The 144179-nt window shown below is 37.1% G+C and overlaps 3 protein-coding genes, 2 non-coding genes and 1 pseudogene across 5 annotated transcripts; 1 reads left to right on the forward strand and 5 right to left on the reverse strand.

The window, feature by feature from the left end:
* Positions 1-8245: 8245 nt before the first annotated feature.
* On the reverse strand, positions 8246-8336 carry LOC149839390 (small nucleolar RNA snoR1). The gene has a single exon (XR_016431752.1). It is a non-coding gene; the product is annotated as a small nucleolar RNA snoR1 (small nucleolar RNA).
* A 112-nt stretch (positions 8337-8448) lies between these two features.
* On the reverse strand, positions 8449-8541 carry LOC149839391 (small nucleolar RNA snoR1). The gene has a single exon (XR_016431753.1). It is a non-coding gene; the product is annotated as a small nucleolar RNA snoR1 (small nucleolar RNA).
* A 5343-nt stretch (positions 8542-13884) lies between these two features.
* Positions 13885-15015, reverse strand: LOC149839392 (arogenate dehydratase/prephenate dehydratase 6, chloroplastic pseudogene; annotated as a pseudogene).
* A 13875-nt stretch (positions 15016-28890) lies between these two features.
* Positions 28891-51503, reverse strand: LOC149839393 (uncharacterized). Its single transcript, XM_090004853.1, has 3 exons — positions 50912-51503; positions 29482-29922; positions 28891-29087 (listed from the first exon to the last, which is right to left on the reverse strand). The coding sequence occupies exons 1-3, from the start codon at positions 51501-51503 to the stop codon at positions 28891-28893; spliced, it is 1230 nt and encodes a 409-aa protein (XP_089860979.1).
* A 14983-nt stretch (positions 51504-66486) lies between these two features.
* On the reverse strand, positions 66487-110264 carry LOC149839394 (mitochondrial 28S ribosomal protein S29-like protein). Its single transcript, XM_090002518.1, has 8 exons — positions 109677-110264; positions 109378-109541; positions 105943-106154; positions 96543-96797; positions 96052-96138; positions 76978-77150; positions 67083-67225; positions 66487-66919 (listed from the first exon to the last, which is right to left on the reverse strand). Exons 1-7 carry the CDS (start codon positions 110102-110104, stop codon positions 67117-67119), a joined length of 1428 nt encoding a protein of 475 aa, XP_089858644.1. The 5' UTR covers positions 110105-110264; the 3' UTR covers positions 66487-66919; positions 67083-67116.
* A 23660-nt stretch (positions 110265-133924) lies between these two features.
* On the forward strand, positions 133925-139856 carry LOC149839395 (2-methoxy-6-polyprenyl-1,4-benzoquinol methylase, mitochondrial-like). The gene is made up of 8 exons (XM_090002519.1): positions 133925-134051; positions 134726-134852; positions 134957-135018; positions 136020-136178; positions 137417-137561; positions 138995-139066; positions 139181-139289; positions 139481-139856. The coding sequence occupies exons 1-8, from the start codon at positions 133958-133960 to the stop codon at positions 139580-139582; spliced, it is 870 nt and encodes a 289-aa protein (XP_089858645.1). The 5' UTR covers positions 133925-133957; the 3' UTR covers positions 139583-139856.
* The last annotated feature ends 4323 nt before the right edge of the window (positions 139857-144179 follow it).

Below are 144179 nucleotides of genomic sequence, written 5' to 3' on the forward strand. Positions count from 1 at the left end.
AAACCATTTTAGCGAGGGAATTTTTCCATCGCTAATCCGTCGCTAATTAGCGACGGAAAAATTTCCTCGCTAAATCCCTCACTAATTTTCGATTTAAACCGAGCGTGAAATTTTCCCTCTCTCCCCGTTCGAAATTTAAATCGATCGCGCATGATTTAAACCGCTCTCTCCCCGTCGAAGAGCGCGCTGGAGAGCATGACGACGACGAGGCAGTTTCACGGAGGACGACGATGCCGGCGGACGGCGACGACAGAGGATGGCGACGACTTCAGAGGACACAGTTTCATGGAGGGCGGCGACGACGGAGGACGACGACGACTTTAGAGGACGCAGTTTCATGGAGGGCGGCGACGATGGAGGGCGGCGACGACGGAGGATGGCGACGACTTCGGAGGACGCAGTTTCACGGAGGACGACGACGTCGGAGGACGATGATGACTTCGGAGGATGCATTTTCACGGAGGACGACGATGACTTCGGAGGACGCATTTTCACGGAGGACGGCGACGCCGAAGGACGGCGATGGCGACGACGGAGGACGACGACGACTTCGGAGGACGCTGTTTCACGGAGGATGGCGATGAGGCTGAGCGATTGGTGGAGGACGGCGACGCCGGTTCACGGAGTACGGCGATGCTGGAGAGCACCTGTTCACGGAGGACGATACAAGTCCGGCGATGAGGCAGAGCGATCGTTCTGTGCAATGCCTGTCGGGTGCAGTATAAGTCTGACTTATTGTTGTCGGAATACCGCCCGACAAGGATCAATTTTTTTATTTTTTATTTTTAAAATTTAGCGACAAATTAGCGACGGATAATGTCCGTTGCTAATTTGTCGCAAATTTATGACGGAATTAACGGCAGATAAGTTTTTCGCCAATTAGCGAGCAAAAATTCGCGATGGCCTCTATCCATCGTTAATCCGTTGCTAAGCCGTCACTAAACTGTTTAGCGATGGCTTAGCGATGGATAGAGGTCGTCGCTAATCCACAATTTTCTTGTAGTGAAAGAATGTCCATGAGAATTGAGAGTATTCGAATAATCTTAGACTATTGTTTTGTAATCGTGAGTGGCTCAGAATATTTGAGGTGTCATCTTTCACTGCCGGACAATGAAAGAATTTCTGAAATTTATTGGGCCAAAAATTATTGATTTTATACGAGATTTTATCTCAGGCTATTTGGATAAAAAACTTCATTATGGGTCTTGGTATAATGGACTCTATTGAGAGACCACTAAAGATCTTTTGTGATAATGAAGTAGTCGTGTCCTTTTCAAATAACAACAAAAGCTCAACGTCGTGTCGACACATGGAGTTAAAATATTTTATTGTTAAAGAATAGACTGAGAATCATCTGGTATGTATTGATACAATTGGGATGAAAGAAATGACTCAGATCCCTTTACTAAAGGACTAGCACCGAGATTGTATTCCCAACATGTAAAGGGGATGAGTCTTTTTTATTCTTTCTTATGTATGACAATACATTATGTGATCACATTTGTGTATGTGAATTTGATTCTCTATGAATTTGTAAATTGTTAATTTTGCATAAAAGATATCTTATATGGGTTAGAGAAAATAGCAGAATAATAATATTAAAGGACCAATAGAAAAATAGGTAACAGACCAACCTATTCATAAAGGTAATTTCAACATGCTTAAGCACTAAAGGTGAATTATAATGTAGTATATGAGAATATGATATTTCATAAAGGAGTATTCATCTTCATAACTCATATGATTCATTCTTGTGATAAAGGATGACATGTGAACCCACATAAAGAATTAAATCAAGATAACAATTTAAACCTTGATTTAGTACACTTTTGGTGTCAATGGGTCAAGTGGAAGAATGTTAAACATAACAGATGTGGGTCCAACCCATTTAGGTGACCCGATTTGACACCATTAGTGGGCCACATAACGAGGAGATAGTGGGTGGAAGTTACGTACATAACTGCTTCTTTTCCATTATTTAAAGGGGTAGGCTGTCATGAAAATGATGAAAGATTCATGGCAATAGCCTACCCAAATTCCACATACAGATGACGTGACCGTCGACCTAAGGCCTGAGCTCATCATGGGCCCATAACCCATTGTTGGGGGGGTCTGCGCACAAAAACATCGAATACAAATGTTGTTGGAGAGCATACCTGAGGCTGCCATCGAACTACCGGATGATGGCTGGTGGTTGAAGCAGCCATCATCCGGTAGTTCGATGGCAGCCTCAGGTATGCTCTTCAACAGCATATGTATTCGATGTTTCTGTACGCAGGCCTCCCAACATTATAATCGTCATCTTTTGGGTTGTGAATTGATCATGTTTGACATTTTTTTCAGCCACTTAAGCATGCTTGCTTATATCTTTCATTGGATAAGCTTGTTAAGCATACAAGGGTAGGAAGTGAACATCACCGTTTCATCATCATGGGCTGCACCACACTCCAAAAGGTGGTAGGAAGTGAACATCACCGTTTCATCATCATGGTGATCTTTGTGTCATTCATAATGTTGTTATTAACATTGGGGCAAATTAGACCCAAGGGGTTTGATGAGCGGTCTAGGTTCAGATCTCATGGGTGTCACCCTCCTCCGTAAGCCAAAGCTTGGGGGTAGAGGGGTAAGCCCTGGGAGTTTTACGCTGACATGGACAGTGACAGTAACTACGGCAGGCTGAGTCAGTGCGGCTAGGTCTCTGCGTCTGGGGCAGTTTCTTCGAGTAAAATATATATATATATATATATTTTGAGGCTAATTACTGGTTTGAGTTAATTTCCAAGAAATGGCCACACAAATTTGTTGATAGTGAAGCAATGATGAGTGATGCAGGAAAGCTTTTCTCTGTGAAAATGCCAAGTCTCAATTTAATTCAAAGATTGGACTGGCCATCGTTCTTGACATCACCTGTCACTTGACCCTACTTAGATATCAATTCTTTTGGTTTTGTTGTATGAATTCTGTGACATCATTTTCTGTGTGGTTTGAATAATCTGTCTTCTTCATTCTCTTTCTTTTTTCTTGGGATTCTTTCTACATGCGTCTGGTAATGTTTTCACTGTGCAACTTAATCAGTATAAAACTATCTTTTTCACATTTTAATATTAAAACGTAATTTTAAAATAATTCTAAAATTTATTTAAAATACTAAAATAATGACTGTGGATGTCACTGTCTACAATTGTTCAGTGGCGTCACTAAGACATAATAGGTGTAGGTACTTATGGGATCAACCACATCTAAGTAGGGGTGGGCATCGGGCAGCAGCCCATGATCCGTCCATTGGACCAATGTGAAACGGGATCGGCCCAAATCCAACTAATTAGTGCAACTAATTAGGTAATAATAAATAATTAAAAAGTTTTCATGTACCCAATTAATTATATTTCTAGCTTTCATAAAATTAATGTAATTAATTAGGTAAATAATAATAGTTACCAAGTTATCATGCAATTAAATATTTTTTTATTTTTTGATATATTAAAAATTAAATAGCTCAGGCCCGTGGAGCCGACTTGGACCACGTATATGACATCTCTTCATCTTGGTGACTTTCATGAGCCACTCCTGCCAGATGATCAGTGAGCTCTCATGGGCCTGTTGGGGCATTTTTTTAAAGCTGGATTCTAATAAAATTGCACCTCATTTTGTGTGCAGGTTTGGGAGGAAAAGGCTAATATAACGTAGGGTTAAATTGTTCATGGCCAGTTGGATCTGGATCCAAATCCATGCGTACAAATACTAATAAGCTTGCTCTGGAAACTGGTAAGGATCCTCGTGTTTGTGTTTGGAGTGTTAGACGGAGCCTGGATCACACCTTTTTTGAGCTTCTAACATTTTGCCTTTCGTACTTAAGCACTGTGTTTCATTTGCCTGCTCCATGATAATATGATTATCTATAGTATGGTTTCGACTAATCACACTATTTAATGTAGGGGTGACCAAATCTGACACGACCGGCGCTTCTTAGGCGGGTTAGGGTTTGGCTTAAACGGTTCGTGTTGTAAACGGGTTGACCCACCTAACCCGTTTATTAAACGGGTCGGGTTCGTGTTAGGGGTATGCCAACCCGGCCGACCCGCTTAATAAATGGGTTAGGCGGGCTGACCCGTTTAATAGACGGGTTAGAAGGGCGGGTCAACTCGTTTACCCGAACCTGACCCATCAACCCGCCCGTTTACCCGACCCGACCCGCCAACTCGTTTACCCGTTTACTCGAACCCGACTCGCCAACCCGTTTACCCGAACCCGACCCGCCAACCTGTCCCGCCTGCTAACCTGCCAACATGTTTACCGAACCGGACCCGTTTATTAAACAGGTTAACCATGTCATGTCGGGTTACCCGTTTAATAAATGGGTCGGGTTTGTGTTTGCCACAGCCGACCCGTTTAATAAATGGGTCGGGTTCGTGTTGAGGTATGCTGACCCACCGACCCGACACGCCAACCGGCCAACCCGACCCGATTGCCACCCCTAATTTAATGCTGGTTCATCATAAAAACTTGAGAAAATTCCATTTAGGGGCCAACCTTTGCCCTTAATTTTAAATATAGGACTCACGTTTCTGAAATTCTAAATATGAACCTATGTTTTCCCGGAAATTGTCAAACAAGGACCTACATTTATTACTTATTTGTGACACTTGGTTCAGGTTAAATTACAAGTGAAATTACAATAGTAACCTTCATCATCAAGAGTTCAGAACTGTTTACTTTTTCTTCATATCCTAATAAATATTACAAAGGCAGAAGAAGCCTACTTGTACAACTGAAGCTCGCTCGACATGACTTGGGCCTAAATGGCCCAATTAGCAAATAGGACGGGTATGGGTAGGGGCCTGGTCTATTTAAATCCATGTTGCATATGGGAAATACAAATATGGTCATTATTGAGTGAAATCCAATTTACCTTTTCTATTGAAAACAACTCCATTGTACCCATTTTCAGTGGATTCGATGTTGTAGAGCTTCACATCACAACAGATATAGAACTTAGACCAAATCCAAACCCAACTTTTCAAAAATTAGATCCAATATCGACTGGACTAACTTCTGACCAGTTTGCTTCCACAAATGCACGTGTGACAGAATTATGGGGAAATAAGCCACAGAGATGGTATATGATTTAAATTATAATGTTATAAATTTATCAATATCTATATGGTTCTTATTATTTTTTCTTTCAATCTTGATAAATGTATATGATAAACTCTTTTTTTGTACCATTGAAGTTATCTTATAGGACCCGCCATATGGTCCGGACAATTATCTAGTTTTTATATACAACCAATGTGTATTTATCCGATTTTCAAGGGACATTACAGGCACTACAACAAAGCAGTAGATTAGCGACGATCACATTCCGTTGCTAACATGGTTAGCGACGGATTAGCGACAACGAGGCGACAGTATGCTTACATCGCGAATATTTCGACGCTAACTGGCGACGGAATTATTCCGTCGCTAGGTCCGTCGCTAATTGCGACGGAATAACGAGCGCTATATTCCGTCGTCAATCCGCCGGTACTAAACGGCGACCACGGCTTGGCGACGGATTTAATTCCGTCGCTAGATTAATATGAATAGCGACGGATGGTTCCGTCGCTAATCCGTCGCAAACACGAAAAAAAATAAAAAAAATTTATTTGAAAATTAAATACCGAGAACTGTACAATTTCTATTTCCTGTACAATTTATATTTTCTGTAAATAAAAAACAAACCACACAAAAAAATTCATATAACAAGAATCTACAACAATTAATCGTTCCACCTTAAAATTAAGAAGTTTAATTATTTACAATTCAACAATTACAATTATGAAAAATAAAAAAAATAGAACTTCTTCAACACAGTCCTCTAATCATCGCCAAGATTTTGTGCGTCTTCTTGTTCATTGTCTTTATATGTCCCTTCAGCTCCACTACCCTGATTATCGCTAGCAGCCTACACAAGAAAATAACAGTCAGTATTGATAAACAAAATATAATGAAATAAATTACACACTATATGTGATTCTATCATGTGCTCATGTGTGATCTAAGGCAATAAAAAAACTCTATATGTGATTCTATCATGCTCATATGTGCTCTAAGGCAGACAAAAAGTTATATATATATATATATATATATATATATATATATATATATATATATATATATATATATATATATATATATATATATATATATATATATGATTCTATCATGCTCATATGTGTGCTAAGGCAGTCAAAAAATTGAATATGTGATTATAGCATGTTCATATGTGTTTTAAGGCATCTAAAAAAACTCTATATGTGATTCTACCATGCTCAGATGTGCTTTAAGGCAGACAAAAAACTATATATGTGATTCGATCATGCTCGTATGTGTGCTAAGGCAGTAAAAAAATTGAATATGTGAATATAGCATGCTCATATGTGCTCTAAGGCAGGCAAAGCCAAAAATTTTATATGTGATTCTATCATAAATGATATATAACATGTTCATATGTGTTCTAAGGCAGTAAAAAAACTCTATATGTTATTATAGCATGCTCATATGTGTGCTAAGGCAGTCAAAAAACTGAATATGTGATTATAATATGCTCATATGTGTTCTTAGGCAGTCAAAAAACTGAATATGTGATTATAACATGCTCATATGTGTTCTAATGCAGTAAAAAAAACTTTATATGTGATTCCATCATGCTCATATGTGCTCTAATGCAGTCAAAAAAACTTTATATGTGATTCTATCATGCTCATATGTGCTCTAAGGCAGACAAAAAAACTTTATATGTGATTATAGCATGCTCATATGTGCTCTAATGCAATAAAAAAACTCTATATGTTATTATAGCATGCTCATATGTGCTCTAAGGCAGTCAAAAAACTGAATATGTGATTATACCTGAGAGAGACCTGGAATCGAAGATCCCCTATCCTGAACAGCGGCCTTGATCTCATTTCGGAGAAAGAGGGCGACAGTGTATTGAAAGTAGTTATCCAGTGATTCATTAATGATCTGACGTACATCATCACCGGAAAGAATAGTCGGCTGCTTAGAGCTTATGTCGGCGCAAGAAGTCGGTGAGCCGTAACTGAAAGAACCAATAACTGGTGAAGTGTTCATATTACTCCCAAACCCGAACACGCGACCTTTTTTGGGTTCACCTGCTGCAGTCACCCATGCTGTAGGATCAAATGATGGATGCTGAGTAGCGTCATCGCCATATCGCTCTACCATCTGTTGCTCATATGCCTCCTACAAAATAATGTTTAAAGTATTCATTAATAATTAATGATAACATTATGATAACTTGCATATATATTGTAATGATTATTAATAGAATTAATACATACCGTTGTCGTTCTCGCCTTCTCTGATACGAAGACTCCCGTGGTCTTTCATTTATGTGTTTGTACAAACACATCCTTATATGGTATTTACCCGATTTGCATTGTTTTTGTCACTTACTTACCACGGGTGGCGGGGCACAAGCGAGTTCCGTTGAGAAATCTGCAAAAAACACTATGTTAAAATGAATATTGAAGCTAATTAGGGAAACACAAACACTTATGCAATGCAAAAAACAACTAAACTGTTGATGATATATCTAATGATGAAATGAGATGAAATAAAGTGTGCAAGTAATGTACTGTAATGAATATTGAAACTAATTAGGGAAACACAAACACTTATGCAAAGGAAGCAAAAAGACTAAACAAAGAAAAATAGAACAAAGAAAAAATAGGAAATGGATCATAAATTGTTTATCTCTGCTCAACGGACGATCTATAGAAGATCATTCTTATACAAGAAGTGACAAAACAAAAATTTCATAAACCAGTACAGAGAAATACTAAACAACCACTTGCCTAACAGATTATAAAAAAGAGAGACACACTAAGAAACCATTTGCAAAATATACAATAAACTAAACCACAACCAATTAAAAATGGGATAATGATATACTCTCTTTAGGATTTCTCTGTTCCCATTTTCTCAATCAAAATCTTTTAAAACTCATATTTTTCTATCATGCCCTTTGTTTCCCCAATCATTAAAAGAAATAAAGGGAAAGGAAAATTAAACTGAATAGAAGGAAAATAATGACAAAAATCCTTTTCTTAACACAAACATGGCACAAGATGTTACATCTTCCCATCCAACAAACATTAGCCCAAACAAATATTCCAAATAATAACACTTGGAAAACAAAGTGGTAATTCGGTTAAAACCTCAAAAAGATTATAGAAAATAGGTCAGATAGTCGCTTGCATGTGCTCAAGGAACAACTTCAAGAGATAGTTTTCATACAAGAGGTGTCAAAAGAAGAAATAATCATCATGGACATAACATAAATAAATAAAAAAATATAGAAAAATAGCGGGAGATAATGTAAGAAAGATGTCACATGAAAACCATAAAACAAAATGCAAAAAATAACAGAAATGAAGGAAATCGCTCATAACAGTTTGCTTATCTCTGCTCAAAGAACAAGCTTTGAAAGTTGTTCTCGTACAAGAGGTGTCAGAAGAAGCATTGAACATCATGGAAAAAATGAAAAAGAAGACATAATCATAAAAAGATAGTTTCGGAGGAAGTAAAAATGCAGATGAGGAATCGGAGGAAGAAGAAGAAGAAGAAGAAGAAGAAGAAGAAGAAGAAGAAGAAGAAAATGCAGATGCAAATGATTACCTGCGCGTCGCCGGGCGGTGGCGGGAGGCTGACGGGGAGCGGCAGCTGGCGAGCGGTGGACGGCTGGCGAGCGGCGGCGGCCGGGCGGTGGCGAGAGTCGACAGGCGGCGGGCGGGAGAGGGCGGCGGGCGGGAGCAAGACAGCGAAACAGGAAAAAGAGAAAGAGGGATGGGATTAGGGATTTACGCGACATTTAGCGACGAAATTATTCCGTCGCTAAGCCGTCTTAAATCAAAATACCAAAAAAGCGGCGGAATATATTCTGTCGCTACGCCATCGCTAATTAGCGACGACAGAGTTCCCTCTCTAAATCCATCGCTAAAATGGTGTTCTTGTAATAAGAATTAGCGACAAAAAATTGCAGTCGCTAATCCGTCGCTAAGTAGCGACAGATTAGCGATAAAAGTTGTTTCCTCGCTAATCCATCGCGAATTAGCGACAGATTGTATCTCTAGCTAATCTGTCGCTAATTAGCGACGGAAAAAATCCGTCGCAAATTTCCGTCGCTAATTAACAATTTTCTTGTAGTGAGGATACCAAAAAGGAATCATGTATTTCAAGATAATTGTTGTGGTGAGGTCAGTTTTCATGACAATTTTGGCTCATATTTGAAATTTCAGAAAAGTGAGGGTCATATTTGGAATTAGGGGCAAAAAGTTGGCCCATAAATGAAATTTTTCCTAAAGTTTTATTTGAAATGCTAGCTGGCATGGACACTGACATGTATGACATTATTTTAGTATCTTTTTAAAATTAATATTTTATTATATTTTAGTTGTATTTCAATAAAAACTATTTTTAATGTTAAAATATTAAAATAGGTTTTTTATTGATTAAAAAAACAAAAAAATCGTGTCCTTGCATTCCATTTTCAAACTTTGGAGTTGAATTCTAATCCGGCGTGACATAGCTAGCTACTTTAACCATAGTGGCAATCATTTTGATCTATGGTGCTCGACATAGTCTAGATCTGAATAGGCAGATACATGCATAAAATTAATCTTGGTTGGATACATGTAAGGATGGCAGTGGACCCAGGAAAACCGTGGCCCGCTCAGCCTCGCCTCATTTGAACCGGGGATGAAGGATATGAAATGGGGATGGAGGCGGAGATAGAGGTTAAAATCAAAACCCGTGCGGACATGAACTTACCGTTTCTCCACCCTGCTCCGCTTTGTTCCCGATTTCTATTAGTAAAATAACTAAAATACCTTTAGGGATGATAGTGGACCGGGAAGAAACCGGGGCTTGCCCCGCCTCACCCGTTTAGACCGAGGATGGAGGTGGGGGTGAAGGTTAAAATCAAAACCCATGCAGGGATGAAAGCAAGGATGAAGGGCAGAATTTTGAGACGGGTAGGGGTGGTGACCTTGTCCCCTGCCTTCGCCCCCCCCCCCCCCCCCCCCCCCACCCCCCCACTACCATCCCTAGATACATATGGATCCAATACATGGATCAGGTCTAATTTATGATTTTTTTTGTTGGGTACATACTTAAGCATTTTATAACTTGTGGTTTCAACTAAAATGCGTGCTTTAAATATTATAAAGAATCGAATGATTTAATACGGCTAGGGCAGATATATTGCTTACTGCAAGATTAAAAAATCTAAGTTTTTCCTCAAAAAAAAATTAAGAAACTAAGTTGCTAAGCACTAACAAGAATTGGAGTTATGTTGAAAATCGAACTTCAAATTTAGAAAACCAACTTGTAAAGCCTATTACAGGGTTGATAGAACTCCGTGGGCTTACCCCTTGCCCCGAGAGAGAGTCGCCATGCTTAGACTTGAACATTGAGTGATGCCAATGGGATTTGAACCTAGAACACCGGCCTGGCAGCCTTGGCCCCATCCCACAACGTCAAACCCCTTTGGGGCCTGATAAGGGGAGCTAAAAGCCTAAACTAAAAGTCTAAAAAGCATACATCCAACTTGATTAGTCAGAGTTGGTGAAATGGCTCACCAATCGTGCCGGGCATACCGTGTTTTCCTCCAAAAGAGTCATCATCAGCTACGTGGTTGAGTCTTATCCTTGATATATATTGTTGGGCCATGCATTTTTATTCACAATTAGAATATATGTAAATTTTTAATCCAATGTATGTTTTAAGGTAACTGAACCATAATAAATCAATGCCTATTGTCATATTTGCTTAGCAAAGCCTGAGCCTTGAGGTATTACTCGTTAATACCATGTTGCAAGTACGCAGGCATGTACACACACTACCATATGGTGGTATACTCTTGTTTGAGTAAGGGCTGGGAAACAAGCCAAGCTGCACGTGGCTCAGCTCATGTTGGGCTCGTAAAGAGCTCGTTCAAACTCGTAAAATAGGCTCTACAAGCTAGATATGGATAACAGGTATTCAGCTTGGCTTGACTCGTATAAGCTCGTTAGGTATTGAAAAACATATTTTAGATATATTTTACATGTATTTTTGTAATCCTAATTCTTTCAGCTCTATCGAAACAAGCTATCCCATGTGGTAAGCGGGGTCCTGTACCAAGCTGAAGGCCCAGGTTCGAATCCCTCTGCCACATGGGGCTTAAGAGATATCTGGTAGGGGTCTGCCTAACACCAGCTTGCCTTTAAAAAAAAAAAATCTTTCAGCTCTAAGCCAACATTTTTTTCTATAAACAAGCTAGCTCAAACTAGACTTGTTTAACTCGGGCTCATTAAGAGCCGGAACTCGGCTTGACTGGCCACTAGAATGAGCCATGCTTGAACACTTCAAGCTAGATCTAGCTAGTAATGTTATACCAACCTGGTGAAAATTGGATTTCTGAAAAGAGATTTCAAGCCTAGAGGCACGTTCTTAAGATCGCTATCTTTAGAACTTCAATCGCCCCACTCCGGAAATTCTGAAGATGCGAAAAAGGGTTTTGTTACGATTGAGTTCCCAGGATACAACTAGGCTTGAACCTCAAGAGAGTCACTGCTTCGCAAGAACAGATGACCTCTCCCACACATGAACTCTGCAAGCCAAACCGAGAAGAAAGAAAAGAGAAAACTGGAGAGTCAGAGATTCTGATATTCTACAAAAGACGAAAATAGAAGAATTTATAGACTTTTAGAGAGGTCAAAACGTTTTGCGATAAATGAGATTAATGACCATAAATCTGACGGTTTGAAAATAAGACAAAAAAGTACCTGAACGGTCACCCACCTTTGACTGTTAATCAAAGGCCTCCAAAACCGTCCAACAGTCACAAAGCACCTTAAACTCAATATAAATGATATTAAAACTTTTCAAACGGCCAGATATCTCAAAACCGAAAAAATCAAAACGGATATTTGTGCAAAGTGCGCCATCAAAACGCCACATTGCGCCTCAAGCGCCCTTGCGCAGCAACGTCCCCAAGCAACCCATGGATACAAGGCTTACCAAAGTAAAGAATAGAGAACAAAGTCTGTATTTAAACCACTAGAAAAACTGATTTCTCTTAGATATGAGACTAAACTTATTAAAACACTTTTGGTGGAAAGAAATCATCAATTTTAAAACTTTCCTAACAAGTAACTCTTTTACCAGCCCTAGATTCAACGACAAAATGTTGATTTAACTGTATAAATGTGTGTAACATAACTTTTACCAAGTAGATTTGATCATATCCAATCTACCATAAAGTTCAATCCCCAACATGGTGAAGAATCTATTAATGCTATCAAGATCAATCATTGAAAAATCAGCGTGAATTGGTTTTCTTAAATAGTTTGTGAAAATTATGATATTTGTTTGCTATTATATTTTTTTAAGTATTAAATGCATGTTTTAAAATTTTGTTGAACCTCTATGTCATCCGCTTCACTTCTATATTTTCTTACATATTTTTCTTATTTTTTTGGATTTTTATAAAATTTGAATTCTTAAAATATCAACTGTTCAAAGAGACTGATTCAGAATGATTCGATTGAGTCCAATTCAGGCTTATTTTCTGAATATTTTTTGAAAAATGATTCAATTCAAAAACAGACTCTGACAACAGTGGAGTCTGTTGTTCACAATTTTTTTTTACTTAGAGAAACCGCCCTGAAATCAGAGACCTAGCTTGTCATACTTACGATCTCTGTCCTGGCAGCATAAACTGGGAAGGCTTGCCCTTAATTTTTGAGAATAAAGATGATACAAAAAATGAGAAGGGGGATGATCCACCCACTAAATGGTCCACACTTTGTCCTCTCCTCCAAAATTTGTATTTTGGATATGTTTTTTGGCAAATCTTACCCTATAGAAGTGATCTAAATGGTTAAAAACATATGTATGGATTCTTGGATCAAAGTTTTTTAACATTAGATAGGATTTTACAAGAATAAAAAGTTCAAGGGTTCTGAAATTTTTGAAAATTTCTATATTATAAAATCTTACCTTTATCTAAAAAAACATTGATCTAAGACTTTAATCATATGTTTTCAACCATGGAGATCACACCTGTCAGATTTGCAAAAAAAAAAAAAAATCAAACATACAAATTTTGAAGTGAAGAACAAGGGGGTGGACCATCTCCCTTGTCTACGAAACTTGCTCATTCAAAGAAAATACCATTTAAGGGTATTTCTCATTTCAACTATGGGCCTAACGTTTCTAAAATTTTAGACATTGGCTTTTTATTTTCTTGAAAACTGACAAGCAAAGGCCTGAATTTATTAAGAGTTTAAGCTGTTTACTTTTCTTATTTTTACGAGAGTGAATGAGTACTTTTCAATTTTCAGAAAAACCAAAAGAGAATTACATTTTCCAATACGATAGTTGTTGACCTAAGGTTCCTACTTGACTGTTTTCAGGAATAGTTTGGCAAATATCTGAAATTTCAGAAAAATGTAACCATTTTTAGAATTATAGGTGAAACGTTACTCCAAACGAAATTTTTCTCATATTAACATACAAAGTAAGCAAGAAGCGAGTTTCAAGAATAAGTCATCGAGCTTTATTTTGCCACATCCATAAAGCCACGTACAAAACAGCTGGAGCACGTGGGATAAAACCACGCACGCATTGAAGTTCTGCGTAAAATAATAAAAGAATGTTCCGTGAAATTACTCATAGTTCCTTTCCCGTAAAAAAATAATTTTACATCTCCCCTTCTGTCTGAGAGACCGACCAGCACGGTCCGATTTCGGACGAACGGCCAGGATCGATCGGATGGTATTGGTCTGAGAGAATGAATTCACGAAAAAAAAACAAAAAAGACGACGACGACGACGATCAACGGGACGCATAAGTGCCGAGGACGCGGACGAAGCCCGCGATCTCGCTCAGCTGCGCGAGAGCCCTATCGACCGCACGATCAGACGCACACCCCTGGATATCGACGATGAAGACGTAGTCGAAGTACCGGACCGTCCCGCCCTCGCCCTCGACGATCCGAACAGGGTTCTTCCGGTTCGGTCTGTGCTGCACGCCCGTCACGGGGATGCTCCGGCTCTCGAACGGCCAGAGCGCACGGAAGAGATCGGAGACGCCGTTCTTCAGAGAGAACGCGACGGTAGTCTTCCGGACCCCGGACGTATCGGGAGAAGGAATAACCGGGTCGAGGGCGAGCTGGAAGAACCGGTTCACGTTGCTCTCGCTCCGGTCTTGGAGGTTCTGCTCGAGGACCTGCAGGCCGAACTCCTCCGCGGCGATCTTGCTCCCGATGACGGCCGTATCGGAGATCGAGTTCTCCGAGAGGAACCGGGCCGCCTCGGCCGAGTTGGACACCTCCTCGACCTCGACGCCGAGGGCCTCGATCCGAGACCGGCAGTGGCCGAGCGCCTGCGGGTGGCTGACGACCCGCCTCAAGCCGGAGAGAGAGGCGCCCGGGGAGGCAAGGAGGCAGTGGTTCACCGGAAGGACGTGCTCGCCGACGATGCTGACGTTGTGGCGGAGGAGGAGGTCGAGATTCCGGTCGATGACCCCGTCGACGGAGTTCTCAACGGGGATCACGGCCCGATCGGCGACCTTCTCCTCGAGCGCCTGGAACGCGTCCTCCATCTGAGCGCACGGGAACGCGTTACACGTCGCGAAAGCCCTCATCGCGGCATCCTGGCAGTAGGAACCCCGGACGCCCTGGTACGCGACGCGCACCGGCTGGCCGGACGACCCAAACCCGGCGGAATCTCCCGGCCCGGCGTTCCGGAGCGCCGGATCGCCGGCCTTGTAGAGCCGCTCGAGCTCCTGGGCCGTCATCTCTAGGCCTAACCGGGACGCGAACGCGGGATCCTCCAGCGTCGTCCTCTGCTTCACGCCGCCGGATGACGCCCTAACGACTACGGATCCGGCGGATCTGAGCTCGCCGGAAAGATACCTGCGATTACTGGTACTCAAACCGGTCGGGATCGGAATCCTGAGTGCCATATATCTCCAGATACGGGTCGGAAAAGCTCGAAAAATGAAAAATGAAAAATGCAGAAAATTAAAGGAAAAGAAAAGAAAACCCGATCTCTGATCTGCGATCGCTCCGCGTCGAGTCCGAGCGGGAAGCTCCCGTCGATACGTCGACCTACGAGTCGCGAAGCGAGAAGATCGAGACCGAGAGAGATGGGGAGGAAGAGGAGGGTGAGGGTGCAGACTGCAGAGATCGTTAGGGGATCCCTAGCGTGACCTTTCCGGGGGGCGGAATTTATTCCCCATCCCGCCCGTGGAAAGTAGTGGTCAAAGTGGGAAAGAAGGAAGAGCGGTAGGTGGGAGGAAATTTCCAGCGTTTTTTTATGTTCAAATTTTCCTTCGACTTAGCCTGGCCCTCCGCAAAATATCGAGCCGATTATGTGTTAATTGGATATTAAGTAATTTGATGAGTCGTTTTGTAGAATTTTCCTGCTCCTCACGGCTTCACTGCTTATGCCTCCCCCCGCAAACGGACTTGGACTTTGATCAAATTACAAAAGAACCATTGTTTCCTCTGGTGTTTAGATATCCGACTCCGTCGAGTCCCCCAAAACCATATCCCGTTATAATCAGATTCGGATATGGTTTTAATTTTCTTTTGCTACTGAACCCGACAAATATTCAGATTTGGATCTGAATCTGATTATGATATATGATATCCAGATTTGATGAATATCTCAATTTAGTTCTATTTAAAGAGCTGCTAGTATTTCGGCAATACTGTTAGAATTGGTTTTTATCGGCTTCATATCAGCAGAAAATCGATATGATACTAACCTGAACCGGTTATTTTTTAATAAATGCAAAAACAAGTACTTAAAATTAAAATTTTAATAGTTTTAACACTGTCATTCTGATTGACACCAAATATTTTTTAATTATTTTTTAATCGATTCAAAACGATTCAATTCACCTGAATGGTCGGCCAAACGATTCAGGGCAGATACCGATACTGACAACATTGGTTTTTATAAAAGGATGCGATAAAAAAGAGACACGAGACATGTCAATTTTGTGTAATTTTTATTAAAAATAGTATATAAGAAGACACGACACCTGAAATGGCAATTCTTTTGTCTTTTAAGCTTGCAATGGTATTTCCGTAAGTTGAATGAAAAACAAGGGCATTTTGAGACTTGCAAAGTCTGGTATAATGTGTGGCAATGGATGATCCACCAATTTGGGTTTTTTAAACAAAAGTTGATGGTAGGTAGGTTTGATGTCCCAGTTTGGGTTAGTGAAGACGCTGGCCTTCGGTCGCTTTCGCAGCGCAGCGTGTGGGTGTTGACGATTGTGAAGTTTTTGGTGCCGTAAGATTCCGAAACTACCCTTTAAGTAATGGGTCGGACTTGGGTTTGAATCCGAAAATAAGCTGTCTAGCCTTCGGGTGCCTTCTTAGTGTGAACCCATTGGTTTATGGAGTTGGGATCAGGTGCAATCACATTGCACAAATGCAACGTGCGCGGCTGCACCTCATCACCATCCATCTGCTGTTGAGCCCCCACTTGTGACAGGCTGTACAGCACAAGAAGACGAAGGGTGATCAGGTTTAGCGGTACATTGCATTTGTGCAATGTGATTGCACCTGGTCCTGTCTCAGACTCATGATATCAATAGTGGCTATCAGAATCTCAAAAAGGATCCCATCCTTTGCCATAAGATCCTATCCGTTCAACTGAAACATGTGGACGGCTAGGATCAGTCGATATTCAGATGAAGATGTTGATCCTATACGTTGATTGGACGGTTAAGATTGAATGTAGAATGAAACTCATCCTATGTCAAATGATGAGTGAGATCTGTTCTCTAGAAATCTTTTTCCACAAGAGAAAATCACAATAAAAAAAATTTTGAGACAACCTCTTTAAATGCTTATGGATTTTAAAAGATAAAGACAAAGATATTTTTAATAAAAAAAAGCGTTAATATTGTGAAATATAGTGTCATAGAATCATGATATCTTAAAAGTAGACGATATTCTGAAAATATCACCATTTATTGAGATTTTAATGTTTTCTTGACTATGTTACAATACAATCACAAAAGCTTTCAAAATGTTGCCCCGGTAATTAGGGCTGTCAACGGGCCGGGACACACCCATATAAGTATTAACCGGGTTTGGGTTCTATCGGGTCACAAAAATAGAATCCCATACTCGGACCTACATGTTTTAAAAATTTGTTTTCATTAAAAATACATATAAAATACTCAGGTCGGGTACTTGGCAAAAAATCATGACCCAAACCCAACCCACATATTTCTCGGGTCAGATACCCGCTACAAAGTGGACCCGTTGACAGCCCTACCGGTAATTATGAATATGACCCTAACCCAACATTACCAGGTCCGGATTTTTGATATTGGGTCCGATGATCCACAGAATCCACACCGTTTTCCAGATTAGGGTATTTGGCAGGATGTGAAGGGCAACTCCATCAAATCATTTAGGTAAGAAGGACCATAAGTTGATCACAGCAAAGCAATTGTTAAAGGGATGACGCACAACCTTGCGTCATTGAAGAAAGGTCAAAAACACTATTTAGACCAATTCGGGCCGCACCTAATCACGATTAGCTCTTTAATCAAGGATTATTTGCCTAACCCATTGTGGTGGGACTTGGGTTGGATCTCGCTTGATGTAAGATAATGGGATTCATATTGGATTCGGGCTTTAATTCACAGTGCCTATATACAAACCCAGATCCCATGATAGGAGTAGGGGGTAGTTGCTTACTCAGATCCGTGCTCACCAGCTAGGGATGGAAATGGGTCGGATTCATGATGGGAGTTTTGCAATTTTTAGCTGTTATGGATCCGATTCTTATCCAAATCCTCATGTATTTAGCTGTTCCATATCCGAACCATTCGCATCCCTAACGCCAGCATACCATGATTTTCTTTTCATGTTTTTCTCAAATCTGACCGTATATATGCTCTACATTATTGATTTTATAGGAAAACTCTTGGATTGTCTGATTCGGATATCATCCAATGGTCTTAACTGTTTCTATTTGTCTTTCTTTCTTTTCTTTTAGATAGCATCTCCATATATAGATATAATCCATTGATATGGCATTACCATATGCTGTGTAGCCTAAAGGGAAGCTACTTTCTCATTCAAGTCTTGAATGTTGATTGATTTTATAAGGTTTTGAGAAAAAGTTGAGAGCTTAATTCCAAAAACAATATAAATGTGGATTAATATATTAAATATAGCCTAAACACTTTTTGGAGAGGGCAAAACCACCCTCTATCACGAAGGTAAAACACCCCTTCATGGCCACATTGCTGGCATAAGTTTTTTTTTTACTCGAAAAAACCGCCCCAGGCGCAGAGACCTAGCCGTGCTGGCTCAGTCGGTCGTACCACGGTCTCTGTCCATGTCAGCGTAAAACTCCGAGGGCTTACCCTTTGACCCAAGGGAGTCACCAAACTTTGGCTTACCCAGAAGGGTGACATCCATGGGATTTGAACCTAGACTGCCCACCAAACGTTCTATGCCCCATTCCACTACTACCAACCCCACAATGCTTACCTGGATGTGATCTCCAGCACAACCAGCAATGATCTCCTCATCAATGGGAATGGATGTAAAAGTTGATACTACCTGAATATAGGTTAATTATATTAGTTCATCTTATATATATATATATATATATATATTGTCAGTATCAATATCTACCGATAGTCAAGTGAATCGTTTTGTAATGGCCAAAAAATAAAATAAAAATATTATGCATCAATCATAAGGTGACACTTGTTAAAATTATTAAAATAACTAAAAAATAATAATTTTTAGTATTTTTACATTTATTAAAAAATAGCCGATTCATGGGTAAAGCATATTGATTTTCTGCTGATACACATCGATACTGATAACATTGATAACATTGATATATATATATATATATATATATATATATATATATATATATATATATATATATATATATATATATATATATATATATATATATATATATATATATCCTCCTGCCCACCTCGTTCTGCCGGGTTCTTCCCCTTCAAAAAAGGTTGTTTTTGTATTTTTTTTCTCACATCTAACACCATAGATGTGATCTATAGATTTCGTTTAGTGGGAACCAACTTTTGGATCACCTGACCTGTATGCAGATTTTTTCTGTGATCCAAAATCAATGGCAATGAAGGAAACAGTTTATCCTAGCTCACAAAATCATGTTTGTTTGTCAAAAAAATATGATCTAAGCCTACTAAATCAAGCATGCTAGACACATCTTATGGTTCAGATCTATCATAAAACACTTCAAAACTATGAGGCAGAATGAAAAAATGGGACCTAATATGTTTAGTTCTCTCATATATATAGGAAAATGAAAACCTCTTTAATGGAAAACCCTTTCAAACCTCCCCAATGGACATTTTATTGGATATTTTAGTATTTTTTTCAAAATTTTGACCGTACATGTCATCTATATGCTTGTTTTATAAGAATCAATTCTTGGAGCATTTGATTTTGGATAGGTTTTTATAGGTTTCAAAATCAACGGCTTACAATATATTTTCATAAATTTTTGAGGCTCCAAATACCATTTTTTCTATCCAAAATTCATGATCCAAGTTTGTATTTATAGTAAATCAACTATGCTGAACACATCTGTATGGTCAGAATTTTGAAAAAAAACATCAAAAAATTTTCATTGGGGCGGTTTGGGAGGGTTTCCATTGAGGGGGTTTTCATATATATATATATATATATATATATATATATATATATATATATATATATATATATATAGAGAGAGAGAGAGAGAGAGAGAGAGAGAGAGAGAGAGAGAGAGCATTGTTATTAGAATTGGTATTAGAATTGGTATCCGCCCTGAATTGATTTTCAAACGATTTAGGAAAACAGCCTATTTCGATTCTGGACTGAATCAATTGCATCGGCCAGTTTTTAACTAGCAGATGATGTGTGTTAGTATAATATTAAAATAATATAAAATATTAAAAATATTTTTGATAATTTTTTGAACTTTTTAAAATAGCTGAATAGCCTTGTTTCATGTCGATTTTGCGCTGATATTATACTAATTGGCGGATTTGAACGATACTGACAACATTGAGAGAGAAATATGAAAACATGCTAAATGGGCTTTTCAGGCTTTTCTACTTTATTTTTAAAATTTGACCGTACACATGTGTTCTAAGTGTTTGATTTTATAAGGATCGGCTCTTGAAGTATTTGACAGGTTTTATAAGATTTGAAAAAATCAACGACCCAAAATCTTTGTAAATTTTCAAGCCTTCAAATATCATTTCTTTTTATCGAGAAAACATGATCTATGTGTTAATTTCTAGTAAATTGACCATGCAAACACATATATGGGATTAGAATTGTCAAAATCTTAAAAACCCAATTTAGCACATATACATATGAGGAGAAAGAAAACCCAATTTTATTAAGAGAACCAGATTACAAAAGATGTTAGGGTGATGAGTTATCGTCCCCAGTTTCCAAAAAAGAACCGGGCATGCAGCAATGGAGGATGAATCCAAAAAGGATTAGTAGAAGGCCATTTAATAACAACCATATATATATATATATATATATATATATATATATATTGTTTTCTACTTTATTAATGATGCATTTTACTTGCTGATTTTCTGTTTCTAAGTTTCATTTTATGAAGCGATTAGTAAAATTTTATGTTTTTAGGTTTCTACTTGATTATGTTGCATTTACTTGTTGATTCTATGTTTATGTGATTTATTTTGCTATGCAATGGGTAAAATTTAATGGATTTTTGGTTTTCTACTCGATTATGCTGCATTTACTTGCTGATTCTATGTTTTTGTGGTTCAATATTTTATGATGTGATTGGTAGAATTTTACGTTTTTTCGGGTTTTTACTTGATTATGTTGCACTTGCTTCTATGTTTCTAAAGTTCAGTTTACATGATTTGTATAATTTTATATTTTTTGGTTTTCCAGTTGATTAAATTGTGTTTATGCACTTCTTCTCTATTTCTGTGGTTCATTTTACAATTCTATTTACAAAATTTTATATTTTTTTGGCTTTCTACTTGATTATATTGGTTTTATGGTTTCGTGGTCCTTTTAAGATGCAATCAGTGAAATTTTATGTGCTTTCAATTGGTGATTTAAATTGAGGTCATACCTTAAACCAATGTACCCATATTGTCGAGGAAAACTTGCTGTCAGGAAAGCATACCATGTAACACTGTGAAGCTTATAAGAGCATATTTTGACCTAAAATACAATGATAAATCACCCTCATTCCAGCAAAAAGCCCACCTCCATTTAGAGAGAGTAGTCGTGTTAAGAGCTGCATGACTTCAAGCCTTCCATAATGACATTGAACAATAGGGGGAAGAGAGGGCACCCCTGTTGCAAGCCACGCTGCGGATAAAAAAAAAAATCCTCAAGCTCCCCCATTAATAGATATCATTGTTGCAACCGATTCCACCAACCCATGATACCATGTTACACACTCTTGTTTGTATAGATAAATCTAACCATATAGATGTATTTAGCATATTTTATTTACTATTTTATAAGATTTTATCATGTTTAATACACTATAAGGTTGTATTTTTAAGAATATAAAAATCAATGGCTCACAATTCATGAAAATAATGATAGTTTAAAAATGTTGTAAAATATCATTTTTAGGTCAACTTAACCACATGAAAATAATAAATAGTGCACCAGATGGTTAGATTTTGCTTTTAGAGCTTAGATCTATGTAAATCAAGTGTGTACCACATAAGTAGTACTACTATAAAAGCACCCATATATAGTCGGCCCCTCCCATATAAATATTTTGGTTCCACCTTACCATTAGGTTCACCAGGCCAATTGGGGCTAGGTCAGAAACTTAACTGGTTAAATTTTGATGGAAAAAAGTACCAGTGATTTTCAAACCGTTAAGTTCATATGACGTTAATTATGATGTCATTAAAGATGTTGGTGGATGCAAAGTTTTTTCTTTTCATTCTCCGGATGTGCCCAGCATCAACTTTTTGAGGGTTGTCCATAAGAGAGATGGGTCATCTCCATATGTTCACAATCTATGTCATTTGTATGATGCAACATATCCTCGTGTGCGTTAAAAATGCGTATATGCATATATATTTTTATATATGGCTATGTCAAATATGTATGTATATAAATATATAATATATATATTGTATATATATTATACATGTGCTTTATCATTGCAATATGTAAATACCTATTAGGGGTATTTTTGTCTTTTTACAACCTTAAAATAGGTTGTGCCCGTTAGGGGGTACAACAATCATTTTATTTTTTTATACAAACTATAAATTTAGTTTGTCTTTGGGTAATCTATCCATAGAGTCATTGGAGAGCCCAACAACTCTATTTATAGCCATTAGAGAGTGTCCCAATGTCTTTATGGCCCCTTTGTTGTGCATAAATAGAGATATTCTTTCTATTGTAATGCTAATGCTTTTTTAAGCATTTTGTTATAAAAAAAATCCTATATTTTTTTAAGTGTGATCTTGGCCCTTGAGTAACCCATAAATAGTCTTGGTGTTGTTTGATATTGTGTTTTTGTAAGCTCATAAGAGACATTTTCTTGCATTCTCTTTCTCATTTTGGTATCAAATCCATCGGTTAAAGAACTTGTTTGTGTGGACATGAGAATGTGGATCGTGTGTTCATAGGCTCATGTTGTCTAAAGAGTATTTCATTTTCATTCTATCTTTTTTATTTTTATATTTTTTTGTCCCTTCTTTGTAAAAATAAAGGATGATATCGAAGTTGTCATTTTCATTCACATAGTAAAACAGAAAATATGAGAAAATGGTCTATATGGTTTAGTTGATGGTGCCAAAAGAAAACCAAAGACCATACTCACCAAAATCGAAAATGGCAAGGAAGTAGCATTTTAAAGAGAAGAAATGTCTAAAGCCAATGCTGAATACGAAAAAAAGATGAAAAGAATAAAGGATGGGTCATTCCAAGATCATTGGATGACTCATCAATAGTGTTGATATCAAGAAGTGCTCGAGTTTGGCAAAATTTGATTTTGCTATTAATGCATGAAAGTATTTTAAAAATATGTAGTCTAAAAGATATAGCACATGCACGTAATGTGCAAAATAAAGTTAAAACTATGATAAAAGAAAAAATGATTAATAGAAAATATTATAATGCACTTTCTCTTCTTTGAGATGAATTGACTTTTTTAAAGCATAAGCGGCATTGTCATCAAAATGTAGAATTCCATGAAAATCAAATCAAAACAGGTCATTTCTATTAATTTGTTAATGAGCTTAGACCTAAATTTAAAGCAACTAAATTGATCATTTTTCATAGAGAAAGTGTTCCTTTCATAGTTTAAACATTAGAACAATTAACTATAGAGGAGAATAGATAGAAGAAACTCTCCTCTACTAAAGACGAAGAATCAGTGTTTGCTATGTCAATGCTCGAAAACCACACAAGAACATACAAGTCTCTTCACTTTAGAAGAAGATCTAATAACTATAAAAGATGCTTAAATGATTACAAAAGAAATGACTATGAACACAAGAAGAGTGGTAAATTAATATGTCGCTTTTACAATGAACTGGGTTGCATTTTGCCCAAAAAAGAAAAGAGATGAAAAGAAAGTGGCTTTCGTAGGGCTCTTTTGAAAGAAATAGTATGGATGAACTCTAAAAGCGTTGGCCCAATGTCAATATCACAACTCATGGAGGCACTACAACCAATGTTCAAAAATCAAGCATCTTCTCTCTTTGGTGCAATCATATCCACATGAATTGATCCCGATAAGACTTCTTGAATTCTTGATTCTTAAGCTTCTTTTCATATGACTCCAAATAAGACCATACTATCTTAATGTTATATCAACCTAAATGATTTTTATGTTTCAACCACCCATGGAACTTCTTTGAAAATCAAAAGTTTTTGAACTTTGCAAAAACATCAAACTTTTTATATATCAAATGTTAGAATAGTACCAAAATTAAATTTAAATCTCCTATTAGTTTCCCAAATTGTAAACCATGAGTGTAAAATTTATTTTTGATCTAATGGTTATTTGAAACAGGATCTCTAGTTCGGAAAGCCGATTGGGTGAGGCCATAGAAAAAGAGATCTTTATGTTATGAACAATCTTTAATTATCAAAACATATTTTTTGTAATTTTGTAGAATGAAATATCTAAAAAATTGACATAAAAAACTAGGACATCCTAGTATGTCAAAATTATATTTGTTTTTAATTCTTGCAAATTATAAAGAAAATGATTTAGTTTGTAATATTATATTCTTGGTAAAATAAAATTCTTGTCATTTAGACCTAGTCATTTTATATCTAAAAAACTATTTAAGTTAGTGCATTTGGATGTAGGGGGAATGACTCTAGTTGTGTCCAAAGAAGGAGTATCATACTATGTTATTTTTGTGGATGATTATAGTAGACAAACTTATATATATTTCTTTAAGTATAAATCTGAAGTATTTGATTGTTTTCAAAATTTTTATCATTATGCAAAAACTCAATTTAAGTTCAACATTAAAAATTTTAGATCTGATTCCAAAAAAGAATTTTTATCAAATGACTTCAAAATTTATCTTAATCTAAATGAAATTATTCATAAAAAAATCTTGTTCTTACACTCATCAACAAAATGAACTAGCCAAAAGAAAATATAGACATATTGTTGAGACTACTAGGATGTTTTTTATATCAAAAAATGTTCCTAAAAGTTTTTGGCCCGAAGTCGCTCTTACAATGGCTTATTTGATTAATAGAATGCCTTCAAATACTATAGATTTTTTTTCTATTAAAAAAATATTTAAAACTCCTTTCGATTATAAAAGGTTGAGTTTTTTTTGTAAATGCTTTGTCCATACTAACAAGAATGACAAAGTTTTCACTAAAGTTATTCCTTGTGTTTTCTTGGGATATGCCAAAAATAAAAAAAGGTATAGATGTTATGAAATTACAAAAGACAAACTATTTGTTTAAAGAAATTTTGCATCACTTGAAAACGAAAATGAATTTGATAAGGATAAATCCAAAGAGCATTATAAAATATTCTTTTCTTTTTTATCTTGATTATGATAGCATTTATAAAAATAATGATGATGACATTTATGATGTGCATGAGTGACAATGAGGATACTCATGATGCACATGAGAATGAGAGTAAAAGTCTTAATGGCATAAACCAATCACATAATAAAGTTTAAACTTATACTCATCGTATCGAAAACCATCCTCCATGAGCCTTAGAAAGATATTTTCAAAATCAAGATATAAGTTCATCTAGTATTAAAAATTCTATAAGGATTTTCAAGACCCTAGTAGATTTGTATCCTATAACCTTTGAACTCAAGTATAGAGCATGCCTGATGACCATCCACTCATATGTAGAACCATCATCTTATAATGATGCTAAGAATCACCAAGAATGGATTAGAGCCTTGAATGATGAATTAGAAGCTTTAGAAAATGCAAAAACTTGAAAATTTTAAACATTACCCAAAGAAAAGAAAACCATAGGGTGTAGATGAGTTTATAAAATTAAAACTAAAAGTGATGGAACATTAAATAAATATAAAGCTAGATTTATAACCAAAGGATATAGTCAAGAGTATGAAATAGACTATGATGAAACATTTGCTCGAGGTGCTTGAATGATCGTTGTTAGAACCTCTGTTTCTATAGCCTTGATTAGAAAATGACTCATCTTTCAAATGAACGTTAAAAATATTTTTTTGAATGGTAATCTTAACGAGGAAGTTTACATGAAACCTCCACCATAATTAGGGTTGGCATATGTTTTTTTTTTTCATTTATACAAGGCTTTGTATGATCTAAAATAAGCCCCTAAGGCTTGGTATAATCAATTCAGTAGTATGATAACACAGTTTGGCTTTAAATCTTGTTATATTGACACTACATTGTTTGTTAAGTCTTCTAATGCAAGTATGATAATATTATTTCTCTATGTAGATAACATGATTATCATAGAAGGTAATAAACATGGAGTTAGTCATATCAAAGATGTTCTCAAAGTTAACTTTGATATGATATATGTTGATTTTTTATGATATTTTCTATGAATTAAAGTGACTTACTCACCTCATGATTATTAATTGTAACAAACTAAGTATGCAACAGAGATCATAGAATGATCAGGGCTTTCCTATGAAAAGCGACTTGATACTCTAAAGGTCATCAATGCCAAGATGAAGAAAGATGGTGGAGAACCTCTAAAAGATTCAACTCCATATAGACAAATGATTGGAGCTTTAACTTATCTCTCTATTACTCACCTTGATATTACACATATTATTCACTTTGTTAGTCAATTTCAACATGCTCCTACTACAATACATATGAGTATTGTAATAAGGATTATTAGATATATCATACATACTATTAGTTATGGTTTATTTTTGTCATCTTCTTTCTTGTTAGAAGTTATTGCATATTCAGACTCTGATTGGGGAGGAGATGTAAATGATCGTCATTCAACTAAGAGTTTTCATGTTTTTATAGGAGATTCATTGATTTTGTGAAAATGCAAGAAACAACAAAATGTGTCCTTGCCTTCTACATAAACAAAGTACTGAGGTATGACAATCATTATTTCTGAGTTGGTATGGTTAAAACAATTATTAGAAGACTTGAGAGTTTATGTAAAAGAACCTTCAAGATTATGTTGTGACAACAAAAGTATAATTTATATCGCAGGCAATCACATCGAAATTGATTTTCATTATATCAATGACTTTGATATAAAATATGCAATTTTACTAAGGTATTTGAGAAGTTAAGATCATAAGTAGGTTCACATAAGTTATATTTGCATGCTTCGTAAATACTGCAAAAAAAGTGTGAACATACATTTAAGTGACAGTTAAAGAAAAGAGAAAGAAAGGATGTTCAGATGGTCTTCAACGACTTTGGTATAAAATATGTAATTTTACTACGGTATTTGTAAAGTTGCAGTCATAATGAGGTTCACATAAGTTATATTTGTGCATTTCATGAAGACAAAAAAAAAAGGTGTGAACATGCATTTAATTGACGGTTAAAGAAAAGAAAACATAGGTACGCATGGTTTTTCGTGACTTTAATATAAAATATACAATTTTACTAAGGTATTTACGATTTTACGATTAATAATTTTTGTACGCTCTTTTAGGATTGTAAAAAAATGTGTGAATATATATTTAAGTGAGATTTTGCCTTGGCTGACAAGTGAAACAATATATCACGCGAACTTCATGACATTCACTTGCGCAAAGGGTAAAAAAGTTATAAAAAGTTGCCTATTTGCAGCTTTGGACAACAAGCAGATTTTGTACATTTTAGGACATTTGAAAAACACATTATTTTTGTCGTACAGTGTCAAATTTTAACCAAGGGGCAGATGTATGGGTCAATATGGTTCAAATTGTGTTGCCATCTAGTATAACAAAATCTGACCTAATTTAGACTAGCATAATCAAATCAAAATCTGGGTAGGAGATCAACTACTATATCTAAGTCCAATTAGCTTTTCTACCCTCAATGAATCTAAATTTAAATGTAAAATTTAACTAGATTTGTTTTTTAGGTTTTGGATCAAAGTTAGGGATGTCAATGGGTCGGGTTTGGGTCAGACATTTCTCCGTACCTGATTAGTCGGGTTTGGTAAAAAAAACCGACTCACATTAAATAAGGATTTGGAGTCAGTTTTTCCGACCGGTTAACCAAAATCGGATTAGATTCTAAGGGGTGTCACATGGCACATACATTTTCAATACACATCAAATTCGAACAGCCAACCCCCAATACATCATTAGCAACTTCAATGATAGCAGCTAACCACCCAAGCACTTCCGCATTTGTGATAGGTTGCAGAGCGTTTTTTATAAGTATTAACAGCAAATCCGATCCAAATCACCTTTTTAAGCAGATTTTGGGTCAGATTTGGTTGTTTAATGTTTAGTCAGATTCGGATTCGGTTTCAATAATCTCTTGTCTGACTCTGAATCCGAGTCAGATTTGGTAATGCCCAACCTGAATCCGACACGTTGACACCCCTAATCAAAGTACAAACATTCCTTTTCCTTTTTTTGGGAAGGGATAACCTTCAATAGAAAACAATGGAACCCTACAGATCTAGCTACAGTATTCGGATGAACAACCAAATATGCAACCTAAACCTGTACCACTAACATTCTGCTTAAAGAATCAAACCAGTAGTCCTGAAAACAAACTGATGGGGATTTCCAGACTTGGACCAAATGTTATAGGTGTGGAAAGTTTTCCTCAGTAACAGTAAGGATGGAGGTATCTGGGAAAAAAAGAAAAAGGCGAAAATGAGACTCAATATATTTTCTTCAGTCGACAGCTGAACTTGTTATGGTTGCTTCAAAATTTGCTTACAAAATGTTGTTCCAGCAGAGATCAGCCTTGAGAAATCTTCAGCAAAGTGAGACTCAATTAAACAGCATTAACTAAATAGTGATCAATTCAGGTGGCCAAGATTTATTAGAAAAAGAATTATATTCCTTTCTTTTTTATTTCCCCTCCCTCTGTAAGCACCATGAGTACACAGCCTGCAAAAGTGGCACTTAGCGACTCGCTGGTTCCAAGTCACTTGACCAACTTTATTCCTTCCTGCAATGAACCACCAATAGGCAGGTATACGCGTCAACTTTCCAAGTTGGCTTAGTTTGATTTGATGACTGCTGCTTATATGTTAGCATTTTAAAGCAGACATTTCGCTGACCTGCAAATCCAGATGGCTAGAAACAAGTATAAACTGATCAAAGAACCTGAAAGTTGGAGGAGCAGGTAGTCAACTAAGGATGGCTCCTGGACTCAGGCTTGCTTGTGCCTGTATCGGAGAAGCTACTGCTAGCAGCCAATGGCTTTGTGCCCGAATGAGGGAGATATGAATAGGTTAAGAAGCAAGCCCCAATGACAAATGACAATCCAACACAACCCCAAACCAACCTCTTTCTCATCTTCCTCCTCCACCGGAGCCTGCGAGATGCCTCTGCAGAATGACAAGAAAAGGGCATTAGCACGGACCAGAAGCAATCACCTAGCCAGCTAACACAAAGTCCACAAGCACCATATCTCAGGGAACCATACGGGAATGGTTACTTGGACAAAAAAGCAAAATTTACATGAACGCATTTGGAACGCGTTAACAAATTGTGTATAAATAGAAATTTGCACATTTAACAAACTCAGTTACGCATGAATACACAGACATGCATATATGGATCAGAAACAAGCTTGAGAGCTTTTATTTTTTCTTTCATTTTTTGAGATAATAATTTCCACATTTTTTTCCAGTAAGTTTTTCTAAGCCTACTTTTTATGAACATGAAGCTGCCAGAAAGAAGGAAACAAGAGAGAGAGAGCAATAGTAACGCAAAACATACCAAAGTTTTCCAAATTTCTGTGAGTCATTTCATGATTTACAGCTTCATAGTACTGCAGTTTATCACGAAGCCTGGCGATTTCAACATTTTTTGCATTAATAATAGCCTCTGCTGCGGCTTCAGCTTCAGCACAAGCACTACCCCTACCAACAGCCTCAGCCACAAGCCTTGCAACAACAACCTCATGGGACAGCAGTTCAGTGCCATCACTCTCTTCAATTAAATTGCTGAATTTATCAATCGTAGGCAATGATAAACCTACTTGAGACAACTGCTTGGCAATCCTTTCCCACTGGGCATGCAAGTGCTGAACAGCTTCTTCTGCTTTCTTCCGCCTCTCAATTTCCAATAACAGATCCATCTTAAGAGCATCAATTTCAGCTTGCAGACCAGATTGAAAGAAAGGGGATCGTAGAGAGGGTGAGCTATCTTGCAAAAATTCTATCAAGCCACAATCAAATATGGAAGCAAAAAGTGAGAAGATTATATTATAGAAACATTGATCAAGCAAGATGGTTGACAAAGCAAAGTTTGTAAACATTGACTTATCTTTTCTCACTTTGCCTAGAAAGAGCATGGAATTAGATTCATATAATTTCTCGCATTTTTTGAGGGGGCAAAATGAGGCAGAATGAGAAGGTGGGCAGAGGGGTGCATTACTCATATATATATATATATATATATATATATATATATATATAATTTTTAACAGTTTTAAGTTAACAGTTAACACTAATGAACCCATTTTCCACCTGAGTTCGGTTTTAAGTTAACTTGATCTACCATTTTCGGCCTAGGCTTGGCAGCCGGGCTGGGTTTGGCAGATACGAACCCAAGGGTCCAGCAGAGCCGAACCCCTATGTTCAGTAGAGCCAAATCCAACAGGCCTGGGTTTGGCAGCAAAGCTGGGTTCGGCACTTGTGGCAACGAGGGGAGGAGAAGGAAGAAGAAGAAAGAGGAAGAGGCCGAGGAGGAAGACGAGGAGAGAGAGAGAGAGAGGAGGAGAAGGAAGAAGAAAGAGAAGAGAGAGAGGGGTAGCTTGCAGTGTCCATCGTTGTCGTCGAAGGAGGGGTCGGGGAGGGCCGCCACCGTCCAAGGAAGAGGGGTCGGGGAGGGCCGCCACTGTCCAAGGAAGAGGGGTTGGGGGAGGAGGGAGATGAAATCGTATCCTAAACACCCCCACCCCCTTCTAAATTTTTTTGGTCCAAAATAGACTCGGTCAAAGTTGACCGAGTCCATTTTGGTTACATATAACCTATGTTGTCAAAGGCGCGCCTGGGCGACCGCCTAGGTGTTGGGCGCCACCCAGCTCGACTAGGTGAGCTACCTAGTCGGGACCGCCTAGGTGGCTCGCCTAGGCGCCGCCTAGGTCCAACTAGGCGGACGCCTAGGTGCATCTCGCCTAGTCGGTTATGAACAATATATTTATATATATTGTGTATGTTTTGTTTCGGAATGAGGAGATACGTAAGAAGGTAGGCATTGCACCCATTGAAAATAAGATGAGAGAGAATCGTTTACGGTGGTTTGGACATATTCGGCGAAGGCCTAATGATGCTCCAGTTAGAAGGATGGAGAAATGGGAAAATATATTAGTTAAAAGAGGTCTGGGTAGGCCTAGGAAGACTTGGATGGAGATGATAGGAAAGGATATGAATGCTTTGAACCTCACCGAGGACATGGCATTGGATAGAAATGATTGGAGGAGAAGGATTCATGTGGAAGACCCAGAATGATTTTCTTTTTTGGTTCATATCGCTGACCCCAACTGTTTTGGGATGAAGGCGTAGTTGTTGTTGTTGTTGTTGTTTGTTGTTGTGTATGTTTTGTTTATCTACTTTATTGATTAATAATTGTTTGTTTTGAAATGTTTAATTAGAACAATGGAAGATGCAAACCCAAGTTCTTCAGCTGATTGTGGATTGACTCCTGTAAATGCAAGTGCAAGTGTATGTGTTTATATGTGTGAATTTGCCACTAACTATTAACTATTTTGTTTTGATTGTTTGTGTGTATATTGAACATTTTTTTTTTGTTGCCCTTGTCATTAGATTTAACAATGACAAGGGTTGTAGCTGAAAAGTCAAATCCACCTTCATTAGAGATTGTCCTTGGCACTGAAGAGCAAGATGATGCACCAAACTATATAGTCCCTGACATTGAAGAGCAAGATGATGCAGCAAACTATATAATCCTTGACACTGAAGAAAAAGATGATGCATCGAGCTATATAGTCCCTGATTCTGAAGATGATGTACCAATACCACTACCACCACGTAAATCAATGAAGACAATCGACAAAAGTTTATGTGTTCAAGAAGAAACAATCAGTCAAAGTTTTTGTGTTCGAGATGAAGAACTTAGCAAAGAATTGAAGGATTTCATATGAATTTTCATTCTCTCTTATTCTGATTAGTTTAAGCACTTTTGTCTTAAGAACATGAATTGTAATATCATGCACTTAATGTCTTACTTTTAAGACTTTTCTCCAGTTCAATGTTTAATGTCATTCGCTCTTATGTTTTGACTCTTTAATATTAATTGTTATGCTTCATACATGCTTTATTTATCTCAATATTGTGTAGTTTATCTTTTTCTACATTGTTTGTTCTTAATTTTTTTTTGCCCTCCTAGGCCTTTTCGAAGGTCCACCGACTAGCCCCGCCTAGCGCTTTTGACAACATAGCATATAACCCTAGGTGTGGTTGACCGCACCTAGGGTTATGTTCACTGCACAACACCCGATTAGCCGAGTCCCTACGACATAGTTGGCAACATTAAAAACATGAAATATTCACGAGAATATCACAAGATTTTCAATATCTCGCAAGACCGAGATTGCAGTTACAACTGCCCTTTGCCCAGCTTTTAAAAGAATATTTACTCTTTCATAAAGTGATGCCAAAGTGGCCTAGAAAAATCCTGTTACCCATGTGAGCGGGCAGGCCAGTAAGCACCTGAATGGGCTTTGAAATTATGAGTCTCTAAACCGAAGAGGCACAACCTCTTAAACAGAAGTGGAAGGGGGCCTCCTCCCTCCACCACATTGATATGGGACTATTTTTTAGAGTTTGTGCAATACCCTATGCTACAAGACCGTTAGCCTTAGAATATGCTTGTATTTATATTAATGTAAAGCCTTTATTCGTCCATATCATGCACCCATATTAACATGTTCAAGTAATTTTTTTCACCCATATCATTTGCTGTATATTTATGACAACATTTTACTAGTATTTTTGTTCTTATATATTATTTATAATAGTACATGTTGATATTTTTGCGAGATTTTCCCAAGAAAAATGAGTTTTTTCCATATCTCCCGAGAAATTCCTGATAACGATATTTGTGACTATGATTCGGATAGGAATCAGATTCGGAATAGCCAAAAATTGCAAAACCTCCATCCTGGATCGGACCCATTTATATCCCTATGTTCAGCATGGCATACTCAGTATTATAAATACTGAAGTCTAATCTATTTATTTGGAATCAGTTTCATCTCAACGCTGATTGATTATCTTACTGCAAAATAGGTTGTTGACTTTTCGAATGGCTATTACAAATTAGCTACTACCTACAAGGATAGTAAATAGACTACAAACATCTCAGGGGCTGTCACATGGATGCTCCATTATGACTCTCGTTCCATACCCTTATGTGTTGGTGAAATTAGAAATTTCATAAAAATGGTTTATTTCTGTATCCACAGTTGTATCCATGTGACATAGCTCAGGGATAAGATCTAGTTATTCTAGCTTTTGATGATTCAATCCATGAATAGCAAAGTGTACATAGAAGATACAACATTCATGTGGAATTGCACCAAAACAAGTTAACATAACAACAGAAACTACATAAGGATAAAAAATGTTGCTTCCTTTATTCAATATCAATGAACAGCTTCAAAACCATTGATTCAACATAATTTCAATAATGTTTGAGGGTGTAATCATCCAATATTTTTGTTCAGAACCTTTCTTGATTTTTATGTACATCCAGATTTCGGTCCCCAGTATATTGAATTCCATACCTTGCAGTTTGCATGCCTTTTCCATGATATGCAGATTTGTAAACTCAAACAAAATACCAGATTATTTGTACATTATAAAAGGCTCCTGCACTTACATGCTCATCATAGTAGTAGCTATTTGTAAAACTGCCAAAATACTATGCTTAATGATACCACAATATAGGGGTTAGGAAGGTCAGGTATAAGGTGAAGAAAACAAACCATAACACAGACCCCCAGAGCTGTAGTTCTACATATAGCTAGAAAATCCACCTAACATTAAGTAGTTAGCCATGGACATGCATTGCCTGGAAGGCGACACAAACTTCTCTTTAGAACACCCAATGTAGGGAAGTAGCTGGTGAGTTTTATCTTGCTGAATGTTGCCTGCAGCTGAGTTAGCTCAAGCTGTGCCATTAGTCATTTGGTACTACTAGCTTTAAACCATTTACTGATGGTTGAAGACTTGGACAATAAATGTTACCAAACATGAGGAACAACTACATACTCTAGCACATATTATAGGAATATTTGAAAGAAAAAGGCCATGCTGTGCTGGCACACATACTACCTATGTCACAGGGATACTCTAGTTTGAGCTTGTGTCATGCCCTCTTATATACTATTCATTAAAGCTGCAAAAATTGTGCGTCACAAGTCCTTTTAGCCATGTCCGTGTGAGAGCACACTACATTGCTAGCTAAGTCACAGGGACTCGGCAAAGCAGGTGTCGCACCCGCGTCGACGCGATGCGGGTGCGGCACCCGGTGAGGTCAACACGACCCTGGGTGCGGTCAACACGACCCTGGGTCGTTTTCGTCCAATTTTTTAACGTAAAAAAAAATTTGTTGCCCGATCAAAAGGCGCTGCGAAAGAGGATTAGGGCAAAAAAAATTTGCCCTAATCCTCTCCTCTCCTCTCCTCTCCCATGCAGCTCTGCTCTCTCGCTCGCCTCCTCTCCTCCCGACGTCTCGCAGGGGAGCCCGACGCTACCTCCTCCTCTCCCTCGTCGCAGGTACCCTCTCGCTCTCTTGTTGGGTCGGCCTGTTCCCTCTGATTTCAGGGGAGGGGCCGAGCCCCTCCCTGTTTTCGGCAGGGGAGTGGCCGAGCCCCCCACCCTGCTCCCTCTAATTTCAGGGGAGGGGTCGAGCCCCTCCCTGTTTTCGGCAGGGGAGGGGCCAAGCCCCCCACCCTACTCCCTCTGATTTCAGGGGAGGGGCCGAGCCCCTCTCAGCGGGACCCGTGCCAGGGCGGGGGGGTGGAGCCCGCGAACCCCCCAGTAAGGGCAAAAACTCTGAATCAGGCTCTATAACTCATCATTGGACTTGATATTATAAATCTTGATTGTCTGCATAATTGATTTTAATATAAATTTTTTTGTGTTTTCAGGACAAAAATGACGGATAAAGAGAAAGGACTTGTGTTATCTTCATCCCCATATGTGAGTTCTGTTGCTAGTTTTGTTGATAATTATAGTGTGAGTGATGATGTAGAGCCACTACGGGTACATGTAGATAAACTTGCAAAAACTGAAGAAGGAGGTGGTGGAAACAAGAGATTTCGATACAAGCTCTATGAAAGAGATTTTGTTGGATCTTACACAAGAGTGAATGCTCATTTGTTGAAGATACCAGGACATGACATTTCAGGATGCAAAAAAGTTGATGAGGCAATGCAAAGACAATACAAGAAAAATATGAGAAGAGAAAGACAATGAGTGATTTTTGTGCAATTAGTGTGTCATTTAGAAGCCACCAAGAACATGCTGAAAAAAAAAAGAAAAGTCAATATAGGAGGTAGAGAAACGATACAAGCAATATTCAATACATATGAAAAGGGAGGATATGGATAGAAAAGTAGGGAGGTATTTTTATTCTAGTTCACTCCCATTTAATGCGGCTAGAAATCCTTATTGGAAGGATTTAGTAACATCTTTGGCAAGTTGTAATTTGATTGGCTATGTGCCTCCAAAAAAAATATGAACCACACTTCTTGCAGAAGAGAGGGAAAATGTGGAGAGGTTACTGGAGATTAAAAAATATTCATGGAAGCAAAATGAAGTTTCTATTGTTTCTGATGGATGGACAGATATTCAAAGACGTCCACTGATCAATTTCATTGCTTGTTCGCTTAGTGGCCCAATATTCTTGAAAGCAGTTGATGCATCTGGGAAATATAAAAATGTAGAGTATTTGAAAGGATTGTTTATAGAAGTCATAAAAGAAGTCGTAATCAGAAAGTGGTACAAATCATTACAGACAACGCTCCTGTTTGTAAAAGTGCAATGTTGAGTTTGGAGAGTGAGTACCCTCATATTTTTTGGACTCTCTGTGTAGCACGCAACTTAAATCTGACCCTAAAGAGCATCTGCAACCCCAAAGAAGAAGAAAATTCAGAAGCATATGCTTTATGTTCATGGATTGAAGATTTAGAAAGAAATGTCAAAAGCATTAGGAATTTTGTTGTTAACCACTATCGTGCTAATGTTGTATTTAATAGGCATTCTGACCTGAAATTGTTGAAGGTCGTTGAAACACGTTTTGCGTCCATCATTGTGATGGTGAAGAGGATTAAAAAAGTGAAGAATGCTTTGGTTAACATGGCGACTGATGAAAATTTGACATTCTATCGTGTTGATGATGATATCAAGGCTCAAAAAATTAAGAAATTCATTATTGATGATGAGTTTTGGGACAAAGTGGTATACTTCCTTTAATTTATGCAACCTATTTGAGAAATGTTAAGAGAAGTTGATAAGGATGAGCCCATGCTTCACAGAGTTTATGAAATGTGGGATAATATGATTGAAAAAATACAAGCTATAGTTTTCAAGCATGAAGAAAAAAATCTTGCATTGGATGATTTAGAATTTTTTAACCATATTCATTCAATTTTAATCAGAAGATGAGATAAGAGCAACACTCATTTGCATTGCATGGTACAATATCTTAATCCAAAATATTATGCAAATAAGTGACGGGCAGGTGGTATTGGTCGTGTCCCTCCAAATTTAGACCCAGAGCTATCAAGACATAGAAATATGTGTATGACAAGACTTTTTCCAGAAGCATATCTTCTACATCAAGTCACACAAGAGTTTGGAAAATTTTCATCTTCGAGATTATGTGAACTGACATTATCCGCGAGAGAGGAGGATAATATAGATCCTATCACATGGTGGTCAACATTTGGATCAAAAACACCTATTCTCCAACGTCTTGCTTTAAGATTGCTATCGCAGTCTGCTAGTTCATCTTGTTGTAAAAGAAATTGGAGCACATATTCTCAAATCCACAACATGAAGAGAAACAAACTCACCAGCAAGCGTGCAAAGGATTTAATATATGTTCATTCAAATCTTCGATTACTTTCGCGAACCAATGATGAATACAGGTACTAATTTGTTCTCTTAGTTATTTGATTATTTCTTAATTTTTCATTTAAATATACTTGTATTGTATTTAACATTTTTAAATTGTGTTTGTAACGCAGACAAGGAACATCCAAATTTTGGGATGTAAACCCAGAAGAGTGTGACTTCGAGGGAGAGCATGATTTAAACATGACAAACATGGATTTAGCTGAGCCCAATATTCCTTCTAATGATGCATTTGATGATAAAGAAGAAAATTATTAAGATTCATTACTTCATCGTCATATCATTGTAGGATCTACTTTTGGTATGTAATTTAGTTCTTTTCTGCTTTACTTATTTGATTGATATTTAGGTTGATTTATGTAATTGCTTTACTTATTTGATTGATATTTAGGTTGATATAATGCATGCATAATGAATGATATTATGACAATGTTAACTGTTAAAACTTCAAATTTATATATATATATATATATATATATATATATATATATATATATATATATATATATATATATATATATATTGATGCAGAGCATGATGAACCCAGATCCATACAACAGGACCTAGGCTTTGGACTGGATTTGCACCAGGGGATTAATGATCGAATCCAGGTGGTGGATCCGATCCAGACCGCTATACTGAGGCACAAAGAAGAGGTCCCATCGTATCTAATCCAGGCGAGAACAGAGGGCCCAAGCCGGGGCACCCCAGATCCAACAACAGGCAGAGTTCGTCTCTGGTCCAGGTCCGGACCCGAGACCCGAATCCAGACAAAACTCTTTAAATAACCCAATCTAGGGTTGCGTGCGGCAGTCGATTTGGAAAAATCAAAAGCCCTGTTATCTTTTTCAGCCGCACGCCCTTTTTTATTGTTGCTTTTATTCTTCTGTTTTGGTTTTCTTCTGCTGGTTCACTGCAGCCATGGTTTTTTTTTTCATATTGTTTTGCGTTTATTTCTTTACATTCATCCACTATTTGTCAGCCTGTTTATCTTTTGAATATTGTAATGCTTTATCGATCCTTTTGAATAAAAAGACGTTGATCAGGTCCTTTATCGTGCACTCCTTTCATTATCTTGTTGTCGCACAACTGATCGGGCACCAGAAGGATCCACGACAGTGTCAGGCCAGTGCGTGGGTGATTCGTTTTCTGTTGTTGCACTGAGGAACAACAGCATGGACACCTATTATCGTGATAGCGACGCACCCTCCCTGCATCAAAGTGGTATCGGAGCAGGATTCCTCCTTCGGTAGCGGGATAGCTCAAGAGGTGAGGCACGATCCTACCGGTGGAGAAGAGCGGGAGGAACCGTCGTTGACGATCCGATGCTGCGGGTACTTGACGCAGTAACCCAGATTCAAGAAAATCTGCAGCGCATTAGAAAAGAGGTTGCGGGTTTGTCGAAACGCATGGACGGGATCGACGAACGGCTCAGGGCCGTCAAGTCATCCGAAGGTACGCGCACGACTTCAATGTTGAAAATAGGAGCAAATCTGGTGGACGACACAGCAGATCGGGTGACTGTAACGTTCGCGGGAACAGGCCAGCCAACCCACTTTCTGCCTGACTGCGTCATTGGCGTGCACTCGGTACCCCCTTTCCACCCCAATCCGGTAACAGTGGACACGCGTCAGGACTGTACGGGACCCCTGGCTAAAACTCTGCAGCACACGGGTGTGCCCCAGCCCAGGCCGCGACTCCCTGTGGGTGTGTTGCAGGTCGGGCCTGCTCTGCAGGACCCCAGCGGCACACTGGGCCCTGCTGCAGGCCCGAGTGCGTCAACCCGACCCGGGAAGGAGTTGGTCCTTCCCCCTATCCTGCGCGTGGAGGCCCTATGGCAGCAAACCTGCGGGTGGGAGCAGGGGGACCCGTGTGGATGGGTCCGGACCCGTGAGGGTCTAGACCCGAGTTCGTGAAAATGGGGCCCGAGCCTGGGTCTCAAGGACCATCCTTTGGGTCTTCGGGAGCGGGTCCGAGCTCCGAAAACCCCTACCCAACCTACCGAGTTGGGTTTGGTTCGCGGGTTGCCCCGAATCAAACCCAACCCATTATGTTTGAACCCCAATATGGGTCCAATGCCGACCAAAACTCATATCGGACTCGGACGGAGCTCCAGTTTGAATTTGAGTCGGCTCACAGCCAGGTCTATAATCATATGGATCGTGGATTGAGTTCAAACCAAGCCTGTTATCCCCACAACTCGATCCTCGATCCAACCTACCCAAATATGGGTTTGATGAGTAGCTTAAGACTGGACCCGATCCATATCCAATCGAGCGAATCAACCCAATATTATACCAACCGGACCCAATTCCTGAACCAGAACCAACCCATTAACCCATTTCAGATCCAAAACCCAATACCATACCCGACCCAATACCACTGTCCTAACCCGACCCATAACCAAAACTCGTACTATCCAATTCCTATCCACCTAGAGCCTGAGACCCGACCAGCCCTTCCACCTATCGCAGGACCACCTGTCATACCAGTGCCACAACGCAAGCCGCAGATGGCGCCCCCTCACGGGTGAGCTAGACAGAAATAGATTCTTGTGCAGATTCAGCAAAGACCAACGCGACCAGAGCGTCGACCACAGGTCATCGGAGTTCGTCAGCATCAATTACCAGGAGAGCAGTATCGTGGTGAAGGAGATGAAATATGCAAAGTATGGTTGATGTAGCATTGTATTTTGCTAAGTAAATTGTTTATGCAGTTCTTTGCTTATAATAGTTAGCCTACTGGTGTCAGTGAAATGCTTGTAGTAATTTTAGCATTGTGCTCATGATAGTTGCTTCATGAATCTGTTGAAATTAAATTGCTATATAATTGCCTGTCTACTTGACATGTTAAATTATTCTGCTTAATTATGTTCAATATTGTTCTGTCTGTGCACCTACCAGTTTTTAATAGAACTGACCCATTTTATGGGCAGGTAATGGATAGGTAATACAATCTGCGATGGCACGATGGCGTGATGAAATCAAGATAGAGTTCTTTCCTTGACGTTTCGCTCCTGAGGATATGTTGGTAAATTTGGTATAAAGTGTATTTCAAAATTTCTCTTTTTATTAAACCTTGAGTTACTAAAACGGTTTTAGTAAACTTCTTCTTGGTTTCAACAAACAAATTCTCCATCATTGAAATTGCATTTTAAAACCATTTGATTTCAATAGTTGTGCGGAATTCGGTAAAGGAAAGTTTATACTGTAATGCGCTCAAGTTCCATCGACTTGTTGTTTTAAAAATATCATTTTCCGCTGAAGTACTATTTAGACTCTGATAATTGTATGATTTCAAAGCTTTTCAAACTATTCTAAAAGTTACAAGTCCTGGATTTTTTGGGCGTTACAGACCGGCGCGACCAGAGCGCCGACCACAGGTCATCGGAGTTCGTCAGCATCAATTACCAGGAGAGCAGTATCGTGGTGAAGGAGATGAGATCGTGATGGATGATTATGCCTTCTGGAACGAGTACCCCGCAGGCATGGTGGGGGCCTGTCAGCAGAGAGCATCAGAGCTCCCCTCCACGTACGGGGTGAAGCTGGAGCTTCCAGAGTTCGCAGGCCGGTTCGATGCGGAGCAGTTCTTCGACTGGTCTTATGCCATCCAGTTCTTCTTCGACTACCACGATGTCGTTGAGCACCGTCGTGTCTCCCTAGCCCCTATTCGGTTGAGAGTCCTAGCGCAGACATGGTGGTTTGAGCTGCAGAGCTCGAGGGAGCGGCAGGGACTAGAGCGCGTACAAACTTGGGAGGAGATGCAGCGGTTGATGCATTCTAAGTTTGTGCCGTCAGATCATGCTGAGAGGGCCTACAAGGAGTACCTGACCCTGCGTCAAGGCACCAGTACTGTGGCGGAGTACACTGCTGAGTTCCATCGTCTTTCCCTACGAGTGCAGATCGAGGAGACAGCCCACTAGCAGGTCACAAGGTATATTTCTGGTCTCTGTCCTACTATTTTTGACGACTTCAGTTGTATCACAGTTGAGTCATTAGATCAGGCAAACAGTTATGCCATGAATGTGGAGGAAAATTTGAAAAGGAAGCAGGAACATAGGACATCCCGTAGTGATCAGTCTAGTCAACCCAAGTCAAGTTTCCCAACCAGGGGAGCGAGCTTTCCTGGGAAAGAAGACTCAAAGTCCACCCCTAGAGTCGACCTAGCAAGCCCGATCAGTCTGGACCCGTGTACCACACCAGATCCAAAGGTAAGCCCAGTGAGTCTACCATTCGTTGTTTTAAGTGTCAAGAGTTAGGTCATGTTGCATCCAAGTGCCCCACTATGAGCAAGAACACCCATCTCGCAGAGGGCATTGTTGAGTCAGCGTCCGATAGTGAGAGCGAGGGTGAGTCGCTTGTTGAGGGGGATTACGAGATGAAAGTCGTAGAGTTCGACGGCAGCATCAAAAATTTATTAACCATCCGTCATGTTTTGACCAGATCCCGAGAGTCGGCTCCGACAAAATGGTTGCGAAATAATATTTTTAGAACCCGGTGCAACTGTGAGGGGTGCGCGTGTGATGTTTATCATTGATACCGGGGCGTGCGAGAATATGGTGTCCGAGAGTGTCGTGTCCACCTTGAACCTAAAAGCAGAAAAATTGTCCCAACCTTATAAGATGGCATGGTTCAAAAAAGGGAACGAGGTACCTATCACCCTGCGTTGTCTAGTTTGGTTCTCCATGGGGGAGCATTACCACGATGAAGTGTGGTGCGATGTGGCTCCTATGAGTATGTGTCACATTCGTTTGGGACGTCCTTGGCAGTTTGACCATAAGACCATCCATGATGGCTGTAGGAACACGTACACATTTATCTTTAAGGGTCATAAGCTATGTCACAGAGATTCGGCTAGCAGGGTGCCGCACCCGCATCGACGCGACTCGACGCGGGTGCGGGTGCGGCATCGGGTGTGGTCAACCCAACCCTGGGTGCGTTGACCGCACCCAGGGTCATTTCGGTCCATTTTTTTGGATTTTTTTTTAAAAGGAGACATGGAAGAAGGAGGGAAGCATTACTGATGGTAACGTCTCCATCGGGGGACTGGAGCATTTTTTCCATCCCCTTGGGGCCGAGCGACGTCCGGAGGATGCAAGCGACTGCCTTGCCTGCAACAATGTTTGTCTTTTGAGCGTCGAGGCCCCTCAACCGGTTCTTTCGATCCTGGACTTTGATGATCAGGAACGGCCTCCCAAACTCGTCGAAAGCCAGAGCCATCTCTCCTCCTCCTTAAAGATAGGAATCAGGGCTTAACTTCTCTCTCAATGCAAATAAACGTGTCTCTCAGGGAAAGGGTTAAGGATTCTCCTCTGGTTCAACTCACATGGAGGAGAAGGAAAACCATAGAGAAAGGGGTTGAGGTTAGGGTTAGGGCTTCTCTCTTTTGATCCAATGAAGACGTGAGAGAGAGAGAGAGAGGGTTAAGGGTTTTAGCCTTTTAGCTTCTTCCAAAAATGAATGAGGTGAAGCTTCTGGACCGGTGGGGGCATTTATTCACGAGGGGCACAAACGGGTCCGATGCAGATCGGATTATGGATCTGATCCGGATATAAATGAGGTCCAATAAAGTAGGGTTGTGTCTGGATCTGTATTTTCTACAATGATACTAGATCCAGTAAGATTGCTTGGAGTCAGTCATTTTTTATGCAGATGCAGTAGGGTTGTGTCTGGATCTGTATTTTCTACAATGATACTAGATCCGGTAAGATTGCTTGGAGTCAGTCATTTTTTATGCAGATGCAATCATGTAGGGATTATAAATGGATTAGATTAAGCCAACATCTCTGTAAATGTCTGATGGAATGAAGTCCAAAATAAGGTGTGAAATGTGAATACATTTGTTCGAATATGATAAGATTTCACATTTGGATTTAGTTTGAGATCTGTTTCTGACACAACACATTGGGTGCTGCAAACAGACGTCTGATTGGATCTAATCCGATTGCACTATCCTTGGAACCCTAATTTTGATATTAGCGTCTGTTTTTTTTAATGGGCTCATTTCTTCATCCTCTATGCATTTTAAAAATTTTGTATTATTTGGAGTGGGAAAATGTGAAAAAAATAAGAGAGTGGAAGAAGAGGGTGGTGGTGGAGAGTGTAAAAATAAATTTTCTCTCGTTAGAAAACATTTCTCTCCACTCTTGTTGAGGAATGTTTCTTATCAAAAAACTTATTTTTAGAAAAACTCTCTACGAAAAAAAATTCTCTAGTTTGGAAAGGGACTCGCGCCGGGGGGAACCCCCGGACCCATATATATATATATATATATATATATATATATATTTTTTTTTTTTAATTTTTTTTTTTTGCCCCTACCGCACCCGGGTTTTTTGGAAGTGCCACATCCCCGCACCCGCACCCATGTGACATAGGTCATAAGATAGTTCTTCTTTCCACCAAGGAGACCGGCTCGCGGTCCTATTTTACTGGTCTTACCTTCTTGAACTGCCCGAAAGTTGGCACCTGTCACCTAGATTTAATGTGTCTGATCTAAATGCTTACTGTGGAGACAACAAGTCGTCAGAGTCGACTTCTTTCCAACCAGGGGAGAATGATGCAGAGCAAGATGGACCCAGATCCATACAGTAGGACACAGGCTTTGGACCGGATTTGCACCAGGGGATTGATGATCGGATCCAGGTGGTGGATCCAATCCAGACCGCTGTACTGAGGCGCGAAGAAGAGGTCCCATCGTACCTAATCCAGGCGAGAACAGAGGGCCCAAGCCGGGGCACCCAAGATCCAACAGAAGGCAGAGTTTGTCTCGGGTCCGGACCTGAGACCCAGATCCAGCCAAAACCCTTTAAATAACCCAACCTAGGGTTGCGTGCGGCAGTCGATTTGGAAAAATCAAAAGCTCTGTTATCTTTTTCAGTCGCACGCCCTTTTTTACTGTTGCTTTTATTCTTTTGTTGGTTCACCGCAACCGTGGATTTTTTTCACATTGTTTTGCGTTTATTTCTTTACATTCAACCACTATTTGACAGCCTGTTTATCTTTTGAATATTGTAATGCTTTTTCGGTCCTTTTGAATAAAAAGACGTTGATCAGATCCATTGATCTGATCCTTTACCATGCACTCCTTTGATTATCTTGTTAAATTATGTATATATAAATATATATATATATACATATACTTATATATATACATTAGTACATATATATAAGTATATATACGTATATATGTATATATACATAATTATATAGCTTTTTCCTGTTTTGTATAAACCAAAACCCGATAGGGGTGTTTTGGTAATTCCATATGTACTTTTTTTATTTTTACTTTTCTTTCTTTTTTCCCCTTTTTCTTTTTCCTTTTTTATTTTCTGTTTTTGCTTTTTGGAACCATAAAGGGGCCCCACCCATCTAGTCGTTGGGGCCCCAACAGTCATATTTATGACCGTTGGGGCTCCCAACGACTAGAAGGGAGCCCCCTTTATGGTCCTTCTAAAGTGCTCTCCTCCTCTATATAAAGAGGAGGTTCCCCCTTGTAAATGTATGGGTTTTTACACCCTTCTCTTCCTTTCTTCAATAAATCCAACTTATGACTTTAAGTCATTTTCTATATTTTTGAGTTTTGTGTGTGTGCACATTTGGTGTTTGTGTTCTTGGCTCTTGTAGTCACTCTTAAAGAGTGACTTTTGCCCTATTGGTGCTTCCGCCTCTTTTCATTACATGGTATCAGAGCTCGGTTGGTGATTGGGCTTTTCTTTTGTCATCTTGGAAAGCGTGCCTCTCAAAGTTTTGAAGAAAGGAAGAATATTTGGTGCCGATGGAACATGACTCTAAAGTGGAGCTCTCTTTCAAGCTAAATGGGTCCAACTATCTCATGTGGGCCTCCGCTATGAAAAATCATCTAAGAGGTAAGAAACTTTGGGGCTTTGTTATAGGAACTACTCCCGAACCCTCTCTTGTTCTTACCAAAATTGAAAATGAAGTTGAAAAGGCTTTAGATGGCGATGAGCGCATCAAAGCTATTAATGAACATCAATCCAAAATCGAGGATTGGGAAAGTAACCATGCCAAAATTTTGGCATGGTTTATGAACAATGTAGATCTTAAAAATTGTGCTAATATTGCCAAGTTTATAAGGGCCAATGAGGCTTGGTTTTTCCTTAAGGGTATGTATACCCAAAAGGATCTTGCTCGGCAATTCTTTTGTCAAGAAAAAATTTGTTCAACCAAACAAATGGATATGAGTGTCCGGGACTATTTTAGCTCTCTAACCCCTCTTTGGGATGAGCTTGCCCTTCTTGAGCCCAAATGGGTTGCTCCACAAGATATTGAACTAAGAAGGGAACAAATTGAAAAGGAGCACTTTTTTCAATTCCTTCATGGACTTTTCCCGGAATTTGAACAAGTGAGGGCATCTCTTCTCCATAGAAGCAAAGCCCTACCTATTGAAGATGCTCTTGCCGAGGTATGTCAAGAAGAAACTCGACTTGGCTTGAGCATTAGGAATGATGAGGTTTTGGCCGTTAATAGGCCCGGATCAAATGTTAAAGCATATAGACCTCCCCACTTTAACAAAAATATCAATGGGCCTAGAAAGGGAATCATATGTCACTATTGCAATGAATCAGGGCACATTAGACCGGTTTGTCCAAAGCTTAAAGGAGAGGTTGCCGCGGTTGGAGAAAATTCTCCAAAGAAGGAAGAAAGTACCAAAGAAGGAGATATCAAAGAAACTCTTAATCATATCTCCGAAGTTCTCCAACACCTTCTCAAGTCTTCTCCTTCAACATCCGGAGCCACCATCGCCTACTCTTCATCACCTCCAGGTATGTGGATACTAGACTCTGGTGCTTCTTTTCATATGACATCTCATAAAAACTCTCTTTCAAATGTTTTTTCTGAACCCATGTCCTCCTATGTTTCAACGGCCGATGGAACGTCATTAAAAATTGAAAGTATTGGAACACTTGACTTCAAAAATTCTCCAAATTTTTTTGTTCCTAAAGTAAGAGTTGTTCCAAAAATTAATTTAAATCTCTTTTCCGTTTCCCAAATCATCGACCATGGATGCCAAGTCTCTTTCTCACCTAAAGATTGCATCGTGCAGGATCTCCAGTCAGGGAAGCTGATTGGGCAAGGCCATAGAAGGGGTGATCTCTATTTTATGGACTTTTTGACACTTCCATCTAAGTCATCTTGCAATCTTGTTAAAGACAAAAGTATTGGAATTTGGCATGAGAGACTTGGTCATCCAAATTTTGTAAAAATGTTTCTCTTCCCTTTTTTGAACAATGCTTGTAAAGACAATCACATGACTTGTAAAGATTGCATTTTTGGGAAATCTAAAGCTACTCCGTTTCCTCAAAGAAGTTATTTTACCACTCGGCCATTTGAACTTGTTCATTCCGATGTGTGGGGACCTTCCCCAATTTTATCTAAAGGAGGTTTTTCGTATTATGTGGTCTTTATTGATGACTTCACTAGATTTACGTGGATATACTTCCTAAGTCGCAAATCTGAAGTCTTCTCTTTCTTTAAAGAATTTCATGCAATGGTTAAAAATAAATTTTTGGGAAATCTATCTATTCTTAGGTCCGATTCGGGAGGTGAATATATGTCTAATGATTTTCAAAATTACTTAAAAGAAAATGGAATTTGTCATCAACGTTCTTGTCCCAACACTCCGCAACAAAATGGTCTTGCGGAAAGAAAGCATAGGCACATAATAGAAACTACAAGAACATTATTGATTTCAAAAAATATCCCAAAATCCTTTTGGGCCGAAGCGGTTCTAACTTCAACATATCTCATCAATAGAATCCCTTCATCCTCTTTGAAAATCTTTCTCCATTTGAAAAACTTTACAATATGTCTCCCGATTATAAAAGATTAAGAATTTTTTGATGTAAATGCTTTGTTTTAACTCGCAAAAATGATAAACTTTCTCCTAGGGCTATTGAATGTATTTTTTGGGGATATGGCGAAAAACAAAAAGGATATCGATGTTTTGACATAATTAAGAATAAACTTTATATCTCAAAAGATGTCACATTCCTTGAAGAAGAAAATGGTTTTTCGCATCAACCAAATGAAAATATTGACTATTCCTTTTTATTTGACTTGTTACCTCAAGAAAACATCATAGATGATCATATTGATCTTAATGAACCTCTTAATGAAGATCTTGTTGAACATCCAAATAATGATCAAAACTTAGAATAAAATGCTTCAAGACAAATACAAGTCTACTCTAGAAGGAATGAAAGAAATCCTCCTTGTGCCCTTGAAAGATTTTCTCAAAGTGAGTCGATAGAAGAAACCTCTCAAAGAAGATCAAATCGCATTCCTAAGATTCCAAATAGATTTGTTTCTTATGACTCTTTTTCCCCTAATTATTGAGCATGTCTTCTTGCTCTTCACTCCTTTCATGAACCATCTCATTACAATGATGCTAAACAATATGCTCATTGGAATGAAGCTATGGAGCTTGAACTTAATGCCCTCAAAAAGGCGCAAACTTGGGAAATCATTGACCCTCCCAATGGCAAGAAACCCATTGGATGTAGATGGGTGTTTAAAGTAAAAACTAAGAGTGATGGTTCATTAGAAAGATATAAGGCTAGGTTGGTAGCCAAAGGTTATGCCCAAGAGTATGGGGTAGACTATGATGAAACTTTTGCCCCAGTTGCTCGAATGACTAGTGTTCGAGCCCTTATTGCTATAGCTTCTGTTAAAAAATGGCCCATCTTTCAACTTGATGTTAAAAATGCCTTCTTGAATAGTAATTTAAATGAAGAAGTTTATATGGAACCACCTACAGGTATGAATTTAAATGGAAAAGTTTTAAAATTAAAAAAGGCTTTATATGGACTTAAGCAAGCTCCTAAAGCTTGGTATGACAGGTTTAGTAATGTATTAATTAATTTAGGTTTTTCTTCTTGTTATACTGACACTGCTCTTTTTGTCAAAAGGACAGGTGACTCCATTATTATGCTTCTGTTGTATGTTGATGATATGATCATCACTGGGAATGACAAAAAGGGAGTAAATGATGTTAAGTCTATGTTAAAAGATACTTTTGATATGTCTGACCTTGGTTATTTGAGATATTTTTTAGGAATTGAAGTGGCTTATTCAGCGCGTGGGTACATCTTATCTCAAATGAAGTTAGCTGCAGAAATTTGTACCAAATCAGGAATATCTGATGAAAAGAAAGTGGAGACTCCTGAAGTTATCAATGCGAAACTAAGGCTTGAAGATGGTGTTCTTCTTGAAGATCCAACCCCCTATTGTCAATTAATTGGATCTCTCACCTATCTATCCATCACACGTCCAGACATAGCTCATGCGGTTCATGCAGCGAGCCAATTTCAGCACGCTCCTACTACGGTTCATATGGCGGCTGTAATGAGAATTGTGCAATATATCAAAAATACCATCTCCAAGGGACTCTTCTTATCATCTTCCTCATCTCTGAAATTGACTGCTTTTACTGATGCTGACTGGGGAGGAAATCCCAATGATCGGATCTCAATTACGGGTCTTTGCATTTTTTTAGGTGAATCTCTCATCTCGTGGAGATGCAAGAAGCAGCAGAAGATCTCCTTATCATCTACTGAAGTTGAATATCGGGCTATGGCGATGACAACTATGGAGATTGTGTGGCTCAGAAGTCTTCTTGGTGACATGGGCGTTCCCATTTCCACTCCCAACAAGCTCTGTTGTGATAACAAGAGTGCGATATACATTGCCAGCAATCACACCTTTCATGAGCGGACCAAGCATATCGAAATGGATTGCCATTATGTTCGAGACAAATATCTCAAAGGGACCATCACATTGCCATATGTCACTTCAGAGTATCAACTAGCTGACTTCTTCACCAAGGCGCTCCCAACTCCACGATTCATGTTTCTTCTTGGCAAACTTTCGGTCTTTTCCCCGTAAAGTTTGAGGGGGCATGTTAAATTATGTATATATAAATATATATATACATATACTTATATATATACATTAGTATATATATAAGTATATATACGTATATATGTATATATACATAATTATATAGCTTTTTCCTGTTTTGTATAAACCAAAAACCCGATAGGGGTGTTTTGGTAATTCCATATGTACTTTTTTGTTTTTTACTTTTCTTTCTTTTTTCCCTTTTTCTTTTTCCTTTTTTATTTTCTGTTTTTGCTTTTTGGAACCATAAAGGGGCCCCACCCATCTAGTCGTTGGGGCCCCAACAGTCATATTTATGACCGTTGGGGCTCCCAACGACTAGAAGGGAGCCCCCTTTATGGTCTTTCTAAAGTGCTCTCCTCCTCTATATAAAGAGGAGGTTCCCCCTTGTAAATGTATGGGTTTTTACACCCTTCTCTTCCTTTCTTCAATAAATCCAACTTATGACTTTAAGTCATTTTCTATATTTTTGAGTTTTGTGTGTGTGCACATTTGGTGTTTGTGTTCTTGGCTCTTGTAGTCACTCTTAAAGAGTGACTTTTGCCCTATTGGTGCTTCCGCCTCTTTTCATTACATATCTTGCTGTCACACAACTGATCGGGCACCAGAAAGATCCACGACAGCGTCAGGCCAGTGCGTGGGTGATTCATTTTCTGTTGCTGCACTGAGGAACAACAACGTGGACACCTGTTATCGTGATAGCGATGCACCCTCCTTATATATATATATATATATATATATATATATATATATATATATATATATATATATATAGTCCAAAAGTTGGACATAAATGATCCTGGGTGTGTTGACTGCACCCAGGGTCAGGTTGACCGCATCGGGTGCAGGTGCGGCACCTAGTTGGCGATTCCCTGTGACATAGGTCTCCATTGAATGCACCATTGTTGACAGACCCAGTCATATGCTGCAATGGCACATCCACAAAAGCCTTACCAGCAGCGCTATTTCTGGAGCATGAGAATGTGCGCTAGAAGATTCCAACTTTTGAACTAATTTTAGACGCACATTTTTGTATTTACTGAACTGCAGCTCAAAGATATTTTATTGCCAACAAAATGTTGGACCTAGGATTCTTGTTGTGAATAGAAGAATCACTGTGCTATAGTTCATGTAGATTGACCTTTGAAATGTAAATGGGAAATGAATTATGTACACTTTAAATTACCTTTCATTTCAAAAATACAAACAAGAGGCCTTGATGCCATGGTAAAAGTGGTCCACACATTTCCCCATCGAAGGGTTACAGTTTTCTTAATGTGAATAATTTTATTTGATCACGTTTTGAGGTTCCAAATTCTGTTTTCATCAAGGCAATGTAATAAAACTCATCGCTTCCCCATTTTAATAAGTATAGAGTCCAAAATAGGTAGTTACACAGATTCAAATTCTAATAAAACCCATTCCAAGCGACACCTATTTTCCACGTAAGAAATCAGCATTTCATTAATTTGAACATATACTTGATCTTATAGATATGATTTAAGAATTTGATCTTACATTTGAAGGGACAATTAGGGAGCACTGAAGAAGGAGAAGAAACATTTCTTTCTTATGGGGAAGTCAAGTTGCTATGGCATCACCAATTTGCAAATGCTTGGAAAGGTGTCTTTCCCTAAAGGAGATTCTTCCTATATGAACAATTGTACCTGCGTCAGCTTTCATGGTTCAATTCTGTATTCATCAGAACCAGATAAACAAAAATTTTGTTTTCCATGGTCAATCAAATATACAGCTTTTTGGTATAGGTAGCAACGGATTTCAACTATATATATGCCCCAATACGTACTCATCCGATTTCTATGTTTCAGGAAATGAACAGTTTATCATAATTTAACACATGGAAAAGGGGAAAGAAAAAGAAAAAGAACTTGTGGAAGAGATTTCTAGACAAAAATAAAAAGAACAATTTGCTAGAGAACACATTAATTCTTCAAAGCATACAACACAATTTAGGAATTAAACAACGTAATCAATCAAACACCATAATTTCATGTGTATTAATAATTTTATGATTCCCATTCAGTTAACATAACCAAAATAAATGAAGACAAAACATTGAAGTCATTAGCAGGAGAAAAATCAGAAGAGCGGGAGTACCCTCGGTGGCATCAAAAAACTCGCTTTGAGAGGCAAATGGTGACGCCACACCTTCATCCTCCATCTCCTTCCATCTATTGATAATGACATCTCGCAACCGGTTATCCAAAAAACCACCAATTTCCTGCCCTTCTTCCCCACTAATCTCGACATTTCTCGATATATTATCGCTACCACCATCGCCATCCATCCTCAAAACCTCAGAACCAGCTTCCTCCATCGACTCCGTATCGCGATTAGCTGATTCGCTTAGAACCAACTCCCCACCAGAACCCGCCGGCCCTTCCATTTCCCGAACCGGGCCATTAGCCTTCTGCGGGAGGGGCTCGCGCCGGCGCTTGTAGTTTACGACATAGGGCGATGGCGCGAAGGAAGAGGGGGAGTCAGGAATTGGGGCGGGCTCAGGCGTGGTGTACAGCACAGGGGAGAAGTAGAGGTGTTGGGGTCTCTTCTCCTGATAACTTGAGCTTTTTCGCACGCCCTTTTGCGGGAACCGATTTTGGGAGGTGGGTTTCGAGCCTCTCGGCTCGGTAGGCCGAGAGATGTTGGGCTCCAGCAGATTCTCCAGAGCAATAGTTGTGAACGTAGGCATCTTTATATCATTCCCTCAACAGAAACAAAGATGGGGAGTGAAGGAAAAGAGAGAGAGGGAATGGGAATCTCTGTTCATAACTTAAATCTTCCTGTCTTAGGAAAGGATACAGAGGAATACCAGAGAATGAAGTTTTCGTAATGGAGGGGAAGATGGTATCCCCGAAACAGAGATGGGTATCATGAAAATCCTACTATTTCGAGAGAGAGAGAGAGAGAGGTGTGGAAACAGTTTCTAGAGCTCCACTCTCTAAGATGAGAGAGAGAGTCTCTCTCTCTCTCTAGACAGAGGGGGTGGTGGAGGCAGCAGCTTTGAAATTTCTTGGGACAGAGGGAAGTTGGGCAAACTGTTTAAGCGGTTGTGGGGTACCTTTTCCCCGGGTTTTGGGCATGGGTTTACTTTACCAAACTACCCTTTGGGTGAAAATGGATCGGATACAGACCCGTATGAATCCGTATCCCAAATATAAGCAGTAAGTCCGAATCTTGAACCGGATCCAAATAAGTTCTGATGATGAAAAATAGGGGTGTCCACGGATCGGGTTTTGTTCGGACCCAGGTGAAACCAGAATTGGACCCAATTTTTGGGTATAGTATCGGATCTGAACCCACACTACAAGAAAATACGTTGTTAGCGACGGACGTTAGCGACGGAAAGATTCCGTCGCTAGTTAGCGACGGATTGGCGAGCGACAAATATTCGTCGCTATTATTACTGAATCTTATGAAAGTAGCGACGGAAGATAGTCCGTCGCCTAGTCCGTCGCTAATTAGCGACGGATGTTGCGACGGATTGTTTTGTCGGTACGGTCGCACCATTTACCGACGACGTTAGCGACGGAAACTAGTCCGTCGCTAAATAGCGACGGATGTGGCGACAAAATATAATCCGTCACTATTTTCGCGAATTTGATTTTACGTTGGCTTAGCGACGGAATTAATCCGTCGCTAACTTTCGAATAACCCTAATGCCAACCAACTTTTCCTTTTCTTCTTTCGCTGTTCCTGCGCCGGTCCCGCTCCCGCCGTTCGCCGGTCCCGCCGTTCGCCGGTCCCACCGTCCGCCGGTCCCACCGTCCGCCGGTCCCACCGTTCGCCGCCCGAAGAAAGGTAACGCCCTCCCCCTCCCGTTTCCAGCAGTGGGTTAACCCCCATTTTCACGCAGGGGGTTAACCCCCTGCCATTTCCGGCAGAGGGTTAACCCCCTCCCGGTTCACACGGGGTTAACCCCCTGTCGTTTCCGGCAGGGGGTTAACCCCCTCCCGGTTCACGCAGGGGGTTAACCCCCTGCCGAAAAACGCAAGGGATTAACCCCCTGCGTCCCCTGCCGTTTCCGGAAGGGGGTTAACCCCCTCCCGTTTCCGGCAGGGGGTTAACCCCCTTCCGAAAAACGGAGGGGGTTAACCCCCGCGTTTTCCGACAGAGGGTTAACCCCCGCGTTTTCGGGGGTTAACCCCCTGCGTTTCTTGCAGAGGGCTAACCCCCTGCATTTTTCGGCAGAGGACCCTTGCCCCTTGCCTTTCCGGTAGGGGGTCGACCCGGGCAGGGGGTCGACCCCCTGTCGGAACAGCAGGGGAGTCGACCCCTTGTCAGAACAGTTTTTTTTCGTGGTGACTTCATTTTAAAAAATTGTTTTTTTGTGCAGATTTCTCAACGGAACTCGCTTGTGCCCCGCCACCCGTGGTAAGTAAGTGACAAAACAAATGCAAATCGGGTAAATACCCGTGGTGAGTAAGTGAGGCAAGCGCATCACATGTTATTTAATTTATTGAATGTAACACTTTATTGTTCACACACTCACTTAGTTGTTGATATCTAGGATTGCTTTGTTGGAGTTCGGAGATCATGCTGAGCATGATTTTAATGTATGAATATGGAAGTGTTCTTATTTTTGGAGTACGGAGTCCATGCTATGCATGGTAGTAGTTAGTGGGATATTGAAGTGTGTTTGCTGCAGGTACATGTTTGACATTTGTTTGATATGAATTATTTCGATGTATTGCAATGTTTGATGTGATTGTATCCATGCTTACATGTAGTTACTTTCAATTTGATTATGTCTTCCATGTGAAATTGTATACTGAAAGCATGATTCAAATGAATGTATCGTGTCATGAATAGTTTGCACATGAAAATATTAAGTTATCAATGCATGCATCATAATTCTTGTGATTGTATGACATCATATATTGCATGATAAATTTGATATTTTCTTCATCATAGCATTTTGATGGTTCTCTTTTAACTGGTTAGGATACTATTCGTAACATCATACGATAGAATGACTGCAAACCGTGAATGGATGTACCGTAGGATAGTGGACAATGAGTTATCGCATGAATATATGGATGGTGTCGACAGTTTTATTGAATTTGCAACGGCAAGTGTCAGTACGGTAGATCCCACAGGTCGGATTAGGTGTCCCTGCAAGATTTGTAAGAATAATCGATTTGTAGAACCTCATGGCGTTAGACATCACCTATACAGGAAGGGTTTTGTGAGTGATTATCAGAACTGGACGTTTCATGGAGAAGAATTTAGAAACGATTTTGATGCACGGGTGAATGTGGTGCACGATAATCCATATAGGGATTTGATATTTGATGCTACAGGAACAGAACTGGGTTCTGCTATGAGTTCTAGTGATGTAAGAACTGCCGTAGATGAAGAATCACCAAACGATGCAGCTAGTAGATTTTATGATTTACTTAGAGATATTGATGAGCCACTTTGGAACGGTTGTGAGAGTCACACTATCTTGTCTGCAGTTCTTCAATTAATGAATTTGAAGTCCGAGTATAATTTGAGTCAATCATGTTTTGACCGTTTGTGCATGATTGTGAAGAGTATGTTGCCTAAAGATGAGAAATTGCCACAAAATTTCTATCGTGCGAAAGTTATGGTCAACGCTCTAGGTATGGGTTACAAAAAGATTGATGCTTGTCCAAATCACTGCATGTTGTATTTCAAGGAGCAGGAAAATGACATATCATGCCCGTCATGTGGGCATACTCGGTTCAAGCCAAAGACAAGAGGCAATGGTAGCACGAGATCAAAGGAAGTTTCATACAAGTCGCTCCGCTACTTTCCTATCACTCCTAGATTGCAGCGATTGTATATGTCTTCAAAGACAGCTAAACACATGAGATGGCATGCAAATAAAGTTCGACACGATGAAAACAAGATCACGCATCCTGTTGACGCTGAAGCTTGGAAGCACTTTGATCGTATTCATCAGAACTTCGCAATGGAAGTGCGAAATGTTAGACTCGGTCTATGTACAGATGGATTTAATCCATTTGGGGGTAGATCAACTCCATACTCATGCTGGCCAGTATTTGTAACTCCATACAACCTTCCACCAAGCTTGTGTATGAAACGTCCAAATCTTTTCTTGTCTCTGTTGATCCCTGGTCCGACCTCACCTAGCCAAAATCTTGTAGTAGATGATCCATTATTGTGGAAGGGCCATGGTCCTATTACTATCAGGAGAGATTATTGGGATGAAATGTGCGATAAGTGGGCGGGAGATGCATTTAAAAATCGCTCTGCGAAGGCTTCACAAAATCGATCGAAGATGCCCGCAGCCCATCTACACACAGGTGGATCTAAGACATTTGGGAGCCACCTAAAGAAAATGATAACTCATCAATATATAATATTAATTTTATAAGTATTGTTGCAAACTTGTGTACTAAATCTTTTGTCATTTAACTTCGCAGGAAGCAGAAAAAGGAGGCAGTGTACCATATAAGGATGTGTTTGTAGAAACACATAAACGGAAGACCATGGGAGTCTTCGTATCAGAGAAGGCGAGAACGACAACGGTATGTATTAATTCTATTAATAATCATTGCAATATATATGCAAGTTATCATAATGTTATCATTAATTATTAATGAATACTTTAAACATTATTTTATAGGAGGCATATGAGCAACAGATGGTAGAGCGATATGGCGAAGACGCTGCTCAGCATCCATCATTTGATCCTACAGCATGGGTGACTGCAGCAGGTGAACCAAAAAAAGGTCGCGTGTTCGGGTTTGGGAGTAATATGAACACTTCACCAGTTATTGGTTCTTCCAGTTACGGCTCACCGACTTCTTGTGCCGACATAAGCTCCAAGCAGCCGACTATTCTTTCTGGTGATGATGTACGCGAGATCATTAATGAATCACTGAATAACTACTTTCAATACACCGTCGCCCCCTTTCTCCGAAATGAGATCAAGGCCGTTGTTCAGGATAGGGGATCTTCGATTCCAGGTCCCTCTTAGGTATAATCACATATTCAGTTTTTTGACTGCCTTAGAGCACATATGAGCATGCTATATTCACATATTCAATTTTTTTACTGCCTTAGCACACATACGAGCATGATTGAATCACATATATAGTTTTTTGCCTGCCTTAAAGCACATCTGAGCATGGTAGAATCACATATAGAGTTTTTTTAGATGCCTTAGAACACATATGAACATGCTATAATCACATATTCATTTTTTTAACTGCCTTAGAACACATATGAACATGTTATATATCATTTATGATAGAATCACATATAAAATTTTTGGCTTTGCCTGCCTTAGAGCACATATGAGCATGCTATATTCACATATTCAATTTTTTTACTGCCTTAGCACAGATATGAGCATGATAGAATCATATATATATATATATATAAAACTTTTTGTCTGCCTTAGAGCACATATGAGCATGATAGAATCACATATAAAGTTTTTTTGACTGCATTATAACACATATGAGCATGCTATAATCACATATTCAGTTTTTTGACTGCCTAAGAACACATATGAGCATATTATAATCACATATTCAGTTTTTTGACTGCCTTAGCACACATATGAGCATGCTATAATAACATATAGAGTTTTTTTACTGCCTTGGAACATATATGAACATGTTATATATCATTTATGATATAATCACATATAAAATTTTTGGCTTTGCCTGCCTTAGAGCACATATGAGCATGCTATATTCACATATTCAATTTTTTTACTGCCTTAGCACACATACGAGCATGATCGAATCACATATATAGTTTTTTGCCTGCCTTAAAGCACATCTGAGCATGGTAGAATCACATATAGAGTTTTTTTAGATGCCTTAGAACACATATGAACATGCTATAATCACATATTCAATTTTTTGACTGCCTTAGAGCACATATGAGCATGATAGAATCACATATAGAGTTTTTTTATTGCCTTAGATCACACATGAGCACATGATAGAATCACATATAGTGTGTAATTTATTTATTATATTTTGTTTATCAATACTGACTGTTCTTTTCTTGTGTAGGCTGCTAGCGATAATCAGGGTAGTGGAGCTGAAGGGACAGATAAAGACAATTAACAAGAAGACCCACAAAATCTTGGCGATGATTAGAGGACTATGTTAAAGAAGTTCTATTTTTTTTATTTTTCCTAATTGTAATTGTTGAATTGTAAATAATTAAACTTTTTAATTTTAAGGTGGAACGATTAATTGTTGTAGATTCTTGTTATATGAATTTTTTTGTGTGGTTTGTTTTTTATTTACAGGAAATATAAATTGTACAGGAAATAGAAATTGTACAGTTCTCGGTAATTAATTTTCAAATAATTTTTTTTTAATTTTTTTTCGTGTTTGCGACGGATTAGCGACGGAACCATCCGTCGCTATTCATATTAATATAGCGACGGCATAGCGACGGAAGTAAATCCGTCGCCAAGCGGTGGTCGACGTTGAGTACTGGCGGATTGGCGACGGAATATAGCGCTCGTTATTCCGTCACAATTAGCGACGGACCTGGCGACGGAATATTTCTGTCGCCAGTTAGCATTGAAATATTCGCGACGTAAGCATATTGTCGCCTCGCTGTCACTAACCATGTTAGCGACGGATTAGCGATGGAATGTGGTCGTCGCTAATCTACTGCTTTGTTGTAGTGCCAAGTCTAATTGGGTCCACTATAAGAGAAGCATACTCAGACCCGGACCATACCTAGTAAAATAATATTTTTTACCATTTTTATATTTAAAATTTGCAGGTCTTAATCAGAACTCTGATTGGGCCCAGGTCTGGTATGAAATTTCACAAACTATACCTAGATCCATGTATTAATTGGACTCAGGTCTTAATTGGATCTTCTTGTTTATCACCATACCCTGACCCTATAGAGTTTGGTCCGGGACAGGTCGGGGTAAACTAGACCCATTGACACCCCTAATGAACGAAGAAGAGTTGAACTGAAGAGAGGGTGTTCAAGCTTGGCTCATTCTTGTAGAGAGCAAGTTCGAGTTGGGTCGTTTGCAAAAAAATATATATAATTAAAAATAATATAATTTAGACTCTAAACCTACTGAACAAAACTAAACTGACTCATTTATAAAATAAAAAATCATTGTCTCAAAGCTGTAGGATTTGAACCCTAAACTTATTGCTAGCAAGTCAAACATTTCAACCATCTAAACATATATACAATATATGTAAATTGCATTTATTACTACTTAAAGATCTTATATGAGCCAAGCTGAACATTTGTTAGTTTGTGGTTGGCTTGCTGAGCCTATATTTTACACGTTTGAACAAGTTCTTTACCAGCTAAAATGATAACGCTGGATTTTGGTAAAAAAAAAAGGTGGTAACAAGTTCTTTGCAATGGGTATAGATCCGATAGAAATATGTAATCCAGAAAATGATCCAAAAAGCTCGAAATGAAACTTATTCCAATTAAGTTGACATCTGAAAGCAAGGACTTTCTGCATCATAAAGAATGTTTTTCTCACATGCTTTCAGATGTCCTTTGCACATGTCGATCTTTTTGCATAATATTGGAAATTCACATGAAAACAATGTTGTTGTGTGTTGCATACAAGATTGATGACTGGGCAGAAATTTGGCGCACTGTTTTCCTTTATTCAAAGGACATATTAGCATAAAGAATGATGGGTTGTTGCAAATGGAGTCATTGATGTGCATTGTTTTGGAGAGCGAAAATCATGCACTTGTTTTCAGACGTCCTTAGTTTTCACTCTTGATCGTGTCATGACAATGAATATCTTGGTTATTTTCTGCTTAAAAGTAATACATATGCAACTGAATTTGCTTTTTCAGCTTTCTCTTGTGTAATCTAAAAATCAGGGGATTCCATAATCTCCTTTCAGCATCTACAACTGCTTCAATGATCTCCACCATGGCTTTAGATATTTGCTGGTAGGTGGCAATCTTTGTTGTCCAATCTTGTGAGAGATTACCACAAGGAGACAATGGCAGTAGGTAAGTAGACACAATAGTTTAATTATTTAGATTACTTTTTGTTTGGATTTTAATTACCACTAACAGTTGGAGAATTTGAGTATAGATATGAAAAAATTGAAAGAAGGAATTAATAAAATTGAATTTGTATAACATGGCGAGGTAGAAAATATGATAAATTGAGTTGAAATAATTAAGTTTGATTTAATAATAAATAATTGTGATACTATCATATTATCATGTAAGTTTGGCTTGCAGAAAATTGCTACGAATCAATCTTATTTTGATGTTGTTGTAGTTAGGATCTATGTCTAGAGCATCATAGTAATATTACAATTGTAGTTAAGATCTATGTAGTTTTCATTTTTGATGTATATTTAATACTAAATCTTTTCTAAAACCAAAAAAATTAATTAATGAGATTTTTTCTTGAATTAATAAGATTTTTATGTGAATGTTTTTATTATGAAAGATTTGAAGGTGTAGGTTTACTATAATCAATTATAATTTATTTAAAATAAAAGAGGTTAGTATAATATATTAGATCCTAGGAGTGGACTATATGTTGGATCATGGACCCAAATGAAGAGGATCTATAGTCCACGCATGGGACCATTTGAAGTATCCAAATTTTTAAAAAAAACTAGTGATAAGAGGTAAACCAAGATTACGAGATTGATTTTTTTAGAACTTCTAGGAGAGAGCATCACTTAGGAAACTGGATAGAAATAGGAAACCTCAACCTTCTCTATTTAATGGGTTGAGTCTCCTTTTCTCCATTCACCACGTTGAGAAATAGAGCAAGGAAAAAAAGAGGACTAGCCTTCCAGCCAGCCATTGTAGGGGTCGTTGTTGCCTAGGTAAGCCTTCTACTATATGATTTTTTGGTGATCATTAGTTGATCGTATTCGTATTTTGGCTTGTTTTTAGTGTGTTAGATTCAACGTAGAGTTTGTACCTTAGCCATGGACAACAATCACGTGTGTTGGAAAAGGGATCTACTATCTCATTTGTGCTATATTATGATTTGAGATTTGTTTTCATGTGCGGTATTTTAATCGAACAAAAACTGCATTAAAGTATGAGATTTTACAGTTTTTGGCATGTATGGGGTTTAGCATAGGACAATCAAACATTAAACCTTATTTTTATAGGTTGAGTACAGAGGATCAAGGTTGGATTAATTTTTAAAACCAAGATTTTCTTCGTAAAAAGTATTTTGAATTGTAGAAGAAATCAAATTCATTTTTTTATTAAACGATTGGATTTGAGTATTATATTTATGTCAGGTAATGAATTTTTGTTATATACATCGTATTTAATGCTTGTAAGAAATGTTTTGATGTTGTTTATGTGTACATGTACTTTTATTTTGTTAGATGAATTTCTTGAAGTTATCTGAAATTTCTTGAAAAGCTAGAATTTGTACTGTCATAAAGATAAATTTGGTTCTCCCAAACCACAAACTCATAAATCCTGAAATTTGGTAGGGATATTAAATACATGTGAAAGTAGTTTCATATCAAATTTCAAACTTGGATGAGTTGTAGATTGAGAGATATGTCATATGCAAGTTGGTATAGATATTATGTCTTGAGAGTGAGTCTACGAAGATAGAGTATCTTGTAAAAATCATATTTTCTAAAATACTCAATATTTGTGACTAAAATTTTAAGGTGTTAGTCTAGATATAGAAAAACACATGGTTAAAATTTTGAATCTGAACTCCGTACAGTTTGGAGACACTAATTCATGGATGTTGGTCCAAAATCTGTAATTTCTAGGGTCATGTTCTGTTGAGTAACATAAATAGTATGTGTTTCAAGATTTTTATCTCTCAGTTGGAATCATATTAAATTTTGCAATTTTGTGGTTTGAAACTGATATATTAAGTCACCTATAGTAAAAATCTCATCATCTAATTCTTCTTAGACAATTTATAATATAATTTTTTTAAAGATAAAATTTGGACAAGTCTGTTGTGATTAGAAACAGTTCTAGAAGTTTGATTTCTTAATTTATAATGAGTTAGGGTCTGAGATTTTGAGGGTATGTATTTAACATACGTAGGTACCTGCAGTTAAAATATTAGAGCCTAAATCAATTTGTACAATTTATGATAGAATTTTTAATGTCAGGTAAGTTTTTACGTTATCAGTCCCAAGTTAGTTGATTATTTTGCTTGTATGCATAAAACAGTTCAAGAGGTGAACTAGATGTGTTTGTGACATATTGTCGAGCAAGATGTAAGCATATTGAGATAGTATGTTGGTGTAATCTCTTGTAAAAGTCATTTGAATGCAAAGTTTAAATTTTATCATGATACATACGATGAATGACACAATGGGCACATGATGGGTACAATGTTGTGTTCGAGAAAAAAGATAACTCAATCAAATGATGCATGAGATGATATGCATGTTTGAGCTAGATGGAGCTCATGTGGAATGAGTGCATGCTATGAATGTTGTAGATCCAAAATTGTTCTTTATGAAAAAAATCTATGAAAGTTAAGGATGTAAAAGATACTCAAATTGTATATTAATTTTTGCTCCTTTGTTTCGTCTAAGAAGGTGGAAACTTGGATAGTTGTTGTGGGAGATATGGTGGTATTGAAGTCTATGATTTTTTTTTCAAGAGCATGATAGGTTTCTCATTGTCCTCGATCATGGTAGTAGGAGACATTTTCCACCATTGGGACCCGAGAATGATGTGATTTTATGCTTTAGCTATTAAGCATTATTGGTATATCAATCAATGGTCATCTAGGGTGTTGTATCTCGAGCAACAGGTGCATATCAAGTTAATAAAATACAATTGTATGTGTGAAAAAATATACCTTTGGAGATTGTCTTGTATTTTGATTTTTTGTCTGTGAACAATACCTACAGTAGGGTAAGGAGAAAACCTAAATTGATTGTAAGTAACATGCTTAGGCATTCAAAAATAAGCGTCAATAAGAAAGATAAAAGTTACATCATGCATTATGCATTAGTTTATATATCTTATGTGATTACAAGCATGTTTGAATTGTTTTACGTACCTTAACATTTTTTAAGGTTGATGTTTGTCAAATGTATGCTTTATGTTATAGTGTTGAAATATGTAAGGTTTCATGTGAGAACTATGGTTATCACTCGTTATTTCATACTTTTAGGTAGTGAAACTTAGACATATCTGAGCAATGTGATGGCGGGACTAGTGTTGGAGATGATGGATATATGGATTATTGGGTGTCCTTTTTCTAAAAGGGACAGTTGGATGAAAATTGTGAACTTAAGTTGAAGTTTATTAAATTTTCTTTATTAGTTTGAAATATTTTGTTTCATCAGTGATTTGGAGAGAATGGTTGGTTTGATGGTGGAACGTGAGTTCCATATCTTTGATGTGCCTCGGATCTGTGGGATGTATTTTTGTTTTTATATAAAGATTTTCTTCTAAATTTTGTAAAAAAAAAAATTTAAATCATGATATTTTGGGTGAGTTTTGAGGCCTACAAATCTCATTAATTGGTATTCTAGTATATAGGGTTGCTTAGAAAGCATATCCATTAAATAAGATAATTTAAATTGAAAAGCGAGGGTGATTATGTATTTTGGCTTCGTGTTAGGGGTTTTGCTCTTTCTTTTTCTAAAAACTGTGGCCTTCATCAGCATAGTAAAAGGGTTTAAGATTCTTAATGAGAGTGATTGGACTCCAGAATCATTGATTAGTTTATACCCCATGCTTTTTTCTTGTTTTATTTGAGGATGCTCTCTCTTGTCAGTATGGATTGTTATTGTTATGTGTGTATTTATCTTGTCTTTAAGCTCATAATGTTCAAATGAATATCATGTTCAATTACGTTGATGTTTTTAAGAGCTATGTTATTCCTATTCTTTTGGTTGGTTCTAACAGGGTCATGGGATATATCTGGGAATGGTTTTACAGCAACTGATATCATTAGAGGATACAATAGATAAAGCAATTTTGGTAGCAAAATTTGTGGAGCTGGTGAAGATCCTCCAAGGAACTCATCATGAAAGAATTTTTCAGAACTTGTTCAAAGTTTTTTTGTTCCAATTACTGTTGTGGTGGTTTAACAGAATGATTGAATGAAGCACCCAAGAACGAACTAAAACAACAATTGGCTTTAGGGATCAGTTTGTGTGCAACACCAACACCTTCAACTACCGTTAATAACTAAATCATGTCTGCACAAGGTCCTGTGGAGGCTTAAAACGTAGTTTAGATTATGGGTGCTTCATTAAAACATTCTAGTGTTGACAAGATGAGTTCCTTGTGAAGAAGCTAATCAATTCGTCCTTCAATAATGCCTTTAACTATGCACTTTTTTTCTTCTTTCTTTTTTCACATGCACCATGATTTGTAGCAGTGGTTATGCAATGAAGGTGCAAGATGATATGCAGTGATGGTACATGTTGGCATAAATTATGGTTGGTCTATTCTCTTTTAAATCTTAATGTGAGCTCATTGATCACCCCTTCAACTTGAGGTGACGGCAATTACGGTTTATTATCTTTGAGACTGATGATTCAAACGGGCAAAGCATGATGATAGAACCATCCCTAGCAGATAGGAGCTGTACTTAAAAAACTGCAAGGCAATATCTGGACTGCACCGAACCTCACGCACATTGTTAAACTTGGGCTCATGAAAGCTCATTTAGTCTAAGCACACACACATACACATTTAAGTATTTAATACACATCTTAACACAAAAGCATCTCTTCCTCTAAAGATCAGTGTGTTTTCTCTCTTCTTTCGTGTTAGAAACACATATTTATCGTCTATAGGAGATTAACCAAGATAATCTCAATAGAACCAAGTTTCAACGTGAATATTCAAACTTGGCTCAAGCTTGAGCTGAGCCTCAATCCACCAAGAACAAGCTCAAACAACGCTTGGCTTTACTGATCAGTTTGTGTTCAGCACCAACACCTTCAACTCCCCTTTCTAACTAAATCATGTCCGCACAAGGTCCTGTGGAGGCTTAAAGCGTAGTCTAGATGATGGGTGCTTCATAAAAAAAAATGTTCCAGTGTTTTAATGAATTTGGGTTCTTTGGCTCTATACAAAAATTTCTAATATAATTTCTTATGGTCCAGTAAACCATTACTCATCCAGGTGTGTATCTACAGAAATTGAACATAAAAGGAAGTCAAATGCAAATCAATTCAAGTTCATTGATCAAACAAAGGAATCACCTGCTTGGAACCTGCCAAGTTATTTAGTTTTTACCCTTCACCTAAATATCTAGAGTCTGAAAGGTACCATGGTGAGACACCACCATCTGTTTCTCTGAATGGCATGTCATATTGTGCAAAGAATGCTTGTGAAGCAGTCATGCAAATTTAATTTAGAAGTGTTTTGTATTTTTTGAATGGAATGTCATACTGTGCTTCTGAATTCCATATGCGCAACTGCTTAATACCAAACCTGCTTAATACTACACATATATAACATACATATATGTAAAAGTTGCGCATACTCAAATCCCAAACTTGTTTCATACTGCATATACATGTATTTAAAAGTTATGCATACAACAACACTCTCAAATAGGATCAAATTCCAACTATAAATACGTACTAAGTACAAAAACATAACCAAATTAAACTGCACCCCAACTTCACACTTCTTATCATTTCTTCTAGCTTCATCATCACACATTGCAGATCAAAAAGCCCAGCAAAAGACAAGGGTCAACACCATCTTCATTTACCTATAACAAATAAAAGACCACTTTAATTAGAGAACTTGTTCAATGCATGATAAAAAAAAAAAAATCATTATTTGTATGCCATAAATCATGTAAATTCACATGAAACATGCATGATACGCATGAGCAAATCTAAGGTATTTTTTTTAGTTTGCATAGATATAAGGAATCAAATGTTTAATTTTGTCATACGGTCAATGCCAATATCACAAATCTTAAATGAGGTTGGAGAAGGCAACCCTACAGATGAAAGCAGTAAGGTGTTCGAGTTAACTGTCTATGATCAGTTGGCTAGTGAGGTAAGTCCATCTAATGAATCAGAAAAAAAAATCAGTCTTTAATTGGGCGAGGTTATGTCTATGATTTGCATTGATTGTGCAGATAATGGACGAGGCAATAGAACATTTGATAAGCTGTCCCTCATCCTTGAAATGCATCATACTTAGTGTCTACTTCATGGTAAAACTCTATGACATGCTAAAGTTGCATTCAAGTTCCATTTATCGTATATGAACAATGGTTACAAGAACTGGTGAAAAGGGGCTCAAAAGGGGCAAAACCTTGGATAGGATGTGCAATCAGTGGAGGATACTGATTTGGTATTATATGGGTCTTATCACTTTCCAATTTATACTTGGTTATCTAAACCTTTGACAATACACAAAAAAGTAAACAAAATATGAGAGAGAGAGAGAGAGTAAAAAATGATCTCTTCACAAACATGAAATTGTTCATAAATTTATCCTCAACAAGAAAAGCTGTCATCTAACTTCTCTTTTTCTGTTTTTTCCAGTAGCAGACCGAGTAGTAGCCCTCTCTGAGTTTGAGCTCGATTGTGGTGCATGATTCAACCAAGTCATTCCCAAAAAATTACACGACCAACGTCCAAAAATTGTCATGTCAGTAAATTTGAATGTTGAACCAACTTCAGACCAATTTCCCCAAAAACTGTTCAGCTCAGCAGTAGAACATAACCCTACATTCTCCTTGAAGCGAGAGAACGCTTAAAATGACCCCATCATGTTACAGAATCATCACTAAAACTGTTAGTAGAGTCCACATCCAAGTAGTTCTCTTTTTTGTACTGCTTGCAAATGTTTCTATCATGCCATCGGAGAGATTCGAAACACTGGGTGCTTTATGCATCAACAGGAAGCAGCATATTGTTGATTTCTATAATTATCTCACCAAGGCGATTTTTAATCGAGCAGACTGCACACTTTTAGCACTCTCTACTTTGTAATTACATGTTGCACCAACTTTTATTCTCCGGATGACACTCTAAAATGATGTCTATGCTTGCAGTCTTCCTGATTTAAAAAACATAAAGTGATTGACATTTGTAATTGGGCATTTAACCATTGTTTTAGCATCCCTCAACAAGCTAATAGGTATGTGCAAATATCTTACTTTGAATTATTGCATAGCTTTGAATCCTCGCTTGATTCAAACACAATGCAAAACGATTATGTCCAAGACGGAACGAACCCATTATATCCAAATATACGTCAAACATGACTACTTCGACACATCACGGCTATGTCACAAGGACATGGGACACAAATAGTATGAAACTGAGTACTTTACAAAGTACTCCGGTCACACAAAACACAGAAAATCGCTGGGCATGTAGTGATTTTATGTGTTTGTGTTTTACACAAAATCGCTGCACATGTTAGGAATTTTCAGCGATTTTCTGTGTTTTGTGATTTGTAAAGTACTCTACCTGATCGCCTAACCACGCCTCGAGATGTGTTGGGGTATCCCTGTGACAGACAAACGGAGGACTCACATCCAATGGAAAATGATTAAAGGGTAAAGTTGGACACTCGACTAAACAAAAACATTCTATTACGATTAGATATTTCCACCCTTCGATAAGAGAAAAAAAATTATCTCACAAAGTTTAGGCTGTTGGAACAGCACATTAATACCATCAGTTGAGGCCTCATTTGCGGGGAATACTGCATAAAAACGTTAATTTACAACCATACTAGCAATAACATGCAAGTTAAATTTATTGAAGAATGAGTCAAACAAGATAGCTGGATCTGCTAGAGTGACACCTCCCTAACCAAATGATCACCGGGTCACATAACATCAAGGGCATATCCAGCTTGATTATCAAAAGCAAAAATAATCAAAATACAAAATTAAGTTCTCCAGTTGGTTGATTAACCATTGAGCAGCAACAGTTTCAACATCTTCAAGTTTGAGTGATCTGAGAAATTGACGACAGCACAAGGAACGTCTGAAGGTGGCAAAGAAGAGTTGAAGCTTTATGATTAGAACACAGAAATTGACAAAATTTATCTGCTATAGGATGCAACCTAAAGATAAAAAAACCCATTGCATCTCTGAATGCCAAGCCTTCCAACCACCAGAGAGTTCTGAAAAGGCCCAAATACTGACAAGATGGTGACACATCTGCGAAAAATAATAATAGATGATATTATTACATCTGATGATGAAAAGTTTTAAGTATAAACTTAGTTTGTCCTGCTCGCTGTGTCAATTTTTTAACAAAAAAAAAATGGCTGCAAAACACACACACACACACATATATAGTTGTAAAAGAGGAACATGTCACCTTTCTTGAACTCTAAAATTGTGAACATCAGTTCCTACATAAAGGGGACCAACCACCTCATTTCTGCACCATTTCCATTTGTTAAGTAATATATTTTCTTCCATTTCTCCTCTGATAATCCATCACGGCGGATGAGCCGCTGCCTGCCAAAGAGCAATGCAAGTCAAAAAGAACATTATGTGGATTATCATACCAAAGATTATAGACATGACCAGATCATTGGGTGAAATAGTCTTCAATGACTAAGTGAACGAGATGAATAAACACAAAATATAATATGCTTTCTGAAACATGTGCACTTGGTTCCAGAATCCATTTTCTATATCACTGTCCAGTTTTAAGTTATAAGCTTATTCATGCTGGAGATAAACTCCATAGGATATCCCATGCATTAGGATAGATTAAAAGTTCCAGGCATTATTTAATGCATATATTTTTTTAACGGACCATAAAATGTTAGGATGATATGTATCGTGCAAACTTTTACTTCATAAAGCACATGTCCATCAAGAATTTATACATTTGAACCATAGTTCAAGTCATTCATGATGCACATGCAATTATAGATGTCATCCAGAACTTGGAATCAGATATTGTTAAAAAAACAATGTATCGATATATATATATATATATATATATATATATATATATATATATATATAGAGAGAGAGAGAGAGAGAGTATGTCAGGGGCATTTTGGTCTTTTTAATACACGTAATAAATACAGCCTAGTAGGGGCTGTATAGTTCTTAATTTTCTTTTTTCTTTTTGTCTTTTTGCAAAACAGTCAACATGACTGTTGGAGGCAGCCCAACGACTGTTGGACTGCCTCCTCTCTTGCCTTGTATGGCTATAAAGAGAGCTCCTTCCTCTTGTATTTCCTTATGCTTTTCACAAGCATATTTGTGGTGTTATAAAAGATATTTATTTTTCATTGTGTTCTTGTGAGATTGTGTTCTTGTGCAACTCCTTTGTGAGATTGTATTTGACCTAATAGTGGGTTTTGTGTGTTTGCGATCTCTTGTAGCCCCTTGGTGGCATTTCATTGTGATTATTATTCACTTTATTTCAGATATATGTTGAAGTAATGCATATATCTTTTATGTGATCTCACTTGTCCAAGCAACAGATTTTGGTATAAGTAGACAAGCATGCATTAACAAAAGCAAACACTACATGTGTACTCATGCAGTTCATAAATACACAGTTAAATCACACGCAAGCATCTTGCCATGAAGCAGTTATACAGAATGAAACCGTTCATAAGTGTAGCAGGTGGACTCAGATTTCTCCTAATTGGGTTGGATTATTCAGATGAAGCCAGACTCAGTTAACATGATCTAAATCCTTTCAGTACCAGCCTCTGTTCTAATTTCTTTGGTATCTCAATATCTAGTAAAATGCCCAGCTTTGGATTAAGGGCATCTTTTTTTTATCAACCTCAATGACTCCCTTACACATGGCTGTTCTGTTATTTCCGTTTCTGCATAAGATGATAGCTGTCATCTATGAATCAAAGTAAATATGTTCATACTGTCATTTCATGTTTCATTGATCCCCCCTTGCTATCTTTCCATTTCACATGTTTCATTTAATCCTACCCTTGCATTTGAATAACTAAGACTCAAAAATTAGTCAACCTGATGGTTGAGTACGACAAACATACTGAACAATCAAGTTTCAATTACATTTCATGAACTCAATAGCTTGCAGCGCAACTCTCAAGTCCTGTTCCAAACTTACACTGCAGGACTAACAATCTGGGGCATCCAGCGCAGCAGCAGCAAAGTATCAAGGGTCTTTCTCATGCTGAGATTACCATGTGTCTCCTTGCCTTCACTTATACCATGACAAACTCTTAGCTGCTATTATTCTTTGTCTCTCTGATTTGTTCTCATATTGGCCACATACATGTGGACATAATTAATTATGAGTATGATTTAATTTATGTTCCTAAGAGTGTTCTTGATCTCCTGCTAGGTTTAGGTCTTAACTGTCCTTTTCATCTCATTGTGTAAAAAATCTGCTTCATTTTACAAGTTGGTAATCCGCTATAGGACACAGCTTCTTCTTGCATTTTTGTAGTTTAGTGTTTGTGAAGCTGCATGATTTACGATTTGACTTGACTGGATATGTTATAGTTCATATCTCTTGCACGACTTCTTAACCATGTGTTCCAGTCCATTCGTTAGGTGAAGTTCTTGATTCACCTTTAACTCCTTATGTAAATGCCTCTCATGTTCATATTATGATTATCAACAGGACTTCTTCTTTCTTGCATTTTTCGGGATGTGAAATTACATGGTTTACTCAAGAGTCAAAGTCAACATAGCATTCTTGCATTCCTGCAGCTACTTCCATGATTACCATTCCATATATTCAAATGTCCAAACCAAAAGTTGTTCCATTCACCTTTTGTTCATCTTAGTTCACAGGATATACAGCTACCAATCATGCTGATGTGACAACTGTTAAAATGTATTGATTCATATATGAGTGTATAAATTCTTATATGAGTATATATGTATATATTATAGAATTTTAAATTGTTTTTCTTCCCTTTGTAATAGGTAAATACCCTTTAGGGGTATTTTGGTAATTTTGTACATGTAATAGGCTCTGCCCATTAGGGTCAGAATGGTATCTTTGTACATGTAATAGACTCTGACCTTTAGGGGCAGAACTGACCTTTTTTATTTTGTCCTTTACACTTTTGCGAAGGGAAGTTTTGTCTTTTAGTCAATATAGCTGTTGGGAATCTCCAACAACTATACAGTTTTGTCTTTTAGTGAATATAGCTTTTGAAAATCTCCAACAGCTATATTTTCTAGCTGTTGGAGCCTTTCTCAACAGCTATACGGTTCCTCTTGGCCCTCTTGTTTGTATATAAATAGGGACCTCTTGTCCCATTAGATGTAATAGCTTTCCTGAGCATTCTATCTCAATAAAGCTTTTTTTTAAGTTTTTTGTGTTCTTTTGTGTATGTTCTTTGGTGCCTCTTATGATCTCATGTATTTGCCATTGATTGGCCTGTGTATTGTCCCTTTGTGGACTTGTGTTTGTGTACATTTAGGATCTTTATAGTCATTGAATGCACTTAGGTGCTTTTGCATTGCCTTTGGCATTTGTATTGTCTCTTGTAGGACTTGTTCTTGTGCATGCACATTATGGTTTGCTTTTCGCTTGATTTCATTACATGGTATCAGAGCCAAGAAAATTTTCTTATTATTTTGCCTCTTTGGATCTTGGGACGCTTTGGTTCGAGTTCGTGCTTCGTGAAGGAATCGCGATCAATGTATGGCTTGGATTCAAGGGAGATCTTGACTCGGTATGTATCTTAAATCTTTATATAATTATTTTTGAGTTGTCTATTTCATGTATTATGCATGAGAAAGCACTCATTTTTCCTATCTTTGAAAAATTATTTGTTATTTTTTAAAGCTAAACCTTTAAATGATTTTCAAATTTATTGTCAGATTTATTTAAAAAATCTTTATTAAATGTTTTATAAGATTTATAATATTTATTTGATTTTGTGAAATGATATTTATACATGAGTATGCTTTTATGAGATCCAGTTTGAAACTTAGGTTTTTGAACTCTATTTAATATGTATTTAATATGTATGTATATGAACTAGTATTCTTGAGCATGTGTTTTTGGCACTTAGATACTTTATTCGAGCACTTCGTAGTTATAAAATCAAAACGTCTTTATGTATAACTTCAAATTCATGTCTTTTCGTTTTTTAGGGTTGTGACCTTTTGTTGAGGCAATTCTTTGTGAGCGTGACTTAGAAACTTGTGGTATTTATGTTGAACTCTTCTATGAGATTTATGATTGCATTCTAAATATGCATTTAAAAAAATTATTATAAAAATTATTTATGTTATTGTGTGCTCTCTTGTTGTGCCCATTTATGGCTTGTGTTCTTGCTTCTTGAGAGGTGTTTATTGTGAGTGCACTCATTGCACTTGAATGATTTGTGCCATATATGCTTAATGCATCATAATCATTAATAAAAATATTTATTGTAAAGGTTTTTGTGAGGGTTCTCTTTGGAGACCTTAGTGGCATTTGTGCCTTGTGATTGTGTTATTTCTTGGTTTTATGGCTCTTTAGTAAACATTATCTTACATATTTTTACATCACATGAGAATTTAAGCATAATGCTGCTTGCATGATTTGAGGGATCAATAAAATGTTATTTTATTTGAGTCTTCTTTGTGTGTATCCCTTTTGTGGGACTTATGGGTGTGTTCATAGTGACCACTTTTGTGCTTGTCCACTTTTGGTTTTGGGTGGACTTTTGCTTATGATCGAAGGCTCCTTGATTCCTCACATGCATTAGATCTATAGGATCATATTGTTCTTTAGATGTTATAATATCTTTCTTTATGCATTATTTGTGCATTATTGTGAGCTTAATGAAATAATATTTTTTTTTAAAAGTAAGCTTTCTCACCCTTAGTAGCTTATATTTTCTTGCCTTATAGACATGTGTTTATGCCCTTAGTGATCTTGAATGTGGATTTGTGAGAATTAATAAAATTAATATTTTAAGTATTGTATGTTCTTGCCTTAGTGGCATTGTGATTATTTCAGTATTGGCTATTTTCCTCTTGAATTACTATCTCATTGCATTCCTTATAAGGCTTTATGTTTTTTGAACTTTTGATGCATATTTTTGTATGTCTTATATGTGGCCTCAAGAGGTTTTTAGTGACTTGTTTGCATCTTTTCATATGATTGACATATCGGCCCTTGTTTATAACCTCTTTTTGAAAGTGTTTTTTGAGGTTTTTCTTGTTGCCTTTTGGCTATAATTAGACCATTATTTTTCTATTCGATACATCAATTATTATTATTCAACCTTTTTTAGGTAAGTTTTGTGCACCTTGGTGTTGTGGAGGCAAAGTTAGCTATTGGGGTGAGTTATGTGTGCATCTCTATCTTCTTGTCAGTATAGATTTCCAAGTTTATGAGTGTCATATTGGCACTTGTTTTGGCTTTGACTGACAGTTGATTGACCGCTGGTTCAATAAGTGAGTTGTATCACTCAATTACTTTTTGACCCTAGTTGTTTATTGGATGCTTGTATCGATCTTTGTTAGTGATGGCTCAATTGTTATTTGCTTGTGATCATGTTGGTCATTATGGATTAAATCTCATAATATTGCAAAATTTATTGCTTTTACCTTGATTTAAATACTGCTTTCAAATCTTCTTGCTTATTGACATCAGTTTGTCTTTATTAAAGTATTTTTGTCTATCTTGTTTCTCCACTCTTCCCTCTTATTTGAGTGACTTTTTTTGTTAAATAAGAGATTTTGTTTTAGCAGTTTTTACAACCATGGTTGTGGTGAGTTATGTGCACTCATTGTAGTTGATAGTATTGATTGCAATTTTACAACCATTTGTGAGGTAAAGGATGTGCACCTCTTGTGGTTGTAGCTGGTATTTATTGTCAGTTTAGACAGTCGGTATTGTTGGTACATGGTCATTGGTATGGTTATTGCTGACATTTGTATTTCATCTTTTGTCTTATGCGCTGATACACTGAATTTTGAGGATGTTGAGTTGGAGGTCAAAGAAGTGATTGCTTGTCGTGAGCAAACTATTGTTGAGATTTGCAAATATCATTTATCTTGTTATGATTTGTTGTATGTGGGATTTTTAAAATCTCTTCATGTATTTCCTAATCTTTTCCACTACCTTTTTTGTCCTTGTATGGAAAATAGTTATCCCTTGAAAAATTTACATGAATTTTGTATGCATTCTCTTCTTAATAAAATTATTATTTTTATGTGTGTCCTCTTGGTCCTTAGTGGTTTTTGTGCTTGAACCAGAGTTACCAGTCGAGGAAGCGGGAGCGAGAAGCGAGGCACTTTCAAAAATTTAGGAAGCGGGGAAGTGTGGGACCACTTAGAAGAAAATTACGAACCGTCTCGAAAGCGACCTAGGAAGCGAACTAGGAAGCAAACCGGAAGCGAGGGGGAAGCGAAAAAAATGAAAAAAATGGGGAAGCGAGGGGAAAGCGTGAAGGAAGCGTGCTTCCCAAAATAGGGGGACGCTTCCCCACGCGTTTCGGAAGCGCGACGTTTCGCGCTGCCGAAGCGCGTATCGGGGAAGAACGCTTCCCCATACGCCTAGGCGCTTTCGGTAACTCTGGCTTGAACCCATATTTGGGTTATGTGAGTTACTCTTTTGTCTCTTGTATATGAACCTTATTGGGTTATCATGCATTATTACGTGCGTTAAATATGCTTTAATTGCATATTGAGGATATTTAGATTTGTTCCATGATGGTTATCTTGCATTTTTTTGTATGAATTTAATTAATTCTTCCTCTTTTTGTGAGCTCCTTTGAGCTCTTACATTTAATATACATGTTGTCGTGTTTTGCGTAGTATAACTAAGGACTAAGGAGTTGTATCTTTATTTGAAATGTTTACCTAAGCCTTTGGGACATTAATGCAAAATTGTTTATATCTTATTTTTATTTTATGTCTAATATGTGCTTGCCTTTTGAACTTTCAACAACAACAACAACAACAACTACGCCTTCATCCCAAAACAATTGGGGTCAGCGATATGAACCAAAAAAGAAATTCATTTTGGGTCTTCCACATGAATCCTTTTCCTCCAATCATTTCTATCCAACGCCATGTCCTCGGTGAGGTTCAAAGCATTCATATCCTTTCCTATCATCTCCATCCAAGTCTTCCTAGGCCTACCCCGACCTCTTTTAACTAATATATTTTCCCATTTCTCCAACCTTCTAACTGGATCATCATTAGGCCTTCGCCGAATATGTCCAAACCACCGTAAACGATTCTCTCGCATCTTATTTTCAATGGGTGCAACACCTACCTTCTTACGTATCTCTTCGTTCCGAATCTTATCTTTTATTGTATTTCCACACATCCATCTAAGCATCCGCATCTCAGCTACACTCATTTTTTGATCAAAATTCTACTATGTTCAGAATTTATGTTTTCTTAAGAAAATATGTTGTTTTTATGGTTATGATTGTCTAAACAAGAAATTCTTAAAAAATGATTTTGAAGTATATTCCTTGTGTCTATCTTAAATGGTTATTGTATCGTGTTTGAATTATTGCTAATATTTCTAAAAAATTTAAATTATTGATTAAGGTGCATATCTAACTCGCTTTTAAAATTGTTTAGTTTATAGCAGTCACCTGTATTGTTAAAGGTAAATTCTCGGTGAGGGTATTTCTCAGAGATATTTTCAAAAGTTGATAAATCTAGAGAATATCTTGGGAGTTTAAAAATTGAAAAAAATATAAATAACAACAAAAAAGCTAAGAAAATAATAAGTTTTGCATTATTTTTCTTTTAAAAATATAAAGAAACATGTTTTAAAGGTTTTAAAATATAAAAGAAACAAAAAAATAGGAAATGCAAACTTTAAAAAAAAAAGAGTTTTTTCCCAAAAAATATCAAGATATTATCGCAATAATATCATGATAATATCGTGATATTGTGTTTTGGCGATATTTTGAAAATATCACAAGATATTACCTTTAATATTGGTTACCTTAAAATATTGGTATTTCTCACGATATTTTCAAAATATCACCGATAGCGGTGACAGTGGTTCATAGTACCTTTACGTTTTGTTATGTAACTTAACCATCCTCTCTCCATTATATATATATATATATATATATATATATATATATATATATATATATATTCTTGTTCAAAATATATTTATTTTGAAACTATATACATATAACTTATAACTAGTTTTTAACTGTTGTGTTAAAACGTTTTCTTTTAAATCTATTTAGTTAGGATATCTTCTTTTGTGTAGTTGAAACCTCTGTTTTGTTCTCTCTACAGGTTCTTAAAGATGATATGGGTTGACAAAGAAATTTTGTTTATGATACAACATATCATAAAGATAGAGATAGTTGATGAAGGCATTTGGTGAAGATTATCAATGAAAACTTGAATTATTTCCTTTGTTTTATATTTTCAAACTTTCGGGAATCACACTGTAAGTTTGAGGGAGAGTGTTAAAATGTATATATATATATATATGAGTGTATATATTCTTATACGAGTGTATATGTATATATATTATATAATTTTAAATTGTTTTTCTTTCCTTTGTAGTAGGTAATACCCATTAGGGCTATTGTGGTAATTTTGTACATGTAATAGGCTCTGCCCTTTAGGGGCAGAACTTCGCTCTTTTTTATTGTATGTTTATTTTGCTCTTTGCACTTTTGAAAAGGGTAGTTTTGTCTTTTAATCAATATAGCTGTTGGGAATCTCCAACAGCTATATTCAGTTTTGTCTTTTAGTGAATATAGCTGTTGAAAATCTCCAACAGCTATATTTCTAGTTGTTGGGATCTTTCCCAACTGCTATATGGGTCCTCTTAGATGTAATGCTTTCCTAAGCATTCTATCTCAATAAAGATTATTATTTTTTATGTTTTTTGTGTTCTTTTATATATGCGCTTTGGTGCCTCTTATGATCTCATGTATTTGTCATTAATTGGCTTGTGTATTGTCCTTTGGTGGACTTGTGTTTGTGAACATTTAGGCTCTTTGTAGTCATTGCATGCATGTAGATACTTTTGTATTGTCTTTGGCATTTGTATTGTCCCATGTAGGACTTGTTCTTGTGCTTATACACATTATGGTTTGTTTTCCGCTCAATTTCATTACAACAACCACCAGTCCACTGTTGTCTAAAATTTCTCCTTGACATATTCTTAAAAACATCCCACCATCTTGTAATGTTGTGTGCAAAATCCTGGCTTTCTTGTTTGCGTGCCTCTATATGATGCAAGTGTTACATTTCCATCTTCAATGAATAGCAAAGAAGCTAAGATCAATGAACCAACATGGGGATATGGATAAAATCCTGGTATGCAATACCACAAACTGCAAACCAAAGTGCTAGGAAAACTTCTGTATTGGAACCATAGTTTAAAAACTCGCCGGGTCAACCCAGTGACTCGGTTGACTCAGCCCGGATCGCCCAGTCACTGGGTCAAAAACGAGTTCAAACTTGTTTTGTACAAAACTCGGCCTAGTCACCGAGTTGACCCAGCCAGTCATGGACGAGTCAGCCGAGTCATGGGCGAGTCCTGCATATACATATACAACAACAACAACAACAACAACTACGCCTTCATCCCAAAATCCTGCATATACATATATATATATATATATATATATATATATATATTATGAAATATAATATAAATATTATGTATGAAAATATGGTTATACATATATTAATAAAATTATATATTAAATATATTATAAAAATATCATATAATGCATATTATATATAATATATTGATAAAATACTATAAAATATATATAGTATATACATATATTTATATATTTATATAAAATATAAAGATAATATGACCCGGTGGAGTCACCGAGTTGACCCGGCTGAGTCACGGCTCACTCAAAAACGAGCCGAGTGACAAGTTTTAAAACTATGATTGGAACTGAACATTGGTTAAAGTTTTTTTGTCATGATTACAGAAAAACAACACCCAAATATATCTGGGTGGCAACAGCAACACCTATCAATTATAAAATAAAACATTCTCAATGTAAACAGTTCCAAGCTCAATGAGACATGCAACCACAGTAGTGAAAAGTTGACATGACAGAACTTCCTCAGACAAGTGTCAGGGTAAGGATGCTGAAGAACAACAGTATCAGCATAATTGATATACAAGCAGAAACAGAATATGAGTATTTATCTTAGCTGGAACATGAAAGACATTCTAATATACATATCACAAACAGAAATGAGCACAGCCAGCACAAAAAAATTAACTTTCTACTCTGGAAGAAGATATATAGCTAAACAAGGAAACTGGCATATACCTGTGATAATATGAACAAACAACAGCAGCTTCATCCAAGTTGTAACGTGGAAAGAAGATACGTGCATCCAGTGGAACATCTGGCAAGTCTTTCCGCAGTTTGCCTACTGCTGTGGAATGGGAAAAAGCACCCACCATCATGTCGTCATGCATCATAGAGCGAAAAGCATTTACCTGATAAAAGACAGTGTTGTAGGAAAAATAAGATTGATTGTTTCAAGAAAAAAATTATAAAAACATCAATAAGTGGCCTTTAGTACAGTCATATTTATCATAAGGCAACAAAAATCAATCCACAACTAAAGCTATGGAACACAGTGCAATAACTAGTTGCAAGATAACAGTAACAAAATCTGATGCAATACCACATCCAGCAAGCGCACATTAAATCCTAGAAGTTCCAGGACTAAAAGACACTACGAATGCAGCCTGCTGCCAATAGAAAACTGTTAAACAGTGTAATATAGTAGCATCATGCGTATCACTAGCTATTTGTACTACCCCCACTAAGTGTATATATTGTTATTCTTTAGGGGTATTTATGTATGTTGAATAGTGTAATATAATTGTAGCATGTGTAACACTAGCCTTTTGTGCCCTTTACTGGTGTGTACATATTTATATTTATAAGGGGTATATCTGTAATCTCTCAGGGTGTTAGTGGCTATCTTTGTTTTGTCCTGTAGGGGATGTTGTCCCCTAATATTCTCAATTTTCCTAGTAATGAAGTTTCTTCTTCATCGTTTCTTGCATTCCCCCTTTCATCATCTCCTTCTTGTGGATGCTAACTTGAAGATGGTATCAGAGCCACCAGGAGGAGATTGGAAAGATCTTAGTGTTGAAGAGAACCTTCATTCTTGTTGTTCCCAGACTGCATGCAAACTGAGGTGCTGATGTCAGCATCGCCTATATGGCCATTCAGATTTCTGTGGTTCAGAGGTGTAATCTGATAGCATCTGATTTTAGTGAAATTACAAGTCAAAAATCAGCATCATCGACCAAGTATTGGATTTTTGGGCGATTTTACAAATATTTTCAGGTAACATGCATTTTTGGTTCAGTCTTGAGAAATATGTTCATACTGATCTTATCAGTGGTTTTCATTGGTCGTGCTAAGATTGATTCTGGTCGCTTTTATGTTAGAAGCTTGGTAGATGTGTCGGCAGTAGAAAGGTTTTCCATTCTTTACGTTTATCAGATTTGAGAATGGAATGTGTTAATGCAAGTTTAGTTTGACTGTCGAATATGTTTAATGCATGATTTGGATGCTGTGCATGAAATCTGAAGTGAATCCACTGTTTAAGAGTTCCGACCATTGCATTTTCGGTATCAGTAGGGTAGTGGGTTGTTTGGGTTTGAAGTTGTGTATTGATTCTCTGCTGAACATATTTAATCATTAATTCATGTTTTGTGTTCTGAGTGTGGAAGCTGAAGTATATTCTCTGTTTTCAAGTCTCCATCCTTGGATTTTGGACATTGGCAGGATAGCCGATTGTTTGCTTTGAGTTCTTGCATCTTGGCACATTACTTGCTTGCCATGAGACTGCTCCTTACAGCATATTTGTCCTCTTTTCTGCTATTTTTGGGTGCTGTTTGGTGTGTTTGCAGTTGTGTGCAGCATGCATATTGTAGGTTGGGGGTTGTGGTGTAAGATGAAGGAATCCAACTTGTTACCGTAAAGCTGAATGGGAAGAACTATGCCTACTGGGCAGATTTCATGTCTGCAGTTATAGTTGGAAAAGGTCTTGGTGGCTAAAAAACCAAACCAAAGAACACAAACCCAATTTATGCCAGTTTATTGAATGAATTAGTAAACAATGTGAAGATAAAGACATGGATATTGGGCTCAATAGAGCAAAGAATAGCCATGAACTTATCTAAGTTCCAAGAAGCTAACGAGACTTGGGATTATCCGAAGTAAGTTTACAACCAAGAAAATTGGGCAAAGCACTACCAACTTACGCAAGAGGTCATATCTATGAGGCAAGGGAACAACTCTATTGAGGAGTTTTACTCAGAAATGCAGCGCCTGTGGGAAGCTCTTGCTCTCATGGAAAGGTGCTCTATGTGAGAAAGTGCACGAAATGTGAAGTGTAGTGGATGTCAAGCCTGTGTATATATATATATATATATATATATATATATATATATATATATATATATATATATATATATTTGATCAGCATAGGGAAGCCGGCAGGCTGATTGAATTCATTATGGCTTTGCGCCAAAATTTTGATTTACTTAGGAGTGCCATCCTCCACAGGCCAAGGTTTCCCTTGGGCATATGAAGAACTCATGTCCATTGTTGAAAAAGAAGAAGGGAGTTATGTATGCAGCATCAGTGGGTGGAGAGATCTCTAAGCCCAGGGAGACAGCCTGAGGTTAGTATTGGTAGTGTTCAGTCTTCTCTTCATCCTATTGGGGGCACCTTGGAGGATGCTGGTGGAAGTCAACTTCAGATTCTAGAGCAGATGCAACAACAGATGCTTCAGTTGCAGCTTTTTGCTCAGTCAGCTACTACTTCCTCGGGTATTGCCTTCGCAAGTATCTCAGATTGTGTCTCTGGATGGTTGATAGACTCGGGGGCCTCATGTCATTTGATAGCTCATGAGTTTGTCCGTAGTGGTATTTTTTGAACTGCATATGGTTCTTCTATGTCAATTTAAAAAATTGGTTTTATTTCTTCATACTCATATCCTAATTGTAAATTGAATATTTCTCAAGTTTATCATGTTCCCCTTTTAGACATGAATTTCATTTTAGTTGTTCAAATCACTAAACAACATTATAATGTCACTTTTTCTCCTGTTGATTGCATTGTGCAAGATCAGCTATTCAGGAAGAGGATTGGAATTGGCCATAGAAGAGGAAACTTATATTACATGGATTGGTTAGACTTGAGCAAGCAGAGGAGTTTTGAAGCCAGTCTGAGTGTGGTTGTGACAAATGAGTCAGTTTTGTAGCACCAGAGACTGGGGCATATATCCAGCTCTAGGTTGCAACACTTGACATCCAGCTCTAGGGTGCAACACTTGACAGTTTCAGAAAGTCTAGTTAGATCTGAGTTAGTAGTGTCTAAGGGAGTCCAAGAGTGTGAACTTTGCAAGTTAGCAAAGGGACATGCCTTGCCACTTGGGTTAAGGGAAAAAGAATCTGAAAGTCCTTCTGAGCTTGTATATTCAGATGTATTGGGTCATTCACCTATTTTGCCCAAGGGTGTCTCCTCATACTTAATGACTTTTATAGATGATTGTGCAAGATTTACTTGGATTTATTTCATGAAGAATAGAAATGAACTTTTGCCATCTTCGAGAATTTTTATGTGATGATTGAGACTCAGTTTTTTGTTAAAATTATTGTTTCGTACTGATTCAGAGGGTGAGTATGTTAGTAGTATGTTTGAAATTTTTTTGCAGAAAAAAGGAAGTGAGCTTGGGCAGAATGGTGTCTGAGAAGAAAAACAAGCATATTTTGGAGACAACTAGAGCATTGCTCCTTGGTGGATGTGTTCCAAAAAACCTCTAGGCAGATGCAGTGTGCATGGGTATTTATCAGTTCAATTGCATGCCATCAGGAATGCTTAAAGGTATATCTCCATTCCAAACACTATATGGAATGGCTCCAAAGTATCAAATGATAAGTCTTTGGATGTACATGTTTTGTACTATTACCTAGTATATATAGGGACAAGCTCTCTCCCACGTTTGTGAAGTGTTTTTTCTTGAGGTTCTCTCTTGTGCAAAAAGGATATAAATGCTATGACCCAGTTAAACGAAGAATTTGGATAACAAGATATTTTTCATGAGAACACAACTTATTTTGGTAAGAGGGATCTTACGGAAAAGGAAGTAATTGATTTTTCTTTTTTGGTACCATTTCCTGAAGAAAGAATAGTTGAAAATAATGTAGAAGTTTAAGGAGAGGGAGCTCCCGAAAGGAGTAGTAGATATAGAAAAACCTATAATAGAAGACAAGAAGGTGCAGTGGAAATAGAGGAGGCAGAGAATTTAAAAGCCAATTTTGATCATCTCCCAGCTGATCCAAAAGACACAAGCCCAGAGTTATCTCTTGATTACTGACCTCCTCAGGTACGTAGAAGCTCCAGAGTATCTGTTCCCCCAACTCGTTTTGTGTCCTTCGATTCCTTTTCTCCTCAGCATTGTGCCTATATAACTCTAATCTTCTCCTATGTAGAGTCTAATTCCAATGCAAAGGCTTCTTCTAAAGAGGAATGGCAGCATGCTATGGCTGAGGAGTTGAATGCACTGGAGAGGATGCATGCATGAGATCTTGTGGAGCTCCCACCAGGAAAGAATGTTGTTCGATGCAGGTAGGTCTACAAGATCAAAACAAATGCAGATGGGTCGATAGAAATATATAAGGCCAGATTGGTGGCTAAGATATATAGTCAGCAATTTTGTATTGATTTTCCTAAGACTTTTGCCCTAACTGCTCACATGACCACTATAAGGACATTACTTGTCATTGCCATAAGGCAATGGAATCTTTGGCAATTAGATGTGAAAGTGCATTCTTGAATAGAGACTTGGACGAGGAGGTGTATATGGAACTTTTGCCTGGATATTCAGATTCCCAAGGAAGGGTGTGCAGATTGAGACATGCTCTATATAGACTTAAACAAGCACCTCATGCTTAGTTTGAGAAGTATAGCATTGTTGTAAAGTCGCTTGGTTTTGAGAAAGGTCATCATGATTTGGCCTTTTTATGTGGCATCCTCAATTCAAGGGAAGTGTATACTGCCAGGAGATGATGTACAAAAGATAGTTGATACTAAGAACAAGCTAGTTGGTATCTTTGAGATGAAAGATCTAGGATATTTAAAATATTTCTTAGGTCTTGAGGTTGTTTATTCCAAAAGAGAGCTTTTTTGTCTCAGCATAAGTATGCGACAAATCTTGTAAGCAAAGCAAAATTGGTGAATGACTTCAAGAAGGTTTCTACACCTATAGAAATAAATATCAAGCTAAGAAGTTCAGATAGAGAGAAGCATGAAGATCTTGTAGTATACAGGCAATTAGTGGGCAGCTTGATATATTTGACAATCACCATACCAGACATCACATATGCAATGCATGTTATTAGTCAGTTCATGAGTTCACCCACATTTATGCATCTTGCAACAATGCTTAGGATTATTTGGTATGTGAGAGACACCATGCACTTTAGGATGTTCTTCTCTTCCTTATTCTTTATAGTGGTTAGAGCAATTTATGACTCAGATTTTGGAGGATCGACCAAAGATCGTATGTCTACTATTGGCGTCTGTGTGTTTATTGGGGGCTCTTTGATTTCTTGGAAGTGTAAGAAGCAACAACGAGTTGTGATAATGCATGAAATGCATATCATTTTATCATACATTCATGCATTTATATATGGTTTTATGGCTTAAGTATCTATGCTTGTGATGTTTTAGGTGCAAAGAGGTTTCGATTCGAATTTCGCTTGAAACCGAGTTAAATGAAAGAGATAGAGCTATTTCAAGGTCATGGGAACAGTTTTCGAGGAGATTTGAATCCAAATCTGACCCAAAGCATTCATCATGGACCTTGGATCAGATCCATACTCAAACCCATCCAAGATCTAAAGATCCAAGGTGGCACCTACAGGTAAATTGCAAATTTTAATAATTTGAAGGTGATTCTTGAAAATAGCATAAACTAAGGGTTGTTTTAGGAAATAAGGTAAAATTTTCATATAAAAAAAAAGCTACGGCAACCCTAAACTCGTCCAGCAGCCTTGGAAGCCGTAGCTTTCTTCTCCCATCTTCTTCTTCCTCTTCATCTTCTTTGCGTCTTTTTCTTCTTGTTTTCTTTTTCGTTTTTCTCCGTGATTCTCTTGTAAATCTTCGTGTTCTTCGTGTTCTCTCTATTCTTCTTGTTGTATTTTGTATCTAATCAATGCAGGTATACTCTTTTAGAGCTTCAAATCATATTTGGCATCTGTTTTGACCTTGCCCATCCTCAGTCCAAAGTTGACAGGTCTTGCTGAATTCAGGCTTTCTTTATTTACAAATCAGGTAGAATAGTTTAGGTTTTTCTCTTGTTTTCGGGTGTTGCTTTGTGTTTAGTCGATATATTAGTGTTGGTTAGGACTGGTATGTGTGTGCATTGTTTTTCGTCAAGAAAAATAAAGGTTTTTATGTTGACCGTTAGTATAATCTTATTGTTTTTGTTTTTGTTTTTGAGTAGTGTTAAATTAGATAGATTTGTCATTTATTATTTGATTAGTTATTGATCAACTTTCAGTTGTTCTCGAATTTAGTTAGATTTAATTTGTGTGAGTTTTTAATTGTTAGTCTCGCGAGCTTTTTGTTAATTTAATAATAGTCCTGTTAGTATAGGTATAATTGTGTATTTTGTTTTGCAGGTATTTTCTCTTAGAGGTTGCTTCTTTGGAGAGGAGGATATCTATCATTACATCTTTAATTGAGCCCAAAGAGAGAAAGTCTCGAGCTTAGTTTATGATTTGCTTTTATTTTATCGTGTTTACTTTTGTCGCATTGTAATTGAAGAGATAATGTAATTCTTTTATTTTCTTTTGAAATATTAATAAAGTGAGGTTTTTAAGTGAAATAGTATGCCTTATTTCCTGAAGAGACGATCCGACTTGCCACTCTACACGAGTGCAAGGACTAGTTTTGAATTTATTATTTGGTGTGCAGTTCTTGTTTTAAAATAGCCGTTTGCAAAAATCGCACCAAGTTGCTCTATCTACTACAACAACTACGCCTTCATCCCAAAACAATTGGGGTCAGAAGTTGCTCTATCTACTGCAAAGGCAAAATATAGAGCTATGGCTCAAACCACTACTGAAATCATATGGATCAGATGGATTTTACAAGAACTTGGAGTGTCACTTTCTGAAAAAAACAACTCTATATTGTGACAATGTGAGTGCTATTTATATTGCCAAGACTCCAGAATTCTTTGAGAGAACAAAGCACGTTGAAATTGATTGCCATTTCACCAAAAGAGCTTATGAAGATGGAGTCATAGCTCTAATACATGTTGGTACAAAGGAGCAAGTAGAAGATGTGTTTAAGAAGAGTTTAGCCCCGTTACACTTTCAGTCATTCCTCTCACATTATCTCAAGTTTGATGGGAAGCGTTGAATAGTGTAATATAATTGTAGCATGTGTATTATTAGCCTTTTGTGCCCCCTTTAGTGGTGTATACATATTTCTATTTGTAAGGGGTATATCTATAATTTGTCAGGGTGTTAGTGTCTATCTTTCTTTTGTCCTGTAGTGCAAAGGGGATGTTGTCCTATATATTCTGTAATATTCTCAGTTTTATTAGTAATGAAGTTTTTTCTTCATTGTTTCTTGCATTTCCCTTTCATCTTCCCCTTCTGGATGCTAACTTGAAGAATGTAATGTCAGTAGGATGTAGTCAACAGTTTTTGTCATTTAGTGGAGTAGAGGGGGTTGACCCCTATATGTTGTATCTTTTTCAGTTTTCTTGCTAATGAAGTTTGGTGTTCCTCTTATTTCTTCTTGTCTCTTTCTTGTTCATCCTTGTGCATGAAAACTTGAATTTGGTATCAGAGCCATACCAATCCTAAAGAGGATTAAAAAAAAGATTGCAGCGAGGAGAAAGACTTCATCTATTGCTGACCAGAAGGCTGCCTTGGATCGCATGCTGATGACATGCAGATTCCTGGGAGTGATACAATCTCTTATATACAAGGTTCTTTTGTTCTATCTACCGTAGTTCTCTGTGTTTTCTTGCTTGTGCAGAAATTTGAATTGTAGTTTGAGGGTTGTGAAATATAGAGAAGAGAGAAGGGATTCAAATTGTCCCGGTCAAATTGGATGGGACAAATTATGCATATTGGGTTGATTTCATGACGATTGTGATTGTTGGAAAGGGGCTTGGTGGCTATTTACATGGGACCAAGGTCAAACTGGAGCCTACAGACGCTAACTATAAGAAGCTATTAGAAGAATGGATAGTGAATAACACATGAGTGAAGGCTTGGATGTTAGGTTCAATAAAATAGAGGATAGTTATGAACCTCTCCAAATTTCAGTAAAAGGCCAAAGAAACATGGTCATGTCTCAAACAAGTTTACAAACAAGAGAATTAGGCTACACAATACCAGCTCACTCACGAATTGAAGTGTATGCATCAAGGAAACAAGTCACTTGAGGAATTCTATTCTGGCATGCAAAGAGTGTATGATGCATTTGCACTCATAGAGGGCCAAACTAAATGCGAGACATGTACAAACTGTGAGAAGTTCACCTCATGCCAAACTTATATGGGGCTTCTTGATCAGCACAAGGAAACAACTAGGGTTGTTGAGTTATTTATGGCACTTCTACCAGAGTTTGACAGGGTGAAGAGTGTCATACTGCATCGTCCACTTTTGCCCACAATCACCAATGTCCTACTTGAATTGATTGCAGAAGATAACAATATAAGGTATTTTGGAACCTATTCATCCAGTGGCAGTGTTATGACAGTTCATCTACAATCTAGTGGCAGATTTGATGGTCGAAGTGGTGGGAGAGCTGAAGGAAGAGGTGACTTGAGCTCTATTCAGTATCACTATTGTAAAGACTTTGGTCACATAAAAAGCTCTTGCCCAACTCTTAAGGAAAAGAAAGGTGGAGCTTATGCAGTATCCTTTGATGATGAGGGCACCAAGCCCAAGGATGATCACATTGATATTGTTGTTCAATCTATGGATTCTTCTATTGAGAGATCTTCGTAACAGTGAGGTGGTGCTCAGCTTCAGCTGTTAGAAAAGATGCAACAACAGATCCTTCAGCTCCTTGCTCAATCAGCTGCTGCCCCTTCTTCATCTGCTCCTTCTTCTTCCACTCGTACTACCTTCATATGTATTTCAGATTTTGCTTCTAGGTAATTGATAGACTCAGGTGTTTCATGTCATATGATGGCTCATGAGTCTATTTTGACCAATTGTCAGCCCTGCAGTGGTGCTTTTCGCACTGCAGATGGTTCTTCTATGTCAGTTTTCAACTCCTATCATGGTTGCAAATTGAACATTTCTCAATTCTACCATGTACCCTCTCTTTAGCCATGAATCTTATTTCAGCTGGCCAAATCACCAAGTATAATTGTAATATTACTTTTTCTTTTGCTGAATGTTGTTTGTAAGATCAACTATTCGGGAAAAGGATTGAAATTGATCATAGAAGAGGAGATTTGTATTACTTGGATTGGATGAACATGGGCAAGCAGAGGAGTCGTGGAGCTGGTCTAAGTGGAGTTGTAGATGAGTCAGTTGCACTAGAGATGGGCAGATTTTCAGCTCTAAGTTGCAACATTTGGTTACCTAGGCAAGTTTGGGTAGATCAAAGTTAGTAGTGTCACCAAATGGGATGGATCTCAATGCACTCTGGAATGCACATCATGGACTAAGAATACAATAAGAGAGAAGAGAGAGGGATTAAAGGGAAAAGAGAGACCCTTCTAGCCGTTGGACTAGCCTCCAACGGCAAGAACTCAATCAACCTAGGTTGACCAAGGGCTTAGTCAACCTAGGTCGACTAAGCTCTCCATATATATTATATATAATATATATGTATATATTCATACTATATGTATATATACATATACATATATGTATAATTTTACATACCAAGGATACATTTGTCTTAACACCCCCCTCAAACTTACAGTGACTCACCGTAAATTTGAAATTGCAAACGAAGAAACCCATTAAATAAGATGTCTCTATGGACTTCATCAAGTTCTTCCATTTTGTGCTTAATCATTCACTCCATAACACAGAGGATCGTCAATATCATCAATACTTGAAAAACCTGAAAGAAGATCTAACAAGAGCAATTTAACAAAAAATAATTATACTTATATAAATTATGGAGAGAGAATGGCCAAACACAATAGTATTTTTCAAAAAGCAGTTGAAGTAAGAACTAATTTTGAAAAATCATTAATTAACACAATAGTCATTTAATAGATAATTAATCAAAAGCTCTTAATTTATAAGAGAACATAATAGAATAATATTAAGAGGGATACAAGCAATAGTAACAATAGACATCTCATTAAAATCATGCACTCATATATCCATTAATGAATTTTCAACATCATCAATATCATGAAGAAGAAACTCACAAAGGATTATAAATTATTTTCACACATTGGAAGATATAAGAAATGATTTCCATTATTAAAATTATCGATTTTAGAAGCAATATCATTCATATAACTAAAGAAAGTCACTTATGGACCAATTTTAAATAAACAAACTTTCAAAATCACATGTTTAGAAACAAGCGGAAATACAAATAGCAAATCCATAAAGAGATTACACAAAGCAAAAGAAATTACACAAACAATAGTCCACTATGGGACAATACAACAGTCAAATGAAAACAATCACCAAGGCACAATATGTGCATACAAAAAGTCACAAAGGCCTCAACACATTATAATGATCATGCCAAATCATTATTTAAACTTATGCATAGTATGCAAGACAATCAATCATGGAACAAATCATGCAACTAAAGCATATTAAATGCAAATAATAATCATTTCTCATACAAGAGCAAATGAGTTTAGAAAAATTAGAGATTTAAAAATCACACAATGAATTTAAAAATCATACAATGAATGATATTAGCAAATCTTAGCACTGATTTCACCACTAGCAATCACCTCACTAAACCTCCAATCCTCAAAAATCTAGTATATCAGCGACTACAACAAGAGCATAATCTCAATGTCACTTATGGGCTAAACAAACACACAAAAGTGTGAATAAAATCTTTTGTCTATATACAATGACAAACACACAAAAGTGTGAATAAAATCTCGTCTATATACAATGACACTCAACATGAGTATAACTACTACTAGAACAAGAGTATAATCACAATGCCACTTATGGGCTAAACAAACACACAAAAGTGTAAATAATATCTTATCTACATATAATGACACTCAACATGAGTGTATCAGCTACTAAAACAAGAGTATAATCACTATATCACTTATGGGCTAAACAAATACACAAAAGTGTGAATAAGCATCTATTGTCTACATATAATGACACTCAACATGAATATATCAGCTACTAGAACAAGAGTATAATCACAATGTCACTTATGAGCTAAACAAATACAAAAAGGTGTGAATAACCATTTATTATCTACATATAATGACACTTAGATACAAGGCATAACAAGAAAGAACACAAGAGATAAGAGAGCTTGTAATGAGAAACAAACTAATGTCATCAATAATGATTTTAACAATCTTTCGAAGCTCCATAGTTTCAAAAACATAACTATCATCACACGATATCAAGCATCCAATGGCCATATAAACAAATGAGTGTTAAAAGATACTCATATAAACTAAGGTTACTCACTTGCTTATACTGACAAGATGACATGAGGTGCACACACAACTCACCCCAACAACTAACTCGGATTTCCAACAACAATGAGTTCAGAGGACATTCATCCATCATTCAGACCCAAGGAAAATGACAACACGTCACTCATAAACTTGATAATCTAGATTAATAAGATGACATGAGGTGCACACATAACTTACCTCAACGGCTAACCATGACCCAATAACAATAAGGCCAAAAACAAATGATGAATTATATAAAATTCAATGATGAACAATTCAAATGGCATAAAAAGGCAATACATAGTCACAAAAATCAATTTCCAAATAGGTGAGCTCATAAAAAGGACTGATTTGAAAAGACAATGTTTCAAATCAAAATCCAATAAAGGAGATGAAATCTTAGATTGAATATAGTGCAATCATATGCACAACAATATGTCATGTGACAATTGTTACAACTTTGAATCAACAATCAAGAATCATGCTCAATATAAGCGATATGGAATTATGAAGTTTGAGAATCTTTAAAAACATCATAAATCCACCAATCAAGAAACAAGTGCACTAAGGCACATCTCATACAAAGGATCCAATAAATCTCACTAAATAGACAAGAATAACATATATAATTTTAAGAAGTTAGATCTAAATCTACTATGATGCAATTGAAGAAAACATATAGAGATTCCACAAGAGAGATACCACAAATGGGAATAGAAAGTGCACAATCACACAAATACAAAGCCAATAGTGGGCGAGATACAAAGAGTCAATTAAGGGCTATGTGCAATCCTCTTAAAAAGGAGCAAAAAAACATAAAAATGTTGACATTATTGATAAAATGTTCTCAAAGAGCCATAGAGATTTAATAACATACATAACTATGACCCCCCCCAACCCCCACCCCACCCACCCACACACACACACAACAACAACAACTACGCCTTCATCCCAAAACAATTGGGGTCGGCGATATGAACCAAAAAAGAAAATCATTCTGGGTCTTCCACATGAATCCTTCTCCTCCAATCATTTCTATCCAATGCCATGTCCTCGGTGAGGTTCAAAGCATTCATATCCTTTCCTATCATCTCCATCCAAGTCTTCTTAGGCCTACCCTGACCTCTTTTAACTAATATATTTTCCCATTTCTCCATCCTTCTAACTGGAGCATCATTAGGCCTTCGCCGAATATGTCCAAACCGCCGTAAACGATTCTCTCTCATCTTATTTTCAATGGATGCAATGCCTACCTTCTTACGTATCTCCTCGTTTCGAATCTTATCTTTTATTGTATTTTCACACATCCATCTAAGCATACGCATCTCAGCTACACTCATTTTTTAAATATGATGTCTCTTGGCAACCCAACATTCCGTACCATATAGTAAAGCGGGCCTAATAAACAAGAGATTTTTCTCACAATGCAATGAATATACAATCTCCAAGATGCATGATATAAAATATCAAAACACAATAAATAAACCACTAAGATAAACACATTTAAAAATAAAAAAAAAATATGCATTTGAGTATAATGATAACAAGCCATGCTTATGATATTCAATAAAGACTATTTGAGGCATATACCTAAAGATGCCTTAATCCAACACAAGTCATTTGAAATAATCTTACTTAATAGAGCAATATCACTCAAATATATATGAAATAACACATTCACATGATAATCGAAAGACCTTATGAGAACGTAGAAAACACATCTACATTAAGAACAGAGCTGCCGAAAGCTTCTTCGATAGGTGGGAATCTCGCTTCCCGGAAACTCACTTCGAAAGCGCGATACTCGTCGCTTCCGAAACTTGATGAGAACCTTGATTCCCTCGCGCTTCTCCTATGCTTTTCACACACTTCATTTATTCTTCTTATATGTTCTCTTACTCAACTTTTCATGTTTTTTATGTGTTTTCTCAAACTCTTCTCACTCACTTCCATGTGCTTTCTCTAAATTAGTAGTCATCATTTTTAGATTTTACTAAAAATGTAATTCTTACACTAAAAAAACATGAAATTTAATATTAGTCACTTTTATTTTAGTTTTTATTTGTGTTTCATTTTGATTCTCATTCATTTCTTATATTTCTTTTTTTATTCCTCGCTTCCCGCTTTCTATACATTTTAAAATGCATCGCTTCTCGCTTTCGCTTCTCGTATCGTTCCCCGCTTTTGCTTCCTAGTTTGGATAATAGATCACACAATACATCTTTTAAACTTTATGCTTGATCACATCACAAAAAAATCCCAAAGATAGTCCACACATACATTAAGAGACATTCAAACATGAAATTTAGTATTTTGCAAAACATGAAACACACAAGATTTTAAGAAACCACATATTTTTGTAAAATAAAAATTTTCAATACACATATCCATAATCTAATATGTATACAACAACAACAACTACTACGCCTTTATCCCAAAACAATTGGGGTCGGCGATGTGAACCAAAAAAGAAAATCATTCTGGGTCTTCCACATGAATCCTTCTCCTCCAATCATTTCTATTCAATGTCATGTCCTCGGTGAGGTTCAAAGCATTCATATCCTTTCCTATCACCTCCATCCATGTCTTCCTAGGCCTACCCTGACCTCTTTTAACTAATATATTTTCTCATTTCTCCATCCTTCTAACTGGAGCATCATTAGGCCTTCGCCGAATATGTCCAAACCACCGTAACCGATTCTCTCTCATCTTATTTTCAATTGGTGCAACGCCTACCTTCTTACGTATCTCCTCGTTCTGAATCTTATCTTTTATTGTATTTCCACACATCCATCTCAGCATACGCATCTCAGCTACACTCATTTTTTGAATATGATGTCTCTTGGCATCCCAACATTCCGTACCATATAGTAAAACGGGCCTAATAGTGGTCCTATAATCTAATACGTATATTTCATAAATTAACAGATATTTCAAAAACATTTAATTTTAACATAATCCTTTTAGAAATACTTACCATACATATGAAAATAGAAAAGCCAAAGATACATACCAAAATGCAGAATTCTTGAATCCATATCATCCATTAATACGAATCTTTTTCAGGACCTTGATGCCTCGCTCTCATACCATGTCATGAAATGACATGGATCCCAATGCACTCCAGAACATTTACAATAGAAATACCCATAGAACATGACTTAAAAATAAATAATTTCATCAAGGATGAAATTCAAATAATACAAAACAAATAGAAAATTAAGAAGGAGCCTCACTACAAACACTCAAAACCTAAGAAACTACCCATCACTCTCTCACTTACAATGTCACACACTCAACCATATTTATAAGCCCAACAAAGAGAGAAGAGGGATTAAAGGGAAGAGAGAGACCCTTCTAGCCATTGGACCCAACGGCTAGAATTCTAGATGTTGGACTAGCCTCCAATGGCTAGAACTCAGTCAACCTAGGTTGACCAAGAGCTTAGTCAACCTAGGTTGACTAAGCTCTTCATATATATTATATATAATATAATATATATATATATAAATATATATTCATACTATATGTATAAATACATATACACATACGTATATGTATACATACCAAGGATACATTTATCTTATCAAGTAGTGTCTAAGTGTATTCAAGAGTGTGAAACTTGTAAGTTGGCAAAGGGTCACGCTTTGCCATTTGGGGTGAGAGGTAAAGAGTTTGAGAATCCTTTTGAGCTTGTACATTTTCAGATGTATGGAGCCCATCACCCATTTTATCTAAGGGTGATTCTTCATATTTTATCACTTTTATAAATGATTGTACAAGGTTTACTTGGATTTATTTCATGAAGAATAGATGTAAACTTTTTGTTATTTTTAAGAAATTTTGTGTAATGATTGAGACTTAGTTTTCTGTTTAAATTAAAGTGCTTCGTACTAATTCAGGTGGAAAGTATTTTAGTGGTGTGTTTGAGAACTTCCAGGAAAAGGTATAGATCATCAAAAAACTTGTTCATATACCCCTGAGCAAAATGGTGTAACAGAAAGAAAAAACAAGCACATTTTAGAGACTAGAGATCTTTAGGGAAATGCAGTGTGTATGACAATATATCATATCAATCAGATGCCATCAGGGGTACTTAAAGGTATATCTTCATTCCAAAAGTTGTATGGAATTGTTCCAAACTATGAGATGATGAAAGTCTTTGGTTGTACTTATGTTGTACTATTGCTTGGCAGATATGGACAAGCTCTCACCAAGATCTGTGAAGTATTGTTTCTTAGGGTTCTCCCATGGGCAAAAAGGGTATAAATGCTATGATCCAATTGAACGAAGGGCTTGGGTATCAAGGCATGTTGTTTTTTCATGAAGACACGCCTTACTTTGGTAAAGGAGAGCATAAAGAAAAGGAGGTTGATTTTTCTTTCTTGATTTCATTCCCTGAAGAAAGAGTAACTGAAAAGGGTGTAGAGGTTCAAGGGGAGAAGTTTGTTGATAGGAGTAAGATTTGGGCAGACATATGTTAGAAGGCAAGAAAATGTAGTGGAAATACCTTTTCTAGATCGGATGGAGGTAGAGGAGTTAGGGAACTTAGAGGCCAAATTTGACTCTCTCTCGGCTGATCCAGAGCACATGAGTCCATAGTGAGCCTCACCTCCCTCACTTCCTCAGGTACTTAAAAGCTCTAGAGTATTTGTTTCTCCCACTCTTTTTATATCCTATGATTCATTTTTCCCTCAGCATCGTGCCTGTATGTCGAGTTTAACTCTTATGCAAAGGCTTTTTCTAAAGAGGAGTTATGGCTGAGGAGTTGAGTGCACTGGAGAGGATGCATGCTTGGGATCTTGTAGAACTCCCACCAGGGAAAAATGTTGTTCAGTGCAAGTAGGTCTATAAGATTAAGACTAATGCATATGGGTCCATTGAAAGGTATAAGGCCAAATTGGTAGCCAAGGGATATAGCCAACAATTCGGGATTGACTTTGCTGAAACACATGCTCCAGTGGCTCACATGACCACCATAAGAACATTACTTGTGGTTGCAATAAGGCAATGGAGTCTTTGGCAGTTGGATGTGAATAATGCATTCTTCAATAGAAATTTGGAGGAGGAAGTGTATATGGAAGTCCCACCTGGTTATTCTGATTCTCAAGGCAAGGTGTACAGGTTGAGGCGAGCCTTATATGGGCTTAAGCAAGCACCTTGTGCTTGGTTTGAGAAGTTTAGCATTGTCATGAAGTCGCTTGGGTTTCAGCAGAGTCACCACGATCCTGCTTTGTTTGTTGTTTCCTCTAATCAAGGAAAATGTATATTGCTCTTGCATGTAGATGACATGACTATTAGAGGAGATGATGTGCAGAAAATAGTTGATACCAAGAGCAGGCTTGTTGGTATCTTTGAGATGAAAGACTTGGGATATTTGAAGTATTTCTTGGACCTTGAGGTTGCTTATCCTAAAAGAGGGTTCTTCTTGTCACAGCATAAATATGCAGATCTTGTAACTTAAGTAAGGCTGGCAAATGACTCCAAAATGGTTTCTACTACTATGGAAACAAATATCAAGCTGAGAAGTTCAGAAGCAATTGGTGGGCAGATTGATATATTTGACCATCTTCAAACCATACATTACCTAATGCAGTCCATGTTGTCAGCCAGTTTATAATTTCACTTACATCAGTGCATCTCGTTGTTGTGCTCAGGATTAGCTGATATGTGAGACACTGCATTTTGGAATGTTTTTTCTCTTCCTCATCCTCCACAGATGTTAGAGCCCTTTGTGATTCAAACTTTGGAGGATCGACTCTCAAATATTGGTTTTTGTGTGTTTATTGGGAGCTCTTTGATTTCATGGAAGAGTAAAAAGCAACGATTGCTCTGTCTACTGCAGAGGCAGAATATGACCCAGGCTATTGCTAAAATCATATGGATTAGATGGCTCCTGAAAGAGCTAGGAGTGACAGTCTCTAAGAAGACACCTCTATATTGTGACAATATGAATGCTATTCATATTGCTAAGAATCCTGAGTTTTATGAGCAAACGAAACATATTGAGAATAATTGTCACTTCACCAGAAGAGCCTATGAGGATGGAGTCATAGCTCTCGAGCATGTTGGACAAAAGAGCAAATTGCAGATGTTTTTACTAAGAGCCTCATTACACTGTCATTCCTTTCTTTCCAAACTTGGGATGATTCCTCTTGCATCATCTCAAGTTTGAGGGAGTGTTGAAGAGTGTAATATATTAGCATCATGTGTATCACTAGTTATTTGTACTGCCCCCCACTAAGTGTATATATCATTTTCTTTAGGGGTATTTATGTAATCTGAAAATAGGATGTAGTCAACCGTTTTTGTCATTTAGTGGAGTAGAGGGGGTCGACCCCTATATATTGTATCTTTTTCAGTTTTCTTGCTAATGAAGTTTGGTGTTCCTCTTCTTTCTTCTTGCCTCTTTCTTGTTCATCCATGTGCATGAAAGCTTGAATAAAAACCACTATGAAACACTTAAGCATGGCCCAGTAGTGAGACGATCATAATGAACTAACAACAATTACATATGCGAAAGTATCCTTGAATTTCATAAAGGGCTCTTTGGATGTCATATATTGAGGTTTGTACTCAAGTTTATCTCAAGATAAATGAAACGTTGAATGATTGTATACCAATCACCTTACAAGATACCCATTTATGTTTCCTTGCACATGTGTTATCTGATTATAAGACCAAAGTTCACACTCCGTGCTGAGCCACAAAGAATTGTCTGAAGAAAGCGAACATAAGATTTTTGTGTGGTGGCAGGATAAGTGGCAATCGGAACTGTAGTTGAATCTAACAAAACATGCTGCCAGCATTCTGTGTGGAATTCCAATGGAGCACCATTTCCACACTTTTTAGCTGTGTGATACCTGATTCTCTCAAGCATTGCTGGTATAGTTACACGACCAACATTACGAAAACATGAACAACCTTGAGACTGCTGTTGTGTGGTAACCAAAGGAAATAATAATACATCACTGCTCAGCAAAATGTTCATCATCAATTAACAAAAGCAAAAGACCCGGTCTTGCAGTGATGGAGGAATTGATTTCAGTCAAAAACACCATAGCACAAAATCATCCTTGAAAACCTGAAGAAAACTGTCAGAGTTTGAAACGCCTTTCTTTCTACCATCAGAGTGAAATTGAAACTATCCACTCCCAACAGAAATGCATTGCAAGATGGCAAATAACAACAGAAAAAAAGCCTAAGAGTAGTTATATGATAGAATGTAAGGTGTACTGTTGATTAATCCTACCATGCGTGCAGTGGCTTTCTGGGATTTAATATATAAATAAAATTGTGGGAAAATGCAATCCGACTTACACATGGAGACTGACTAGTGTAAGATATTTTCTCCAAATAAGATCACAGACCAATTTCTCTAATTATAACCATCCTGTAAACTAATCAGCTGTGTTAAATCTGCTTGCAAATGGGTCTGTCTGTTACTTGTAATAATTACACCTTCAAAGCAATAATAGAGCATGCTAGTTTAACCTACGATTCAACCTTGAACACTTGATGACAGATAAACAATATACATGCACCCTTTTAATTCAATCTAAAATTCAACAGAGTAACAAAATAAAACCTTATGAAAGGCCAAACACATTGAGAACTAATCAACTAATGTCGACATAGAGATCCTTCACATCTGAGATCCATCAAGTCCAAAATCAAGTCATAATACTGACCGTAGAGAGTTCTTTTGCATGAATTGGCCGACAAGAGCGGGCTGTTACTGGCTCCTGATACTCGCTGAACGTAAACCAATTATTGTACTGCATAGTAAAAAACAGGAAAAAAGGGGTGAGGTTTTACATCATTCCTAAGTTTTTAGTTATTATACATAAAAATTGCAGCAAATGGCTCATTCAGATTGTCAGAGTCAACCTGGCCAACTATACAGTACTGGAATCACCTTGGATGCTATAGATCAAGTCACTGAATCCTGAAAAGGATCCATGGCAATTAGACTTAGACAAGGCACTGGTACAGCAGCCACTGTCTTGGGCATAACCCAGTCCTGCACAATCTAGGCCTGTTTGAGCAATCAACACAGCTCAAACAACTTTAGGCCCTAAATAATTTGAGAATTCCCAATAATTCTGAAGAACGGTATTGCTTTGAACTAGTTTGCATTGAAGAAATATCAAGAATCTGAATGATGATACACGAAACTTACTTGATCAACAGCAATAAGTACTGGTACATGTTTAATAAGGGATAACTCCTTTCTCAAGCGCACAACTACTCCAACAGCAGCTTGTGAATATGAAAGGCCTGTTTGAATTAAATCATATAAAGTAGAACCTTCCGGCATTGCCATAGAGTCAACACCTTTCATCATTCCAATACCAGCACCCTCTCCCAGGGGAATAGGTTCAAAAATTTGGCAAGGTAATTTCCGCATTTGAACTTCATTGCATTTAAGAAAATCCTGAAGAGAAACACCTTAATAAATTAAATTGAAGACATCATGTCCTCATACATGTATTTCCAGTTACCAGGATCAGGGAAAACCACACCTAAACACAAAATAACTGTGGATCCCAGTAAATACAAAGTAATGCACTTCTTGATGCAGGATATAAACAATAATTCCTTCTATCAATTAATTCAAGCAATTCTCTCAAACACTGAATGACCCACATGAAAGAAAAGACTGAAGAAGAAAATAAACTGCTTTTAGGGAAAAAATAACGAAGGTCACCAATAAATGTGAAAAAGTAAACACAATTACTATCAAGGCCTGTTAGGAACACACTATATATTCTTTAGTTTGTTTTGTACAAATATGTTGTGTACAAGGGAATTTTGGTCACTTTGCTGGAAACCTATTATTTACATAATACACTTAATAAGATGTGTTGTCCCATCCAAGCACAAAGTTGGGCTGGTCTGAGTTCTCCCTCAGCTCTCCCTCATCATAGCATTAAACTTAATCCAGGCGAGTCCAGCATCCAATCCTATCTCTCTATATTCTTCTTCTGATTCTTATTCCTTGTTTTGTTCCTCTTTTCCTATCTTTTCTCTTAACTTATTCTCTTGTCCTGCTATTCTCCTTGTGCTTTGATCCTGAATATGACTTTTTTCCTATTATGTAATACCCTACCCTATTTCCCTCAGATATATGTGCTAATTTTACTCCAAATATAGAGATTTATTTAAAAGTCAAACCTAGGTTTTTATCTGTCCAAGTGCTATGAAAGGTGCCCACAACATGAAAATATTTTTAATAATTAAATTATGAAAGATTTTCTATCAGACTTTTGACACAAAGTAATAATATGTAAAAAGAAAACTTTTGAAAATATAAGACCAAAGAAATATTAAGATTTCAACATGCACAATTTTTAACCCAACCACAAAATTCTGAAATTTGTACTAGAACCTTGAAGTTGACTCTTTATTCTATAATAATTTGAATTTTTAAATATTTTTAATGGATTCAAATAGGGAGGTATTTGCTTGTTTATATCTATTGTCTTAAGTAAATGGAGAATAAAAATAAAATAAATATAACCGAGAACATTTAGTTGCATGCTATGTCACAGGGACTCGCTAAACCGGGTGCCGCACCCGTGTCGACGCGACGCGAGTGCGGCACCCGCTGCGGTCAATATAATCCTAGGTGCGGTCAACCTGGAACTAGGGTTATATTTTTCCAAAATGGACTCCATCAACTTTAACCGAGTCCATTTTGGAAATCATGACCCAATATTTTTTTTGTTGTTTTATTATGTCGGTGAAACAAGGAGGAAGAAGAAAAAGGAGGAGGAAGAGGAAGAAAGAGAAAGAGGAAGAAGAGGAGGAACAACAACAACAACTACGCCTTCATCCCAAAACAATTGGGGTCGGCGATATGAACCAAAAAAGAAAATCATTATGGGTCTTCCACATGGATCCTTCTCCTCCAATCATTTCTATCCAATGCCATGTCCTCGGTGAGGTTCAAAGCATTCATATCCTTTCCTATCATCTCCATCCATGTCTTCCTAGGCCTACCCCGACCTCTTTTAACTAATATATTTTCCCATTTCTCCATCCTTCTAACTGGAACATCATTAGGCCTTCGCCGAATATGTCCAAACCACCATAAACGATTCTCTCTCATCTTATTTTCAATGAGTGCAACACCTACATTCTTATGTATCTCCTCGTTCCGAATCTTATCTTTTATTGTATTTTCACACATCCATCTAAGCATACGCATCTCAGCTACACTCATTTTTTGAATATGATATCTCTTGGCAGCCCAACATTCCGTACCATATAGTAAAGCGGGCCTAATAGTCATCCTATAAAACTTTCCCTTCAACCGCAATGGCATTCTACAATCGCACAACACTCCAGTTGCACTTTTTCATTTCATCCACCCAACCTTTATCCTATGATTTACATCTCCATCAATTTCTCCATACTTTTGAATGATAGATCCCAAATATTTGAAACAATCATCCACCGGTATTTCTTGCTCACCAAGCTTCACTACACTCCCATCACTACTTCGTTGCTTACTAAACCGACATTACATATATTTTGTCTTACTCTTACTCAACTTAAAACCTCTTGCTTCCAATGTCTGTCTCCATAATTCTAACTTAGCATTAACCCCAGCTCTAGACTCATCAATCAAAACAATATCATCAGCAAACAATATACACCACGGCACATTTTCTTGAATTGATCTCGTAAGCTCATCCATCACTAATAGCAAATAGGAAAAGACTTAAAGCAGATCCTTAATGTAACCCAACCGTTATAAGAAAATTGGTTGTCATCCCTCCACAAGTGCGGACATTGGTTACTACTCCTTCATACATATCTTTAATTATACTAATGTACTTGAGAGAAACATCTTTCTTCATCATTGTCCACCAGAGAACATCCCTAGGTACTCTATCGTATGCCTTCTCCAAATCAATAAAAAACATATGCAAATCTTTGTTCCTCTCTCTGTTTCTCTAAATAAGTTGTCTAAGAAGATGTATAGCTTTCATAGTTGATCTTCCAGGCATAAAACCAAATTGATTCTCTGATATCATGACAATCTTCCTCAACCTAGACTCAATCACCCTCTCCCAAAGTTTCATAGTATGACTCATGAGTTTTATACCACGATAGTTTATGCAATCTTGTATATCACCCTTATTCTTATATAGAGGCACCAAAGTACTCTTCATCCACTCATTAGGCATCTTATTTGTCCGCCAAATCTTGTTAAAAAGATTTGTCAACCATTCTAAACCTTTCTCTCCCAAGCATTTCCAAGCCTCAATAGGTATACCATCTGGGCCAACTGCCCTTCTTGATTTCATTTTCTTCAAAGCCTCTGCAATTTCTTTCTTTTGAATCTTGCGCATGAAGTCACGATTCATCTCATGAAAATGAATGGAGAAGTTTCCAAGATCCTGAGCATGACTTCCATTAAATAGCTTATCAAAATAATCTTTCCTTAATCTCCTCATCTTTGACTAAAACCCTTTGTGTTTCATCTTTGATACATCTAACCATACTCAGATCCCTCGATTTCCTATCTCTCATCTTTGCAAGCCTATAAATATTCTTCTCGCCCTCTTTGGTATCCAACTTGTCATAAACCTCCTTATATACCTTATCCCTCGCGTTTCGAACTACTTTTTTAGCTTCCTTCTTTGCTATCATATACTTCTCCAAATTCTCATTATCACGACTCTTACTTAGATCTCTATAACACTCTCTTTTAACCTTAATAGCTAATTTGACATCCTCGTTCCACCATGATGTATCCTTACCTAGCGGTGCACCGCCTTTAGACTCACCCAATACCTCCTTAGCCACCTTTCTCATGCCACCCGCTATCTTATTCCACATTGATTCTAAATCCTCCTCGAGACACCAATCAGCTTTCTTAACTACCTGCTCTACAAACATTCCTTGTTTAGCTCCTTTCAGTGCCCACCACTTAATTCTAGGATCTATCCTATGTCTATCACTTTTTCGGCATTGTCTAATTCTAAGATCCAAAATTAAGACTCTATGTTGTGTAGCTACACTTTTACCCGATATAACCTTACAATCGATGCAACAACCCCTATCTCTCTTTCTAAGTAGGAAAAAATCTATCTGCCTCGTATTAACCCCACTTTTAAATGTTACTAGGTGAGACTCCATCTTCCTAAACCAAGTGTTGGCTAAGATCATATCATAGGACAAACCAAAATCTAAAATCCTTTCTCCACTTTCGTTTCTTTCTCCTATACCATAGCCTCCATGGATACTCTCAAATTCATCCCTACTAATGCCTACATGTTCATTAAAGTCACCGCCGATGAAAATCTTTTCTCCATAAGATATCCCTTGTACTACTCCATCTAAATCTTCTCAAAATTGATGCTTAATGGAATCATCTAAACCTACTTGAGGTGCATAAACACTAATAATATTAATAATATCCGTACATAATACTAATTTAATAAGTAAAATCCTATCACCCTTCCTACGGACCTCAACTACATTATCTATAAACTCACAACTCATAACAATCCCTACTCCATTCATATTCCTATTTATTCCTTTATACCAAATCTTATATCCCCAAGGTTCTATCACTTTTGCTTTCTCACATACCCATTTGGTCTCTTGTAGACATAAAATATCAATCTTTCTCCTACACATAACATCTACTAACTCTACCAACTTACCAGTTAAAGACCCTATGTTTCAAGTGGCTAACCTAATTTTATGGTCTTGGACTAACTTCCTTACCCCCACCCGTCCAACAAAGTGAGGGAACCCTTGCCTATTTGACACCACACCCGGGCGCCAGTGTGACGCGTCGCTTCTGGGCGACGACCTAGCAACCCTTGCCCATTTATCACTGCCTTCGGGCCTATAGAGTACAGCGCGTCGCTCAGTAGGGAACGCCCCAACGAAATTCTCATATTGGTTCATATTCATAGGGTATGACTAAGTTTTTATGCTGGTTGTCACTGCCTACCGCAACCCTCCTCCTTTATCTGGGCTTGGGACCAGCAGTGTATAACTAAACAGTTATACACAGGAGGAGGAAGAAGAAAAAAAGAAAGAGGAGAAGGAAGAAGAAGACGAAAGAGGAAGAGGAGGGAAGAAGGTGAAAGAAAAAGAGGAAGAGAAGGAGAAAAAAGAAGAAGAAGAAAGAGGAAGAGGCAGGGAAGGAGAAGGAAGAAGAAGACGAAAGAGGAAGAGGAAGGGTTGCACCTTCACCTCTTCTTTTTTTTCTTCTTCTTCCAATCTGCCTGAGAGAGAGAGAGAGGCCATACCGGTGACCTACCTTCTTCTTGTTCTTCTTCTTCCCGTTTATCCAATCTGCCAGACAGAGAAGGGATACCCTCTCGATCGAAACCCACCTAAGAGAGAGAGTGAGAGAGAAAAAAAGGGGGGTTTCATGCCCTCACCTTTTTATTAAAAAAGGTAGATTTGGATCAAGTGTGGATCTTAATATAGATCCACACTTGATCTAGACCCAATCTCTCTCTCTCTCTCTCTCTCTCTCTCTCTCTCTCTCTCTCTCTCTCTCTCTCTTGATAGATAGATAGATACCCTCCCGCACCCCCGCACCCAAATTTTTTTAAAGTGTCGCATCGCCGCACCCACACTCGTACCCGCACCTATGTGACATAGCTTACATGTAAATAAGAAAGAAGGTTAGGGGCATGTAAATAAGAAAAAAGGTTAGGGACTTACATGGAAACAAGTAGGAAGGCCAAGGGTAAAATTATAATTTAGCCCCTTTCCAGCCCCCTTTTTTTGCCACCTTAACCCCTCTATAAATACCCCTAGGGGGTGACCCCTAAAGAGTATGAAAAGAGAAGGGAGAGGAAGGAAGAGGAGGCGCAAGGACGACCTGCGAGCTTGGAGCTTGCAATTCTAAGTAAGTGATTAATTCAGTTTTAATAATTAGATGTTCTTATAAGTAATTAGAGTTATGATAATCAAGATTTTATTGCCTTAAGTTAGTTGTATTCATCATTAGTTATAGTTTTTACAGCTAAAGTCAATTAAGTATACAACTAGTCACATTTCTATAATTAGATGTAGACCTTCTGAATTAGTTTCTTGATAATGAGATCATAGTTTTGATCAATTAGTTATTGTAAGCAATTGAATTAAGTGATTTATAGTTTTGTTTTGAATGTTCAAAAGTTAATTTGTTCCTCTAATTATGAAATTTGAAGGTAAATCACATAAACCAAATAATTGATTTCAGCTCTATCTTTTCTAAAGTTTATGGTTTTCAATAGTCACAAAGTTTTATTGTTATTAAATATGGTTTTACAACCTCTTTCAAGTTAAACTAGTTTTCTAAAATTGTTTCGAAAAGCCATCAAGTTTCAGTTAAACTGGTTTTCTAAAATTGCTTTGAAAAACCATCAGATTTCCTAAATTGCTTTAAAAGTGATTAGTTATATCTTTCATATTGTTTTAAGTATCATTTTACATTCATTTTATCGTTTTTTAGTTGATTTGAAATCATGTTATTTAGAAAATTGGATTTGACATTGAAAATCATATGAAAGTTCATTTCAAATGTTTTCAAATTCAATTATTCGAAAAGAATATTGTTTTTATTGATTTTGAGTGTTTGAATTTAAATATTTGTTCACATAAGTGTAAGTGGACTGCCGACAGGATGGTATATTGACCCCCAACAACCTTATCAAGGTTTACGAGACCCTTTTGAAAAGGGTAATTGACCCATTTGGCTTGTCATTGGGATTTATCGGCCCAGTTGACTTAGTCCTACGAAATCAAGTTACCATTTGGTGTAGTCAATGGAAAAGGTGGAACCCCCCACCAATGAATGGCTCATTAAAGTTTCTAAAAGGGATACGGGTTCGTTGGCCAAATCGGATATCCAATGGGTGGTAAAACCCGCCACCACTAGTGTTATCGGCCCATTTAAAATACGAAGGGATTTTATCGACCCAAGTAAAATTAGGAATGGGATTGTGAATCGGAACTTTTAGAAGTGCTCTCTAAAAGTAACAAAATTAGAAATGTCAGCTTTTTTAAAAGTAAGTTTCATGAGTTTGTAAAGTGGTTTACAAAGTGTTTGAAAATCCCCTTTATTGTCTTTTATATATGTACCACATTCTAAAAAGTTGGTTTTATTGTTCAAATAAAGTTTGTAAAAAATGATTTAAAGATTTATTATGGTGTCTTTTCGAAAATGTTTTTTTTCACCTCTTTTTGAAATCTTAAAAACCTAATTATTAAGACTGTAATTAATTGCTTATTGAGTGTGTAACTCATTAATTGTTATTATTGTCTTTTCAGAGTAAGAATTTTAATAGAAGTAGCAAGAATTTAAAGAGATGCTCACAAGATATTTCAACGAGGATAGCAACAAGGAAGTCAAGCATCAAAACCTCGGTTGAGTTATTAGTTTGATCTTTTAGAGGACATAATAATCATCACATAGTTGCACTTTGTCTTATATTGGATATTTTCATGAAAGATCAGTTATTAGATAGGGTTGTTTGAATGATCTGTAAATGTTTGAGTTCTTGAAGCTTTTTCGGGTTATTTAAGTCCTGAACACAGATATGAAGAGCCTAAAGTCACACCAAAGACTGGACCAATTACGGGTTAGTTTTGGCCATTGAGGTGTGACATTATCTCTCAAAAACACTAGTAATTCTTCTTTCTTATTCTTAGTTCTTGTTGAATGTTGTTCATAAAATTTGAGCATGTCCAATTACATCAATCCAAGCTTCAAAATCCAATGTTGGAGAAGCAGATCTAGCATCTATGAGGTGATATAAGAACTCAGGCTCCTAAAGTCATCATTTACCTGCTGACATCAGCAAGATACCTAACAATCTGATAGATCAGGTCTCAGATATGACCTGATTGCAGGCCCTAATCAATGTTAGGTATATTATTAAAAAGAAAAAAATTGACTTCTGTTGCCAAAACCGACTAAATTGCTGGTTTGTTCCCAAAAAATTGACCCCTCTGCTTTTCACAGTGCAAAGACTCCTTGGATATGTACAAAAAGAGCAATAACATGTAAGTGTTTGGAACCAAGCAAAATGACATAATTTTGGTGAAAATAGTGATCAGGCTTTTGAAGAAACATACATGGGAAAACACAAATTGAAGAGGTGACAACCAATCTCAATCTGATCAATGCTCACATAGAAAAACACAAATGGAAGAAGTGACAACTGATCTCAGTCTTCTCAATGCCCATCAAACTATGGATTTGTCACAAAACCATGGTGCTGTTGTCATCAGAAACAATCAACATACAAACGATGCAAAACTGTTATAGAATACAAGGAAGCTATATGCAGTATGAGAGTGGAAATGGAGAATCATGACAATGTTATAGTAATGGAACTTATGGACAAAACAGGTAGTTAGAGTTGTCTTCCATAAGTATCAATACAACTAAGGGTACAACTGGTCTAACTTGTGCCAGACCTAATCAGGTCTGGACAGAGGCAAACCTTAAGGCATCCTGCTGGGTCATGTCTGACTCTGATGAGTCTGATCAGACTTGAATCTGATAGGCACAGGCCTGGATCTGGTTCCAGTTGGAATAGAACTATATCAGATTAATCAATCACACCAACTCTTATTGAAAAAATTATTTGTGAGAAGGCTGGATCAGATCTTCCCTCAGATCAATGTCTATCAACTAGCACTGGAACCCTGCAGATCCAACCAGATAAACTTATCCAAACCTTCTTGGAAGGCTCCAAGGTTGGATAATGCCCAACAATTTGACAGTACTTCAGCCAAACAAGCAGAAGCACTATGACAGTATAAGACAAACTTCAACTGATCAGAAAACCTTAGACAAAGTTCTCACAAAGGGGAGACAACTAGTATCATCAAAATTCATAGTACTATAACAATACCTTAAAACCTGACCTATCTGTTGTTAACCAACAAATAAAACATTTGCAAAGCATTCAAGTTAATCCTATGGTCACATGTTAGTTAAGATGAACCGGTAATCAGCATTTTTGAAATTGATCACACTGGTGGAAAATTTATTCTCCCTTGTCTCTTTTTTAGGAGGAATACTGCTAAGGTCCTTCCACAACACTCATATAATAAAGTAATATTAGATAATTGAGCCAGAAACAGTTTATAAGTTCTTGCATGTGCAAAAAATGACCAGAAATTATATGATGATTATTTGGCACTTTATAAAAGATGATGATTCATTTCCAACTTCTCAGTGATGTAGAATTAGAAAAACAATTACTGAATGCAAGAGCAACTTTAGTCTCTGCTTCTGAGGAAAGAGAAAATAAATATTTGGTCGTCCCTATCAACTGCCTCATCTAATGCAGATAAACTTGTCCACCAGGGACTGATATAGTACAAGACAGCTAGTAAGTGAGCATGATAGGCAATGGGAAAATATCTGGGAAAAGATTCAGAATTTAAATGGACTCCACGTTGTGGCGACATTGGTAACAAATAATAATAAGGATGTGGATAAATAGCATGAGACATCCTAAAAACCGCACATCAATCAAGAGTAGCCAATTTAGATAATTAAAACAGACTTCAAGTTTAAAATAGAGAAAGAAAATGTGTACCTGGAGAATTTTTGTAGCCTGAACAGGTGTGTCCCAAAGACCTGTCTGTGGATTCCTATAGAAGAAACCACCATGAGTCCACTCCCTTCCATATGGAACATAGAAAACTATCCAACCTTCAGTTCGTGCCCAGTGTACAAGCATAGCAAGTGCAATACTTTTTCCACAGCTAACAGGACCATCCAAGACAATCTGCTTTCTAGCTTTTGAAGCTGGAGAAAATGGAACAGCAATAAACAAAATGCAACTTAGCACAAATTCGATACCACAGTTTTAATTTTAAGTCATTCAATAAACTCAACATTATTGAAGATTAATAGGTTATAATCTAAGTCACATGGACTCGGCTAAAAGGTCGACGCACCCGCGTCGACACGCCCCGACACGGGTGCGGCTTCGGGGCGGACACGGTCAACGAAGTGTCAGACCGGGGCCGAGTCCGTCCACATTTTGGACTCGGTCAACTTTGACCAAGTCTATTTTGGTTCATTTATTAAAATTAATTTTGGACTCGGTCAACTTTGACCGAGTCTATTTTTGTCCATTTATGATTGTTATATATGTATATATATAGCCGTGTCCCTGTATCCAAAATTTTTGAAATTGCTCTGCACCCGTGTCGCACCCGTACCCACACCCATGTGACATAGGTGACAAGGAAAAGAAGAATAAAGAAGAAATGAAGAAATAACATATTACACATATGATACATGACACTTATCCTTTACAAAACAAAATTTTACCAACATGACCCTGTGCACAAAAGACCAAGTACCCCATGTCATGGAGTAGGACTAACAACAAGATGGCTGCATCACATGATAAAGATGAACAAGATCAGCCAATAGTGCAGAGAGATGGTGAACAACTAACAGAGATATTTTAGTATTTAATGAAGAAGATCGAGTTCAAGAGAAAGTGGCATTAATGATTCAGCCCCTGAACAACCTAATAGTTTTAACAAGTGGTATTAAGAAGATCTGCCAGGATGAAGCATCTTAGAAAGGTTTGATTCCTATAAACGTTCTCCTCTAATTTTCAAGTTTTCATTAGTGAAGTTTATAAAATCAACAGAGAGTTACATTGAAGCAACAAAAGATCAAAAGTGGATTGAAACTATGAAAGAGAAGAAGCCATGCATCAAAATAATACACAGACAATTGTTCCAGGGTCAGTGGATGAGAATTTTTAAATTTAGCAAGCAGCAAGTATATAAGGTCAAATATAAATCAGATGGGAGTATAAAAAAAATTTAAAGCCAGGCTTGTTGCCATGGATACAACCAGCATCAAGGTATAATTACAAGGAGACCTTTAGCTCAGTTGCCAAAATTGTAAGTGTTAGAATTATATTGTCTCCTTCATTATCATTTAGCTGACCTTTATTTGAATTAGATGTTAAAAACGTGTTTTGGCATGGTGAGTTGAAAGAAGATGTCTAAATCGAGCAGCCTATAAAGTTCTTTCATCTATACCCAAAAAAATATGTATGCAAGTGTAATCGGTTTATTTGTGGACTTACATAAGCCTCTAGGACCCAGTTTGAGAGTTTTTATGGTGCCATCAAGAAGCATGGTTTTATTAAGGTTCCTATTGATAATTCCATATTTATCTACCATGGACCTCATGGCATATATAATTATTTTGCTATGTGTTGATTGATATCATTCTGACAGGAAACTCAAATATGCTGACTCAAAACACCAAAGTTTTTTTTTAATTAAAAGATCTTGGTCATTTAAGATTCTCTTTGGAAATTAAGATGGATAGAACTTCTAATCAAACGGTGCTAATGTAACAAAAAATATGCTTACATGTCTGAGTTTAGATGCATGGATGCAAACCTATAGAAACTCCAGTTTGCATGAACAAAAAATTATCCTCAAGTGAAGGAAAACCATCAATGGAACCAAAGAAATTTGGAAGCACAGCAGGAAGATTGCAGTATTTAACTATCACCAAGCCAAACACACTTACACAGTGAATTAGATTTGTCAAATCTGCATTTTCTAACAATTCACATGTAAGCTTTGAAACACATTATAAAGTACGCAAAAGGGACTTTACATCACGGTTTAATTTATTATAGGAAAGGTTGTCCATTTAACATAGTATTGACTTATGCTGATTCGGCTAGAGATCCAAACTGTATTTCAAGTTATTGAGTTTATCTGAGAAAGAATTTGATATCGTGGAAAAGTAGAAAGCAAAAGACCATTGTCAGGTCTAGTACAGAAACAGAATATAGAGCATTGGTTGGATTAGTTATTGAAGTTTCATGGGTTAGAGGTTTTCTACAAGTGTAGAAATTGAAAATATTGACTGGTTTTATATTGTGATAATAAAAGTGATATTTCACTAGTCACAAGCACGTGTTAGATAATAATTACAAACACTTCCAGGTTGGTTATCATTTTGTCAGAGAAAATGGAAATGAAGTTCATCAATTCATATCAGCAAGTGGAAAATATTTTTACAAAGGGGTCTTCAAGAGAAAGGCATAAATATCTAAAGAACAAGTTGCACATTTCTGGAGATATGTAAAACTTGAAGGACGGTGTTAGAATAGGAGTGCATGAATCCCCAAGGGTAATCATGTCATTCAAGTTAGAAGACTCATTAATGACGGCATGCTTGTAATTTTCTATTTTTGTTATTTCATGTTGTATAGGTGACATCCCCTTAGTGGCATATTTTTCTATTTTTTTTCTTTCTTATGTCACGTTTTTAATCAGCCCTATTAGGGCACCCAAATATAAATAAGAGCCTATGATTTACAACCCTTCACTGCAAAATACAATCAAGGGCTAACTATGTCTTCTTGCTTCTTCATCATACTATGAGGTTCCCGAATGGTGTCCTTGTGTGTTGCAGTTGCGGATGTGTATTTTCATACATAATGAAAATACAAGTTAGTTTTCTACTAGCATTTGATTTTCCCAATGTTGCTTATTTGAATATTTACATTTATTGCTATTTATTTATGTTTTATAGGTAAAATTTATTTTTTATATTCTTAAAAAGATTAATATTTATAAACTTTATGTCTCAAAAAGCATTGAGGCTTACACCTTGGCTATATTTTGCAAAAACGCCTCATTACACCTCACCCCTTAAAAAACTTTGGTGGTGCCTTAGAGCTAAATGTAGTCCATCTCCTTGACAGAGTTACTACCCTAACTTCATCGTTGCCAATATCTCTTTCTATTCTAAAAAACTCATCCCTCTCTCATACTATATTAGAACCTTTTCTTTCTTTTCATTGTTCCTTTGAACTTGGTTCAATATAACAATTCGCAATCCATTGATGAATTGGAGACAAGATGTTGCATAGGAAAAGCGTAATAACATAGTCGAGAAAATTTTTAAGCAGGAAAGACTCCAAGAACAAAAAGAAAAGAAAAATAAAAAGAAGAATAAAGTACCAAAAACTCACATTTACTCTCTTGGCGAATTGGTGGATCAACTACGCGCTTGAAATTATCGCGAAGCTCCAGGAAACTCTCCCTGACCAACAGTGCACTCCGTTTCGTCTCTTCCAATTCCTTCTTCATCCCAAGCGGCAGCCCTTCGGCCAATACTTCAGTCAAATCTTCCATGCTGACCGTGGGAAAAACAAGGGAAAACCCACGAAAGAGACCAACCTTGAGAAAAAATGGAAGACAAAGAAGAAATGGAAAATCCCCACAAAGAGTTCAAGTTCAGGTTTCGGGACAGAGGGCCAGACGGCCTAACCTGAAGTCCATGTAGCTACAGGCGTCCTTTCTGGCGAGTTGAGAAATAGTATTCGCCTGAGTGAACAGGGGCAGCCCCTTCGGCCCAATGTTCAAGCTCTCATCGTCGTCCTTGTAGGCTCCGACGTGATCCTCCAAGGGCAGATCGAAATCGAAGTCGTCGAGTGAAGAGGTTTCTTCGGATTTGGTGGGAGACTCGCCCTTGGCTTTCCCCTTGGGCTTGGGCTTGGCCTTGGAGCCTTTGGCGCCAGAGGATTTGGAAGCGGTAGAAAAGGGATACGAATGGGAAGAAGAGGAGGAGGGAAGGGATTGGCTCCCGCTGATCTTTGTATCGATGGCGCGAGGGAAGGAGATCAGAGGAGAAGGGTTTGAGGGAGCGCGAGTGAGCGCGGCAGCACAGCGGCCGCGCTGGATGATTGCACGCAGCATTTTTTCGGCGCTTCACCTCCGGGCAGAGGCCAAGCCAGGAGTCTAAACTAGGGAGAGGGAACGCTGGATGTTGTACCGCAGTGACAAGGCGGAGAGGGGGAAAGGTGAGAAGACAGAGGAGGTGGGGAGAAGAAGTTGGCGTTTTCTGTGTGTGTGTGTGAGGGAGAGAGGGAGGGGGAATCGGGGTTGGGGGTGCTAGGGCAGTGGTGGGCAACGGGCCGGACGGTCCGATGGGCCAAGCCGACCAGGCTCGCCATGAGTTGGGTTTGGACTATGATTTTTAGCTTCGGGCTCGTTAGGTATCGACCCAAAACTCGAACCGATGAGCTTGAGTTATTTATTATTTTTTTAATAATTTAAAAAAAAATAACTATTACACTTGGATAATGAAAAGTGCAACTACCAGTAGGAATGACGTTGACTTTTTATGGTGTACTAACATCTAACAGTATATGCGAGACCTTTAAAAAAGTGTCAGTAAAGATCCTGAGTGCACTGCAAAAAGTGTCAGACCTTTACTAGCGCACACTTTTAGTATGTCAGTAAAAGTATTTTTGAGAAAGTTGACATTTTCCGCTGGCATTTGGCTTCGAGTGATTGCGCAGCTAAGCATCACTCCTTTGATAACTATTACTATTTGCTTAATTACTTGTAGGAGAACTTGTTATTTGTTAACTATTATTATTTACCTCATTAGTTGCATGGGAACTTGCTATTTGTTAATTATCATGGAAACTTGCTATTTGTTAATTATCACTATTTATCTTTCTTAGGTCGTGTAGCATCACATCATAATACATCTAATGATATGTTAACGTAATGCATTGTGCTATGTCCTTTGCCTAGAATTTTTGGGCATTATAATAACATGGGTGGATGTGGATTTTGCATCCATAGCATAAAAAATCATGGTTGAATCCATTTCAAGTTGTATATCTTTTATTTTGGAAATATCATAGCATGTTACAAAAAAATCTTTTAAATGTTTTGTGTTATTTTAAATTTTATGTTTTTTTATTTAATTCATTTTTTGTGTTATAGTAATTAATGTATTAATTTTATTAAAAAATAACCTATAAATGGGTTTGGGTCAAGCCATAAACGTCTCTTCAAACCCGACCCTGTTAAGAACCGGGTTGGCCTGATCCATTAGTGGGTCAGGCCAGCCCAATGCTCACCCCTAGGTGGGGGTAGGGGGCTCAAAGAGGTTGGGGTCCCCGTTAAGATGCACACTATCTAGGGTGGGTGACTTGGCCTTTCGCATGTATTTTGGGTCAGGGTGCATGATCTTGAGTTCAAGCCAAGCTTGGGTTGTTCGAACTCGGCTCGATTCAAAATATTTCTGCCCAAACTTGGAGATGAGCTTGAATGGCATTGTTAAGACTCAACTTGGTTCCAAGCTCGAGCCGAGCCAAGCTTTATGGCATTCCAAAAAAATCATCTTTCAAAAATTTTGGAGAAGGTGGGATTAGAACCCTAACCTCTCTCAAGGTTTCACAAGTGACCTTTTGAGAAATAACTAATGACCTAGCCTTTATAGTAACAATGACTTGTTGATTAATTTTGCAAACATATTTTATATATGCTTGTATCTGAGCTTTATTGAGCTCGGTAGGCTAATCAAGCTCGGTTCATTTACTCATCTGAGCCTTAGAACCATATAAAAGCTTGGCACATTTAAAGCACGAACAAGTTTTGGGCCGAGCTTAACTGAGTCGAGCCAAGCTTGAGTCAGTTCAATTCGTTGTGCATCCTTAGGCACCGCCCAACCTGACCTGGTTGAACTCCTTTATGAGATATATTTGAGTCAAGGTGTAACAACCCCAATTCATACATATGAAAAAGTGGCAATTTTTTTTTTTAAGTACGAAAACATTCCCAGAAACCTGAGGCCCTTATAGTTAAACACAACCACCACCACAAAGGGTCTTATACTCAGCTTTTAAACCAAACATTTGATTAAAATGCATAAAGTCTGAGACATAAGAAAATAAAATATAAATAAAGCAAAAAGAAGAGTCACGTTATTCAAAGGTATCTGCCAAACAGTTGTGTAGTCCCCTCGTGACTCTTCTCAAAAGCAAGTCGCCTCACTGGGATCTGGGACTACAAAAAACATAAAAGTAGAGTTGTTAGAATCCAAAAAGTTATGTATACGAATCTCTCTAATGAAACAAATAAGTAAAAAAAAATACAAATAAGATTCATGCAATATTTTAAAGGGATTCAATTATGATAAAATTTATAACTCAATTAACTATTTATGCAATAGAGAGCAATTGCAAAGCAAGAGAGAACAATTACTATCAATAGGGACCATAATTTAAGCATTAAAGACATTTTATGTGCATTAGAGAACAAACATCATGCATTTACCAATATATCAAAATTAAGACAACAAGTAAATATGCATGATCTAATGTATAACAAGAATATGCATGATTAAATTATTATCTTTTATCAGAGTTTTTTTTTTCAATTGCATATTACTATTAAATGCACACAATTTAAGTTGCTCTTTTTAATTACCGTTGCCCGTGGATACTCCAAACGGGTAAAATCACTGAGGTTAAGTTAGGTTCCTAAGGTAGCTTAGCACACAATTTGTATTTTATTACTTGGTTTCAAACTTAACCCTCAATCGAAACAACTTTCAGAACATTAGACATTCAAATCTAATATCGGGGACACCAGGGACATCTAAATCCACCCAAAACAATAGTTGTGTCTATACACCACCCTTAGACAAAGTGACGGATTCTCCCTAAATCTGTAGCCAGGAGAAAAACATCAATATCGGATTCAGAGGCAACAACAATGCACACGGAGTTTTAGTATCCTCACGGTTCCCTAAAATCGCAACTTTAAGAGTCCTATTTGAAAGACGAGATATCTCATAACGTATATTACAATATTCTCTTTCTTTATCATTTTATTAATAGTCATTCCATTAATTTGTAATTCAGTATGCCCAATTAGTAACACAAGTTCTCATATCCAAATACGAAGCTCATCATAGGACTAGAGCCCACATAAAATATAGAACGGTGTAATATACTGAAACAATAATAATGTGACTTTTGTGATGCATTAAAACAAGTAAAGAATGAGCAACCCAAGCTTAAGACTCACACAACCTACAATAATCCATTGTTCGACCATTGATGCATCATGTGAAAAAATCATAACATGTCATATATGCAATGATGTCAGATGCTTTCAAATGCACATTCATATATGTCGATTTAACAATATGCATGAACTACATCATTCATATGCAAGTGTTCACTATTCATGTGCATATGCTTTCATGTAATCATTCCACATACACGCTTTCTTTCATGAATCATTTCAATTAGAACATGTGAACATGCATGCGATTATGCAAGTGCAACAACACGAACCCAAGTTTCGAGATCCACATTCTCATTTCATGAACTGGTAGGTAAACAACACTTTATATATCAAAATCATGCATAGCCGAAATTCTTTCGCTATTTTGGCAAACTCAGGGCACAACATACATACCCATCGAGTCCAAAACATGTTGCCCGCACACGGGACAACACTAAGACTCTATTGACAGCATGTTCTTCGTGTATAAACATGCATCCAAAGAGTGTTGGACAACAACCAATTATGCACAAAAGATGCAAAAATGCACACCTAATACAACCCGTAAATGGTCACGATCAAAGCATATTTATTAGCATGGAAACAGCTTATATGATGACAACAAAAAATGAATACACGTTTAGCTAAATCATGGCAACACTCATAAGCTTTTCTATCACATTGTTATATAGATGCATGACTAACAACTTACATGAAATATGCATTTTGATCACATTGTAAACATGCATGACATGTTACATAAATGTTGATCATGTATGCAACTAAACAATCAACATATATGAATCAATTTGAACATTTAAACATGAGTATATATCATATGTAATTCTAGAATACAGATTTGAATTTAACACATGCCTCAATCTGTACACTTAAGGTGCACGAATCTGGGTATTTCAAACTGTCAAGATTCTGAACAAGTAACTAGAAGATGTCTAAATATTTGTATATGAAAAATCAGCCTAGGTGCCATGTATCAATTTGAATATTTAACCTGGGCAAATCTGGACTATTGACATATACCTATATATATAGATATAGGTGTATATATATAATGTTTTTTTTTTCATTTGAAAGTATGCCAGCCCAGTGGCTGGCCTAGCACGGATTGTCAGGCCTGCATCAACCTAGCCGATTGACTGGGCCTGGCAGGGCCTAGGTCTGCCCTTGTCGAGCCATTCAAAACCCAAAAAATACAAATTATATAATAGGGTTTCGATCGGGTATGCATGCATATGCATAATTTTTTTTTTGCATGTACAGTAAGATTTATGATAAGAGATACTTAGGTATGCAGATTTAAAAATCACATAAGCATTTATATGCATATCTACATTCAAAAATATATGCATGTTGAAGTTTGCATAGATTCATGAACCAATAACCAATGTTTATGCATATTTTCAGTTAGGTATGCATGTACGAACAAATTTATTCACAAGAATACATGCATATGCTTATTTGTACATCCCGTTTTCAAGATTTTACATGCACTAAATCTGGGTTAGATTTGTGCATGTTACAAACATGACAAATCTATCTCAATTTAGGGATCCACAAATACAAGCATTGGTATATGTATTTCCCCCCAAAACCAACCCCGAAAAAGAGAAACATTAAGCTCAATCTAAACATACAAGAGTAAATATCCAGATTTACTCTTTTCCCATGGATTTCCACTAAAATTTTGCATGGAAATCGTATCCATACTCTTTTTCTCATTCGAAATAAGAGAAAGACCCATACCTTAATCGTATATAAAAAATAAATATGAATTTGATGAAGAAAACGACAGATGATTGAAAAAGGTAGCCTTCTTCTTCTTCCTTTTTCGTTCTTTTCCTCTATTTTTTTTCTTCTCTTTCTCTTTCTTATTTTTTTTCTTTTTATCTATTTATAGAGCTCTAGTTGGGATGGAGAAGCGAGTGCAGTCCCTGCTGGAACTCTCTTCTCTCTTAGAGTTTCGAAAATTTAAAAACTCTCCAAGTTGACTTTTTCAAAGTTTTATTTCATTTGAAACTTCATGTTTCTTAAACCTTCTTAGATGCTTCTAGGTGTGTTTAAGGGCTCTACTAAGAGTCCTAAACACTTTAAAACAATAAATCTCAAAATTAATTAATTAATTAATTATTATTTATTAATAAATAAATAACCAAAAGCTTCCAAAAATTATATTATTGAACTAAAACACTTCTAAAGTGATTTTATATGGGTTTAAGGGCTCTACTTAGAGTCCTAAACAATTGTCAAATTAAATGTTCAAAATGAAATTAATTAATTATTTAATATTAAATAATAAATACATTTTCAAAAGTTTCCAAAATTTACCAAATTAACTTGGAAGGCTTCACAACATTAATTAACTCCAATTTAAAGGCTTCTAATGAATTTAAAGTTTGAAAAATGATTGGGCATGGGTTTGGATCTGGATCCAAGATCCAAATCTATCTCAAAAATCCAAATGGGTCTTGGGCTGGATCAAATCCAGATTAATATGGGTTTTGGATAGAGTCCAAATCCATATTAATTTGGATCAAATACATCAGATCTGATTCGATTCAAACCGACAAACTACTCAATTTTTTAAAAAATATGATTTTCGGACCAACCATAGCTCGAATCAAGAAAAATAAAATATTGATACACTAAAAAAATTGAGACACATCCAACGATATATAACTCAAATTTTGCTTCCAAAATTCACTCGAAAATAACCCAAATTTTGTTTGAATTTAAAAGTTGAAAATTAAACTTTTTCTCATGTTTTAAGTGTCATGTTTAGACCTAGTTGATGAGACCTGGATCAAGCTAAGACTCAAAAGCATCGGTCTAATATCGAGGATCTTCCAATTTTTATTCTATACTAAGCCAATTTTTTAAAAATCTCAAATTTAACTAAGTGTGAAAATATGCGATATTACACAAGGTATACCCACTCTAGCCACAACATGGCTCCACCCCTACCTCCGAACAACGCTCGTTGAGCAACGATGAAGGAAGCGTGGCTTACGGGAGGAAATTAGGTCGGCTTGGCTAACCCTTCATGGGCAACTTCAGCTCAAACAAGTCTTTTGACTCAGCCTATATATATAATATTATGTATTGTGTATAATATAATAGGCTTGGCCTGATTAAGCCCATAGGCCAAACAGGCGGGCCGGGTTTCCCAATGGACCAGCCCGAAACATGCCTTTGGCTTGGCCCATCATTGACGGGTCAGCTCGATGCCCACCCTAAGCGTGGCATCGTAAGTTTTAAGCAGCAAAGACACTATGGAGAGTGGAAGTTTGTGGGTCATATGTCTCTTGGTATGGTTTTGGATTGGTAATGCCAATTGGGAGAGCCCCAAAGGCCTTCTCGACACATGTAGGCTGAAGGGATCGCGATCGCAAACACAAGCACCTTGTCTGTTTCCAGTAAGCAAAAGTCAAACAGCAAAGTCCATCATAATCCGAGCAGTCAAAACCCTTAGCTTCACTTAGCTCGGCCCATGGATGTCAGCAAGTTTTTGCAGGCACTGTTACTTACAATCATATTTGACAAAGAAAATGTAAGGTTAAAAGTAGGGGTGTCAACGGGCCTGGTTTACCCAGACATGACCCGATAGGGTCTGGGTATGGTGATAAATAAGAAGACCCGATTAAGACTCAAGTCCAGACCCGAAGTTTGAATTAATACATGGACCCGAGTATAGTTTGTAATACATGGACCCGAGTATAGTTTGTAAAATTTTATACCAGACTTGGACCTGACCCGTGTTTCGATTAAGACATGCAATTTTTCAATGTAAAAATAATAAAAAATTATGGTTTTATCGGGTATGATTCATGTAATTCTTATTGGGTTTGGGTATGTTTTTTCTTATAGTGGACTCGATTAGACCCGAGTCCAGACCGATACCATACCCAAAAATATGGTCCAAGTTTGGTTACACTAGGGTCTGAACCAAGCCCGATTCGTTGACACCAACACGTCTAATGTTGTCAAATGGGGGCATCAAACTTTTTTGTGAAAGTTTTTTTTTAGCTTTTTTAATAGAGAGCTGGGGTTAGGCAGACTCATACTAGTTGTACAACCATACCATTAACATAAGGTGACATGCACTACTTGCTCCTGTGTGACAAGAACATGTTTTGTTTGTATAATGAAATATCACCGTTCACTGGTCTTGAAATACACATAGAACCCAATTATGATGCACACCTCGAAAAACCATGTTTTAGGTGTTCCTAAGATATAAACACCGTAAGGCTGCCTCATTTTTTTTTTCATGATGTAAGGAAGAAAACCCATCACTGATTGAACATTGGTAAGATGTCTTCAAATGCATTGTTTGGTTTTTTAAAGGACATCTTATAGAGGTGACAATAGATCGTGTTCATTTGGACACCTAGGGTGTTTGATTCATAAACATGGGAGGACAAAAACAGTGTGTCATGTCCCATCCACGGAGACTCCTAGACAAGGTCGCTTTTTATTTTTCGAAGGTGTCCACATTGTTCGGTCTTTCCCTGTTTCAGGGGGAAGGCAAAACAGAGTGAGACAACAAATGTGTCCACACAAGATGCAATATCTCGTCCATCCACGCGTCCCATGTTCTCATGGGTGTATAGGTGCGCGTGGGCCCCATGTAGCAGGCGTCCTGCAAAATCAGAGTGTTTGTTAGCACTCCCACCCGAGGGGAACTACTTTCTTTTAAAAAGGCCACTTTAGAGGGAAAGTGTCATCCCATGGGGGATGTATGAACTCATTTTAACAACAAAGTTGTTTTTTCGCACTTGTTATGTGGATCTTACCACATATTTCTCATTAACATGTTTGTTTCATTCGTTATATGAAAGGGCATAAAACAGATGCCCCCTTAGTGTTCATTAGCATCATTCACATAGAAGGGAAAAGCCTTTCATGAAAATGGACACAAATTTCTAAAAAAAATCTTGCCAACTTGGCTTTCTCATAAGAATGTTTTCATGGGGGGTATATGAAAGGATTTACATGTGACAAATTGTAGGTGATGAGAAAAAATAGAGGTGACACTTTCCTATCATGATGATTCAATGTTTGTTTACTCATGATGGAAAATGAAAAGAAAGGGACCCTAGCTCAACATTTTTCTATGAAAATTGCATGAATTAAATAGGATTGTTTGTTTCATTCTCAGGAAATGAAAGAAAAGGCTAAACTGACAGGAAAGCTCAGTCTGTTTCACTTCGAAATAAAACAAATAATGGCATGGAGGGGTAGGAATGAGTCGAGCTAGCAACATTTTCTTCCCCCAATCGCTTTTCATGTAATTTTTTCAATCACACCACCTCCCCTATGAAAACATATACATGTTATAGAAGGGCTTGAAAGCTTATCATCCCACTATCCATGTTGGCAGCTATGTCAGCCCCAAGCATGGGTAAGTGTCATTTTCTTTCTTTTCATTGTTCCTTTGAACTCAGTTCAAGATAATAATTCGTAATCCATTGATGAATTGGAGACAAGATGTTGCATATGAGCATAACAACATAATCGAGCAAGATTTTAAGCAGGAAAGAGTCCAACAACAACAACAACAACAACAACAACAACAACAACAACTACGCCTTCATCCCAAAACAATTGGGGTCGGCGATATGAACCAAAAAAGAAAATCATTCTGGGTCTTCCACATGAATCCTTCTCCTCCAATCATTTCTATCCAATGCCATGTCCTCGGTGAGGTTCAAAGCATTCATATCCTTTCCTATCACCTCCATCCATGTCTTCCTAGGCCTACCCCGACCTCTTTTAACTAATATATTTTCCCATTTCTCCATCCTTCTAACTGGAGCATCATTAGGCCTTCGCCGAATATGCCCAAACCACCGTAAACTATTCTCTCTCATCTTATTTTCAATGGGTGCAACACCTACTTTCTTAAGTATCTCCTCATTCTGAATCTTATCTTTTATTGTATTTCCACACATCCATCTCAGGATACGCATCTCAGCTACACTCATTTTTTTAATATGATGTCTCTTGGCAGCCCAACATTCCGTACCATATAGTAAAGCGGGCCTAATAGTCGTCCTATAAAACTTTCCCTTCAACCGCAATGGCATTCTACGATCGCACAACACTCCAGTTGCACTTTTCCATTTCATCCACCCAACCTTTATCCTATGATTTACATCTCCATCAATTTCTCCATACTTTTGAATGATAGATCCCAAATATTTGAAACAATCATCCACCGGTATTTCTTGCTCACCAAGCTTCAATACACTCCCATCACTACTTCGTTGCTTACTAAACCGACATTCCATGTATTCTGTCTTACTCTTACTCAACTTAAAACCTCTTGCTTCTAATGTCTGTCTCCATAATTCTAACTTAGCATTAACCCCAACTCTAGACTGCCAAAATAACAAGAAGAATAAACTACCAAAAACAAAGAGGACTCACATTTACTCTCTTTTTGAATCGGTGGATCAACTACGTGCTTGAAATTATCACGAAGCTCCAAGAAACTCTTCGTGGCAAACAATGCACTATATATATATATATATATATATATATATATATATATATATATATATATATATATATTGCATTATCCCCCACATAATGCCACAAAATTTGCCAAAATGCCATAAAATTTGCATTATCCCCAACCCCCCACCCCTTCATGTCCACAATCGCATATGCACTATTTTTTAGGACATTTTTACCTTGAGGTTTGTGCGCTACCATGTGAATGTCCTCACGTCACTCGCAATGCATGTTATTTTCTTCATCTAACAAAACAAGAACCCAAACCCAAATCCCACAACTAGTTATTTGGATGAGTTTGAGTATACACACGATGGGCTGATAGAAATATATTTTAAATATCAATCAACTATTACCGTGAATGAACTAACGAGTTTGAGATGAGTCTTAACCATTATTTATTCTCTCCACACATCATGAAACTTTGGGTTTGGGTTTTGTTTTGTCAGATAAAGAAAATAACAAAGACTGCGAGTAACTGAGGACATTCACACTGAGTGATTTATAGACCTCCTTGAATATCAATTACTTAAAGGAGATTTGCATGATAGCTTACTAATGTCGTATTATGTATATGTGAATGTTGTTGTTATGACCTGCATATTTCAATTCTAGGTCATGTGGGTTATGGGTTGCGTTTAGGAAGATCAGTGAGTTAAACAAGACTGTTTTAGAATTGAGTGAGTAGATTCAGTTGTTGAAGGTTCCTAAGCTTATGAGATCAGTTTCAAAGCATCTAGGGGACTGTTAGGGACATGTACAGGGGCTGAACATACTTGGAGAAGGTTTGGACATGTTCTAAGAGGTCAGGTATATAAAATAGTCTAAATAACAAGACTACACTGTTTTATCGAATGCGGTTTGGGTTCCTACGACTCAACAAGGTATGAGAAGGTTGTAGGCTACTCCTAAGAGATGAAATACCATTAGGGAGGTCTGAGATACCTGAGAGATACTGGAGACAGAGACAGATCCATAGAACCATGGTTGATGGCACGAACAACATCGGTTCTCGCAGTGCAGTATCACTCTGTGTTCAGAGTCAAGGTGCGTGAAGGACTTAGGCCCTTAAAGAGAGACAATAAGGCCTTTAGGAAAGAGTAGGTCACATCTAAGTGAAAGAGAAGCGAGAAAAATGTGAGAGAGGCATGAGATAAAGAGAAGAAGATGCCAGAGAAAGGGATGCCTAGAGAGAGTAAGAGAATCGGGTAGAGAGAGATAAAAATCAATTCCTTAAAGTTGCATTCTATAAATGGAGACCCTAAGCTACATTATATAGTGTGTAAGATGAGTATGAGTTCAGCCTCAATCCAAAAATAAAATACTAACCCATAAACTTCATACACCCACTAATTGTCAAAACAAGATCCTAACTAACAGTCAAAACTATATTAGAGAGGAGGTCAATTACCCTGATTGGGATCACTCCCTAACCAAATCCCAAAGACCTAACTAAATTACTAAAAGCATAATTAAAATAAAAAGGGAAACATACATTGTTGGACCCATGTGATAAAATAGAAAATAAAAAGTAGAAGAGAGAGGGAAAAGATGGTGTGACATCATCTTTGTTTAATTTCTTCTTTACTTTCCTTTATCCTTCACAAGGTGGCCCCCACTTGTTGATTTTGGGACTCCTTTAATTTAGTCACTTTCCTTTCATTTTTTCCTTCTCCCTTTATGCGCCAAGTGTCCTCACAAGTTAGAAAATTTTCTCCCCTTATAAAGAGATCTCCTTGTGTACCATATGTGTCCTCTTTGTGAGACTCATATCCGCTTTCCTTGCTTGAATAGGAAGAGGACGTATGTCTTTTGACTTTTTTCACACTACCTTCAATCACATAAACTTTCAGATATGCACAATAGACCCCACATAAGTTGGAATTGCCCACATGGGGCATGAGGTGGACTCTTGGATCTGAAGCAAAGATTTTATGGCATTTTTAATAGTATGACCCATATAAAGAGTTCTGATGAGTTTTGAATCTTGACCCATATAGACCTGACTCACTACTTTATAAATAAATGAACCACAAACTAATAACAAAAATTGATGTCTCGCTACACTCGATATATTAAAACAAAAAATTGAAACATTCAATCCTACTGAAATCAAAAGAACACTAAGACAGACTAGGGCCGATTTTGGACCATAATGGACCATTATGCTTTGCACTACTTTATCTCCAAAGTGAGAGAGTTCATGACCCAACTGATTGGATGCTCCGCACAGATCAAATACGAGGTTTTGCTCTACTCCATACATCATGGTGACTCCACAGTTACTCGTTCATTGTTTCATAACCGCTACCAACTCTCAATCTATGCAGAGTCTAGTTTGGGACATGACAGTGTTGCATCAAAGCTGACATGAATGTAGCTCTGCAGTGCAATTGCCCCTTGGGTACTACGGCAAAACACATTGCTCATGAAACTATACCGAATGGGCAGTAGGTACATGCATTCACGCACTTCGCTTGGCAGTCCTAACGAGTCTACAAAAAATGCTCCTTGTAACTAAGTTTGGGAGTCGCAACAAGGGAGGGTGGGTGGCTGCAACAGTGAGGACTACATGACTATGGTTTTGTGTCACATTAGAAGAGTTGGAAGTGATCAATTTTGATGAGCTCCCCTTGTCGGTCTCTTTTTCATCATGAGTAAGGAAACTTGTGACCGTTAGTGGCCACCTCAGCTTGCTTGCAAATGACAATGATCCTCGAGGATTCTTTGACACTCCACGACCTCGATGTAGCTTAGCCCTTGGTCTGGGACAGAGCATGGCACCAAGGATCCAGTTTGTACTGGGCCTCAGATGGGTTCCTTTGCTTGCAAGCCTTCAATGTCGACAAGAATTTCTACTATCATGAGGTTTGTGGGTTGTTGCAGTTGTGGGAGTGGAACTATTGTTAAGCCAATGACCATAGGTTGTTGCACTGATTTTGTGCATACCAATACGGGCAGACTTGGCTGCGATGCATCATGACACTCGTCATATACACTATGCCCGTTCAACATACATCCACACTTGCTATATCCCATCAATTTTAGAACTATGATAATGTCACCACAGCCAGCATCATCCTCACCCAATCACAACTCCCTTGGGATCGTTTTTGTGTCAGTTTTGAGCACTATTGTCTACACTCATAGCCCATTATACACTGCAACTACTTTGCCTACATAGTTTGGTTGTTTCTCCTCACTACCTGATTCCAGGTGGCTTTGTGGGTTGGTTTGGCTGTCTAATGGCCAACATCCTCTGATGTTCTTTACTCCTCTTCGCCACCTTATTGGCCTACTCTACACTATATAGCCCGGTAGCCAAAACCTTAATTCGAAAGTCTGCCCACAGGTCTATGACATAAGACCACAATTGGGTCTCCCGATCGACATGGGTAACAACGTGCACAAGTTCTCAAACCTTGCATGGTAATCACCCAAGCCACCCTCTTGCTTGAGGCTTTTCAGATTCATATAGCGATTAAACTATATGGTAAACTTGAACCTTGCTATGATGACAACCATAAAATCTATGCGAGCATTATAGGACATTGCATGGCAAACAAAGAAGTGTGTGCACTCACATAACCATTCTTGCACATTTTCTAAAGAAAATCAAAGAATCTAGAACCACACCTTCCTCTCATAACAAGGCTTGTAGTATTCTCTCTCTAATGGCGGTTGAGCTATATCAAGGAAAATCATTATTGTGCTTGGATGGCCAAGTGTCCTAGAAATTTTTGGTGGCCTTTCTTGGTTTGCCCTTGCAGCCACTCCCCTTAAGAACTCAACTACCCTTGGATCAGTGAGGATCATGTTAGGTTTGGTGGTTTACCAATGAAAATCGGACACACCAGGGTAGGTTCAGTTGGTCACATGCTAGAAAAACCAAGTTACGGTGGAAAATTTTTATCTCGAGATACAGACCATAAAAAATAATAAAAATTGGTCAGTATTTGGCCAACAAATATACAAGCTCACCCACCAAATTTAAGGTTGAAACTTTCAAGGGTTATGGCTCAGTGAAATTTTCAAGTTGGGGGTCGTTGTCAAGACTGGATTCTGGCACAAGATCTGACTAGGCATGCGATTTTTTTAGGGCACACCAGGGTAGATCTGTGCGAGATTTTTTTATAGCAAATTCTCAACACATTAAGGAGATAGAAAATATCTTTTTTAGAATTTATTGATATAGACTCACCCAACGAGAAATTTTGGAAAGTTAAGTTGATGTTTGATTTTGAACAGAATTTTTGTATCACACTAGAAATTTGGGCCCAACTTGAGAGGGGCCTATAGAGGTTGATATGACTCTGATTCAAGTGAAATCATATTATAAATGGTTGCACAGGATGTGTATAATCTGTACCAAAAATTTTAGAGCCAACATACTACTTTGTAAGTCACGACATCCCAAACATGTTGAGGTGTCTGGATCACTCAACTGAGATAGTAACTCTCGACTATGAATATGATCTCTGGTGGTCGAATATCGCTTCCTAGGCCTAGATTCGGGTCTCGATCATTTTGATACTCTTGAAATCCTCTAAGCTATGCTTTGATACCACTTGTTATGATCCAAAATTTAGGCACATATATTTCGGTCTCAGGTCATGTGAGTTATAGGTTGTGTCTAGGTAGATCATTGGGCTAAAAGATGACTGTTTTGGAATCAGATCAATGGGATTCAGATGTTGCAGATTTCTAAGCATGTGAGATCAGTTTCAGATGGTCTAGGAGACTGCTAGGGACGTGTATAGGGGTTGAACACACTTAGAGAAGGTCTGAACACGTTCTAAAAGGTCATGTGTGTGAAACAATACAAGGAACAAGACTACAACACTTTATCGAATGCAGTTTGGGTTCCTACAACTCAACAAGGTATGGGAAAGTTGTATACTACTCCTAAGAGATGAAATACCATTCGGGAGGTTTGAGATACTTAAGAGACATCGGGGACAAAGGCAGATTAGCAGAACCATGACTAATGGCATAGACAACGTCGATTCCCATGGTGAGGTATCACTCCGTGTTTGGAGTCAAGGTGTGTGAAGGCTTGGGCCCTTAGAGAGAGATAACTAGGTCTTCAAGGAAGAGTAGGTCATGTCCAATAGAGAGAGAGAAGAGAGAAAACATGAGAGAGGTGAGAGAGAAAGAGAATAAAACGTCAAGAGAGATAAAAATCAATTATTTAAACTTGAATTTTGTAAATGAAGACCCTAAGCCACTTGATATAATGTGTGACATGGTTTGGGTCTAGCGCAAATCCAAATATAAAATACTAACCCATTAAACCTCATATACTATATAACTGCCAAAACAAGATCCTAACTAGCAGTCAAAACTATACTATAGAGGTGCAATTAGCTATACTGAGATCCCTCCCTAACCAAATCATAAATGTAACGACCTTAATTGACCCTAAAAAAATAGTTGATTTTTTTTTAATATTTGCAAAAGACCTCCCAAGGACCCGGGGTACATCACAAATTTAATATAACCAATTCACAAACCACTCCATGCATTGAATCACTTAAAATAATAAATCAAAATTTATTAATTAAAATAATGAGTCAAAAGTTCAAAATATGAAAGTCGACTCTATCGAAACCCTACACTCTGGTTAGAACCCAAATACCAAGTCACAATCTCTCATTCTCCAGTCAGCTAGTCCTAGACATCACTGAAAATCTGTGCCCGTAAAACAGTTTTAGAAAACAGCTAAGAACTGAAGTCCTCATACGAATTCCTCTAAAAATCTTAAAGTAAAGAAAATAGCACAAATTAACTCATGCATAAATTTCAGAGGAAAATCACAAGCAATAACTTACCATAATTATCTTACCATTCAAGCATTCAACCAAATATTATGTAAAATCAAATATGCAAAGATGCATGAACTAATGCTGAATAGTAAAATATGTATGATTCAATGCACATGCATGAATAACTTACTAAGTTATTTATCAGAGCTGCTTTTGCATGCATGTCCCTATTAAATGTACAAAAATTTAATTTTCACTTATCCTTAAACTCGCGGATACTCAAAAGGGGCACCATTCTCGAGGTTCAAGTTAGGTTCTCAGTCGTAGCTTAACACATAATTTGTATTTTATTTACTGTATTCAACACTTGTTCCTCGACTGATATCAGGAATCCTCATCTTCCATCAGAATATTAAGAATCCACACCTAATGCTGGGACATCAATGAAAATCCTCAACTATTGACGCTACTTTCTTGGTATACCAATAACTACAACTGAGTCAACATCATCACTCTTAGACAAAGTGGTTGAAAGCTCTCAAAAACCATGGTCTGAAAGTGAACCTCACATCGAGTTCTGGGGACATAATTGCATATAGAGTTTTAGTATCCTCACAGTCTCCCATGACTGTCATCCAAGATTCTCATACTGTAGAAGGGACATCAAGGAAGAACATAATTACACTGTTTTGGTCTCTTTTACCATTTAAATCAATTTCAAGTTCTTTACACAAGAACCGTTTTGCAAATCAATATGCAATAACTATTTTGGGCCCTGACCCTCACAATTTAACAGTGTAATTAATTTTAAAAAAATAATAATTTACAGAAATCATTTTGCAATGCATAAACAATTCAATAACACTTGAGCAACACGTGCTCTTGGCCTACATAGGCCTGCAATGGTTCACACATAACTACTAACATATCTCAAAAAGTGATTTATGCTAATTAAAAAAATTTATTGAACATAAAGCATATACAATTTCATAATTTATGTTCATAATGCATATTCATAACACAAAAAGAATGCACATTTAGCTAAGCACATACACATGCAAATAGAAAGCTTGCATTCCACACCATTCAAGATCAAATTTATACACATGATCAATCAAACATGCATATGATCACAATCATGCAAACATTTAATTATATTTAGAATCATGCGTATGATATGCAAATTACAAACTGATCAATTTAAGATCAAATTTATGTACTTAATCAGAAAATACATATTTTGATCATATTCATATACATGACCAGCTAACTTCAAACATGCATATGATCAAGTCCATGTACATGAATCAGCTAAACAGAAACATGCACATAATTCTTGATCAGATTCATGTAAGTGTACTAAACAGATTCATGTACATGTTTAACTCCATGAACATGAATCGGCTAATTAGAAACCTACAAGTACTGATGAGATTCATGTACATAATTAACTTCACGTACATGAATCAGCTATACAAAAAATTACAAGTGCTGATCAAATTCATGTACATGATCAGTTTCATACACTCAAATAGGCACATAAAAAAATATCAATGTGCTGGTCAGATTCATCTACATGATTAGATTCATGTACATGATTAGATTCATGTACATGGATTGGCCAATCAGAAAGTAACAATTACTGGTTAGATTCATATATATGATCTGATTCATGTACATGGATTGACCAAACATAAAATATAGAACTGTTGATCGGATTCATGTACATGGATCAACCAAATAAAAAATATACAACTGTTGGTCAGATTCATGTATAGATTGACCAAACAGAAAATATACAACTATTGGTCAAATTCATGTACATGATCAGATTCATGTACATAGATCGACTAAACAAAAAATATATACTTTTTGGTCAAATTCATATACATGGGTCGACCAAATAAAAAATATACAACTGCTTATCAGATTCATGTACATGATCAAATTCATGTACATGATCAGATTCAAGTACATGGATCGACCAACACAAAAATACAAGTATGTTGATCGGATTCATGTACATGAATTGGCTGACATCAAAATACATGTGTTGATCCGATTCATATACATGCTCAGCTTCATGTACATGAACTAGCAAAGTACAAAATATATATTATGCCGATTAGATTTATATATTGACTGACATATGTATATCAGCTGATATATATATAACGTTCACAAGATGAATCAACTGATACATATATATACCGAATTTGCAAGCATGAATCAGCTGATTATATAAATACCAGTTTCAACACGATCTAATATATTTATATATAAATCAGGCTCAAGGCATGACCTGAATTAAATGTATATTAGATTAAAAAATAGTCGACAACAATAAGAATCAACATATCTGATCTATGCTCATAAAAATTGACAACTATGGAAGATTAATATATGGGATTCAAGAATAGGAAATCAACAATTGTATGGGATCAGATTCAAGCTCATGAATCTACATACTAAAAATTAAGTGCACATATATATATATATATATATATATATATATATATATAATGCATGCTCATGAAATCGACCAGCTAGAAAGAAAATACATATTTCAGATGCATGATCATGTTATCGATAGAACTGATATATATATATATATATATATATATATATATATATATATATATATATATATATATATATATTTCAGATACATGAGCATGAAATCACCAAATCTGAAATATCTACATATATATGATCAAATTTATAAAATTGTCAAACCTGAAAATATATGCATATATACATATGTATATCAGATTTTTCTTTTTTCCCTCTAAAACCCATGCTCTAATTGATTTATACAATTTCCTTTCCCGTGTGAATTAAAAGAGAAACCCCTACCTTGATTGGAAGTATGAAAAACTAGAGAAAACCAATGGATGACTTCTTTTTCTCCTTCTCTTTTTCCTCTTTTCTCTTTTTTTCCCTAAACCCCATAATTTTTTCTCTCTTTCTTTTTCTCAACTCTCTTTCACTTTCTCTCTCTCTAGAATACGAGTTCTAGAGGGAGAGAGAAGTTATATCCTCTATTTATATATTTTTTAATCCTTCTACAGATGGGGGTGACGTCCCCTTCTAGTCCCCTCTCTATATGGGTAGAGTTCTACTAGGTGTAGAACTCTACCTCCTTATCCCTTCTAGATATTTAGGATTTTATTATTTTATTTAATATTTTATTCTTAAAGAATACTATAGGGGGACGCCCCCTTTTGAAAGTCCATATTGGGTAGAGTTCTACCTCTTATTTATTATAATTTTCAAAGTGGTTGTTTTTAAAATGTTAAATTCATGTTAGTTTTAAAATTGCCATGAATGAATTATGGATCTAGATTAGATCTATGATCTAAATCCATATCCAATATCTAATTGGATCCCAACCTGGACTGGATCATAGTCGATATGGATCCTAGACTATCTTTAGATCCATATTAACATGGGTCTAATAGAGCGGGTCCAGTCCGATCCAAATCATAAAAAAGTCCAAAATAGAGATCGGTCATTTTAGAAAAATGCATTTTTTGGGCCAACCATTATCTGATTTTGGGAAAACAGATCTCCTACGAGATCTATGTTCTGAGACGGATCTACCGATGATCATAGCTAAATTTCGCTTTCAAATTTGCCTGAATTTAACTTGAATTTTGCTCAAATTTTACTTGAATTCAAAGGTTAAAAACAATAAAATTTTTGAATTTTAATTAACACAATTAGATCTTGTTAGCGGGCTCTGGACCACGTCCAGACCCAGCCGATGTCACCTTATATATATATTTCATGATTTTTAGTATATAATTTAAAAATTATATTTTTTGGGCTAAAAATCATGAAAAAATCATGTGATATTACACTAAAAACCTAACCAAATTATTAAAATCATAATTAAAATAAAAAAATATATTTTGTTGGATCCATATGACAAAATAGAAAATTAAAATTAGGAGAGAGAAGAGAAAGATGGTGGGATGCCCCCTATTGTTTGCTTACTTCTTTACTTTTTTTTTCTCATTCACAAAGTGCCCCCTACTTGTTGACTTTATGGCTCCTCTAATTTAGCCACTTTTCTTCTCTCTAGCTTTCTTATATCTCTATTCTCTCTTTGAATCATGTTTGGACCAAACCCCAAGCTTGATTGATCACCTTTTCTGAAGAGCCCCTGCTCGTTCGATGCCCCAGGTTATGCGGTTCGGCTTCTCTAGTGAGCCATTAGTGTTGTTGCATTACAAATTATGCCTGCATACCAGATTATGGGAGGCACTCTCCGAGCCTAATGTAGACCCATAAGTGACCCTAAGATCCCATCATTAGCTTTTGTTACTCTTTTGTCTAATTTCCATAACCCAAAATCGAAAATCACATCCTATCGAAAACTTGATTTAACTGTTCTATTGTCCCTAAACATCCTGTAGGCTTTTTCCCTGTCCAACACGTGACCTAGACCTTCCCTCACATCCCAAAACCTCCCTTGAGTCCCTAAACCAGGTTTTACAAGTCTTGAACCTTAAACCATACTAGATTAGCCAACTGAGTCTAAACTATTTTACCTGATTACCCATTTTGGCCATGTCTTGCCTGTACCGCCTCGTTCACTACACATTTGTAGACCTCAATTTAAAAAGATTCATAGGGTAGCTCACAAATATCATATTATATATATGTGTGAATATCTCTATATATTTACGGGCCGCCTTGACGATCATTTATTTAAAGGACATTCACATGATAACTCATAAATATCATTATATATATATATGCAAATGTCACCAAACATTTGCGGACCTCCTTGACGATCAATTATTTAAAGGAGATTCACATGGTAGCTCGTGAATGTTGCCACACACTTGCGAACCTCCTTGACAATTGGTTATTAAAAATAGATTCATATGATAGCTTGTGAATGCCATACTATATGTATATATGCGAATATCGATACACATTTGTGGACATCCTTGATGGTCAATTACTTTAAGAAAATTGACATGGTAGCTCATGAATATCATACTATATATATGTGAATGTCGCCACACATTTACAAATATCCTTGGCGATCAATTGCTTAAAAGAAATTCACATGGTAGCTCGTGAATGTCATACTTTATATATATGAATGTCACCATGCATATATATATAGTACAATATTTGCGAGCTACTATAAGAATCTCTTTTACACAATTGATCATCAATGAGGTCTGCAAATATATCATAACATTCACATATATATAGTGCGCCATTTGTGAGCTACTATGCAAATCTCCTTTAAGTAATTGATTGTCAAGGTGGTTTGCAAATGTGTGATGACATTCACATATATAGTACGTCATTCATGAGCTACCATGTGAATCACTTTTAAGTAAGGTCTGCAAATATGTGATGTCATTCACATATATATAGTTCGACATTCGCAAGCTACCATGCAAATCTCGTTTAAGTAATTGATCTTCAAGGAAGTCTACAAATATGTGACGACATTCACATATATATAGTATGACATTCGCGAGCTACCATGCAAATCTCCTTTAAGTAACTGATATTCAAAGATGTTCACAAATGTGTGGTAACATTCACATATATATAGTATAACATTCGTGACCATATGAAACTCCTTTAAGTGAGGTTTGCAAATGTGTGGTGACATTAACATATATATAGTAAGACATTCACGAGCTACCATGCAAATCTCTTTTAAGTATCTGATCTTCAAGGAGGTCTGCAAACCACTTAATGTGAATGTCCTCACATTACTCGCAATGTCTATTATTTTTTTCTCACGAAACAAAAACCTAAACCCAAAGTTTCATTCTCATGATGCGTGGAGAGAAGAAATCATGGATAAGGCTCATCTCCCACTCGTTAGTTCTTTCATGTTAATAGAATATTGATATTTAATATTAGGGTTGTCAGTTCAACGCGAGTATACTTGAACTCATCCAAATAATTAATTAAGGAATTTGGGTTTGAGTTCTTGTCTAGTCATACGAAGAAAATACCAAACATTGCAAGTGACATGATAACATTTGCATGATAGCGCACAAACCTCAAGAGATTCTTAAAGGGTAAAAATGTCCTAAAAAGTGGGCCATACGAGATTGTAGACATAGGAAGATAATACAAAATTTGGAGCATTTCAGGAAACATGTCATCTTGCAAGGGCAATACTATTATTTTCAGTTTTTTATATTTTGAATTTTAGTTTTATTTTTGTTGTTTTTTGTTTTAGTTAACTAGCTCGATGTGTTTAATTCAGTTAGAACATAACTAAATAGGTTATTCTTCTTTGATTTATCCTTAGAGGCCCGAAATAATTAAAACCAGCAAAAGCCTATTCGTTAGGATTACGTTCATACTTTTTCTATACCCACAATCAAACCCCCAAAAAATTATTTCACATGCTTTATTAACATCAATCAAACATGATGAATTCTTCTTGTGACAAAAACTTCTAGAAGCGGCCACTTTCTCGCGAGGGATGAAACAAACACCCCATGTGGGAATTAGATGATGGAACCCACTTATTACACGAGAGAGGATGACTCTTTTCCCACCCGTCATTCTAGTGTTGTGCCTTTTATGGCAAATGATGTTCAATCACCGTAGCGTGTAACAAATGCTAACATCACACCAGAGTGGTGGTTACCCATATGGTCAGCGAGGTCCTGCATCAAACCAAAGGCTTAGGATTGAATCTGACTGGTGCATAGTTGTTGTCGTTGCTTTATCATTGATGGGGCATATAAGGCTAAGTTGTCGTATCCTCAACCTGGAGTTTTATCTCGCAGGGACAAGCCCATTAAGGGCTTGTTTGATGTCTCACACATGATTGGATATAATGAACGAACATAACATACAAAACTCATGTTCTATCTCTTCTGTAACAACTGTACTAAGGCTAACATTTGTTTTGACTGTACAAGAAGTTGTGCTCCTTGTGTCTATCGTTTGTTTTACGTTATACGTAGACAACATGAACACACACAGATAATTGGTCGGATAATTTTGTTTTGGATTGTACGACTCGATCTGCCCAACCATATGAGTGTTTTAATATGTTCATTATGGATTTTAGCCTCGGATATGAATCTCAGATTGAGTCTAAAAACTAAAACTTAAAAACTATTTAAAATTTGAATAATTTGAGAAAAAAATAAGAATTGATATTTTTGATATATGAATGATTTAATCAAAGTCATATTACACCTAATTATGAAAGTTCATCATAAAAATATCAAACCCGAAAATCAAATTAATTATAAAAAACAAATGATCAAACCCTATTAAATCATAAAACCTTAAAATACAAGAAAATAAATGATAAATAAACCAAAAACATTAAACTATAAGAAAAATAAATAATAAAATTAAATAAAAATCCCTAATTTAAATTCTAATCAAAGAAAAAAACAACCATAATCAAATACAAGAAAAGCCTTACTCAAATTAACCATAAAAAGCCTTAATTAAAAAAAATTGATTAAAAACCTTAATCATAAAAATCAAATGAAGAAACCTGATTAAATTAACTACAGACAACCCTAATTTAAGAAAATTGATTGAAAGCCCTAATCATAAAAAATCAAATAAAAAAGCCTAATCAAATTAGCTAAAAAAAAACCCTAATTTAAGATAATTGATTCAAAGCCCTAATAAAAAACAAATAAAAAAGCTTAATAAAATAAACTACAAAAAGCTCTAATTTAAGAAATTTGATTCAAAGCCCTAACCAATGAAAATCAAAGAAACAACCTTAATAAATGAAAATCAAAGAAAAAACCCTAATTTAAAAACAAAACTTAATCAAAGCCCTAAGGAAAAGAAAAAGAAAGAACAAAGAAGAAAAGCGAGGAATAATGAAGAAAAAAGAAAAAAGAAAAAAGAAAAAAGAAAAAAGAAAAAAGAAGAACGAAAAACAAAGAACAAAAATCAAAAGAAAAATGAAGGGGAAGAGATAGAGAGAAAAGAACAAAGAAGGAAAAGAAAGAAGACCTCGCCCGTCGCCAGTGTCGTGTCCGCTCGCAGGTGGCCTCACTGGCCGCCGGTGTCCTCTCTGCTGGTGGCTTCGTCCGACCGCTTTACAGGGGTGAGAGAGAGAGGGTCGGGGGTAGACCTCCTTCCCCCCATTTTTTTTTTAACTTCATTTCCCGGTCCTGTTCTTTTCGTAACAGGAGGGTAAAACGGTGAAAGGCCGTTTCACCAAGCGTTCCCACAGTCTGTGCCATTCCAAATCGGGCGGGGGAAGGTGGATCAAAGATACCTGATTCTCACTGAGGGTTCTTTAGTCATTAAAACAAAACAAAACAAAAAACAAATGCCGACATCTCCGAACGCTGATACCGACCCTATGGGACCCGAACCCGATTTGAACCGGGTCAGGGCGGTTCCGAGTATAAAAGAAGAGCGACGATCCTAGAGTCGTCGTCTATGCTCGCAGATGGCGTTGAGGTCGAGCGTGTGGCGTTGCAGAGGGAGGCTTCTCTCCACTCTCACTTCCTCTTCCTCTCTGCATTCTCACGCCACGAGCTTCGGTACATCTCTCTCTCTCTCTCTCTCGACTGATATCGTGCACGCCTCCCTTCGTGTTTCCTTCGGTTTCTTCTCGTGCTGGGCATTTGGGTGAATTAGGGTTTGCTGTTCATGAGCTATTGAGGATACTCTGGGTTTGGTTCTATAATTTGAAGGTGTAGTGCTCTCACTAAGAAATTTTTAATGTGCCACTGATATCGTGTGTGTGTGTGTGTGTGGGGGGGGGGGGGGGGGGGGTTATATTATGAAGAATTGGAACTTCAACAGAAAATTCGTATGATCGCAACAACCATGAGACCCTGGAAAAGGAAAATTCCAAAAACAATTGGAAGAATAATTGATTCATTTATTTGCTTGGGTCTATGTTGGATCCATTTTGCTTGATCCAAATAAAAATGTATTCACTCGTCAATTGTGAATCTTCCTTTTTCAATTTGTACTTATACCTTTTAACTATTGGGGGTACTTTGTATAGCTATGTCCATGATAAATAAGTACATTTGAGATATGTTGGGATTTTCTGGAGAGCTTTCGGATACTCGTGTCCTGATTTGGATCAAATGAAGTTTTGGCAGGTTCACAATTAGTGTAGTTTTGTATCTTGTTGATCTTTTCTCCTTTTACAATTATTTTGTATTCATATTGTGTTGGTGGTTTGGTTCCTCATGATCTATAGGGTTTAAGGAAGTGCCTGAAGAAGAAAAGGGCAAATTGGTTGGGAATGTGTTCACCAGTGTTGCATCTAATTATGACCTTATGAATGATCTGATGAGCGGAGGGCTGCATAGGCGGTGGAAAGACAGGTTGGTAATTTATATAGCAAAAGTTCTTCACAATCATGATGAGTGCTACATGAAACTTGAGAGCTCTTCTATATTTTCATGTTGTCAAATGCTTTGTTTTGCAGGTTGGTTTCGAAACTAAATCCATTTCCTGGAATGAAACACCTTGATGTTGCTGGTGGGACTGGTAAGCATGTTGAAGAGCCGTGTTTCATCTTTTTCGATGGTTGCAACTTTATGTGAGCTATATATATCTTATGCACTTCTGTCATTGTCTTGAATGTTTGTCGGGATATGCTCATGTCAACACATTATGGTTTAGAGTGATTCTTACGCTTAGAGGTCTTTTTAGGTTAACCATTGATTGGCTTCCTTGTGAATTTCTGTGGTTTATAAGAACCATATTGGTATATATCATTGATGTGGTTTTGCCCTGTTATTCATTTTAAATGTGTTCAGAGTCCAGATTGTCAGTTGACCCTTCTTAATGTCATTGTTAAGCATTCTGAAATGAGAGGCAAAGTGAATCCAAAAAATGCATCTAAACGTCCGGAAGTTCTGAGGCAGGTGCTTTGTGGTTCTGCTTCTTCAAAAGTTTCTAAATGCAACTCGATTGGGCCATTGCACAGTCACCTGTTAAGGCAATTTCTTGGCGAGGATTTTCCTTGGAATTTTTTTCAATAACTGGTTTTTGCAGGAAAATCTCCCAGGTTTAAAATATTGAAAAATATAAATAATAATAAAAAAGGTAAGAAAATAATGAGTCCTGCATTATTTTTCTTGCAAAAATATAAAGAAACAAGTTTTAAAAGGTTTTAAAATATAAAAGAAACAAAAATAGAAAAAGTAGGCATAAAATTTTAAAAATAGTTTTTTTCCAAAAACATTGTGGAAACATCTTGATATTATCAGGATATTTTTGAATTCTGGTGATATATTGCCAATAATTTTGGCTTATCCTAAAATACCGATATTATCATTATCTTTTCAAAATATCGGCGATATTGGTAACTACAGGTCATTATTTTAGTTTGGGATTTTATGCTTCTACTTTCACTGCATGTTTATCACTTTCAGGAAAAAAAGGAATAGATATTTTTGTACATTGACACCAACAATCATGAAAACAAGAATAGAAAGTGTAAAAGAAAAGCTCTAATAATAACTGATTGTAGAACTTCTTTGTAGGTGATGTTGCATTCCGTGTACTGGAAGCTGTTAACAGTGTTGCACGTAGAGCTAGTCTAGATGCTTTAGCAGATGAAGCTGCGGACGAAACTCAGGTCTATGTCTGTGACATCAACCCTGCAATGTTGAATGTTGGCAAAAAACGTGCTTCAGAGAGAGGTACTACATGAAAATTTATTTACTTTTATTTTGGCTGTTATTATGTACATGCCCATGTTCTTATGTTCCATATGCTATTTAATTTTCTGTTAAAACATAAAATATAATAATAGACTGATTCTAGGGTATGGAGCCAATGTATTGATCATGATAACATAAGAAGACAAAATATTTGACTGTTTTAAACCTAAAAAATCCCAAACAATCAAAATGTTAAGGAGATAACTTTCCTCTCTACATAAACAAAGAGACAATGAACTTAGATAACATATTAACCTTGTGTGCATTATAAGAAGCTCAGGAGGAGTTTGTTGAGGTGGAAATGAAATTGAGAACAAAAAAACTTTGTGAAGAAGTTTCTCTCTACAAATAAATGAATATGCAAGGAATATGATACTTTCCCTCTAAAAGCCATTCCGAATGAAGCGATAATCCATCTTGTTATAATGTCTATTTCTGAAACATGCTTTGAGTACCAAAGTTGTCAGAGAAAGTATTGGGGAGTAAGGATTTTTGAAGTCCTTGTGAAGTTAGATTTTGTATACCCTCCTCTAACTCCTTATGATATAGTAAAATTTGGCAAATTACTGAAATACCCTTCACCACATCCAGTATTACAGTAATGGTATGATTAATGATACTTTCGTAATAACACAGAAAGGTTATACCCAATTACAAATCTAGTGCCGCTAGTCTATCAATGTTGACATGGTGGTAGTACATAAAAGTGCTCAATCAAGCAAACTAAATAAAATAGGATGAAGAATCAATGCAGTTTCAATAGCTCACATTTTTGTATGAAGTTTCTTTGAAGTATCAACTTTGTCATTATGGATGTGAACTCAAGGCACTACGCTTTTTCTAAGGATTAGAAATCCTCAAGCTCAAAAAGTGCCAAAAGAATTTAAGGTCAGTCATTTGAGCCAATATTACAACTCTTTATCATGCAGACCCCCACGTTCCACTTCCAACAATATTTTGAACACATAAAAGAAGAGTTGTAATCATTGGTTAAGGATTAAACAAACAAGGCTGTATAACAAAAAGAATAAGCAAGCAGCTGTGTTCTAACATGAATTAGACCAAATCTTCATCTGTTTCATGAGGCAATAAATGGTTTCTTGCGACGAGAAGAGTTCATAATAACTAAGGGAGGATCATGTAGTCCTTGCAATTTTTTTTTCCTTCTGTTTAGAACTATAATTTTCCATATTGTTTTTGTTGTATTGTAATTGTAGGCCTAGCTGAAGCTCGCTCACTCATATGGGTGGAAGGAAATGCAGAAGCTTTGACCTTTGAAGACAATTCAATGGATGGCTATACAATTGCATTTGGAATCAGGAATGTGACACACATAGATAGGGCCCTTGCAGAAGCTTATAGGTAAACAAATTGACTATACTTTTACCTTTGTTTCTAGGAAGCGCTCTTGGATTTCTTAGTTAGCTTACCTAAGGGCGGACATAGAGCTAGATGGCATTTGTGGACTGCCTGTAGGCTGGCTCAAAAGTTGAGCTTAGGACTGACCCCGTCAGAAAAAGACATTGGTTGGGCTGGTCTGGTAAAAAATAGACAGGCCGGCTTTGCCCATCTTGTTATGTGCCTTTTTTCTTTAGAAATGGGGTTGGCCTCGGGCCGTGATTTTGAGACAGTCTCATCCTACAAAAACCAATCTCATTCAAATTGTCCCTCTCCTATCGGAGCTCTGCACGCAAGCTAGGGTATCTCACTATCTCGCATGACATGATGAATATTTCTATTAATATTCATGGGAGTTTCAATCTATCATGTATTAAAATATCTTAGCCGTCTCATTATAGAAGGGGTCAGGGTTTGCACTTTTGTAACGATCTTGCCAAGCTTAGCAGCTAGTCTGTGTCTCTGTGTGTGGTTTTGTAACAGAGCTGTTTGAGTTTGCTTAATAAATTACCCAACTTGAGCCTAATAATCAAGCACGTGAGCTTAAACTCTGTTAGGGAGTTTAGTTAAGAGCTCGAATAGCTCTTTTAAGTAGTGGCTATATATGTGTAGAACTTTTTAGATTCTTTAATAAGTCTGTTACCCAATGGGTAAACAGACGTGCATATAATAAGATCTCATGAGCTAAGTTCCCTTGTCCATAAAATTTTAATGAGCATTCTTGGGTAAACACTACTTGATTTGGATGAGCAAAAACTTGACCTTGGCTCAAACTTGCGCCAAGCTTTTGATTATCTGGCCAAGCTCAAACAGCTGCATTCAGGTTGATCTCACATCATATATGGCCCTGAATATTTGATAGCATTATCATTTAAGAGATATATTGCTTAAATATATTGGCATTGATCATTTTATGCAATGCAACGAGGATGTTTACAATAAGATGTTTGTCAATACGTTATGCAAACTTTGTAGAAGGTGTTTAATCTGTGCTGTTACTTCTTTGAGTTGTTCTGTTAAAATGGATAGAACAGTACTATACTTCTAGATCAGGTGAGTCGTGCTGTTGATGATCTGAATGAGACTGGGCAGATTGATATCCATTTTGAATCTGGTGTCAGCCAGATTTTTGAATCCTTATTTAGGAAGAACTGAAAAATATGATAGGCGATATTCAAAATTAAGTTGCGAACTTTCTTAATACATTATCTGTTGTAGTAGTAGCTAAAAAAGAGGAGTCTCCATTGAAACTTCTAAAGGGTCAAACGTTCAACACCTTGAACCACCATTTATAGATATTCAACCTTCATCAAGTTAAAACAATCAACTATGTAAATGAAATCTACAATAGAAAGAACTATGTGATGCTTCGGCTGATGGAGGCCCTTTTTGCATAGGGTATTGAAACGAGGGGGTAGATTCCTTTGCCTGGAGCTTAGCCACGTGGAAGTCCCCATATTTAAACAGATGTAAGTTCTTCCAAGTCATGTTTACATTTGAAAGCATCTGATTTCACTTTTGCTCTTCAATATGTCATTACAATTGACTCTTGGTGCCCCCTCTCTCCCCCTTTCATTTTACAGTTATGATTTATATTCATTTTCTGTTATCCCAAAAGTTGGGGAACTTGTTGCTGGTGATCGATATTCATATCAGTATTTGGTTGAGAGCATCCGCCGCTTTCCTCCCCAGGTAAAATCAGAGGATGCAGACTAACTAATTGGAGGGGTTGCTGCCCTGCCCGCGTTATTTGTTCTTTTTAATAGCCTTGAGCTGCAATCACATACAAACAAATTGAAACGTGAAATACGAAATGTCATTGTGCTTGCAATTTCAACAAATATGTTGACTGATTCTTTATACTTTGGTTTACTTGCCAACAGGAAAAATTTGCAGAAATGATTGCAGATGCAGGGTTTCAAAATGTTGAGTATGAAAACCTTGTCGGGGGTGTTGTTGCGATTCATTCAGGCTTCAAATTGTAAGAGGTTTCATTCCATGCTGCAGCCATCGTTGTTTAACAGTTCTATCGTAGGCATCTTTATTTCATTGTGTCCATAACTATGTCGTGGTGGGTCTTGAGTAATGCCTTTCTTCTTCAATTGTATAATGGAGTTGGGCCTCTTGGCTAAAGTCTCAAAGCCTCTATATTCCGGCGCATCTGTTGTTGAGGTCCTCTAGGCTTTTCTCTTCCTCGTGTATTGTTAGTTTTAATTTTTGTGATTCTTTTTCATAAATAAATGCTTATGTTTCACCAAAGGGGCCTCCCTTTGTCTGGTAGGAGCAGCTAGTGCACGTCTCCTTATGTTGGGACGTTGCAGGTTCAAAACCCAATGGTATAGTTATTTAACTGGTAGGGGTCTGCCTAACCCCAGCTTGCCTTAAAAAAATGCTTATGTTTCATCATCATGTTTCCCTTTTCAGTTGCACGACATAAATGCCATGGCTTTTAATCTTTGCGCACATGTTTTTATTCTTTAGCTTGTTTTGTTGTTCATGAGACAACTGTTTTTTTTTTAATTGTCTAAGGGAAAAACACCCCCATCACCGACGCACACTGGTTGGCCTCTGCTTGGTAAAACTCTTGAGGTCCCTCTGCCCACCAGGGATTACACCCAGCCTCAAGGGATGCCACTCGTGGGCTTCCAACTTGTGATGTCCCGTCAATTTGGTGACATTTGCAAGTCGCCCCTACCAGATGAGGAGAGTCCTTGTGGGCGTTCATGAGACAACCTGTTTGATTTTCTTAACATAGCATTTTTTTTATTGTCATCTTGAGTGATGTTTGAATGCCCTGTGTGGCTAGGGGTGGTCTACGGGCTGGCGGCTCGATGGGCCAAGCCGACCCGGCCCGCCATGGACTGGGTTTGTGCCATGATTTTAGGCCGGGGCCCGTTATATATGTGGGCCGGCCTGGATCTGGGCCTGCCCGATGGGCCTGAATTATGTATTAATTTTTTAATAATATAGTTTTTTTAAAATTTAACTATTACATAATAACTTGTTCACTACTACTATTTATCGAATTAGTTGCATTAATTTTATGAAAACTAGAAAACTAATTAGTTGGGTACATAGGAAGTTGAGAACTTGATAATTATTACTATTTATAAATGGATTTGGGTTGGGCCAGGCTGAACCCGACTCACTTCACATGGGCCAATGGGCTGGGCCATGGGCTGCACTTCAAATCCGAGCCCGTTAAGAATCCGGTTAAAACCTGGTGTGTTAGTGAACGGGCTGAGCCATCTTCAGGCTGGGCTACACTTAAAGCCTGGCGAGTCGAGTTCTAAACGTGCCTGGGCCGATGCTCACCCCTACCTGTGGCTGCTTCGTGTAAATAAATCGGATTGAGTTGGACCCTTGACCCGAATCAGATATCATTATTTTTGGACGTGGATAATGTGTTTCCAGATTAGGAGGACATATATGGACAAATTATTTTTTATTCAGATTGACCATTTCTATTAGATCTTTGTTTGGATCCAGTTCAGACCGAATCTGCTTGGACCTTTTGCATGTACAGTGCATGAGTGCGGCTTATTTATTGGATCTGAAAGTACCATATAGAGAATTCTGGTATGGATAAAATATAACTGTTTGAAATTCAGGTTTGGATCTCTGATCTAGCCTATATTTGATCCGTTTGCTTGATGATTTCCTGTTGTGAGGAGGGAAGAAAGAACCGGGAAGCTGTGTGGTCTTCTTCCATGTCCAATTCTAAAAGAAAAGGGAAGATGGCTGTACAATTGTTTTCCATGTCCAAAGCTCTAAGCTAGGAAGAAAGGAAATGACTAACTTACGGCTTGAATCTATTAACTTAGAAGCCATCACTATGCTTGTTAGGGATGCAAACTGTTCGGGTTTGAAACAGCTAAATCCATGGGAAGTTGAATCCGAAATAGCCAAAAATTGTAAAACCTTCACCCTGGATCGACGTAAACCTGAATTGAGATTTGGAGTTGCATCAGCCACCAAGGAGAAACAGGGTCCAGTTCTCTCTATTTTGATCATCGGCAAAACAGATCTTGCCACTGTCAACTTCTTTTGATCAATGATTTGCATCATATTCGTAGTTCTTAGAAGTCAAGTGAGATTTGAAGAAGCTCAAAAAAGATAAGACTTGGGGGCAAGTCTTCTCTAACCTAGAGAGAATGATGCAGGAGAGGAGCAACGCATGTTTGGGTATACATGGTTCATTGGATCATTTGAACTCTATATTTTTTAATTTGAATATTTTTTTATTTTTGATCGACGTAATGGATATTGAATCTAAATAATTGATATGTATCCCATTTTAACAATTTAGCAAATTTACAATTTATTTTCGGAAAATGTATGTACCATACCACAAAAATGATATGTTTTTTGAAATGTCCCATAATTTGCAAAATTTGCCTCGTGTCCAAATTCGCGAATGCTCGACTTTTGTAAGACCTTTTAACTTTTCATAATAGTGAACCTACTGAGGTTCGCACGATATATCTATACGTTGTTCGAATATCACAAACTGACTAAAAAGTAGATCACATGATAATTATGCCCATTTTAACAATTTAGCAAATTTACAATTTATTTTCGGAAAATGTATGTACCATACGACAAAAATGATATGTTTTTTGAAATGTCCCATAATTTGCAAAATTTGCCTCATGTCCAAATTCGCGAATGCTCGACTATTGTAAGACCTTTTAACTTTTCATAATAGTGAACCTACTGAGGTTCGCACAATATATCTATACGTTGTTCGAATATCACAAACTCACTAAAAAGTAGATCACATGATAATTGTGCGAATCTCATGTATTTCACATAAACAAAATTTTGAATTTGAATAGTTTTCATCCCAACAAAGTAGATTCACACATCAAACATGTGCATCTTCTTTGTTTAGCAACACCCATGCAAACTTGCTTTGATTGAAATGTTTTGCCTCGAAAAGTTTGCTCGATGCATTTGTAGATCCAAAAATTTGCGTGTAGGTCATGCAGAACTCCTGTAATCGTAACCTGCACAGATTTGCAAATACTCTACAACATTCGCTTATATAGTATGACTTTTGCAAGCCACTATGCAAATATCCCTTAACTGGTCCTCTAGGAGTCTTGCAAATGTGTGGCGACATTCACATATACATGCCTCAAATATCACACTCTAAAACAAACTTCACAAATAATGTGCTAACTTCGCATATAATGTATGACCTTCGTGAAGCATTCCTACCAATCTTCTTGGAAGAAATTCACCTATTGTTGCAGATGTCATCATGACCTTTACATTTTCATTGTGAATATGCTCCCTATATGGAGAACTATTGAACTAATTCCAGAATTGCCGGACATTCACAAAACTTGGGAATGATTGCAATGCAGTTTTTTCATGTTTTTACGAATTTTTGTACGAGCATTAAATACAACCCTTCGATTAAAACTGATGGTCTGCACCCCACAACTATTTTCTCCTAAACTAAGTTTTTTTATGGTCCCCAACGAGTGATCCCCAACGTTCTTATTCTCGACAAAAATTTTCAGCGATTCATCAATGACACTTCATCAACAACTTTTTGAGAATAATCGATGATGAGCTAACAACTGAATAAGGTATTTCTTGAAACAACAACTTAAATCAATTATTTTTTTGAAACATTGGCATGAGTCAGTTATTTTTGTAAAAAAATTACATGGTTTTCAAGTTATCTTTGCATGTTCAATAGCCTATTCTATTTTTTTCTTTGTTTAAATCATTTGCATGTTAATGTTTGTTTGTCACTTTATTTTCTTAACGATTGACATGCCTCTATCCTCAAATTTGGTTGTTTATCTATTGCGTATCTTGTATTTTAAACATGAGTAGGAAATACTTGCCTTATTTTTAAGTTTTTTTTTTTTTGCATTTTTAATAGCCTATATCAATATCTTATTCCCTGTCTCTGTTGCCTGCTTGTTTACTTTTATTCCTCATTTTGTTATTATAGAAAATTTTGAATTTGTTTATTATAAAATAATTACTGAAAAGACTGTCTTGGAGGGGGCCACACCTAAACCATATGCTATTGTTGGAACATAACAGAAAAAACCAAAAAAAAAAAATACACGTTGAGTGATACTTCCTACTATGAAGTACAAAGTAGGCTTGACAAGTGGGTAGAGAGGGAGGTTGCTCCATGGCACACATAGTTGTTGTGACTTTCTCTTTCGTGCTTTTGCATTTTCTTTTACCTCTAGCATCATAATTCTTGATATTTTCTGCCTGATATTCTTTCTTTTCATAAAAAGTTTCATCAACATGAGACAAAGCTTTTAAATTAGAAAAATAAGAGGCTTGCCATGTATGGGAAGAATCTACGAATTGAAGTTCTTTGCTATATTATATGTTAAGCACCCATATATTTTTGCTGAAAAACAACTGTTAGCCAATGTTCTGGTTTCACGTTAGTGACAATATAATTGTAAGTAGCTAAGTTTTGCTCTCAGATTTTTTAAAGAAAATAATTGCATTATCATTTCTTGACTACTCGATCGACGCTCCACAAAAATTCACTGAGTGGTAAACCAATTTTTTTAGCAAAGTTCTTAGTCAAGT

This window comes from Nuphar pumila, chromosome 4 (genome assembly GCF_984573655.1).
Source record: "Nuphar pumila chromosome 4, dmNupPumi1.hap1.1, whole genome shotgun sequence".
NCBI lineage: Eukaryota > Viridiplantae > Streptophyta > Magnoliopsida > Nymphaeales > Nymphaeaceae > Nuphar > Nuphar pumila.

Bases quoted from the DNA above. Each gene is read 5' to 3' on its own strand.
- LOC149839394 (XM_090002518.1), bottom strand. From the start codon at position 110,104: ATGCTGCGTGCAATCATCCAGCGCGGCCGCTGTGCTGCCGCGCTCACT. The intron at 96,798-105,942 runs GTACACATTTTC...GTTTCTCTTCAG, and splicing joins AGGCTACAAAAATTCTCCAG to GATTTTCTTAAATGCAATGA. The intron at 67,226-76,977 runs GTATATGCCAGT...GCTCTTTGGCAG, and splicing joins GTTTGTTCATATTATCACAG to GCAGCGGCTCATCCGCCGTG.
- LOC149839395 (XM_090002519.1), top strand. From the start codon at position 133,958: ATGGCGTTGAGGTCGAGCGTGTGGCGTTGCAGAGGGAGGCTTCTCTCC. The intron at 134,052-134,725 runs GTACATCTCTCT...CATGATCTATAG, and splicing joins TTCTCACGCCACGAGCTTCG to GGTTTAAGGAAGTGCCTGAA. The intron at 139,067-139,180 runs GTAAGTTCTTCC...TTCATTTTACAG, and splicing joins GTCCCCATATTTAAACAGAT to TTATGATTTATATTCATTTT.
- LOC149839393 (XM_090004853.1), bottom strand. From the start codon at position 51,503: ATGCCTACGTTCACAACTATTGCTCTGGAGAATCTGCTGGAGCCCAAC. The intron at 29,923-50,911 runs GTACTCCCGCTC...GTGGCTTGATAG, and splicing joins GTTTTTTGATGCCACCGAGG to AATTTTTGCAAGATAGCTCA. The intron at 29,088-29,481 runs GTATGTTTTGCG...GTCATTCTGCAG, and splicing joins CAGAAATTTGGAAAACTTTG to AGGCATCTCGCAGGCTCCGG.